The sequence below is a fragment of the Rhamphochromis sp. 'chilingali' genome, assembly GCF_963969265.1.
Source record: "Rhamphochromis sp. 'chilingali' genome assembly, chromosome: 1".
In the NCBI taxonomy this organism is placed as follows: domain Eukaryota; kingdom Metazoa; phylum Chordata; class Actinopteri; order Cichliformes; family Cichlidae; genus Rhamphochromis; species Rhamphochromis sp. 'chilingali'.
The window spans coordinates 26788189-26897907 of record NC_137929.1 but is presented as its reverse complement, the minus strand read 5'-3'; the positions used below and the strand labels follow the sequence as shown (position 1 = coordinate 26897907).

The 109719-nt window shown below is 41.2% G+C and overlaps 3 protein-coding genes across 6 annotated transcripts; 2 read left to right on the top strand and 1 right to left on the bottom strand.

Annotated features, from left to right (window-relative positions):
- Positions 1 to 5212: 5212 nt before the first annotated feature.
- On the bottom strand, positions 5213 to 26860 carry LOC308389706 (B-cell scaffold protein with ankyrin repeats-like; the record flags this gene model as incomplete). The annotated part of the gene is made up of 16 exons (XM_080871204.1): positions 5213 to 5421; positions 5578 to 5630; positions 5793 to 5872; positions 6117 to 6146; positions 6306 to 6366; positions 9271 to 9458; positions 11068 to 11127; positions 12820 to 13041; positions 13295 to 13358; positions 19990 to 20186; positions 20947 to 21061; positions 22050 to 22192; positions 22457 to 22595; positions 22673 to 22806; positions 26009 to 26404; positions 26686 to 26860. The coding sequence occupies 15 exons, from the start codon at positions 26858 to 26860 to the stop codon at positions 5598 to 5600; spliced, it is 2037 nt and encodes a 678-aa protein (XP_080727330.1). The 3' UTR covers positions 5213 to 5421; positions 5578 to 5597.
- A 2229-nt stretch (positions 26861 to 29089) lies between these two features.
- LOC308412096 (protein phosphatase 3 catalytic subunit alpha) lies at positions 29090 to 95292 on the top strand. 4 transcript variants are annotated; one of them, XM_080906189.1, is made up of 14 exons: positions 29090 to 29378; positions 56037 to 56237; positions 68159 to 68283; positions 68763 to 68874; positions 69266 to 69411; positions 70080 to 70219; positions 73722 to 73799; positions 74713 to 74807; positions 83295 to 83420; positions 84478 to 84549; positions 86006 to 86032; positions 87039 to 87123; positions 87418 to 87515; positions 94619 to 95292. In XM_080906189.1, the coding sequence occupies exons 1-14, from the start codon at positions 29318 to 29320 to the stop codon at positions 94819 to 94821; spliced, it is 1569 nt and encodes a 522-aa protein (XP_080762315.1). In that variant the 5' UTR covers positions 29090 to 29317; the 3' UTR covers positions 94822 to 95292. The 4 variants fall into 4 exon arrangements, with proteins under 4 accessions (XP_080762315.1, XP_080762316.1, XP_080762317.1 ...); XM_080906191.1 differs by lacking the exon at positions 29090 to 29378 and adding an exon at positions 33393 to 33599; XM_080906192.1 differs by lacking the exon at positions 29090 to 29378 and adding an exon at positions 34496 to 34798.
- Positions 95293 to 98740: 3448 nt separating this feature from the next.
- LOC308405804 (uncharacterized protein) lies at positions 98741 to 105688 on the top strand. The gene is made up of 12 exons (XM_080896549.1): positions 98741 to 98973; positions 101290 to 101436; positions 101816 to 101944; positions 102132 to 102188; positions 102406 to 102432; positions 102549 to 102569; positions 102811 to 102897; positions 102990 to 103025; positions 103846 to 103944; positions 104069 to 104093; positions 104186 to 104265; positions 104949 to 105688. Exons 1-12 carry the CDS (start codon positions 98913 to 98915, stop codon positions 104960 to 104962), a joined length of 783 nt encoding a protein of 260 aa, XP_080752675.1. The 5' UTR covers positions 98741 to 98912; the 3' UTR covers positions 104963 to 105688.
- Positions 105689 to 109719: the final 4031 nt, after the last annotated feature.

The following is a 109719-nucleotide window of genomic DNA, read 5'->3' as shown; positions in this document are numbered from 1 at the left end:
TCTGTCGCAAACGTTAAAAGTTAGGCACTGAAATAATCTTTTATAAGGGAAACATACAAATATAAAGTGGTGTAATTAAAAATGAATTCATTACTCAATAAACTCAATTATGCAAAACCATAAATTAATATTGCTCATCTCAATATACAACATAAATGAATGAGACCAAAAATAAATCCAAAGCCATTAAATAAGGTTACAGTTGTGAAGCCTCGAGCTGTTTTCACTATCGCCGTCGTCAAGCCAGAGGCACGTCTGACCGAGGAGCTATTGAAGACTGTAATTTGCAAAATAAGCATCTAGTTGGATTAAATGAGACTTGGAATTGATATTTTACAGCATAAATTTATGAGGAACCTACTGAGGTCAAAGATCAAGGGAAACAGGGGCTGTTTTTTATGGCCTAGACAATAGCGACTTCTTTTTGCCACCGGTTGGCAATCAGAAAGAATGCAGGTTCAAGGCACTCCTCTTTAGGCTTCACTTTTCCAGCATCTGCATTCTTTTAAAAGAATTATACATGTGGAATTTGCACAGATGGCATCATGGAGGGAAAAAAGCAAACAAAACACCAGTTCTCTGCACAGCAAGTCTGTCTACCATGGACACAATTCATGCAGAATCTACCTCCAAATCATCATTTTATTACAGTCCAGTGATTTATTCTGGTACATTTAAATGATAAAAATTTAACTTTCATCACATTTTAGAGCACAGAGATTCATAATCAGTAAGATAAAACTAATAAATTCCGATTATTTCCTGCTGTTTGACTGTTTGATCCCTAGGGGTGTAGTTTTGAATTCAGCATATTTGTGGAGGGGCTGAGGTAGAAACCAAATGATGATTTTTCCTTAAATAAACAGTCTGTAATCAAGTTTCCTGAGCTCTAAATGCACAAACAATAAAGAGGAAACATTTAATTTGATTTCTGTCAAGTAAATCTACGAAAAGCAAAACCCTAAAATTATCCTGTTATTGCCTTAATGCTTCACTATCCTTCAGCTGGGCCTAATGCCTCTTAAACAAATAGACCTTGCTCAGGCTTTTCAGTGTTTGTAAGGACTTGTCAGAATAGATGTACCCTGCTGTGGCTGCTGCTCTTTTCCCCCCACAGCCTGCGAGGACTGAACAGAGCTCTACTGTGCCTCGGCGGACATTGAAATTCCCCCGACGTTTGTACAGTGAATTCCATTTCCGTGCCTTTTGATTCATACTTCTTTTTTCCTCCTCCTTTCCCCCTGTGAAGTACCTTTTTGTCCCCTGTTTGAACTTGGGTGAAGAATTCATCTGCAAGTGGAGGTTGGAGGTCAGACAAAATGGGCGAACTGAATGACTTAAGGAGCGACGGAAAGGGAAAAATATGAGGAATGGTGGCATGCATTGACAATGAATAAGATTAAATAAGGTCTGCAAGTGATGGCTTCCTCTGTTAATGCGATTAGTGGAAGTGGGCTGTTTGTATAAGCGTTAATGGGAATTCAGTTGAAAGAAGTAATGGTGATGAATATCCAAAGTTCAACCAATCCGACCTGTGAAGAAGAAGGAGCTCAGAAACTGTTACGCTTTAAAAACATTGTTTTATTATTAATGTTCTTCTTTATTAGCAGTAACACGTGCTCACAAGAGTGATGGCAGCTGGCCCGCGACACAAACTCATCTAACTGGAAGCTAAAAAAAGAAAGTCAGCATGAACTCCTGGATTGGACGCTTTGTTTTTGCTCCTGTGCCATACACTCTAGCTGCTCAGCTTTTTCTTTATAATCAATGCTGTCTACATTTACTGTTGAGGTCAGCTCTGAGCAGCTTGTTCTCATCACAGTGAGGTTCATCTATAACTATATGCGGTTTGTGGATTAGGGGATGAAAGAATGCCACTGACTGTGAAATTGCCTGATTTTTATCGGGGATGTTGGTGAGCAGCTGTGCACAATCCTCTGCCCTAATCTCGGGGCTGGAGAGGGGACTGGGCAAGGAGGGGAGGTGTTTGTGTGTGTTTTTGTCTCCCTGCATGTGTGTGTGTGTGTGTGTGTGTGTGTGTGTGTGTGTGTGTGTGTGTGTGTGTGTGTGTGTGTGTGTGTGTGTGTGTGTGTGTGAGAGAGAGAGTGTTGCGTGCATGCCAATGTTGGAAAGGTTCTGAATGGTTGTGTTTATGCATGATCCTTCAGAAGACTAGTTATCCCTGATAAGTTATCCCAGTGTTGTCCCAAAATCGGTGGTGCTACAGGGATGCAGGATTCAGTAGATGACTGTGGCGACAGCTTGGCTTTTTCTGTTTCAGTTGGTAAAGGCCAGTAAAAAGATATGTCATAATAATATTATTGATGCATTGACTGTATAATCCTGTCTCTCCACTATCTAACCAAGTCTAGTCCTGGAATAAGGATAGAGAGGAAATCTAATTAAAGTTCATGTTGCATAATAGTGAATCCATAAAACTGTATTCTGTCTACAAAGTTTCATATTAAATTAAATTCAGTTTGACTTAGCACTGAGTCACAACAACAGTCACCTCAAGACACTCTATATTGTAAGGTAAAGATCCTACGGTAATACAGAGAAAACACAGACAACCCCCTCTGAGCAGGCATGTGGTGACATTGGGAAAGAAAAATTTCCTTTCAACATGAAGAAACGTCCGGAAGAACCAGGTTCTACAACTTCCTGCCCACCTATTTGAGCAGACAATTTGCATGGGGCATTTGAATGTCACTAAACTCTGTGGTGTTGTGCTCAGTTTACTGTTTTAGCTCTTTTGAAAAAATGCTCAGATATGCAAAAGGCCCAGCAGCAACTGGGAGGCAGACAATTAGCAACTCAGTCATGGAGCATGGAGCAACTACAAAGCGGGATATTTTCCTTAGAACGAGCCAAAATGTTCCTCTCACCCATAGCCTCCTGACTTTATGGCAGTAAAGATATTCACAGGTGAAAAAAAGAGTTTTAATCTCTGTTTTTAATTTTCCTCTTAATGACAGCTAGGTGATTTCTTTTTATAGTTAATAATTAAATTTAGGCTTACTGTTAGGCATTATATAGCAAGTGGAAGCTGCTAACTGTTTGCTAATTACTCTGCTAGTTACTGAACTGGACCTCTTTACAGTTTTTGTGGTGCTGGTGCCTTCTGGACCTTTTTTAATGGAGTTAGCTAACAAATAGCATGGTTTGCCATGTGGCACGGCCCATTCAAAAAGTCCATACTCTATTTTTGGTAAGTGGAGCTCTAGTATTTTACTGAGCTACTTAGCCTTGCTAGCCAAACTTGCTAGCATTAGTGGAAAACTTTACACCATCTTTTCTAAACATGGTCACTTCTGGCAAGTTTGCCATTGTGTTAAATTTGAGTTTTTAAATCAGACTTTACAAAGCAATGTGCGATGCTATAGTATCTTTTATTTAGCCTAGTCTATGATTTATACATAGAGTGCTTGAAAATATATCCTAAAAAAAACAAAATAAAGTGCATTACTATTTAGTACTATTTGAAATGTAATTAGATTTTTATTGTATATTTATGGATTTTTTTTAACAATGCATTGAATTTTACTATTTATGGAAATTCCCAAAAACTTCTGCAAAAAGTAGACAATGTACTAGCAAAAACTTTGGAGGCCATTTTACATGTATTGTGGATTTATTGTTTAAATGTCTATACTTTTACTAAAATTTGCACAGCACAGTAGTATAGCTCTTTGGAAGTCATGTTCATACATATACATTTATGCAATTAAATGTTTTAGAGATTTCAAATGTTTATAGTAAAATACACATTTGGTAAAAAAAAAAAAAACCTCCAACTCACAATTGTATGAAGTGTGACCACTTTTGTGACCAAAAAGAAACAAAGTTACAGAATAGAGAAATACAGAAAGTGTCATTTCGGTCAGTTAAATAACATATACGATCAATGTAGGAAGTGTGTGTGTAGATTTATGTTTCAGAAACATCACAAGAATTTCTTTTTTCAAAGTGGATGCAGAGTACAGGGTTTGTCAGTCTTTGATCGTGTGTTTGATGTATTGCTGCCCACATACAGAAGCATGCTTTGTGTGGGCAACGCATGACACTGAAGTTCCCTATCTCCTTGTCTCTCTGACTAGGGAATTATTCCATGTGGTGGCGCTCAGAAATTTGCATACACAATGATTTGAGGCCTATCTCGATGGCCGTGCCCGATGCACGGACTGAAATAAACGCAGCAGGTGACAGGCAAACATATGCCTCGAATGCCATGGGGTCCCGAAGCCGGATCATCTCCAAAGGCTAACTGGCAGGTCTAAGTAGAGACGGCATTAATACATATTATTCACAAAGAGCATGATTGAACAGAAAAATGTGCCCGGCGTGTACCCAGCTGCTTTGTTGGCACACAGCTCAGCCTCTGCCTGGGTTTCAAGACTGAGCTTGGATTTAGCCATGCATTCACTGAATTCCCCATGCAGCTCTTATTCATTCATTCAAGCACAGGCAGGGCTATACCAACAAACTGGTGTCTGTGAGTGTGAGAAAGAGTGTGCTCATATGTGCCAGTTCCTGAATGGGTGTGTAAATCACAGCAAATTTAGATTTTTGACAACTATGTACCGTATATATTTGCTGTTCACAAATGTGATTGACGTGATTTAAAAGCGCCGTTCTAAGAGGGTATTTATTAAATTTGTAAAACACAGAGATGGCTGCATTGTGGCAGCTAAACAAAATGATTTTCCCGGCAACATCAAGCCTTCTTTTACCCTAACATGACTAATATTTCTGCTCTTCGCAGTAAGCCGGCTTACAGCTTTCATTTTCTTTCCTTCAGATTCATATTGACATTTCTTGGCTGACGCGAAGATCGAACACATGCTTCGTGTTTGCAGCCACAGCAAGACGTAATTAATTGATGTGCTCATCTTCTGATTACATACATCAACATGTATGGATACATTTTTCCAAAGCTTGCCACCCAGTCAATAGGAGGTCACAGGTGCATCTGTACTTACAGATGTCTTCAGACTGTGGGTGCGATAGCCATATCTAGAGATATGACGCCCTCTAGAGGGAAACATTTGGAGGTTTTACAGGCCGAGACTTGCTGGCGTGAGCGCTGCCTTTCTCTAGAGAAGAAGCTCATAAAAATGAGAAACACATAATTTCCTCACTAATTATTAAAATTGTGGTTTAGTTTAAACATTTACAATTGTGAGCGAATTGCTGCAAATTCAGTAACAAAAAAACTGTTAGAAGCAGTTTAATCTACAAAATTACAGGAATACTAACATCTAAGTTTTCACAAAGCAAAACTATATGATGCTAAAAACCTTTCATTGTATTGTATATTACATATAATTATTCAAACTAATGCACTGATACAAGTTATCCTATAAGAGGAGGGTTAAGCTGGATGTGGACTGTGTAACATCCTTTTTACTTCTTATTTCTCTGAAAGAGAAAACAAAGAAACAAACGTGTTTATGTATTACAACAGATCACAGCAGCTAAAAGTCATAATTGAACAGAATATTAATAGTGTCTTTGGAGCCAAACAGAAAATATGATTCTGGCTTAAATAATCAAAGAAGTGGATTTCATACTCACAATCGATATAGGACTTGCATTCACCGTTTTTCGGATTTTCGGAAAAAAGCCGTCTGCAAAAGAATTTGGTGAATTGCTGCATTATTATATTTGCTTACTGGGACGTCAGTGTACAGTATTTTTTTTGTTTCAAGCAGAATAATCAACAGATGTGATTAAATGATATATTAATGCAGCTGAGCCAAACTGTCCTACTGCAAGTGAGGTAAACGTACCTGCTGTGCTTTAAGCGGCTTGCTGTAAAAATCAGACTCTGCTGGTTGGTTTCCTCTTTGACTTCCATTCACCGCAACACCTGGGGGAGAAATTATCCAATATGCACTGCTGAACAGAGAATCATTCGGTAAAAGAAAATAAAGGACTCTCATTTAGCGCTGGTGAAACTCACTAGATCAAAACACAAGGCACTGGGGATTTGATTTAATAACACTTCCCGGAGGATTAATTTCCCAGCACTGCGACTGGAGCTCGAGAAACTACAATGGCATGCAAACACAGATTTCCTCTGCGCGCACTGAGATAAGTTTTTAAAGACTTACTTGCCGTGTGATGAACGATGTTGATTTTATCTGTAGGGAGAGAAGACTTTTTAAGCCATTTACAGTATACAGTTTAATACACTCATTTGTACCGGGGTTATTTATTCCATATACTTAATATTTTAAAGAAAACCAAAAAGTCTCTGCGATGACAGCACAGTTTAGCCCACATAGAATGTGAATATTTACCATAGACGCTGTCGTCTGCCTCTCTGTTGTTTATGATAGTGGCTCTCAGATGGCTCAGCTTCTGCTGTAGAGACAAAGATCAGTGCTTCAGTATTAGACTGACTGTACAGAAGGCATCCAGGTCTTTATACATTCTGAGATTTCCATGATGGATCCGTGTTATGTTTACACTGGCTAAGACAAAGAAAAGAGCACGTTTCACAGACTCATCATAAATCTTTCGGTGCTTTCGTGGAGGTCCAGTGGAAAACATACTGCAAATATAGTCCAAGTATGCAACAACAGAGCAGAACAAAAGGGTGGAGGTAGTTTTACTGACGATATTAGTCCGCAGACCAATAAATCTGCTCTCTGTACTGCGCTGCATTTCAGAGAGCAATATACTTTTAACTGTTGATGATGTTGATGTTAAGGTGCTACCTTGATCATTTATCACTAAGTCTGTTATAAGATGTGAAAAGTAGTAAGAGTTAGTGCTGAAATGCCCAGGTGAAAGCTCCTTATATCAAATATTGAAAATTTGTGTAGCAGAACTGGTGACTCTTTAGTCGGACTTTGATACAGTGTGATCTCTGTTGCTCTACTCATTCTTCTCCTCGAGTCTTACATTTTGCAGGTATTGTGACTTGACTTCAGTGTTAGGCGGGAAACAAATTCCTTTAGCTTCTACAAAGGCGTCTACTGCTGTTTTACAACCTCATAACCTGTCTGTGTAACGCACAGCAGCGCACCGTAGACCAGACCTTATAACTTGCCTCAACAGGAAAAGCACAGGTGTTACTAATAACATTAAAAATGTGTCTCAAAAATGAGACGGTGAGCCAACAAAACCAGGACCCTGAAATAAAAGCAGGTACATGGAATTAGCGCATCATCTGTTTTATTATTTCCTACTCTGACGTGCCAGAAAGTATTAGGTGAAAAAGGTTTGTTAAGGCAGATTGAGCCCGAGCACTTCATTGTAAATTAACTGCAGTCCTGATGAAATTTACAGTACTGTGCGAAAGTCTCAAACCACCCTTCATGTCTTTATATTTTGCAGCAATTTATTCAAAAACCTGAAAACATAACTGGAAAGTGTATAAGGAGTTTGTGCAATTCTAACGAGCTCGAAAGTGAGTATTTGGCATGACCACCTTTATTTTCCTGCACACACACAACGCTCTGAGGCAAGCTGTCTTGTCAATAATCCTTTTTTTATCCAGGTAAAAATCTCATTGAGATTCAAATCTAATTTCCAAGAGAGACCTGGCATCATGGCAGCAAAAAGTCAAAACACAAACGCATAAGGGTGAAGTAGTCATCAGGAATAGTTCTCCAGGCTTCTTGAAGGACATTCAAAGCTCTTCTTTGGATGTTTTCTGCCTTTTGTTCTGTTCTCTGTCAAGATGATCCCACACTGCTTCAGTAATGTTGAGGTCTGGATTCTGGGGAGGCCAATACATGACTGATTATGTTCCATTATTTGTGTTTTCCTTTACCCAGTTATGCTTTTACTTTATTATCAGGGTGTTTGGGATCACTGTCATGCTAAAAAATTAAGCCCTTTTCAATCAAACACTTTTCAGGTTGAATTGTATGGTGGATCAAAATCTGATGGTACTTTTCTTTGTTCATAATTCCACCAATTTTGACAAGATCTACAACACCACTGGCTGAAATGCAGACCAAAACCATGACAGAGCCTCCACCCTGTTTTACAGATGGCTGTAGACTCTCACAGTTTGGATTCATTACTCTATAAGACGTCTTGCCACTGATTTTACGTCCAAATTGGCATACAGTCTCTTCCTGTTTCCCTTCCCTAAATAAAACTTCTTGACAGCTATCCTTCCACTGAAACCATTAGATGGAAGGTCCAGATGCATCTCATGTCCTGTGTTAGGTCTTTGGTGGATTATTTTTTTCTATTTCTTAAGGACTTAACTTTCTGTACTGCTCACTTTCTGTAGATAGTTTTTTTTGTAGGCCTGTCACTTCTTCTTTTCCCCCCACTTCTCCAGTTTTTTGAAGTTTTTTATGGATGGATGGCACATCAAGCCAAGGCATGCCAAGTTTACGGCTAAAACCTCTTTGGGAATCACCTTGCTGGTGGAAAACTACATTCCTTTCCTACCCTGGTGTCCTAGTGTTGCACAGCTACCTGATAACGAACAGATACACCTTCCCATCATTCCCCTATCTGGAACTTAACAGCAAGTAACTTGTGTTGTGCTTCAAATCCTTCACTATAGCTGTTACAGTATTTTGATTGCACAAGTTTCACATTATTATTTATGAATTTATAAAGAATGCCAAAAAAATACTAGATAAAAATACCCCTCAAAACTGGACTGCGGAGCTATTAAAAACTGCTCTCCCTCTCTCTATCATTGCCTTCTTGGTTAACAACATAAGACGCCGATGCAGGGTAGCTTGCCGAAAGCTCTAGATTTGACAGACTTATTTTTTAAGGCACAACAGCTGAAACCACCCAGGTCATGTGATATGTGCAGTTTGGTGTTTGAAGAATGTGTGCGTAGAGGCTCCTCGAGTTGCAGGTGTTGACGAAATAGAGTAGCTACAGGAAAAAAACGACAGCCAGATATTGTAAACATCATTTCTGCTACTTTGTGGTGCGTAACAATACTAGAAAACAGTACCATGTCAAAATTTACATGCTGCTGAAAATAAGAAACCCTTCCCTTCAAATGTGAGTTTGTCATATTTTTGGCCCCTCTGGCTTCCTGTACAATTCATAACAGAAACCCTATTTTGAATCAGCGATTCTTCACTTCTTTCTTTTTTCTGGCCTACAGAGATCTTTAAAACCCGAGGGACTGTTTTCTTTATTGTGACACATGGTTCCCCAGATGCATACCACACTTGCCTGATTATTCAGTATTTGTATTGTATCGTGTGTGGACCTGCTTGCTTCTTTCAGATCCCTTCATGTGAGTTCGGTCAGAGCGTGCAGCGATCCTACCTGCTGCTTGGCATCCAAGTCTTTCTGAACGTGCTGCCAGTCGCTGAAGAGCTCGAGAGCCTCGTCCACAGTAAGCGAGCCTGCCTTCACCTGCTGCTGGAACTCAATGAGCTGCTGAAGCCCGTCTATCTGGTTTGGCACAAAGGTGTCGTAGGTGGTAGAGACACTGCCTTCTCGCCCGCGTGCTGCTGTAAACGACAAGCCCATAAAAACAATAAGCAGGAACGTTTCAACATGTTTACTGCTGTAGATTATAAAATAATCATAATGTAAGTCCTAAAATATCCACCCATAAATTAAATAGCTGATTTCTAGTTGGGAGAAGATAGAAGGAAGAAAAGCCCGAGTATAATACCAAAGCAGCTGGTATCCATAGTCGGGTAATGTGAGTTCGCTCGGCACATCTGTGATGTCTGTGAGTCACCGAGATTGTAAGTAATTTTCGTGGCGAGTGTGATGATCTGTGGACGTGTCATTCAGTGTCACTAATGGAACAGCGAGGCAGACAAATGGCTTCATCTCTCTGTAGGTGCTCACCATTGCAGTTCATCCTTTTTTTTAAACTTCTTAGCATGTGGCTTTGCTTAAATCATTTTATTGCCTTTTTTACTGCGTGTGTACCCATTACACTGCTGCTTTAATTACTGCCTTCCCCATGCTGATTACTGGAATATTAATCTGCTTAACAGAACACTACAAATTATTTCATAGCGTCTCCATTAACTTATATCATCCAGCAGGTAATTTTAATAGACAAAAAATTACAACAAAAAATTAGAGGAAAGTATTTATTAAAAAAATGATTGGCACATCTAATCTTAAGTGATGATATCAGTCGTAGCCAAAGAGGGAAATACAAGCAACTGTTTAAAGACATCACAAGCATGAAAAAAAGCATTAACTGCTTATTCTAGCTGCAGGGCTTGTTTGTTTCAAAGTTAATGAACTGCGACTGTCTGTCCCAAACAAAGCAAAGAGTAAAGCGGCAAAACATATCAAAGCTACTTGCATTAGTATGCAGGCGACTGCTTAGTCAAGCCTGAGAATAAAACCCTGATATATCTTCAGGATTATCTCAGCATGGGTCTGGAGACTGCAGATTTTTAGCAGGAAGTCTGCATCACTGAGGGCATGGAGTTTGAAAGATGCAGATGTTTGGATATCTCAGTGGTCAAAGCTTATTTAAAGCAGCACACAGGCAGAAATAAGGGAACGCTATCGGAAGAATGTCTTCATGCAGCAGTAGTTCATGGAGTTCTAGCTCTAGTTCAGGGGTCCGCAACCTGGCTCGCGCGCCCTTCAGCTGTGGCTCATGTGAGCTTTGAACGAAAAAATATTGCAAACTATACGAAACAATAGGAAAAAAGATTACATCTGTTATCCATCTGACTGTGTTGCGGCTAAAGAGGCTCTTTTGATGTTGAAGGTTGCCGACCTCTGGTCCAGTTTATACACACATATCCCAGAAGCCACTTTGTTGGTCCGCTTGTTCAACTGTTCATTAGTGCAACCAATTTAAGAGTCCAGCCCAGTACTGACAGGGCGTACCTAATAAAGTGTGTATGCATTTAAATGATACCAACTGAAGGGCAAATTGTATATGATGAAACAGGATTAGCGCTGCTTTTTGTAAATGATCACATACGACTGGTTAGCACTGGTTTCCTAGTGATGTTATATAAGTTACAAATATTCAAGTAAAGTCCACGTACCTTAAATATTGTACTAAATGACTATTGTACACATTGATCACATGTTACTTATTGCTCTTATTACTATATATTACTCAACACCTACCTTGTTTAGAGGGAAGTGAGTACAGATCTCCATCGCCTGGTGTTTTCTTCCTCTGGAACACTGTTGATGCACAACAGTTTTATGTAACATTGTGCTAATAATGTGGTAAATATCTCTGTAATTTTCCACTAATTATCTTATTAGATAATACTACTAGAATGATGAAAACCAGATCTGAATCTTAAATTTTTTCTAATTTGTGCCTGCATTTTAACTGTCCTGCCACACGATGGAGCCATGATCTTATTTCAAAGCACCCTGCTTGTGGCTTGTTCGTAGCTTAGTTTAAAAAAACCCATCCAGCACTGTTTCAGAAATGACAAACGTAGTGACATCTGAATATATGTTTAAAAATCTCAAAATAAAAAATGCAGGATCTTGGCTCTTTGCAAAGAGACACAGTTGAGCTCTGAATTGAGTTAGACACTCTGAATGATGCTTTTGGTTTCCTGTCAGCGCTCTGAATGAAAGACTGCACTGTTTTAGCTGTCAGAGGCGGGGGAGCTGCGGCCGTGTGACCAACGCTGGATTTCAAATTCAGCATCCACACCCTGGAAGATAATCCCAGCCTCTGACTCCGTCCTCTGTGACAGCATCTCCTCTTTTCCACTTCACGCTCAAACACGACCTCTCTTTCCTGCCTCGCTCATAATACAAGCCCGGCTTTGTGGCTTCATTCGGCCTCGGCGTGTCCATGTATGTTGCATATGCAGAACTGCCTGCCCATGGGATTGAATTTCATTCACGTTTTCAGTCTCACTGAGCCCGAGATGTCGCTGCTAACAAAAAGAAGACTCCTCAGTGTTTCCACTTGTGCCGTGTTCTCCAATAACTGGCTCGTCGCCTAATCCTCCACCGAGCCTCATCTCTGCCCTCACATCTTTGACTGCGGTGGTGGGAGTTAGGGGCAAAATGTGATCCTTGTGTGGTTTGAAGCTCCTCTGTCTCAATAGATGGAAACCTCAAAATCCCTCTCCTTTCTCTTGTGCGCTCTGGGGACAAGGACGATGGAAAACATGTGTAATGACTTATTCTGGCTGACTTGGCCTTGATCTGGCCAAGATTGGTTGCAGATGGCAGCCCGGTAGTTCCCTCTCTATTACTGAGAGGATGGTTGGGGTGCAGAGAACTCAGTGGTGCACTCAATTCCTTGTTTTGCTTCGTAAATCCCACCGGGAACGGGGTCGGCTCAGTAGATACAAGCAAGCTCACTAAAGAAAAAAAAAGGGGAGCTATTTACTGAGCCGCTCTAATTAGTTTCGTCTATTTGAATGCACGTGAATGCGAGAGGCGGGCGTAATATTGTCTGCGGTAATAATTAATTGCGGCCCCGCGTGTTCATTTTTGCATTTGCGAGACGGAAAAAAGAGAAGCCACAGCTGTTTTAATGATTTATAAGCCTTGATAATACCAGTCACTTTTGGATGTTTCATCTTCATGAAATATTCACACAGCTGTAATTGAACAGTTAGGGACTGCGGGCTCTCAAGGCAGGCAAATGGGTCTTTCTCCAGACTCGCTCGTGTTTGTTTTGTGACGGGGAGCGACTATGTTCTTGCGGTTTCTGAAATCAAAACAAACTGCATCACAAAGCAAGCTCTCTTTTCTCTATTCAGCGCTCTGCAGCGCTCTGCTGATGGTGGCGATGCACATTCCAGGCCCTTCCTCCCCCCATCCTGCATAACTCAGAATCATAATCATCACTATTGTATCTGTCTGAATGAGTGATGCAAGAAAAGAGTCTCAAGTTACCTTGAGTGATGTAAGGGGTTTTGCTGTCCATCAACTGGGTGCCTTCAGGCCGGGGTGTGGGTGCTGGTGGGCGGTTGGCAATGACCACTGCTTTTGCTTTAGCTGAATTCAGGATGGTGTCGTATTCACCATTCACCCCCAGCGGTGCGTAGAGATCTTCATCCTCCCCCTCTTTTTCCTCCACCTGTTGCAGTTTCTGTGTGTCTGTGATGGAAAGATTCCCTGACACACAGAGTGTTTACTGCACTAAAGCCTCAGAATCTTAATGGATGCTGCACATGCCGTTTTTGTTTTGTTTTTTTGGCCACTTGTCATTTCACAGCTGATCAGAAGCAATGCTACACGATGTCCCCATCATTGAGGGGAAACGAAATGAAAGGAAACACAGTGTAATCATATGCCGGGGGGCATAAAACAGTTCCATTACTGGCTTGCCTTCTGCCCTCCCTCCACTTCCCATCAGTTGCTCACTCACCTGCACTGCACATCATTTCGTACACGCTGGTATCGTCATTGTCCCCGCCTGAGCCAGACATATTCTGCAACAACAACAGAACACCGAGATGCATTTCTTGCGCCTGTCCAGGAGGCCACTTTAAAGGATATTTGTCTTGCATTGTGATACAGTGCAGCAAAATGTGGATTACTCCTTAGCTCGCTCTCCCTACTTTGCCCGCCGGCTCTTTTTCTCACCTGCGTTCTTAGGCTTAGAAATTGAAAGCTCAGAGCACAGATGACTCTCCACACACCACCACAGGCTGATATCTTCTTCCGTGCACTGATTTGATATTCAGCATTTCATGTCAGCTGTGACAAACGTCCAGATTATTAATCGAGCTTTCTCACTGCATCTGTTAGGACTTGTGGAAAAGCAATTTCAGGGGGCCATAATGTGAATTACAGAGGTGTGCTTGTTACCCCGCCTGCTGGCTAACAGAAACCCGTTTTCTCTCTGACAACAAAAGCTGCAGCAGACTAGGCCTCTTCGCTAATAGCACGCTGAGGGACAGACAGGGGTATGATCAGGGTAATTATGAAATCAGACTATCTTCCCTTTTCAGTCTAAACATGTCAGTTAGTGAGCAATTCAAGACCCCTTTGCTCCATATCAGACCGCATCTATAATTAGGATGAGAAACAGATAATGATTTGCTGCCATATTTCAACTTCTGATAGAGATGCACATTCTGATATGGCTAACAGAAAAAAAACAGACAGTACCACTACATTTTTAAATAAAAACAGCTTTTACTGCATTGTAGCTTTTCCATCGAAAGAGTGAATATGCAATAATATCTACTGATTACAGCTGACCCCGCTGCCGCTTTACGAGGATACATTGTGAATGCAGCAATGTAAATCTGCAGAATGCATGAGATACAGCTCATTTGGATCAAAACATCCACCATATAACCCGCCCTGCTGCGTGTGCCGTTCCCAAGCAACACAGCAAATCATGACTCAATTAGAATATTGCACTGTTCCGAGTACTGCAAATTACACATTGGCTGCCATGAATGCATTACTTAACAGTAGAGGTTCATAACAAGCCCAACAGGTGGAAGGGACGGGTTAATTACCACCACTCGATCATTGAATTTTAATAGTCAGATGCTGTGCCGAAGCACAGTGTGGTATTTTCAGGGGTAGTTCTGGACCGAGGAGGGGTATTTGTTTACTAACCACAAATGCTAAATCATTTTAAAGATGCCTGAAACTGCAGAAGCCCCATTCATTCCAGACAAATTCAATATGAACTGCCGCAGTCCAGACAGTATACATCTAACATGGGATAAGGGCCGTAAATCTGCCTTTAACGGCTGAAATGGCCAATTCACAAGCTTGCTCTTCGCTCGGCTCTCAGCTTTAGCGTGCTCGCTATCTTTTTGCATACTGGTGTCAGCATGGGAGTGTTTGATGTGTGGCAGATTGCAAAGTGTAAAGCTGAACATCACACAAGTGCTGTGCAGTTAAAAATCTGTCCAACTTGTTGTTTTTTTTGGCATAGAACAGCTAGTTGAGCTGGCGAATAAATACTTCACACTTCTGTAAAGCTAATTTTGCTCAGGAATGTGTTACCTTCGCACTTTTCTTTTCACACAAAGCCAAACATGTATTATTGAAGGCTAACACAGCAAGCATAAATCAGTTGTGCTTACATCAATCTGCTGTCAGTGGCAATGCTAAGATGTCGGTTACATGTTTACCATAGTTGACCTATTCTTATATTAAATAACAAACAACTGGGAATAATGTTCCAGAGGGAGAAGGTTTTTTTTTAAACCAGCATTTTACTGTAAAGAAAATGCCTACTTTGATATATCAATAATTTATCCTTCTTTAAAGGTGACTTGATGCTAAGTGACTGCCCCAAAACTAAATTAAGCTAGCACTAGCTTATGTTAGCGAAAGTGCGTATCAGACAGATACTGATAGTGACATTTTCTAATGGCTCATCATATGTGTTACTTTGTCCTGAATGAGACTATTAATTATTTGTTCATTGATTTCCATGGCACTCGCATGGCATACAGTTAGCATCTCAGTGTATACCTGAAACGCCGCTAAAGAAATGTGTAAAGCTGCACGTGGGTGTTCAGATGAACTCGTTTTCTGTTAGTTAGAATGCATGTGGACTAAGGAACAGTGAGAAGAAGAGACTATGCAAAGTAAAAGCTTGACTAGAGTTGTAATATTCACTGAAAACATTATACAACATTAACACTTTAGAACTTTTATGTTACTACCAACATAAGTCGACTGTAACATAAGCGTTATTGTACAAAAACTCATCCATTCATCTATTTTCTTCTACTTACCCAATTCAGGGTTGTGGCGATTCACGCTCACAGCTATGGGCAATTTAGAATCACCAGCCCAACAGGTGGAAGCCCAATTAACCTAACCCCACTAACTTCATGTTTTTGGACTTCGGGAGGAAGCCAGAGTACCCGGAGAGAACCCACACAGACACACGGAGAACGTGCAAACTCCACACAGAAAGACCTAGGCCACATGGTGGATTCAAACTCAGGACGTTCTTGCTGTGAGGCAAGAGTGATAACCACCAAACCACATTACTTTAACCAAGTATACCCCATATCATAAATACAGTTTGAGTAAGTTTGAATCTAGTTGTGATTTCACTGTGTAGAGATCTGTGTTTCCACAGACAGAAATTAGAGTGCAGAGGTGCTTCAATGGATAGCCACTGCCATATCTACGCATATATGTCTCTATCAATATTTACCATACTATGCTGAATAACATCGTCATGCCAACATTTGCTAATTAGAAACAAAGTCGAGAGATTCATCATGTAGGACTGTGAGATAAAACAACAACAACCTAATCTGTTTCACTAGAAACTTTGTCAAGCTGACTGAACGATGTACGAATTCAGGGGATTGCTAAATTCAGGCTTCTTCAACCTGTTAATATCTGCAAAAGCTTTTGATGGAGCTCCATCCAGTAGCTGATATATTTCAAGTGTTTCTAAACCAGCTATGCTAGTCCGGAGGAATAAGTGCTTGGTGAAGTGCAATGGATATGCAACATATAGTCTGGTAATGAGTGGTAAAACAGCGTTTTACTTGAGGAATATGCAAATGTTAAGCAAATCTCTGGAGCTGACGCATATTACCGTGCAGTTACTAATAAACCAAACACCTTATGCAAAATATGGTCAGCTGATATAACAAATCTCACGACCAGAGTCTAGGACGTCACCTAATTTGGATTTTGTGAATTTGAATAGGTGGATACACGAACAACACATAAAACGTTCTTTGTAGCCTTCGGGTGGTGAAGTTGCTAGCTGATTTGTATTTATCGAGTTGTGCTCTGCACTCAAAGCGCACACAGTGAAATCTTGCAGCATGAGCACAGAGTCCATCGAAATGCCAAGTGACACTCAGCCAGATTTGTGACCCAGTTCTGAAATATTAAATAAGGAATATGCTGGCTTGTGTAAGTAATTGAGTGAGCACATTGCAGTCTGAGGACATAAACATTGTTGATACCAGCGGAGCATTTTCTATATTTGTATTCTAGTTATGCTCTCCCTGAATAATTCAGCTTTCCCCTCTGGAGCAGTTCACAGCTAATTAACAAAGAAGTGTGGTGCCGGGGCAGACTAGTGGATCTAACGCAGGCCCTGTGAGTGATTCGGCCCGTCTATGAAGCAGGGGGCCAATCCATCTAGGATTTATTGACAGAGTGCTGCTACGCTGACGCCCAAATCACTGATGCATCATGGGTTGATTAATTGGAGGTGGTGGGGGGAAACACTGCAGATGATTTAATGAACCGAGGACAAAAAAAAAGGAACAAAACCCACAACACAATCATGGCTCTCATAATTTCTCCTCCAGGCCACATGCAAGCACAGTATGTGTTGTTTTTAGCTGTCGAGATGAATACCCTCCAATAAAAACTGCCAAGAAATAACACTTTCGTCTGTGTGCTGTATCTGATGTCTGTTAGGTTGTAGCTATAGACTCCTTTTTGATAGACCTCCGTATGACTCGACCGCTCCTCTGTCAGTTCCGCTCCAACGACTTATTGTACACTCACAGCGAGCACCCGCTAGACCGCTCTGATCGAACCTCGCTCACTATGCACTCACTCTCAATTAGCAGCGTTGCCAGGGGGATAAATACATTTGCAACAGCTGTTGGAGTGCCAGGGCTTTCTATAGGTTAGGCCGAGGCATTAATAAAGCAAAAATGTTTTCGACATCATAAGGAAAGATGAGGGGAAATTGACATTTTCTGACTGAGCATTAAGTATGTCTGAAACAACCTGATTGTAATTTGTCTGATTGGCTGCCGTAGCTTTTATTTTTTCCTCTGTTTCTTTTTTCTTTGTCTTCTGTGCCTCCCTGTCTGTGTCTCTTACCTCCTCTTTTATTTTGAAGTATATTTTCTATGTTGTTGTTCTTTTGTTTGGTATATCTGTGCTTCATTCCTCTTCCCCACAGAGTGTATTTAGTTTGTGCTGTCACATGAAGCTGGTTATCTGCTTGATAAGATAACCCAGAATTTATCGATCTAGCTATGAGTGTGTTCACATAAAAAGGGGGTGACATCTGACCAGTCACAAACGGATAAGGATCTCTGGAACATAACCTGTTCTGGAGCAGGTGATGTCTGCAATCTCTTAAGAGGTTAACAATATGAAAACACACAGTTAGCCCTGAAGTTACCTGAATAAGCCCAAAGCTCATCATCTTCTCTTGAGCTGATTTTATTTTTATTCCTTTTGTGGGGATTTTTGTGTTTTTCAATTCAGTTTTATTTATACAGCGCCAAGTCACAAAAACAGTTGTCTCAAGGCACTTTATATTGTAAGGTAGACCTATATATAATAATACATATGGAGAAAAACCCAACAATCATATGACCCCCTATGAGCAAGCACTTTGGCGACAGCGGAAAGGAAAAACTCCCTTTTAACAGGAAGAAACCTCCGGCAGAGCCAGGCTCAGGGAGGGGCGGGGCCACCTGCTGTGACTGCTTGGGATGAGAGAAGGAAGAGAGGATAAAATACATGCTGTTGAACGTCCTGTCTCCTTCCCCTCGCCCGCAGTGCTGCCCTTAACTAATCCTGGTTCTGTTCAACTTCCTGTTAAAATTGAGTTTTTCCTTTCCGCTGTTACCAAGTGCTTGCTCAAAGGTTGTTGTTTTTTGATTGCTGGGATTTTCTCTGTATTATTGTGGGGTCTTTACCTTTACTATACAAAGGGCTTGTTGTGATTTGGCGCTATATATACATAAATGTTGATGTTTCTATTCAGGTTTTGAGGTGTCTCTCTCTGAAACACTATTTGTTTTCATAAGAATGAGTGCACCTCTGTGGACATTTGTGGAAAACATACTTATCCTTACTGATACAAAATAACACTTTTATTTAGAGCTTTAGGTAGGAAGATTTGGTAACCTCACTTAAGAAGCTTGTGGGTATCATGAGCAATCAAACCTTGCTCAAAATTGATGTTCGACTACCTCACAACAGTGTACCAAAGATATACCGCTCCGGCTAAAATGAATACACTGAAAAGCTTTTGAGGTTCACTGACAGCAGATGTGCAATGTTGTGTAATATTTGCATTACACACTGGAAAAAAAGGACCCGCTGACCTTTCTGTAACACTGGGTGCGTGATGTGTGTTTTTGCTTTGTTTTTTGGTTTTGTTTTGTTTTTAAATATATATATAAATAATGTCCTCACGGCCTAATGAAATTAGTATCGGAAAGAACATTGTGATCCTACAGGTTTATCAAGTAAAGTGAGGTAGGTGCACGCAAGGAATCTATTAAATATGGATTACCTCTAATTAGCGCGTGAGAGGCTAACCTGCGGCTCAGGCGCGAGCGCGTCTGCACAGCGAAGTGGAAGGTTGAGCGGGAAGATGATCTCCGCATTAACATGACAAAATGGCAGCTGTTACGCAAGGACATTTTTAACATCAGCGGCCGCATTAATTGTCTGAATGTATGCAGACGACCTGTGCTGGGAGCCATTGTGCACGCATGAACAAACACCGTCTTTCTAATCTCTGTGGGGGTGTTCCATTAGGAACCTCACAGGCCAGATATATTGAAGATGGGAGGAGGGAGCCCACCATCCATGTGCTAACTGAGTCATGATCTGGATATAAAGACGCAAGTTAGGAGGGAGTGTGTTCGCCCCTCCTCGCTTTCAATCCTTCCTATTCTCTCCATTCCTTTCATTATTGATAAGGGACCAGTCACTTATTGTCCTGCTGCCGTACTCATTTCAGTAAGAGCATTCCTAAGTGCTGCACTGCTTACCCCGGCTTTTAGATCTCAAGAACAAACGTCTATCTTGCTATTTTCCTCAACTGTCAGCAAGTAACTGGAATTCAGCTTACCTAAAATGACATCCAAGCAGCTCTGTAACAATGATTAATGGATTCACAGCTTTTTATTAAAATTAGAAATCACTGAGCCGGAAAGCTGCAATCAGATATTGTGATTTTTCTAATAATGTCTTATGAATGTCTTGTATCTATGGAAGGTTAATAAGCCAGAAGCATGATCTAACTTGTTGCAAGGATCAATTCCACATGGAATAAGAGTCAATATGAGCCCAGAAGATGAAACGCACACAGCGAGAGTGAAAGAAGTCTTATAAGGACGTAGTTACCAGCATCTCTTTCAGTATGACGTGAACCTCTGTGTGGCCATGACTCTTGGCAATCTGAACGGGAGTCTGTCCGTGACGATTGGCCGTGCGGAGTGTTCTTACAGCACCTGGACACTGCAGGAGGAGGCTGGAGACATTTCTGAAGCCGTACCGAGCGGCAAAGTGGAGGAGCGAGGGCACCTCTGCACGGTGGAGCTCTGCGGGGGATGTTTGAGAGTTTAGGTCTTGGAAAGGAATTTCCATCCATTACATTAAGGCTGAAATTGAAAATGAGCTGCTGTATCACGTAATAGCAGCAGATACCTCTGCCTTGTGATAACTTGACGGCGATCTAGTGCAATGTGGGTAATCTAACACATCCAGGAGCGTCAAAGAAAGACAGCTTGGAGGTACTTATTGACCTGTTTGTCATGGCAACATTTCCCTGTGCCCTTTTCAACAGAGTTAAGAATCAATCTCAGTGGCTGATGAAGCCATCAATCTGCCACATAATGAGCCAAGTAATAATGGAAGGCTTTTTTTCCCCTTTCAAAGTGGATACTGCGCTTGATGCAAGTGGGACCTATTTCAGCTGTGTGCATTATGTTGAATTCACGTCATTGCTTCAAGACATGGCCAGGAAAGAGAGAATTAGGTAGACATTATAGTGCAGCAATGCGGCACCTAATATAAATGGCCTGATCTGACACTTTCTGTTGTCATAACCTGCCGCAGCTTGTATCAGCTACACGTTAGACGTATTGATTTGTAGCTTCTGTCTGAAGGAAAAATGTTTTCCACACAATTAGGGATCGTGTAACTACTGTGGTTTGGACTGTGGATCTTCTGACAATCAAACAAGAGTTTTGTTTTTATACATTTTATATACCAGGTTGGGTTTTTCTGTCTTTGCGATTACTCAGCAGATGCTTTTTAATGTAAAGTTCAGACTAAGCAATCCACCATGGAGAGCTGTACCTCTTTCAGGTGCGTTTTCACACTGCAGTCCTTGAAAGCCTCCCGTGGGCATGTTCTCCAACAGCATGGAGGCCAGTTTCTGATCCAGCGTGTTCACAGAGGACACCTGAAAAGCCTGAAATGCAAACACAGTCTAGTGAGTAATGGCTGTAAAGAAAAGCTTGCAGCCTTTTCTCTTAATGACCAGGCTGGAGGCCTTTTTTGTTTTTATTTGATGAACGAATTAAACATATGGATTAAAAAAAAGTACAATGGAACTGTTGTTGATGTTATACTGAATTTACAGTAGAGAGACCATAAAAGTGCCAGGTTGATTTTTAACCACACACACATCAGAGGCGTGTCCGGGCCTTTAGTTTGAGATTGTCTTGGCAAATTCTTCTGCTGGCGTGCCTCGAGTGTGCCTCTTCAGCAAAAGGGATCTAATCAAATCAAGTGTTCATGGCTCCAAGACAGCTGAAACCTGCTGTCCTTTAATTTCAGAAAGGAGATGGTGAATGGTTGTTCATAAAACACCAGAAGAAATATGCTGATTCAATCTAATGGATGTTTTCCCACATCTTTGTACTTTTAGGCTGTGTTCTGAGGTAGTGATTGACTAATTTTGATGAGTGAGTTGCATAATCGTGAGTCACTAAGTAGCATTGCGCAGTACCTCAGAAGAGTTACTTCTATTGTTAAGGGGGAGTCTGGAACAGCAGTTAAAAGTGCTCTAAACATGAGTAAGTTAATGATTGACTGCAGGTATTTAAATATATTTGCAAGTGTTATATGTTTGAAGTCCCACTGCTGTTTCTGTGCACACATATAATGTGAGCTAAGAGCCAGTCTTTAGTACAATTATTTAGTACAAAAACCAAATGTTTTCTTGTTTTAATGGTTCCTCAATTTAATTGTCCACCTCTGTAAAAATAGTTAGAAACAGACTCTAAAGAAAGGATGCGGAAATAGAAACAACAGAGATCATTGATGTATGTATAATGAGGAAAATTTCCCAGTTCAGCACTAATCCTTTCTGGGGGAAGTAGTGGAATTTCCCATTTTAAAACTCAGATAAGGCATTTATTCTTTATTCTTTACCCACATATCATTTATGGCTTTACCTGACACATGAAATCTACAGGGTCTGTTACCCTCGAGAGCAGACACGCGATTTCTTCGATGTTGTTGTAGTACTGCAGCTGTGCATCATTCAGCGGTGCTCCACCGCTGTAGACAGTCACTCCTACATTTCCTGCTGGAAAATCTTCAGTAAAAACACACAGATAACACACAGGCATGGTCAGAGAAGATACTAAGATTTTTGTGTGTGACCAAGTTGTTATCACGTGCCAAGAAGTTACTTTAGCAAACAGCCTATTATCTTGGTTCAACTATTTAGTCCCTTGTATACAAAGATAAATGACTCATTCAAAGAAGATCACTTCGTAGGACTTTAGAGGCTTCACACAAGACAGAATAAAGCTTCATTAATCATACAGTCATCACAGTATTTTATTGTTTTGTTCACCTGGGGCGCTGACACATAGGATCCTTTCATTCCAGCGGAGAGGCTTCACTCTTAGCGTCCGACTCTTACCCGTAAACTCAACTTCAGTGTCGGAGCCAGCCACCTCATTTTTTAGAAGAATGAACACTTCCATAGAGCTCTACCAAACAGACAGTACACACGTTACATGTGCTTTGTGAAAAAAAAGGTTTACTAATGACTAGATGAGTTTCTCACCCCACAGGGAACTCTGGAAGGAACCACCATAATGCTGGATCTGGCGCTGTCAGCTCCAGACAACTGCATCTGCACCCCCTTCAGCTCTGATGCTGATGGTTTGTGTGTCATGGGGTTCATATTTGCTGCTGAGGCTGAAAAAGATAGACACTCAATAACATGCTGAACTATGCACTGAGAATTTCTACAAAACACATTTTTCAAATAGCAGTAGCTATCTGAAACATGTGTTTTAGTTACTGGAAGATCCCAGATGGTTGTTCTGCCACTTTGGCCCGAGCTGTAATATCTTGCCGACAGTCAAAGACATTGTCAAGGTTGTCGACAGCATTATAGAGCCACTGGTGGTTAGCAGAGAATGAATTCCTGTAGCATTAGGATAAGTTTCTTGCAGTCGATTTTGTGGAAATGTCTACGCATGTACCTATACTGACTCTGTACAGCACCACAGTGGATCTCTCAATATGTGAACTCTCAATATGAGGTCTGCTGGTCATACTGTTTTTCTTTGTTTCTTCAACCATCGTTCCTAGATCTGCTTCACATTTGATAATCAGGTGCTGGAGATAGCAAGGCAGAAGGTTGCAGCAGTTCACATTGTCACCATTATGCTCCCGACTCTTAAAAACCTTGCCACCTTGGAAACACACTCATCTGCTGCCTTTAGAAACCTCCTGCCAAGCTTGCCTACTCATTGGTTCTCACTAACCCACTAACTAACCTGCTCACCAGCCAACCCACAATCTGCCTATTGCTCTTGCTTACATTGGCTTTGCCACCAGCTTCCCACAGACCATCCTCATAACTTCATTCTGATAATCTCCTCTCTGGCATCTTAGGCAGTTTCTAGTCTTCCTAGAAGACTAGTGGACATCGCGGCAAATTGCTGACAATGCTGAGAGAAACTGTAAATAAACCCAAGAGCTATATCTCAGATTCTATGTGCCTCAGTTAGCATGCTAAATGTTAAAGGTCATGACAGTGCAATTATAAAAAAAAAAACTGAGCAAGTGTGATTTGTTTGGTGGTTGTTTGGTGGGGTGGTTAGGAGAAAGGCTCGTGTCTCTAAAGGAACATGGCAGCAATGCTTAGGTCTACAAAGTTGCATCTGAACAAAACAAAAGAGTTCTTGAATAAGGTCCTTTGAACAGATGAGACTGACGTGGAGGTGTTTGGTCATAATGTGCATGTAATACGTCATCCATAATGCGTCATGTTTGGAGAAAACCAAGTGTATCAACACCTCATGCTAACTGCCAAGCACAGTAGTGGAGGGGTAATGGTTTGGGCTTATTTTGTAGCCATGGGATCTGGGCAACATGAAGTCATTGAGTTGACCATGAACTTCTCTGTATACCAAAATATTACTTAAATAGGAGGCTATCTGTCATGCAGCTAAACTGGCTGAAACTGAGCTACACAACAGGATAATGATCCCCAGCAGAGCAGCAGAATAGTTGATAAAGAAAAGGATCTATCTGCTGGGCCAAGTCACACTCCAGACTTAAATCTGATTGAAATGCTGAGTCCTTAAGAGAGCTGTGCATAACAAATGCCCACAAACCACAATGAATTGAAGCAACGTTATAAAGAAGAGGGTGCCGAAATTCCTCTATAATGACTTGAGAGACTGAAAAATACATACAGCAAACAGTTAATATAGCTGCTAAAGGTGGTGCTAAAAGCTGTTGAATCGTGGGGTGTAATTTTAAGACCTGGTGAGAACTTGATGTTGATTTGCTGTCATGTCCTAACATGTAAAACCTGGAAAAACTGGCAGAGGCTGTACATTGGTTGTATGGCTGCCAGGGGAATGAAGGCAATGATGTTTACTGATGATGTGACTGCTGACAAAAGTAGCAGGATTTGTGAAGTGTACAGGGTTATGCTCTCTGCTCAGATTCAGCCGAATGGCTTATGACCTAAAGCATACTGCAAAGGTTTTCTCATGGCAAAGAAGTTGACAGTTCTTCAATTATCAGGTCAGCTGCATGTATACTTTGTCAGGTATAATACTGGGATAAAAATACTGTATGAGCATGTTAGCATGCTAATGCTAGCCCTTTGCTCAAAACATCGGTGTGCTCAGAAGAAACTGATAGACCTGCTGCCATGGTTACATGATGTTCTCTTGTCGTTTACTTACCTAACCTAGCATGGTAAATAGAGTTTTTAATTTGATGATTTCACATGTGTTTGAAATAGAAAATCTAAACTCTCCTTTTTCATTGGAAACAGCCTGACGCTGATGCATGTAGGTACAGAAACCAGTAAAGAAGTACGCTTACTTTACGTGGGGTACGCACTTATCAAACACCCACATGTCTGTTGCATGTGTCAACAAACAAACAGCTTCATCCTGCATTAATAGTGAAGGTGCTTCTGGGTTAAAGTGTAACTGTTTATAGGCTCCCGCTCTGAACCACTTCTCTGTACCGCTGCAATGAAGCAATGCTGTAAGTGCTATTGAATTTGCATGGCTCACAATGAGTAATCAGTGGTGTCTGAATTTGCATCAAATGTTCCTCCTGCTCCCACACCTGTTTAAATAGAAGCCCACTCCTCCACTTTATGGTTTTATACAAATAGTGTAATTAGGAAAAAAACGGGAAAGGAGGCAGAGGATAATTGGCGGGGCAGATGAGGACATGGTAGTGATACACGCAGTTTCACCAAAGATGTCTCTGCAGCTGCTCCTAACAAATATTGGATCTTCAAAATGCACAATTCTCATGAAAAAAAAACTGAGTAAACAGGTTTCCAAGCTGCTCAGGCATTCTAGCAAATAACGAGCACTCGTCTCTCCTCGCATTTATTACAAGGGAACAGCAAGGACATTTGTCCTAAAGGAAGGGCAGGTTGAAAAAGCTGTTCCGGGTTTTCAAAGCTGAGATCAGCACTGAGCCAGAAAACATGTTTTTAACTGTTTGTTTTTAACTGTCATGCATTGAGATATTTTGCATGCTATTTGAATTCAAATTCAAACCTTAAACTTCAAACATAATTTTTAGAGAAACACTAGGTAGCGTTAAGACTGGAATAACAGTTGGAATGATGTTGAGCTCAAAATATGAGATGTGACAGAGTTGCGGGGTATTTCACACCTGACTGGTTCATGAAATAAGATCAGAGACCTCATGGGGTGGCAATGATAAAAGATACCAATAGTTCAGTTTTACTCATTATCCACTCTGCAGGAGGTGGTTGATTTGCTTTTACCCATTCTTTTGCACTTTAGCCAATATTAGCATTCCTCAAGTCCTATAATCTTCTACCAGGCTAAAGACAATGGTGCTAACACAATATATGGTCAGTGATTTTAAAAAGATTCCATACCTTTTCTCACAGTGTCCATCACAGTGGACAGGTACTCAGAGGCGTCTTGTTCACTAGAGATCTGCGTGCACTCATCACCGTTCAGAGGCACCAGCTCTAGCAGGGGGTTCAGGCTCTCCACCCCACATAGCAGAACCACCACATGAGCCGCAGGACTCAACAGGCGTCCCAGGAAGAAGCGTTTCATCGGGCAAAGACCCTCCAGCAAGCCCTTGGAAAGGATTAGGAGCTTGCAGGTATACTGGACGAGCCTCAGGAAATCACCCTTCGGACTGGTCGCTGCAGCAATGTCATAGCAGCAGATCCCAGCCTCTGAGATGGGACCAGTGAAAACTGACTGTAGGTAGGTAGCCCATTGCTTTGCCTCAGTGTCGTAGACGATCAGCAAATCCCCAGCTATATGAAGAAAAAACGTTATGGTTTCAGTATTTTATGAAACAACATTATCTAGACTTTTCTGGAGCTGAGCCACATAGAGGTAAACTGCCAAAGTAATCCCTGTTTATTTAAATATATAAAAACAAGTGAAATACAGAAATTATTGATCTGGTGATGACAACAAAATCAATCAAAAAGCATTAACTACAAAAATCACATACTACACAATCATTTTTCACTATCCAAGATAAAATAGTAATAATGGGCTAATTAATAAATAATATGAAAAAGTAGCCTACCTGTGTGGCTCATGTCTGCGGTGCTGCTTGTGTGCAAGGCTGACTTCACAGTAACTGGATGGCTATTGTCAGGAGGCGTGCAGATAAGAGGCTGTTTCCGTGCCAAAGCAGACAAAGACTCAGCTATGATGACCAGGAAAAAGTTAGGCTTTGATGTTTTGCTTAAAATATACATAAATAGTTGCTTGATATACGCTATGAAGTTAGTCTAATTGAGAAGTTACACAACTTTTTACTTTTTGTCCTTTAACGTGATTTGAAATTTCCCAACAGACCATAAGAGATAAGGACATCAGAGGTTTAGTTTTGCTCTTAAAATGATGCTGACACCATAAAAGCTGGCGTGTTGTGCGTAAAAGGGAGTTATAAATTTATAGTCATAAAATAATAAATAAAACATGATGCTGAGGTAATGGAGTAAACATTATCTAAAGAGGGCGGCACATTAAGATGAAAAAGATTGTTGTCAGTGTTTGTTTACATCTTTCATGCTGAAAAATCTAATTTGTGTGGAGCGTTTTTGAGTATCACCTTATCACGTTGTATCGTAGACATGCCAAATAAATTTTATGGTATCCCTTATAAAGACAAAGTAGGCATTCAGGTAAGCGAAAGAGGAAAACAGAAACCAACAAAAGGTCATCGTCAAGCAGAGCTTGAGTCACAGACTTGACCGGAGTTTAATTAAGCCTGGGTACAAAACAAAGTGTTAGAACCCGAGGCGTGTTAAAATTAATGATCTGATGTGAATGCCTCCCGTACAGCCAGAAGTTTAAAAAAAGAAAAGGATTGTCTGACCTACCAGGCGCAAAGCTTCTCATTGAGAGAAATGTAAAAGTTAGGGCTTCATTAACTGCCTCCACCTGCCAAACAACTGACTCATACCACACAGGTGTCTCATTAATAGCAGTTTGCAGCCGTTTATGTCCTTTCAGTGTTAGAGGGGCGACTGAAATGTACAAGTCGAGAAAATGAGCAGGTGAAAGTTGAGGTCTCCTTCATGCAAATCACTGGCTCCGTCTATCTGGTGACTCACCGGCCACAGATCTTCCTGTTCCTGTACACGCAGATCCAGACTGGTTCACTCAGATTTATTCATTTGTTTTTATTATCGTTATTTTTTTGTTGCCAAACTACGCTGATGAAACCACTAAAACAGAAAACTATTGTATTCTGTATGAACTATTCTGCATTTGGAGGAAGCCCAGCTGAACATAGTTGACAATGAAGCGACAAGCACCTAAAAACATGTAGTCAAATAAAAATGGCCTTAAACCTGACCTCAGATCAATGACTCACTGTGTACAAACACGTGAAGCTGCAGATCCTGTCCTGAGGGTGGTGCCAGTGGGAAAGACATAGAGTAGTTGAAATTAAAAACAAAGGTTTACCTTCATGGAACAATGAATGTTCCTATCATTTTCTTTTAATTAATTAATTTATTTATTTTCAGAAAATGTGTCTGTTAGATAGGGCAAAGTACAGACAGGTGAAAAATATAAAGAAAAATCAGTATAAAAAGGTCTTTCCCGTATGTGTTCAGCTGGGCTGAGATCCAGTCGCTGTGAAGACTGCCCCTCATAACCTGTATGAGGGGTTACTGACATCAGAATAAAACAGATTCTTCATATGATTAAAATGATCAATAGGAGCAGTTTTATATTGATTTCCTTTGATCGTTCCCTCTGGGGAACATGTATACCCAAACCTGGCAACCACATTACCCTGGAGCATAACAAAGTCATGAGAACCTTTCACTTTAAGGGTCAAAGGTGAATTCTTTGTCTTCACTTTGTCACATGCTATCTTTGCAAATATTGATTTATTGTCCCAGGGTTGTTGCAAGAGGATGCACATGGAGAATCTGATGTAGAAAGGTCAGGGGGACCTCTTATATATAAGCATTAAGGAATCCTTTACTTCTCAGTTACTGTGAGAATATTTTGCTATAATCTCATAATATAATCTCATATTTTACTTCTGAATTTTTACTTACGTCACAATATGCAATGAGACTTTTTTTTAACTATTATTCAAATCTGCTTTGTTTTGTTTTGTGTGTAAATGACTTGTTAATATATTTTTAAAGCTAGCTAAACAGGTGTAAATCTTTTGAGAGCTAATTTCCAGCTGTTTCACCAATCTTTTCAATATGTTGACAGAATGTTTCAGTTTTTATCTTTTTTTAAAATTTAAATCGTTAGGGACTGTTTATTTGTGCACTTTAACCAGTGTATACATTCATATTCATCCATACCAGTTATTAATACCAGACTGACACAGAAACAGCCCTTTGATGAAAGTGGATGTACGGGCATAGGCAAACTGTCACTCTCGACCAATGGGCGAAGCCGCTGTCACCACGAGGCGGGTCTTGCGAGTCAGCACGTTTGAGTGCAGACTGCGTTGAGACAACTTGATACAGAGTAACAGTAAATCAGACAGAGCTGCTCCTACAGCACCAGCAGTGAAATTGTAACCCTGTTGCAAGTATTTTTGGCCGCTGATAGGACCGAGTGAGATCACTGCGGTCTCTTTCCTCGGATAGACTCACGAGTTGTTCGGCCAGAGCAACGCAGGGACCGTTTTAAGTCTAATTTCTGCCCTATCTTAATTTTATATCACACTGGAAATGTCCGAAAACAAGCCGAATGATGAACCGAAGTTATCTACGACGGACAGGGTGGTGAAATGTAAGTGTTGCTTTTCGTGTCATATTGAAACGAGACGCTACCACAGCTCTGGGTCTGACCAGCACAAGCAGACTTGAAGAATTCACGGTCGCAGCAACAGCGGGCGGCAAATGTAGTCGAAAAAAAATTGTTTGCTGGCTAGGGAGGAAGAAGGGTGTTAGCCGAGCTATGACAGCAGCAGTAAACTAGGAAGTCAGGGTAACTCCAGTTTGTAGACCAGAGCAAGAATTTAGCATGAAATGTGTCACAGTCTGTGCGCGAGGCGTTAGACGCGGTACAGCCGCTCGTCTGTAAATACTCGGGGGTTTTTTTGCTGTTTTTTCCCCCCCCCCTATTATTAGTGAATAGCATGCTACCAGCGGTGTGACAGATGCATGAGCGTTTCGATTCATATATAGTGCACAGGTTTACAGTATGCATGCAGATGTTGCACAACCGTTGCATTCAACCCCAAGGGCGATTTTCCCTCATTTTGCATGCATCGTCAAACAGTTATACCAAGGCTCCTCTTCTCTCTCTCTCTCTCTCCCCTCTCTCCATTGCATAATACTGCTTGATGTCGTCTATTTTGTAATCTCACATTTGGGGGTGTTCATCGTGTGCTTTGTTCGTGTCACACACGGTGGTTCTTCCTGCACTCTGTGTTTACACGTCTGACATTCCACCTTTGCAGTCTACCATAAGAATGCAATAAAGATCATAATCGAGGCAGCCTTCCCTCGAAATAGGAGCAATGCAGCCTGCCCAGTTTCGTGTCACTTGACGTCTCATGTGTACTTAAAGGCAGCACACTTAAGTTGCAGCATTCAAGCCTATTTCTGTGTTAGCATGTGGGCACTTCAAAGTGAAAAATACCCCCCTCCTCCTTTCTCTTGTTGGAAGACAAAAGCTTTTCCACACAAGTGAGATGACAGAATGTGTTTACTCCTGCTTGCTGGCACTAGTTACAACCCCCCAAAAATCCTCTGCAGCTCCAGCCCTACAGGGATGTGCAGGGATCACAGTGTGCGCACACACACACACAAGGGGACTGTTGAGTGATTTTTATTCAAGTTTAGCTGGTTGAGTTCAGTCGATTGAAATGATTGGATCATCTCAGAGCATTAAACGTCAAGATTTATGCAAGAAAGTTGGAATGAATCGGTCTGGGATTGTTGACTCTGTGTTAAAAGACGAGGTTGTGCACCTGGTTGCTCAACTCAGTAAGGAATACAGCTCTCCCGTGTTGCAATCTCGGACTTAGGACTTGACACTTGAAACAGAAGAAAACGTTTCACAAATATATCTGCAGCCATTTTTTTGTAGCTACATTTTGCTCCAAAAAAATAAGGGGTTGAGTGTTAAGAGTCACTGCATGTCTTGGGTGCTTTTTGTAATGAATATTTCAAGAGATCATACCCCTACAGTCTCCACCAACTTGAAGGCTAATGAAAAATATATGGGACAAGCATAAGTTTTAAAGAGACAACAATATCACTGGGTGACCGGTCTTGTTGCATGGATCTGAAGCTACATCTTCCTCTGTCATGCAGAGGAGATGCCAGATCTTCATGCTCGGCTCTGTGGATATTAATCGGGTTGAAATGTATCAATTAAACGTTAGAGGGCCCTGTCAGTTAATCTCGGAGGCCAGCTCACTTTAAACCTTGTGTCAAGCTCAACAAAGTAATTTTGCTCATTTTTCATTCATCAAGTTTCGAGGACTCAGTGTTTTGGTAATGCATCAGTATTATGACAACACAGGCGCTAGCTGTGTACAAAGCACCTCCAAAATAACTGCAGGCTATAGGTGTGAAGTAATCTGTTTTCAGCTGCCTAGCTTGCCGTGCTACAAGGTGTCAGTCCAACTTATCATAAGTGCTTTGCATCCACCTGTTTTCAAAATGCATTATCATAATGCTCCTGAAAGCCAGCGCTGCATAGTAATTGAGTTTAATCAGCTAAGGCGAGAGAAGTTGCTTAATTTTTCTTGTGCTTTCATCACTTGCAGGAATAAACACGTGAGCAATTTCCAGTATATATTTCAACAGACTTGACTGTGTTTGTAGCTGTTTTTTTTAATATTGTATATAATGCTTGGTGGATCATCACTGGATGACCATTTTTTTAATGCTCGGTTAATTAAGTGGAGTTTAAATAAGGATTATCCTCTTATGGTAATCCTGATTATTAGAATTCGTGGTCATGATTTTTTTGTTTTATTTTGCTACAATTAACAGCAAAGCTTTTTCATTATCAACTAATGAGTCATGTAGTCTTTTATTTTGAAAACCCTGTTTACATACTGATATTGCTGAGTTTTGTCCAGCACTGTATAAAGCAAAGATGTAGCAATGTCACATAAAAAGTTGGTAATATGGTTGTCATGGTGCAGTCGTGACAACCTCAGCACGCCAAAGTAAAGCAAGCGCACTAATAGTGTTTTTCCATCAGCGACCGAGAAACTGGGCCTCCGAGCCCCCAGCGGTGCGCTGGGTGCTTCTCTGCGAGTTGGGGATGGATAACATCTGACATTTGACTTTTGAGAAGAGGCCCCCATGCTCAGACATGCGTGGGCTGGAGAGACGGCGGTGGTGACAGCGGCGCGATGCCAGCCACTGATCCCAGCTGGAAAGCCGAGTCATTTATAGAACAGAACATTAAGTAATGCCACAGACTTGATCCTCGCCTTACGTGCGTTCACCTGCACACAGACCCGCCGCATCGTGCTCATAAAGCGACCTGTGTGCCATCACAGTGTTTCTTTCTAATCGAGTACAAGCGCTGTGTATTGCAGAGCTATAAAATTACCAGTCGTGAGTAATTTTCCTTGAGGTGTTGTCATTCTGAGTAATATTTCCTCATTACAATTCATAAACCTTGTCATCAGGTTTGTTTGCATGGGAATAGGATTGCTGTGAGAAAGTCAGGTGATTTATAACCATCGAGGTTGTTTATAATTTTAAACCTGTGCCAGTCTGCTCTGTCTGTAATTTGTAATGTTAAAATTTCAACTGGGATTTTTAATTTTTTTTTCGGTGACGTTTGTGTTACCTTCCACTCGTACTTTGGTTTGGCACATAATTTCTTCATCTTGCGAGCAGTCATTTTTATTCAGAGGGAGTAAGGACGTAGATTTGTTGCTTTGTGAGACGGAGACAAAGCAATAAAGATGGCATCAAATTGTCTTAATTAAATTGGAGTTGCAGAGATGTGTTGTGATGAGACAAATACATTACACTCTGTTAAGTTGTGCTGCTACTAATGAATAGAAAGAACCCGTTTGAAAGCGTTAAAAGAAGAAGAGGGGCACTTTTGGCCATTATTTTTATTTCACTTAAGTGTAGTGGGATACAAAAAACACTCTCTGGGAGCTTAAACATAATGTTGGGTTAGTAGGTTTGTGAGTAATTAATCAACATTTCTGTGATCAAGTAATTTTTTTTTAAGGAGAGTTGCAGTGAGTGTCTGTATTTCTTCATCTCATGAGACAGCAAACAGATTGTAGCTGCTCCTGTGTGCGCGTGTGAGTGTGTGAGAGCAGCAGTTAATCTAAGGCTGCGATTGGTCAGACAGCTGACCCGTGGGTTGCTTGAGCCGATGCTCCAGAGCAGGCACTTAAATGTCAAATTGTCAATTTCATACCAAGTCTAGTTTAATTATCTTGGGAAGGAAATATCATCTTGATCTAAAAAAATATATTAACTGTGCACGATCAAAAAGGAGTTTGGGAGGCTCCAGCTGCTGTCTTGCATTGCGTTTCAGTGCCAGCTTTCCCGAGTTATTCCAGACAATGAGTTTGCAAGATTTAGTTTTTGCTTTCTGCTTTTGAACTCTTGAGAAAAAAGTTAGTAGGTCACTTTCCTAGGTTTCATAAGTCATCAGGGCCGCCACTTTCCAATTCCTTGACATACCTCCTTCGCATGCGAAGAAGTCTGGGGTTAGGAGCCTGAGGGAGGGTGGGCCACCTCCTCCACCTTTTGAATCTTCTGACAGCAGTCCACTTACTCAGCTCAACCCTGAAATGTCTCCCATAGCTGCAGCAAGATAACCGAACTAGCTATTGGTGCCTGCCATGTATGTGCTTGTCTGATCTCCTGTGAGGTTTCCTTTTTTTCTTTCTTTTTGAGATTTGATGGTTCTGATAACAATGCATTGCATCATGGCCTGAAAGGGAAGACCTGAGCTATCTCTGTTGTGGTACAACAGTAAGATATACGGTCTGCGGTATTCCAAACCAGAGTAAGTGCACCTTTACTGCTCATTAGATTAAAGAGGAATTAGGCTCTGTTGTGGATTTGGGGCACAGCAAAGTAGCGGATTTGGACAGATTAAGCTCCATATAGGGGGATAAAGGCAGCTCTGCTCAGAGGTTGTAATCTGACTCCATGCATTAGCTGCTGCTCTTGCTAATTCGTGTGAACAAATGGATGTTGGTTTTCGAGGGGAAAAAGTGTTTACCTACCTTTGCATTTTCAGGTTGTTGCTAAGCCTGCGAGTAGATTTTGGGGATTTTCAATCCTTTGAACTTGTGCTGTTGATACACTTGTCTAACCAGTACACATTCATAAGCAGCAGTTCTGTAGCTTATACGTTGATGGAAGCTGTTTTACTTTGGCTTTTTAATGTAGCTGCTTTCTTCATAAGGTGCCTTTTAATCACCAAATGTAAAAAATGTAAAATACCCAGAGTAGCATCTGTGACCCAGTGACTATAACACTGTTTTATTGTTTTTTGGGGTTAAAAAAAAATCAACCTCTACATAAACAAATCCTCAGTTTTTTCCCATTTCATGGCATGTACACACCGACACATGTTGTTGCTGCTGCTGTGAGCTACAGTGGCTAACAAAAGCCATTTGCAGCAGAGGCAGGAGTTATGTGTCATTGGATCCCTCTCTAGAGTTGGTTGCAGAACAGTCACAAATCAATCAATATAGTGTCTGCAACACATGTAACTACAGGCTGCGCTCCCAGTACAATGAGTGTGGGGGAGGAGAAGCTAACCCAGTGAACTGGGAGCAGTCGGGTGGCTGGGTTATATTAGAGGCTAGTAGAGCAGTAAATCTGCTTTCTCACTTTGACTCCTACTTGGAGGGCTGAGCATGGACAGCCTAGGAAGACACTAAATTTTTATAGGAGTTGTGCATCCGCGTGTGCACACTCGTGTATACAGGCATGCACGTTAGCTGCAACACTGGACACATAAAGTTAATTGAGAAAGCAGATTTTGGTAGAATTTACATAAAAAAAAACATCTGTGTGCAGTTGTTTGGTAGCTTATGTTTAGCAAAAATTGGGGAAAAAGTTTTGTCAAAGAGCGTGCGTCATTGGCTGAACAACACTCGGTTCAATCAGCAAGCTGCTAAATCGTTATTTGACTTGATCCTGGAGTAATTTTGTGCTTTTTTTTTTTTCTTGCATTTTGTCAGTAACAGTTTGGTAAGTTAAAATTATGACTCCATTTGACAAACTTATGCTGGGAAAACAAGTGAGTCTGTATTTCGGCTATGAAGTAATTGCTCGGGGGTTTGTGAAACACTAAAGACTGAAGTATAATTAATTCCATGTAACTATGTTGAGCTGTTTCCCACTCATAAACTTCACCTCGGATGTGCCTCTTAGATAAATTAATGGCCACCCATCTGTATTCGGCAAGTTATTTGAGCACGATGTGTGTGTGAGAACGATGAATTTGGATTACTTTTGGATAATCGCCGCATTCTCTATTTTGAAAATCTGCTAACCAGCTGCCTTGTATTATTCCTGCAGCCTGCCTCGCCAGCCACTTTACTCTTTTGGTGGTCTTAGATATCATTCAGCTGCTTCTTCAGTGAGAGGCTTATCTTGTGGTCACGTCCTATAATAATTCAAATCGTCGTGGCAACGTTAGTTTTTGTTCTGCTGTGGAAACAAGCTGCAGCCCACCGGATGACCACTCCAACCAGATCCTGCTAAAGGAAAACGATAGATAATATAAATTCTGGTTGAAGATGTGGGTGTGAAAAGTGAAGACAGCCTGTCTCTTTTTAATAACCAGCAGGAGGCGATGGCTGCGGCTGCAGCAAAACTTCAGGTCCTGTGGAGGTTTATGGGAAAACAGCCCTCATGCTTGACCTCAGTAGACACTTTCCTGATAACTTTAAGGGCTCAGTCACACATTACGGGTCAAACTGAATAAAACCTAAAGTTCATTTTGTGAATTTTGGTCATTCTACGTTTGAAAAAGGAGCATTGTCCATCACAAGAGTGCATTTTTGCTCTCAGGTTCGCCCGCTCTCGTCTCACATCTGGTTTCAAAAAAGCAAGGTGGTAACAGCTTCAAAATGGGACTTCAGAAACCAGTGGGTGACATCACAGTAGCTACGTCCATATATTTCTTCACAGTTTTATGATGACAAATGCCTGACCTGCCATTTCATGCCAAACTCACAGAGGCTGCAGAACAAGGACTGCAGGCCAGGACGTTGTAGGTTGGAGTTCAGTATTGAGAGACTCATGGGAGAAGCAGCTGATCAAGTTCATTATTTTTATTAATTTAAGGAATGGGACAATACAAAAGCAGTTTGAGAATTGCCAACAGTTTGATCTATTTCATATGTGAGTTTGCTAAAGTCAGAACAGTCTATTTTCTTTTGCAGCGTGAATCCAATTGAATCTGCATAAGTGAATGAATGTATCAGTTACAGATAAATGTTAACACCTCCAGCTTTATTCTCTGCACAAAGAATCGCAGTCTCTTAATATATTTGAACCTGCATGTACGTGCACACGTGGCCACCTTTAACTGCTCTGTGCATGAGACAGTTTTCACTACCCTGAGTAATGTTTTGTGAGCCCAAATACAATTTCTCTGCAGTAATGTGTTTATCTAGGACAAATATCCCGCGTGTAGACGCACACAGTATTTTGGCCTCAGTTTTCATGCCATGCTATTTAGCAGAGGAGTTTCCTTGTGGTGAAAACATACCTGCATGCTAAATGGGAGACTCGACTTCCTGGATTAGGTCAAGCCCCTGCATGGTGCTGTGTGACAGATGCAAACACAGTCGCACACTCTCCTGTGCTGGGCCAGGCAGTTGTTTGTATTTAAATACGAGCAGAATGAGTAAAGCCATCTGCTGGTTGCCTGTAAATGGTAGATTAGTAAGCGGAGAAAGCCATCCACAGGGGAAAGGGATTAGGGCTGGGTATCGTCACTGATTTCTAGAATCGATTCAATTCCGATTCACAAGGTCCCAAATCGATTCGATCCACGATTCGATTTAATTCGATTCGATTTAAATCTGGGAAATTTTGACAGTCAGAAGTATAATTCAGATCAGAACATTTACATATTTTTGTATCTATAAAAAGGAAGCTGACACTCGCAAGACTTTATCCAAGGTGTGAGCATCACAGCAGATGCCTTTGTGTCAAAGTAGCTGAAGATAAAACACAGAAAAACATGAAGGTGATTTTCCTGGCCTGGGATTTTATAAAAATATTCTGCAGTACATCAAAAACGAAAGAAAACCATTAATTAATGAACATTGCCTCTGACGTTACAGCGGTTTTATTAGACACACGGCTAAGCATTTTGCATTTTGAATAATATTAAAAAGTTTAAATTTGTTCAGTATTGAACAGCAGAAATGAGGTTTTCTTTTCGGAAGAATGTAAAAGGGAAAAAAACAGCGGCCGACAGCGCTGTAAGCAACAGTAGACTTGTGTAACAAGCAAGCGAATAATGAAGAAAGGGAAACTGTTCGAGAGAGAGAGGGCGGGGGGGAGGGAGGGAGGGAGAGAGCTGCGCATCGCAATGGAAGCAAAACAGTAAAAGAGTGAATTCATGACGATGTTTATGTGAAGCGTTTGGATCTTCTTTTGCTGCTGGTTCGGTCAATATTGTTTGGAGAGAGATCAAACTAACAGCTTTAGAATCAGCGCATAAAGGGCGTGAACACAAAGCGCGGACCCGGATCAGCGAGCTGTCGGCTTTCAGCCCCGACTGTGAGAAAGGCGACATCTAACTGATTCTGATCCGCGGGTCGCGCTGTGTGTTTAAGTCTATGTGCAGAATCCCTGTTCCTGCTCTCATTTACTGTTTGGTGGTTCTTGAAATTTTGTGAGATGTCACCAGAGATTCTGGCATTTCGGACAAAATAAATTTATATTAAAAAATCGATTCAGGATTTTAATGAATCGATTTTACGTTATCCAAGCCAGAATCGATTTTAATCGATGAATCGATTATAAAAACCCACCCCTAAAAGGGATGTTGTAACTTTTATGCCCGCTCATCAGCTCAGCGCATGCACAGGAGGGGAATGACACGGGAAGGGTACACAGTGTTTCATGGCTAATGCCTGTTTGCAATTGCATCTCGCTGTTATCATAGTAGCATCTGCACTGGTTGACACCCACACACGTATACATACTGAGGCTGATGCAAATGTGACCTGTTGAAGATGAGATGGATATGCTGTTTTCTTTTCATTTCCAGCACATTGGAGTTTGCACCAGGGAGCACACAATAAACTCAGCAGATGTAAAACTCATATATTTTATCCATCATTATGACTTATCGAGGAAAGGTAAACCTCAGCTATGAGGAAGTCTGATACGATGGCTCTAGTTTGCCTTTTTTTTTTTCAGCTCGACACCGTGAAAAGGGACGAATTTCACAGGAAGACTGAGAAGAACCGTTGCTTCCTGTTAATTTCCCTGTTTTCTCATTGTGTTTTGATCATGCTGTCGTAGCAGAGCAGGATTTTACGCAGAATTCCTCGTTGCCTTCTGGGTGTAGCATTCCACTGTAGTGTTTGTTTTGGCAGCGGTCTGGTTTGGCACGTTACTGAAGCACCGGGAGCAGTATCAGCCAACATGGCATCAGGATTTAGACATGTTGCCCCGGTGGTTTGTGGCCAGTGACGAGTTTCAGGCCTTAAAAATGCAGTTTGACATTTTCCAGGCCAGGACCCATAGCTATGAACCAGGAGAGTAAAGTATCTGTGGCTCTCGTATTAAATACCGTGTGTAGCAGTTTCCAGTTGTCTGGCTAAATTAATGAAAGAATCCAAGTGGACTCACCATCCTCCCTTACCTTCTTATTAATCCTTTTATTTCAGCGAGCGCTCGAGATTTCTTTTACACGACGAGAAACTCCGTCTTTAATTAATCATCATCAGATTTTATGTATATACTTCAGTAAGGCTGTAGCAAGAACACACACACACTGAAATATTTATTTATGTTTCTGCCTGAGTGTTGGATAATGCGATTTCGTTTTAAGGAATTTAAACAAAGAAAACAATTCATTTTCACTCTTTGCTGAGAAAAGTCAAAGCTATTCCTGGGTTCTGCACGTTTTCTGCACATTTTTGCTTTGCAAAAATTATATTCATTGAGAAGACCAGCAATTACGGATGGGTGTTTAAGCACATTGCATGCTACGTGGCTGTACTGTGTAGGTTCATGGTGGATCTTGGTGCGTTAGATCCTGGTGCACCTTTTTCCCCCCTTGTTCTTCCAGGTGTTATCAGCTTACTAGTTAAAGTACCCAGCTTGTGGACAAGAGAGAAACTCCAGCTATACAAATACAGCTGGAGGTGAGTCGAGGCCCCAAGGTTTATTTACCCTCATTCACACGCGTTAATTATAGACCACCTGGCTGAAAATTAACCCTCTTATTCCATGTGCTGGTGAATTTGGCGTGTGCTTATCTTGGATTACCTCTGGAAAAAAAAAATCTGTCGTTGCTTGTTGCCATGTTCTATAGTTGACCTGAGAGGAAGTTGTCTGGTGAGACTGGCATTTGTCTAATGGGATATGATGATTTTGGCTGAAATGCTTTATCAATACAGCCTTCAGGATATTACTTAAAGTTTTCACCTGCAAATGTTTCAAACCTGTGAAACATTTTTTTTGTTTGTTTTTCCAGTTTTACTGCCAAGCTGTGGTTTTTTTTTTTTTTTTTTTGTGCTCAAAAAAGGACAAAGAGGCATTAAGTTTGCCCAAGAGCTGATGATTTCAGGCCACTCACTTCCTCCCACGTGGAGAGTGGAGCAGGAGGAGGACCACTGGCTGGCCCACTCACTCAAAACATTGCAGAGGCTGACCGAAGCCAGAGTCGTGACTGTGATGTGTCTCTGCTGGTGAGGGAGGGGCTTGGGGTTAGGCCAGCTCTAGAGGTGGCATATATATACACACATAATGTTCCCCTGCCTTTGCTGTTTTGTCTTTTGAATTAGGCCCCAGAGACAATTCGAAAAGCTCCAGTAAATTTCCTCTGGGATTACTCTCCACGTAATTGCAAGTATCTTGTTCTAAGTTCCATGATAGACCTTAGCTTTGGCAGTAACTCAAGGCAGAATTTGGCCTCGGCTGTTGCCACGTCAAATCGAGTCCAATCATAGGGCAAACTGATATCCCATTAGTCTGAACTCACAATATGCCTCGGCTAGCCAGATTGCGGCGAGGTTAGTGTGTCCCATGGCTCCGACTGATTTTGTGCCTGTCCAAACACCACCAGAGTGCCATACATTACAGTGACCAATCACTTGTGCATCCTATTCCCTGTTGCACTCAGGGTATAAATATATATATTCTTTTGGGCTTGCCACTCAGGAGCAGTTCCATTTTTGCTTTATTGATTTGCATGCAGGGAGATTTTCAGCAAACTGCTGCTGATGCACTAGTCAGCTGTCACCGTTGTGCGTGTTCATACGTGTGCCTGTGTGTTCTCAGGATCGTGTAGTGACGACTCTGAAAAGCGTCAGATGCGAGGATGGAGGAGGAACCTCTCATTCCACTCATTTTTGTGTGTGTGTGTGTGTGTGTGTGTGTGTGTGTGTGTGTGTGTATTAAATTTAGTGAAAACTGAATCATGAAACTGTGGGAGACGTGTTGTTTCAGCTAATCTTCACTCCATGTGAACTCCCGAGCCAAAGATGTGATCTTTTGTTGGTAATTAATACCGTTGTCGCACCCCAGTCCTACACACATATGCTCCCTTGCTGTCATGCTCTTGGCAGCCTATTTATTGCTTTTGTATATCATGCAAGCCTTTCATACTAGCCTGCCCCCACATAAACTGGTAAGGTTGCAGAGTGACACAGCAGCTAAGTGGTGCACAGTTACTGCTGCGCTGCAGGTTTGGGTATGTCCACATTCATGTCACACAGTCTCAAGAATACTAAGGAGTACGATGTCTTTGACAGCTTTGCTGCCGAGGCTCGACAGTTTCACAGTTTGTATGTCAGACATACTGTACAAGACCGATTATTTTCTTGTTTTACCTGCTCACTTATTTTTGTCTCTGCCTTGTATTCCAGCAGTATATTTTATATTACTGTCTTTTTCCTCTATTTAGCTGCACTTCATCCATTCCTGCTTTCAGCTATGACTGCAGTGTTTTTTTTCTAGGCCACCATCTGTATTTCATTCAGCATTTCCTTTCATTCCCTTTTGCGCACTTGCTTGCTCAGGCTGCTGCTCAACTGTGGCAGACCCACGCTCCAGGCCCGTCTCCCTGTATAGAACGTAATCCGATCCCTCGGGAGGAATGTGGTAAGCCTAGGGGACGGCCAAATCGAGGTACAAATCAGCTGGTCATCCAGCAGATTGTGTATCTCAAAGTAATTTTAAGCGACACTTGAGCAGTAATTAGAAGTGTGGACTCAATTTAGCATTTAGCCTCCACTGCTCATAATTCATGGTTATTATTTTATTTCAAACACTCCATGACAGCAGGGATGTAAGACAATAGTTTTAAGCTGAATTAAACATAAGTCGAGTACTTTCTGTTTTGCAGCCAGCAGTTAAGAGGGCCAGAGGCTTCATTTTAGCCCAACAGATGGTGCGAACACAGTACAGTTTTATGCAGTCCCACAGTACTGGGCTGGAGCCCTGCATGGGATGTCTCTATAAAGCCTGTTTGCTTTTGATGAAAGTAAATATAGTGTGTTAGAGCAGCAGATAACGTAAACACCCTGCCCAGGGTATGTGACAGTGCGTTTTGTCCTTGTTTGTCTTTCGAGGAGGAAATGGTTACCTGAAATTTAACTCCAGCGTTTTTCCTCTTTCTTTATGTAAACATGGACGTTATTCAGCATTTACAGTGCAGCGTGATCCGTTCTGGGGAAACCCAGAAACTGTTTTTAATAATTAGAGGGGAAAAAACTGACCCTCCACCCTCCTGTGTCTGATCTGAAAATGTAAGTGCAATAGAAGAAAGTCAAGACTCCCTTCAGGCACTCAAGCTGTCAAGTGAGCTGAACATACTCTGTGACCTGATCCTCAAGAACACATGAACCTTGGAGCAGCCCTGTTTATCCCAGAGGGATCAGGGGCATGACCCAGGCCGCACACTGCTGTTTGATCCACACAACCCAGCAGTGCTCGGAGTCTTATAAAGGCGCTGTCCATTGCTTATGCTCTCATCTTTGATTGGATGCTGGCTGGCGGATGGCTTTTCAATGCGATGCTTTAACTGCCTTTAATCTCACGGCTGCTAGCAAAGCCTGCACAGATGGTGCTTCAGCATAATACTCCTTTAGTGAGTTTTGAAAGTGCTTCCTCTGCTATATGGGGGTCAGGCTGGCAGCAGGGAAGGATGATTTACTTTACAGTCACTTTTAGCCTAGAAGAGTTGCATAACAGCAGCTACTTCAGGAGCTTCGTCACAGATTCTCCTGATATATAGAGCTCCTCTGGGGTGCTAACAATGGCGAGACAAGATGCGTGTGCGTGGTTAGTGTGGAGTTATTGCTCTTGCTGACTCAGAATTCCTTTGGTCTTTAGAGATGTAATTTCTATTGTTGCCCATCCTCTCTCCAAGTCCAGCCACGTGCTGCTTTTGCTTTTCTTTCTTGGCAGTCAGGTACCCCTGCTGGCAGGAGAACCCACCACACCCACACAATTTTGGCCTAGAAACAGCGATAGGCTTGAGAGGTGGGCGTGGGTAAGGGGGAGAAGGAAGCAATGGCAAAGGAAGGGAACTCTTAGGGGCCTTGTTGACTTGGCAAGAGGCGGGAGGAGGTGGCTGGCTGCGCCATCCCATTGCCTCACCACCTGTCCCCTGAAAAACCACGGTCAGTCTGCCAGAAATAAAAACTCTGCCATGGACCTCTTGGATGCAAATGCTTGATCCCACAAAAATCCTTGCTATAATATAAGTACTTTATACTTTCAGTATTATTTCTTTGCTATAAATACTTTCAGTACTTAAGTTGAATCATTTTGTTTGCCATTTCTGACCCATCCTAGTTATTTTGACATGGCATGGAGGAATGCTTTTCACATATGAGATGTAGCTATTCTTGTGTGGCGGGGAGGGTTTTCCCCAGTCCACACATCATTGTAATAGTTGGCAGTGCGGTATTCATTTTTAAATCAAACAGGTAGCGTCCCCAGCTGAGAAGAGTGGGGGGGTGGGGGTTAATTAATGATGAGGAATATTATCTACAGCTCAGGCTCTGTTTTATTTGGGTCAGCCTCAGGTCTGGTATGCTCCGTTTACCAAGTGTGGTTGCAAATATAGACTGGCCTCAACCCCTCTGTATGTGTCTAGTAATTGCATTCTAGAAATGCCAACATTGCGGCTGCCAACAAGCCCTCCTTGGGAGGTGCGATCACGCCTGTTGAGGCATATTATCTCTGAGGCAAGCTGTGAATGAGTACAGAAAACACTGAAGTCAGTTGGAGTTTCTGGAACGTAAAAGCATTTCGCTATTGATTTGCGCTCCATATTGTTTCACGTTACATAACACCGTATCCAGTTAGATTCTTCACTGTGTCATATGTATAGATTTGCAGTTGGATGTTTGATGTTGTTGTGCGTCTTGGTCCAGAACTTTCTCAGGTGATAGATGAAATGTCACAGTGTTGTATATAAATATGATCCCAATTTTTCAAGAATTCATGAATGTACTCTATTAACGAGACTTAATGTGTGTAGCAAATGTGTACTTTTCAGACTTCTCTTCGAAAGGTTCATATGTGTTTAGAAATTTTTACAAAGGTCTGGCAAAACAGCTTCAATAATGATCTCTACAGCTGACATCGACAAGCAGTGAAATAGTGATTTATTTACTTTCTATTTAGAAACTAAGACTGGGTAAATAGTAATATATCATGTCGCTTGTCGAGCTAACATGATGCATTTTATTCTTACACATCTTCCAGTTTGAAAAAGTTTTAAAATGTATATGAACTGCAATGCACGAATGCAGTAATTAGAAAATAAATTGGGATTAAATTAAAATCACTATAGATAACGTGTTCAGTATTTTGCTTGAACCTTGTGTACAGGTTTTCAGGGAGTGTCTTGCATGTTTCAGCCAAACCACAATTTCCAAGTAGCATGACGTTGTGGTAAGAGTTTGGCTCTTAAAAAAACAAACATGTAAACAAACTGGAATTACCTGCTATCCAGAAATGTCAGTCACGGAAAGCATCTGATATATTTAAGAATTTCTTTGGGGCGGATTATTTTTGTTTTTTCACTGTTGACAGTGCTTTGAATAGAGGGGTAGCAAGCACGTGTTTTTTATTTTATTTTATATGACAACACTGAATCTGTATCCTGTCCAGCCACCTGTCTGCTTGTCACTGTGCACTCATAGAACAAGCCACCAACAAGAACCCTTTGTAGACTGGCTGCCGGCGCGCTCGCAGAGCTCTCCAAGGTTAGTGGGGACACATGTTCTCGATAGACCTATGTCGTCAGTCCTTCCCAATACAAGCGCCAGTTGACAGCGTGGTGGAGAGTGGCGCGAGACTGACACAAAGGCGGTTCTGTCGATGTACGGGGCCAGATTTTTGTCCAGACCGGAATATAAACATGTCCACCTAATCCCTTCTCAGATGCGTGACCTTTGCCTTTACCACCTGAAGAAAAGGTTGAACTTGTAGTTTGTCATTATGTCAAAGAATAGACACGAAAGACCTTGAGGGTAATCACATATCATTAGATGAAGTTGTGTTGAGTTGCCTTTGTTAGTTTTTCTTTTTATGGAGGCAGCCTTAGGTGTTTTGTAGATTAAAGCATGTGAACATATCTAGTAGCTTTCTCTTATTGCCTGTAGATGAATAATTAAGCCCATTAAATATTAAACGTAGCAGGAAAAATTAAAGGCGTTGGCTGCCTCTGAAGTGCTCAAGAGCAGAAGAGTACCTTGCATGCAGTGTCAAGGCCCTAAAAACATAAGAGAAGCAATGTTGCATTCAATTTGTTAACTTTTTGTTTTTAAACTGGTGAATAGATGCCACACAGCATTACTTCTCTATCTGGCTGTGCCACAGGTTGCATTCGGAGCTTGCATAGAGCAAAGCATGCACCCTTAGCGCCCTGTCTTCCAGATCCTTTCAGCCTCCTCCATTGTTCCGTCTCTGCTATGCTCCAAAGCTGATTACAGCACCTTCTCTAATGAAAGCTAATCCTGTGTCACGGCATTGTGTAGGAGGAGGAGGGGGCAGGCCTGAGCCAGCAAAGCTAGCAGGGAATGTCTTCTTCAGGGCCTGTCAGAGTGGCTTTCAGAGGAAATGCCAGAAAGTGTTAACGTCTCCACAAACCTGCAAATCCGAGTTTTAAATGGAGTTTTTTTTCCTCTGCGCTGGCCCATTGTCCCTTAGTGACTTCTACACAACAGCAGCAATTTCTAAAATCCTCTATTAATTCCCCCCTATGTTCACAATAGTTGTTCAAAATATTTATAGGAAAAATATAGGGTACACTTTAAAGTGTTATATACAGAGATTATTATCCTTATGCCGTTTCCCTTCCCAAGTAAAGCTTCTATAAAACCTATAAACTACTTATCATGGGAGGTAACACAAGTCCAGGGATGTACAAGTGAAATCAGTGTGAATCATATCAAAGTTAGGATTGAGGTCTGAATGAATCTGCATTCAGTCAAAACAAGACGTTGCGCATTTTATTCCTTAACAGGATGTGTTTACATAATCCCAGCTAATCTTCTTACATACACCCACACAACAAACAATGATCTTGTTAAATGACTTTGTTTTAATCGATTTCAAATGGGAAGAGCTGTAACGCCTTTGAGTTTGACTTTTATCTACGGAGCACAGGACCAAGGTGCTCTCCTGGAATAAAAGCACAACACAATCTCATATTTATGTGCTATAGGCTGTTATAATGTTACATTATGCAGGATTGTAGTAGCAAACTTAATGTTAAGCAACTTCTGGCATACTGAGATGTGCTGTGTTTAAAGATATATGGGTTGCTTAGGTTAAGTTTTATTTACCTTCGTGTTAGATTAGTGAGTCCATGCGTGCAGTGGGTTGCTGGCTTGATGTTGAGCCCCATGTCAGCACAGAAAGGCACATTGTGTTATTAAAATAAAGAACAACTCTGCAGTTTGATTTAAATTTTTCAAATTTGAGTACATTTGTCTCAGTAGGTTTCTTATCAAATTAAAAAAAAACAGGTCATTGCTGTGATTAGTTGTGATTGCAAAAAAAAGTAGGATTTACCTGCTAATACACACATGAATGTAATTATATACACCGTACGATTACAAAATGTGAACATTTGAACAGAAACAAGAAGTTTTGAATCAAAAATAAATAACTTAAGTACATCACTCAAAAAAATGAGTTGGAAAATGTAAAAATTAGACGTTTATGCAGATCCTGCTCTAGCTTGATGTTCAAAATAATCTGATACGATTATGTAAATCCCAAGGTAGAGGGAGGAAGACCAAGGACAAAATAAAAAAAATACATTTCTAAATATATTGTCCGATATAATACTTGTAGCAAAAACCATGATGTTCAGATTCCCTGTAAGAAGTGTTAAAAGCATTTTACTTACACCTGGGCCCTTGGCTTAATGCTGGCTCTTTCACTGTGACTGTATAGCTTTCTAGACGTTGAACTGTTTTATCAGGGTGCGGCTCATAATTTACTGTAGGTAATAAATTGTGCAAATACACAGGGACCTCCCATTATTGGACTGTGACTTGGTGAATAGATTTTTTTTAAAGATTGGCAAATGCTCTTTTCTTCTTTTTCTTTTTTTTCATCCATTGTTATTTCATTGACTTATCTTTCACTCTCCCTGACTCATGCCCTTCCCCCAGTCCAGCTCCAAATAACTGAAGTCATTTTCCAGCCATGATCTAGATCCCTGGTGGCCTCTCACTGTGTCATTGATCCACTGCTCCACTGACGGCTTACCACACACCCAACCACTACCAAAAAAAGCTGCAGTAGGAGATCCCTCAAACTGCCTGTTGACCCCCATCCCCCACCCCATCTCAGTATCTACTGCCTGCTCCTTTCTATCCATCCTTACATGCATGCATGCATATATATATATATATATATATATATATATATATATATATATATATATATATATATATATATATATATATATATATATATATATATATATCTCCACCCCTACATTCACCCACGTCAGCCTCCCACGCTCCAGCCCTAACCTCACTAATTAATCAGAGACTTAGGCTGACTAAGTGCTGTCTGAGTACCGGTGCATTTTGATCACCTACTTCTGCAAATGTTTTCTGCATTTCTCATCTAAAACCTGTTGAGGCGACAGCAGGACCAACGTTCACTTGTCACTCATGCGGACTTCGCTGTTGCCCAGGTCTCTAAAACACTGCTCAGGGCTATTTTCTGTCAGAGCTGGATGGTCTTTGATAACCCTGACAGAAATGGCAGGACGAATGCAGGTTTGGGGTGTGTGGCCGGCTTATTAGTACACAACCTGTCTTAATAATGAGCATACCTCGATAACTGTCGCTGATGAGACCTCCTGTGCAGATGGACAAACATGCCACTGCATTGAACGGCCGTCAGATCCACCGTCGCGCTCCTGTTTGTGTTCGCCGCATTTTTCTAGCATGTCATTTTTAAGCATGAATATATATATATATAATTTCCAGAGCTTTATCGACTCTGTGGAGAACGTAACATGCTGCCAGCAATTCATTTTTAAGCCAATATTTTGATGGATGAAAGATTAATACCGAGACTCTACAGCACTGTTTCCCTGGCAACCCCTTTACTCACTTTTATCTAATATCTCTCCTGTTTGTCGACGCGATTTAAAAGCTCTTTTCTCTGCAGCAGATGATGATGGTCAGCAGCACTTTAAAGTGCAGTAATGGCACCCTGGAAGCAATAAAGCACAAAGTTGGGGTCTTTGCAGCTTTGGTTGGTTATGACACTGACCTCCATGCTGTAGCTACTGACTGAAGGAAAGAGAAGTAGATGTGTACGGGATAATCTCGTTGATTTAAAAGCTTGTTATGCAAAGATAAAATAGAGCCAAAACATGACATGTCTGCTTGCTGCGTTCAGACTCGACTTAACAAAGAGCTCGATTTAGATTGCTGCTAATCAGCCCCAGTTTATTTTTAAATTGATCAAACCGTGGCTTTTGTGCGCCACGGATGACCAGCGAAAAGTGGTCCTATTAACGCATGAAATTAATGTTAATTTAAATGCAGTAAGATCACAGCTCCAGGACCTGTTTGTAACGAGGCACAGTTTGAGTGCTTTTCCTCCCTGACTGGACTCTATACACAGTTGTGTGTAATTTCTCCTAATTCTGCTGACCTGCTGTTAATTTAAATGAATGAATTGAGGGAAGCAAAGACACCATTTTGCTAATGTTCGGAAATGTGTTATTAATTGCAGGGGACACATTAAGCAGTACGGGAGTCCAAATTATTAATTTAATGGAGTCATTGCTCATTTGTTAACATTAGAAATCTTTAATACCTGCTGGGCGATCTCCATGGGATGAGATGCCAGCCCCCTGAGTTTTTGTTGACTGCTCTGCTTGCCCCACCCACCTCTTGTTGTTGCATGGGTCTGTATAGTATTTTATCTGATGCAGCTTCTCTTTCTCGTACTCTCCCTCTCTGGGAAAGTGAGCGCTATTGGCCCTGCTCTCCTTCCTGCCTCAGCCAACCAAAAGTAACGCCTACACCTCCATAATGACACACAGATATAATCAGCAGACTTGTATCATTGAACTTCAAAGCTATGCTGTGCTAAATGTTGTGTTTCGCCTGGGTTCATAGCCATATGTAGCAAAGAGGTTCACACCACTTTCCACCACCGTTAAACCTGAAGCCCACGGGCCTTCTAAAGTCCTCACTGAACAGAGTTCTAACATTACATGATCTTTATATAGCATCATATTAAGATTTATAATATAGTGGTAGTAGATAAAGTCGACCGGCGTATAAATATCCGGCTTCTGGATTTAGTTTTTGCAGTTTTCAGCATAAGCAGCTGATAAACGACCATGTTTTGGTAAGAAAAGAAGAATTGCAGTCTAGAAACTTCTCATCACCCACATAGCAGCAGATTCCATTAAGGAATTTTTAAAAGGCTACCTAGATCAGCCAAGTGTCATTATGTCCTTATATTTCTTGCCAGTAGCCGATTTAATATTCTTTTTGAAATCCTTTTTGTAATAAAAAAAAATATACTCCATTATTACTGTGGACTGACATTTGGGTCATTCTGCAGCTAAAATCTATGTTGTGTTAGCTTAATAAAAGATATCGAATCTTAGGAGCGCAGACTTATGAATTATTGATTTACTGTGTCTTAGGCTTTACAGGTGGGTTACAGAGACACGGAGCTGTTAAATACAGCAGTCTCATCTGTGACTTGCAGACATCACACTGCAACCTGTGTGCGAAAGATGGGTTATTGTAGATCATTTCTCACCTTGCGAAAGTAATTTGTGGTGTGCTTAAAGTGCTGCAGTTCTTTGTTGTTAGTAAATCAGGGTCTCAATCTTTGTGCAGTATGCATGTCTGTTAACCAGCTTCCGAATGGGCCGAACTGTGTAATAACGGAGTAATAAAACAGCTTCTAAATGACGTGAAGTTGAGGTGTTTTCTGCTGTACAGTATGTCCTTTGTTTCCTACCGCCTACAGAAGCTCATGCATTCTGTTCATCCTGGACTCCTACCCCACTCTAATTCAGTGTTGTTACGTAATTTAATTAACAAACCCTGACTATCAGTGGAGAGTGAGTTGCACACTCTGTGCCCCTTCAACACTTGGCAGTCGTCCTCTATGCATACAAGACGTGCAGTGGATCCTTCATCACTAACAGGCTTCCAACTGGGGGATAGTAACAAACCAAAAAATCTGCACTGTCGATAGCAGGTTAATCTCAAATGCAGATATTGCAACTGCAGTGTAGCATTCAAAGCGTGATCTCACGTTGTGCAGCTGGATGCATTTCTGTTTTTTCTTTTTTAAACATACTGCTGCACTCCACTTTGGTTTTGTGTCTTACCTGGTGCTGGTATTTATGTACCATTTGATCAGATAGTGAGTTTCCACTTGATGCATTACACAGAGATCTTGCTCGCGCTGGCAGCTATTTACCTTGCCTCGGGATAAAGAGCACTGTACCGTCATTCAAAAAGGCAAATGGATCTGGCAAGTAGTCAGTGCTGCTTTGTGCGGGTAAGGAAGCAAAGTTATAGATCGGTATCGCGCTTTAGATCCGACACCGCACCGCCTTTTGCATAATAACGTCTGGCTGTGCAGTCAAATGAACTCTGTTATTCTATACTTTGTATGAACTGACCTTCTGTTGCACTCACAAACAGTTTCCTGAATCTTTGTTCTGACTTGGCTCTCTTTTGTCATGCTGAGATTTCCACTGAGTCTTAAGGGAGGGGAAAATGCCGGTGCTGTGGCTTGTCTGGTGGAAGGGGCCCGGATGGTTTGATGTGGGAAATGACAACCCAAGTCTCGCCCACACTCGGGGAGGGCCGTTGCTGCATCGTGCCATGTCAGCTGTTTCTGTGGGGTTCAGTTTAGCATCGGCTGGTAAGATGCTGTGCTATGCCAAAGTGGTTGTGGACGTGGAATTGGTGGAATTGGTGAGCTCTGCAGCAGTCTGTCTCTCTTTCTCCAATTAAGCTGATCTGTCCAACAGCGTATGACTGCGCACCTCCCGCTGTCTCATTCCTCCAAAAGACTGCCTTAGCGGTGAACTACACCAACCTCACAATTTCCAGCTGCCTATCTTCCCACTGCTTCTCAGCAGTTTATGCTGCACTGCACCCCGTGGTGCCGATTTTCTCAAAATTCACACCTGCATGTCTGCTATGCGGTGTGTAGTTATATCATGATTGCTGCATGCACGAAGGTGGCTGCGGGGGTCGACGATCTAAAGCTGGATGACTTTAAAACCCGAGGTACATGAAATCATACCGTTTGTGTGAACCTGACTGTAGTTTTAAATTTATTTTATACACACTTCAGTCATTTAGAGGTCTATTAGGCTTACAATGAAATGCCTGATGAACGGCTAGCTTGGAAACTATAATACTAATCTGAGACAAATTACCATGGAAAGTGAAGTCGGACTCCAGATTTCTTTTTGCGTTTTATATTTTTTAAATTAAAAATAAAACCTGACTCTCTCTCGCTCTCTCATCCTTTCTTTCTCATGCCAGATTTGAGGCTGCAGTGCAATTTCCCTGTTACATAACAGAAGAGAACAGAGAAATGTTAAAATTAATGAAGGCAAAAGTGAACGGCTAATGGAGACCATTTCTGACTCATACTTGGGTTTCAGGCACATCGCCGCAGGTCAGTTTATGCTCTCACGGCTATAAAGCATTGTAAGAAAAGAAGAATAGATGCACAAGATTATTTGCAACAATCAACAGCTGCTGTCTGGGGAAAGCCCCGATACCGCTGATGAAGGCTGGGTTTGGGAGGAAAAGGATCAGAGAGATTTTTGCCGTGTGGTTCTTTTAGACTTGGAATAGCTAATTACTTCAAATAATGATTATATAATGCAATATCTGACACCATTATTTATTCTTGTTTCTTTTTCATGAAAGAACAATAAATGTTAGATTTTTTTTTAATGTATTTCTTTATGGAGTTGTTTTTTATTTATTTATTTTTTAGACAATTTACTTTTTTTTTTAATACGTTGCTGTGCAAAAGCCTCGAGACCCTCCTCATTTCTGTGTTTAGGTTCCAAGGAACCAGACTTAATGCTTTTACACACCGGATGCGTTACAAATATTTTTTGTCACCTGTTCATAATGTAATTGTTTTTATTTTACAATTTTTTTCAAATTAATTTTTAAATCAGCTCGATATTTCCAAATAAATAGATCTGACCAATCAGACCGTTGCATTTGGCAAAAAGTGTGCTCATACTAAAAAATGCACACCGCTACTGGATATATAAAGATTTGGAAATAGTAAAATAAAACTGTTTTACTTCACACACAAGTGGGATTTCAAATCGTATCGTTTGTTCCAGTTTCTTTAGCTGAATCTACGAAAAATGTCACAGATAACAATTTGGTTGCCGTAAAATGTTGGGAATCCCAAAAACCTGGGATGTCTCATTTCATGTTTTTGAAAAAACTTGAGGATACTGGACAAGTGGAGGGCAAAAGAAGAAGTGCTGGGCCGTTTTTAAGATGAAAAATGTGCATCAGATGAACAGTGTCTGAAAATCATGTCCTAAAGAAATGGGAGTAACACATTCTTCTTAAGAGTGTGGAACTGATCATTGCAACGTGCCATGTAGTGTTTTGGCAGATGTGGGTGTTACTCTTGTTAATAAGGGAGCTGTTAGAAATTCCACAAGGGGAAAGTTCACAGTGTTTCCATTGTCATGACTGTAGGAAATGGAAGGGTGATGTGTTAAGAGGCTGCTAGCATGCCAGCACCTGCAGCTTTCACACAGCGTATTTTTATTCCAGAATAATGTCTTTGGTGTTTGGATTTTAGAGTGCGTCATGTTCTGTCACTTCGGCGGGAAGTGGGATCACTCACGACATTCACAGTGGCTACACTGTTTGGGGACTATCAGTCTCAAAAATGTCTGTAAATCAACTCACCGGTTGCCATTGTTACTGCATCAGTTACTGGTTATTTTGGGGTGGGGGTCGGGGGTTCTACTTCTTTCACTGACAGGCTTACTATTAATTATTATCTACAGGAACCAAATAACTATTGCAGCTGGTAGGTACAGGGTTTTCCCATGTAGTTTCCTCATAAGCTCAATATGTTTACCGTCAGGTATGTTGTTACACAGATTTCGTACGTCACTCTGCGCATGAATGATTTATGGCTTTGTCCTGCCGCTAACTGTCATTCCTCATAATCAGAGTGTTTTTCTTTTTTCCTGCACAAATGAAAAAAGAAAAATGGCTCTGTTTCCTCTTATGCAGTTCAAATTCAACAGCAGCGCAGTTGTGGCAAACAGCCTGGGGAGTTTACCTGCATTGCCTAATTGGCTAACAGCGTGGGATTAGGGAAATAATTTAAGCACCTTACTTTCTACTCCCATTTGACAGTTGGATTACGTTTAGCCAATTAAAGCACCTAATCCTTATAGTCTGCGGTTCATTCCCCAAAAGTATCCCTCCAACATGAAAGCCAGCTTTGGTCATTCTTTTGTCTTTTTCTGGCTTTAATTTACAGAGTTTGCATAAGAAGTTGTCACATTGGCAGCTATAAGTAAAAGGTTTTTCTGTATTTACCTGAAATCTAAGTTGAAAACGTGTACCTGTGTATGAAATTTGACATCCGAAAGAATTTCGGGGTGTGATGTTTAAATTTTGTAGCACTTTTCAAATAAAAAAACTCTTTTTCGTGCTGCTTCTCAATCATTATCTGAGAGCTAATCATGTCGCAGATTCGTGGCCTAGCTGTCATTTTTAAAAGCTTGCTGCTCAGTTGAAAAATGCCCTCTATCAAGTTCAGAACACTTCACATGAATGTAAACACTCAATTTGTTCAACAACTCAAGGGGCTGTGCTTTCTGCACCATGGAGTCAAAAAGCAGTAAGGCTAGAGTTGCGTAGCAGGTGCTCACACCTGGGGCTCTGGTAAATCACTCTCAGATGGGGGAATCTCTAAATGCCCCTGACACCTGAGCAAAGACATCGTATTGTATTATTCAAGATTTATTTCAAGCATCGTAACTATTTATTTGGCTTAAAGTGACTTTGTGGTATCCACCTCCTTCAGACATTTTGGTTTTACGTGTTTGAATTTACAAAGGAAACTGAATGAGTTGCATTAAAATGTTTGATGTTGGAAAACTTGTGTTATGTCACGCAGATTCTCAAAATAGCATTTATGGGGAAAATAATTGCCAGGTAGGTAGAACAAAGCTTATTTCCGTGTAGCTTGCCAGCATCATAATTATAACTTTCAGATATCAGAAACAGCTTTCAGCTTCTCTTTTTTGGGGGGCTTTTATAGCTCGTGTTTCTAAAAGCAAGTTGGGACGCCTTTAAAAAAGTGAATAAAAATGGAACGCATTGAAATGAGTACAAAGACAGCACATCGAATGTTGTCCTATCATTGCAGGATCCTTTTTTATAAGGAAGGACGTGGACGTGTTTACGGCCGCGGTGCATGACCTCATCCTATAGCAGCCCTCTTAAGTGTTAACTCAAAATAAACAAAACGTTTCCCAATCCTTCGTGTCGGATTTAATCTGCAATAGGTCCGACCTCCTTTGCGGTATTTTCCTGCCATCATACTTTCCAATGCTGGCAGGTCTGTACTGCAAACATGCCAGTTTAGATGGAGCCATGCTGGCATTAAACATGCTGGATGTGCTTTGGTGTTGTCTTGCTGAAATAGGGAAGACCTTCCTTTGACTGCATATGTTGCTGAAAACCTGTATTTATTGTTAAACGTCGATGATGCCATCACAGATGTGCAAGATATCCATGCTTTGTGAACGAATATGCCCTCATGCCGTCACAAATGCTGGCTTTTGAATTGTGACGATGAACTGTCCATGATTTTTGAAAACAATTTAAAATTCTGATTAATCATACCCCAAAACAGTTTGGCTGTTTACTAGTTAAGAGTTAAAGCTTACTAGTAGTAAACCTTGAAGCTCTGAGCTGAGCCTCCTCCTGTTTCAGGCTAGCTTATAGACCGAAATGACTGGATTTGCATCAGTAGCTGGTGAGGATTGTCTCGTTCCTTGCAGCTACTCTCAGAAAACCCCAGAAACTATTCCAATGGTCGTCAAACCATGTCTTTATTGATCTATACCCAGGTGTCAAAAGTTGTCAATTAGGGGTCCAGGAGAGATCGTCAGATGTTATGAGACGAAAGAGTTAAATGCATGTGTAGTTTTAACATGTATATGTGGATGCGACAAGACCAAACCATATCTAAACATTTAAACCTTCTCTGAATCTTTTCAATTAGAAACAATACTCTTACATTCGCCCTCTCACAGGGTTGTGCCCCTCTGAATTTACTACTATTTTTAAAGTGGCGTTGTGAGTTATCAGAAATTGTACATCCTGTCTCTTTCACCCTGCTGATTTTACATTTTTACACACATAGCATTGCTGAAAATACCCAGGATGCAACTGTGCAAGTCCAGTAAATTTGTAATTTCCACATAGACCCATTAGAAACTGGAGCTGAGATCCCAAATGTCATCTGTTGCTAAAGCTCACTGTGACACAGATAAAGTGCTGGCCTGATTACCGCTGATGTCACCTTCAGGAAGGATGGATGCTGGAATACACGTACACACCACACATGTATACAACAAACACAGACACTAGCTCAGCAGTATTTTCTTCTGGTTTTGTGGATTAGTCACCTGTAAGCTGTATGTGAAGTCTGACTAAGAGCATGATGTATGTTTTAAACTCTTAGAAGCAGTTCGATTGAGCAAAAGAAAAAAAGCGGGGAGGAAAAAAACTGTAATTTTGTACATTTATTGTAAGTAATATGTTTAGCTTTCATTTAATAAAAGCATTAGGCTACTAACATCGCAATAATATGAAGTCCAGTTTGAAGAGCGTTTTTAATAAAAGAAGACTAGACCTAGACTGCAAATCCCTGTTTTGATTTAAAATGCATGCAAATAGCATTGCAGCTTGCGAGTGCATCAGTAGGATTCCAAATTACTGGGGAACATTGAATTACTCTGAAAAGCTATCCCTCATAAGCCACTAATTATGGAAATTGACAGTTACAGAGATTTGTTGAGGATTTGGATATTGTCTGATTTCCACAGTGGCTGCAAGACTCTGAGGAATAAACCCAATTTTACTCTTTAAAAATAAATAAATAACTGTTGCTGAGAAATAAGTAAATGCTTGTCAGGCTGAAGATGATATCTCTGTTGTTTCAATCGAACACAATAAAAGAGAGCACACTGAAGTATGGAGTTGGTTACACGTCACACATCCGCATACACTGGTGTTTCTGTCCTCGCAGCACAAGCTTTTAATGTTAATAAAATAAAGATGTGTTGGTTCTCTGCCTCGTTTTTAATATACAGTCTCTTTTCTCGTGAATATTGCCAAGTAAACTAGAAAATGTGTGTGTCTGTAATAAATATTGAAAATTGAATGACTCACAGATCATAGCAGCAATCAGGTAAATTGTCTCAGAGGGTGGGCTGGAAGCATGGGAGTGAGCGCAAACTCCCTCTCCTGCAGGGAGTCGATCCCCTGGTACAAAGTACCTTCTAATCAAACAGCTTAAATGCAGTTTTCTCAGTGATGTGGAAATAACTGTGTATTGCTGTAAGCCTTTTGTCAATGAAAAGTGTATTAAAGCACTGTAAACGTGGTATGAAAGTACATCAGTTCTAATGATTTTCTTCTTCTACTTTTTTTTTAAACCCTTGCAGCTGTCCCCTTCCCCCCCAGTCACCGACTGACAGCTAAAGAGGTGTTTGACAGCGATGGGAAGCCCAAAGTGGACGTGCTGAAAGCTCACCTAACCAAGGAGGGCCGTGTGGATGAGGCGGTGGCGCTCAGGCTCATAGGAGAGGGCGCCGCAATCTTGCGTTCAGAGAAGAACCTGCTGGACATTGAGGCTCCTGTGACAGGTCAGGGTTCAAATACTGCATGTGTTACTGCAAACCAGTAATCGACCAATAAAAAGTGAATAATTTTGTTTCACTCCAGAAATAGTAGTCAGAGTAATTATTCAGTAGTCAGCTGATGCATCTAAGATTGTATGCAGTCACCCGCAACTAGCCAGTGCTGCAGCCCTACGACTTTACCAAACTGGACACCAGGGTGTATGTCACTCATTTGTTCTCTACTGCTGCAAAAGTGACAGGAAGCTGTAACCAAGCACAGTGAAAAGTAAGACATGACTGTCACGTAAATAATGCAAAACGACATTGTGCATGTGAAAGTTAACCTGTGGGCAAGGTAGGTTGTGCCAGCACTGAAATGGGTGTGTGCTATGTTGTGTGCAACACATTTCAACATCTTTTGAAACAGCAGATTTACTGAAGAAGGCTCACCAGTTTGTCTTTTGGGTTATAATTTTTAGACAATAATGGAAGATTTGTTGAGCTATTTATTTTTGTCTGCAAAACTTTCAGGATTTATATTCATAGTCTAATGCAAAGATGTCACTGTGCACTTATAGAAATTTAAAAGGGAATCATTGATTAATTGATGATCAGAAATGACGAAACGCAACTGCTTGTCTAGACTCACAAACTACAGCCTTTCCAAGAGGGAACACTTGGGTGGACACCACTCATATACTCTTTATTCCACAAAATCCTGCATATCATGACCTACATTCATTTTTCTTTTTACTTTTTCTCTTGTCTTTTTTAGGCTCCATATATCTAAAATGCAAACCTTAGAACCGGCCCACAACTATAAGAAGAAACAGACTCATTCATCATCATTTACCTTAACAAACAACAGATGATGATTCACTTACAGACACTTCCCAGCATGTTTCGCACTGTGTATTCCAAGTATTCCACCTTCCCAAACAAACGGCAGCTCACAGTAACCTACAATAACTGTTTGTTTTATTTATTTGCAGGTATAAACAATATACAGATACAAGATTTTAAAATCAAACCGACACAATGGAAGAGAGAGCTGAATGTTTACAGCAGTATAAAACTTAATTTTCCTAATTAACTGAGTCACTGTTTTACCAAGCCACACGCGGGCCATGCCGATAACTAGAGCAGTGTATTTTTAAGAAACACTGTTTCAGTTCATCCAATTTGGCAAAGCTAACGAGCAGTGTTGCATTCAGTTACTAGGCTGAGTCTCAAAGCAATGCAGAGGGACGTTATTGAAAACATCTGCTAACTTTGGAGAGAGGTAGTATGACACATCGATCGTTGTTGTTTTAAAATCGCTTATTAGTCATTGTAGTTTTGAAAAAATGTCATTTTCATTTCATTTGCTTGGTTTAGCTAACAGCTTTTACATTCAAAGCTGCTAGTAACTGAAGCTTAGCTCATTCACCCCCGTCACACGCTGCTGCGGGAGGTTCGCTGATGCATATGCACAAATCCAGCGCGTCTATTGTCGTCTTTTCTTCCTGGTCAAGTGCCCTGTTCCTCCATTAGACTTTCTGATGAGGCTTCTTTGATGTTGTCGTAATCAGAGGCAGAGACACACTCATAGGATCTATGGCAACCAAACATTTCCTAATGTGAGATCATTCCCACAATATCATCCAGAGAGGCCTGTGTTCATATTTAGCAGGCATGGCACTTACTTAAATTCATAAATGCAAATACCCCCTTTTTTTTAAAAGCTGTTCATTGTTTTGTCTTAATGGATGTAGACCGTTATGATAACCCTTGCTGTTCGAGAGAGTTGAGGTAAACAAAAAGATGCAAACAGACTGCATGTTTTCCACGTCTGTCTTTGTGTTTGCAGGCACCTGAGAGCTGTAAGGTTAACAGATGTGTTGTTGAACACAGCTAGATTCCTCCAGTTTGAGCTAAAACTAACTAAGTGCATATTCAGCTGTTTGTGAAAATTAAACACAAGTTCATTCTCTGGGCGTCTAAATAGGGGTTAGAGGGTTAGGGGTTAACCCTAACCCATTTTAAATCTGACGCTCTAGGTGTTTAAAAACAAAAAACACAAAATGTGGTGCTGGGACAAATTGGATAACTAGCATGGATAAACCTTATTCGATTTTCTGGCTTAATCTGATCGCAGGGTGGATTCCTGTGTGTAAACATGCTCCAGTGGTGACCTTCCCCGGTCAAGTCGCCTTTTTAAAATCTGGTGCAAGTTAACATGTTTTGGTTTCAGATTTTACAGCACTTCAAATAAGGGATTTGCCAGGAAAGCCTCCTCTCTTTGTTGTGTTACATGGAAACAGTGGACAGCTTCTCCTCCGTGTGCAAGCCACAGATCCCGAGGAGCGGTGCGCGTTCGGTGCACTTGTGTACACGAGTGCAGCGATGAACCGGTTCTTTCCCTCCCACTCAACACCCCTGCCTCAACCCCTCTCCCACTCAGTAGGCTTGGACAAGGATTTCTCTGTTGCGCGTGCTCATGCGCCTGCTGTGTTTCCCTCTCCGTGCGCACTCCTGTTTGCTATAAGCATTTCTTTGTTTTTGCTCCCATTCCCTCTCTGCCTGCCATGTTTTGACTGTCTGTGTCACGGTCAGGAGCTGTTTCTCTCTGCCTCTCTCCGCGTTAGCAGGCCTCCCAATTCCAACATGACACATGGTCAGTGAATTAGTATGTAAATATTTATCATGGATGCAAAGCACCACGACATGTCAGCTACCTCTCTCTCTCATAGTTACTTCCTTGTTGGGCCAGATGGCAGGTGGGGTATTTCATGAAAGGGAGGGGTGTGTGTGTGTGATGAACGGTGCTGGCTTAGTGTACTGAGTACAAGCTGCTCTCATGGCCTTCACACAAGTCACCCATCAATAGAGCTCCTACAGCCACATCACCAGGCAACAGCCAGCTTTTAAACTATTCATACACATTTGCAGTGTGTGAGCTCCACTTTGCGCAGGGGCTCTGTCATGGTTTCCTTGAACAAATGATCTTTTAATTCTTTTTGTTGTGTGTTGATGTAACACTACATAGCTGAGTATAAAATGCTCTAAGTTTCCCTGCATCTTCCTTTAGCTGTTCGTGTTTGATAAGATTAGAAATAAATTCGAGAAATCTGCAAAGCATAGTTGGTCAGGAAATATTAAGACCTTGGTTGTGGAATTTCCTGTATAGAGCTTAAAAAGCCTCCTCCTAGACCCTGGTGAGAGTGGCAGTTTTATGCGCATAATGTGAAGTGTTTGCTCTGTGCAGCATTACAAGGTTGTTGAATATTTCCAATAGGTTCTTATGCAACAGTCTTATAATGAGAAATGCACTTGTATGGACATTAGAGCAAGGTGGATAGCATGTATGGTATTTGTACGTATGGGCCCTGCTTTATTTTGTAAAATGTGACAGCCAATGTAAACACGAAAAACAATTAGAAGATATTTTCTTTGTAGATTAGCAATCCTACAAGTTTACTGCAAGCCATGCAGTGCAGTGTTTCCCAGAGAGCTGCATAGTATTTATGGCAGTAGTAGGTATTGGGTGCACTCCAATGCTTTTAAATTGAAAAGAGAATTTATTGTGTAGTCAGTGTAGGCAAGACAGAATACATGTGTGTGAATGACAGGAAGACAGGTGGGAAGGTGAAGTTGGAGGAGTTTAAATATGTGTCAGCTATCCAAAGTAACGAACAGTGCACGAGAGAGGTGAAGAGAGTACAAGGGGTGGAGCGGGTGGAGATGAGTGTCGGGGTAGTGAGACCTGCTATGATGTATGGTTAGGAGATTGTGGCACTGACAAAAAGACGGGAGGCCGAGCAGAGATGAAGCTGCTCATATGTTTATTGCAAATGAGCAACAGAGGGGCAGCTTAGGTTCAGTGGTCTGGAGACAGAGTTAAAGAAGTATGGCTGAGGTTTCAATATGTACTGATATACATATACTGGGCTTTGGTAAGATTCCACCCTCTAAATGGAGGAGGAAAGCAGAAGTTCCTCATCCAGTGAATGCTTGAACTGCAGCTGGTCACAATAGTCCCTGCTTTGCTGTGCAGCTTTGGATCTCGGCATAAAACAGGGATTACTCTGGCTGACTCCAGTTTAGGATAGTGCAGTTGGCATCTGTCTGATCCTGGGAGACCTGAGACAGCTTAATGACATTAAGGACTGCTTCAGTAGCAGCTTAAACAGCCCGCCAGTAGGAAACGCAGTAAAGAAAAGAACTAGTTAATTAGCAGTGACTGAACCTCCACTAATTCATCCACTAAAGACGTAAATTACAAAGCCAGTGGTATACATCACCTGCCCATGTAGAATATATGTGTGGGAAACCATGCTGTGCATTTCATTGTAAGATCTACTCAATCATAGGCTGGAATTCCTCGATGTCCTCCTCAGCTCAATCCTGATAGCCGCTTGAAGAAACATTGTATAAACAAGGGTCCTTCTGACACGGGTCAGCTGTAATTTATTTTTGAATGTGTTTTGATTAGGACATTTATTTCCATCGTGGTGAGACCATTACAAAGGTCACCCCAAAGCCTGCTCTGTCATCCAGTGGGGATGACTGTTTTGGAGCCACAGTTTTGTCTGATCTTTTGGTCGGGGCTAATCCGATCATGGAAAGGTGTTTTGTTTTTCCCCCTATGTGAAGTAAATTAATATTGACATTTTCAGGGTTTGGTTTTTTTCTTTCTTTGATTTCTGAGGTCATCATTGATAATATTTGTCAATACTGTCAAGAAAAAATCCATTATTAGCAAATCTCCATGGATATGGATGTGAAGGGTTATGTTTTTTAATAGTTGGGAACTATTTGTATTATATCCAGACAAAATGAATCTAAATCTGACTGAAATATATATAATATGTTCAATATTTAGTTTTGCTGCTTTACTTTAATGGCAGCTTTCACAATATTGCATTCAAATTGATGTTTAGAACAGATTGCGTTTTTCATAAATGCGGGCTAAAACCGGGGGTATTGTTATCATCCAATCTCAATCAAAACACGATCTGACAGTCTGTATCACAGTGGATTTCACTCGCTCAATGAGCGCGCCCTTTGGAGTGGCTTGTGTAGGTTCTGAAGCCAGGTTGTGTAATGCCCGCCACCCACTCAATAACTGCTGCCCGCTGATATGCTGCTACTCAGGGAGATCACTTTAGCACACAAGCAGTAGATGGCCAGAACGAATTGTTTCTCACTCCAGATAATGTACTCCCACCTGCTCTTCTTATGTGGGCTGTGGTTCTCACCTCTTTTTTGTGTGTTGTATGACAAGAGGGAGGGAGGCAAAGCACGTCTGTAGGTGTACTGGAACAGAGTGATGGGTGGATTGTGTGTTTGCTGCGATAAAGCAGAGCCCTGAGCTGGAGGAGTGAGCTGCTGTAGTGTTACCGTTTGATTTGCTCTGACCAGTGGCGTCCGGGGTTGCACACATGAGACAGCCGCAGTTCACAGTGACCGTCACATCGGGTCTTTTTGGCCACCGATTGAACTCTTAACATCACCGCATCGCCCCGCTGTTTTCTTCAGCAGCAAGCGATAGCTTTCCAAAAGCTCAGCTGGAGTCCTCCCACACACGGTGTGTTTTCCATTAGCTTCAGGTGAAATCGCTGTCTCTGGCTCCCTAAATGGACTTCTAAAAACATATTGTATATTAATTTTCCTGTGAAAACTGGGAACGCTTAATTTTGATAGTAATTACACTCGTGGTGGTCATCCATTCAGGCAATATCGTATTCTCAGGAGCACAGTTTATTGTGAATATTAGAACGTTTAGTCTACTGATGAGATGGTTACTTATGTTGTGCCATCAGCCTGTGTGGTTTTATACAATAGCTGCATTGGATTGCTGCCTCTGGTGATGCTCGTAGAGGTCCTCTATCAGGTCAGGAGCAGCTTAGGTTAGCCTTTTTATTTTCTTGAGAGATATTGACTGCCATTGTTTGGAGGATTTACTGTCTTGGGGGTGTTTCTATAGTGATAACCAGCCTATGAAACTATGAATCACTAGGATTTCAGAGTTGTGTTGACCTTTTTCGAAATATATTAATTTCTTGTTGTGTAAAAATTCCATTAACACCTAATGCATATGCTGCAGTTTGAATATTTCAAGTCAAGAGTTAAGTCTGCATAAAACTGTCGAAGAATTCAGTAGTCATGTAGGTTTTAAAAGGTCAACATTTTTTATTTTCCGTCATTTTTTTTTTTCAATTTTACATAATGAGTTCATGCTTGTGACTTGGCTTTGCATATACACAAACCTGATATTCAGTTTAATTTTTAATACAGTGTCAAATCACAACAACAGTCACCTCAAGATGCTTTCTATTGTAAGGTCGATCCTACAATAACACATACAGAGAAAAACCCAACAATCATATGACCCCCTATGAGCAAGCACTTTGGCAACAGTGGGAAGGAAAAACTCCCTTTTAACAGGAAGAAACCTCCAGCAGAACCAGGCTCAGGGCGGGCCGGCCTGATATGACCATCCATAATCAGATATCCCAACTGCAGTTTGTAAAGCTTCTGTTTACAATTGAGAAGGCAGTCAAAAGAAATTTGGTGAGCTGAGGGGCTGCACCAACAAGAATGTTGTTCATGCAAAGCTACTCTAGTAGAGCCTAAGAATAAAAGTGAGGCGATGGAAATGAGAATTATAAGTTTCATTTAATTATCTTATTTTGGGGCATAAGACAAATATGTGTAGCTCTAATGAAAACAACTAAGGAATCAACATGTGGGCATTTTAAAACATCAAAGAAAACAATTTGAAATGTAATTTTAGTCAAATCAATAAACTTTTAACAATGATTTAACAATGATACATCGTTGTCAGGATGAATCAATACATTCTCTGTTGGTGAGTGAAAAAATTAAACCTTTCTAACGATGATGGTGTGATTAGAAGTGCTGCATCATGATCATCTATCATATCTGATAGACAAAATATAATTTATGTATCCCAAAGTTTGGAATTTCTGAAAAGTTGGGATCAGGTGGGAACTTGGTGGCATTAAAGCACCAACAGACTGCAATGAAGTATTTTTCTCTGAGTACATACAATTTAAAAAAAAATTGGTGTCAATAAATAAGTTTTGTGCAACTAATATTTAATAAAGCTCCTTTTGAGTGTTTTTGTTTCAATAAATCACTTTCACAGGAACTTTACAACAATTGAAAACAGACCAGCGCTCCTTTGAAGTATACTTAGCTTGATTGCAAGAGAGAGTGAGGACGTCCTTAGAAATGGGACTACAACTACAAGGCTCCTTTTAAGTTGGTCCCCGCTGTGGATTTAAACAGTTACTCTGTGTGGGTTTAATAAAAGACAAATGGTAAAGTAGAGGTTTACGATACAGTCACGCAGAGCTGATTCTCAGAGCTGTCTCACGAGGCTCGTAACCTGAGATAATTGCTCTCCAACGCTGTCCTCCAGCTTCCACTAATTGGGTATCTCTGTGAAAGAGTTTTTCACTGGCTCTTATTGTGTTTCTTGCTCCTAGATACAGTTCATAAAGCAACGGCCTCGCAAAAAGAAAGTCTGTGTCCTTTTCAAATTAGATTTAAATCTATTCACCCTGTGGTTAATTACTCAATTAGCCGATTACTTGAAGAATAGATGAATTGAGGTGCGCTGGCTACGAATGCCATGCTTATCATCACAGTTACTGTGATGGTGTTCAGTGGATACTGGTAATTGGTATCTTTGGTGTTATTTGTGTGTTGCATTTTGCAGGTGAATAAACTTTTGTAATATGTTCACTGAACTGGAAAGGCTTTAAGTTTATTAAAAAAAAAAAAAAGAGGAAAAACTTATTAATTATTGTTTTGAACACTAGCTGTGAATTTAATTAAAAAACTTATCTGACTGTATTTGTTGAAATCTGAGGCCCTAATAACACATTTGTCCACGAACATCTCCACCAATATATATGGAACTATTTAATAGGTGTGACGTCACGCTAAACACCGTTTAAAAAGAAGATTTCAACCCCTTGAAACGAGCTGAGGAGACTGTGACTGTTTCTTGTATCATGCTGTAAACTTGTTTATTTTTGTTGGTCATTTTAACATGGGAGTCTGCAAAGATTAAATCGCCTTTCAACCATAGACTGTATAAAACACTGGCGTAGCTCCCAGATTGGAACAATTAAGCCAATGTTGAATTGCCTTAAACCAGCAGTCTGTGTAAAGACCGAGTACTGTGATTGCAAAAAGACATCTAGTCCTCTAGAAGTCTGTGGGAAAGCATATTTTTGCATCGACCTCACTTTCTGACCAAACTGTTTCCTAAGTCGTTTCACATAGAAAGAAACAAGTACTCTGCCTCAAGTGGCCGCTAGGGGAACGGCAGTTTTTGCCACTTGGCATAATGGAGCTTCACATTTTAAATGTGTTTTAATCACATTTTTGTTTCTGTGCAGAAATGATCCAAAAGTTAACCAACTCTTGAATCGATCTTTATGGTATCTACAAAATTGAGCAGAGGCTTTTCAATCACATTATCTGACATCCCTCAATGTTGTCTAAGCAGCTAATCTCCTGTTGCTTCTGTTCATCCTGTATCCTCGGGGAGTGAAAAGAGTATTGGATCACAGTGATAAGAAACTAATTCAGACTGAATCGGTGTGCTGGCTCATTCCTGACACAGATGTCATCCAAGAAGCCAAACCTGACGGTCGGTTTATCTCATACCTGCTGTGCTTGTTGTAAAATAACAAATCTATATGATTATAGTTTAAAGTTACGAGATAAAGTCATTGATTACTAATAAAATGTGGTATGATGTTCATCAAAGCTACAAGCTACCTCTGCTGGCACCCTGTGGCATCTGGCGCTGAATTGTTGGCGAGTGATCCTTTGGGTTGTGTGGTTTACAAGGTTTCTAAAGAAGTTTCTCGAGAATGAATCCACAGTGCTCGAAAACTATGCCTCTATCAACCAGTCAGGTTGCGTTTTACAAGCTTTCCTGCCCAGACTTATCATGAGTGTTATGGTCCTGAAACTGAGACCAAAATATGGAGTTTCATATCACACTTGAGCTGTTCCATTTCACAACAACTTTTGAGATAGTGCCTCTTATCATTTGTGTGGACACCATATGTATAAAGAATGTAACTATATGCTGCTGACAATCATGTCGTCACATTGCCTGTGCTAAAAAGCCATGTGGGGCTGTGTTGGTTAAATCATGCTTTAAAGCATAAACTGGAAACGCACCAGAATGAGGTTTGTTTTTGTTGATGATCCAGTAAATGTTATTGTGACATCTGTTTGTTTTTTGTCCTCATTTCTTTCATAGGTTCATTATTTTAAGAGGTAGGATGACTAAGTGTGGGTAAAGTATTAACCAGATCTATGATTTGAAGAATAAGTGCACTCCCTAATATATGTAGTAAAGATGAGTATGTGAGCACCAAAGATTTACGTCACCATTTCAGTGTCTGACAAATGTTGAAATGCGTCCCATCTCCCCCTCTGTTCCCATGTTGTGTTGTTGATTAATGGACTGAATAGTTTTAGCAGAACATTAAGATGTCAAATGAAGTTCCCCTTTGACCTTTACGTATAAAATCACGCTCCTTCTAGGAAGTCTTGCTACTCTGTATCTTGGTAACGCCCCCCGGAGGTTATTTTGGGCAGTTATTTATTCCACTACACAACCACTTGCGTCAGTCCAGCAATACCATTGGCTGAGTATGTTTCCCTGCTTGGCTGTCTTAAAGAAGACAATGGCTCAGGAGAGGTGGGTGATTCAGCAATGCCCATGATCCAGAGTACACAAAATGGAGGAAAAAAAAGATTGTAAAGTCTAAACGCTGATCTTAACCCAAACTGTATGTAACTACAGGGGTCCAACAAAGAATGGCCACGCATCATACTGATGTCTTCGGAAATTTATTTCTCTCTCTCTCTCTCACTCTTATTGTCTTCAGACACCGTGAAAACTGAAGAAACACAAAGTATACAACATAAATGTTTTGAGCTTTTCAGTCTCTCATATCAGTGTCCATAAACAGTCTTGTGCAAGCAGAACAGAAAAATGCACAATAATGGATATCACAAAAATGTCCTCTCATTACCAGTGTAGAACACGTATGCAACATTATACAAACAATATACATGAAACCATACCGTGTGCGCCTCTTGGACCACATGCAGAATAACATTAACGCTGAGGCTGTAGATGCATCTGTAGCCACGTATCCATGCTAGCTCCACAATGCCGTGATTGTGCTCTCAACCAAACTCTGGTCATGTGACAATTACAAACTTTACCTCATACAAACTTTACAGCACTTTACATATTTAACAAACCCATATTTTGTAATCACATATTTTAGACATGTTTTTTAATTAATGTTACACTTTTATCATCTTATCTTGTAAATAAAAGAACTAAATTAAGCATGAATCTATCACAGAAACATGAAATAACCAACTTTATTTTAACTGTCTCAGGGACAGTTACACTGTAAACCTCTGGCATGTCCACCTAAAATTATGATGATCTGAAACAGGTTTTGAAGTGGTCTCAAAAGCAAATACAGGAAGGGTTTGATGGATTGTTGCAGGATTACTAAATTAAAGAGTCCAGTCTTTGTGTGGTCTGATCCAGAAATCCTGGTTAATCCAAAAGCTCATAACTTTTTTGTAAGTGATAGAGTGACCAGATAGCACCGAAGCCACGTACTTTGTAATTGTCTTTTAATATTTGTCGTGACAAAGCCAGGTTTTTAGTCGCATCAACAGGGGAAACTTAGAAATGAACACAGCTGGAAGCTTTGTGGTGGTTTAAGTTCAGTCAAATGCTAGTTTATTTGTTCAAATTAAGTCTCGCAAGCCAGCTGAAACACCTGAAGGTTATAAAGAGATTGAAAGAGGATGGGATGGAAAAGCAAGGCGTGGAAAGGGACACTCAGTTCTTGTGATTCCAAAGTATTACAGCATGTTAGAAGGAAGATGGCAGATGCACTGTTAACAATTTTTGCAGGCTTTGATTAAAAATCTCTTTTTAGGAAAAGCTTGTTTGGATTATTTCTTATTTACCTTACTTTGTGCAATGGGATAAACGCTATGTGCAGAGTTATTAGGCAAGTCATAATTCCCATGATTCACTTTATTGTGTAATACTCTCAATCCAAACTCAAAGTTTAACAATATGAAAGTGAGTTTTGTTATCTTTAGGAGGAATATAATTATGCATATTATCTGGACATAATAAATTACAGAGAAGATTTTTTTTTCCAAACTCTCATCCTTATTCTCAATTTTATACAGCGTGTGTATATAAAACCGATGACGTGGTATGTTGGTTTCTTGAACCATTTGGAAGCAGCTCGGCCTCCGAAATGTGTCCAAAGATCCTCATTTGGTCATTTTTGAGGCTTCTGCTGGCCAAACAGTGGGCTGCTTGAAAAACGAAAGGGAGAAAAATCTAAATGTGACCATTTTCATCACTGTGGACATGTTGTCAGCAGTAGTTTCTCCCTGTTCATTTTCCACAACACCTCTGAAATGTTCTTGGCCCATCAGCCTGTAAACAGTTGCCATGTTTCAGTAGTCTTTACCTTGGCATTTTGGCATTTAGTAGAGCTGAGGGACAACCAACAGAGTCAACAAAGTGCTCTGCAAAGCTGGTAATGGTGTGGGTGTGGAGCCCGACTCTCTGACAGCGGTTTCAGAAAGGATGCAATCCAAGTTGCAGTCAATACTGAACAACCGTTCACGCCCTCTCCATCGTCCACTACATCTTGTGCTGATCAGCCACAGGAGCGTGTTCAGCAAAACACTCATTCTCACACGATGCACCGCAAAACACCACTTGTATTGTGTGTGTTTGTATTGTGTGTGTGTAACTTTTCACACTAAGAACTTTAGTTTTACTTCTTCTTTTTTACATAGTTTACATTTTTATCGTTCATATTTTCTTTTTTCTGACCTTTTTCCAGTTTGCGGAGACATCCACGGGCAGTTCTTTGACCTGATGAAGCTGTTTGAAGTAGGAGGCTCACCAGCATCCACGCGCTACCTTTTCCTGGGGGACTACGTTGACAGAGGGTATTTCAGTATTGAAGTGAGTCTGTATATTTGTTTTTGTCCTCACCAGGGCCTAATCAAGTGTGACACACGCCATGTGTTCGGCTGAAACTGTGTTTATTAATAGCTTTCTCTCAGCGTAGATCAAATCAGGCTGCAGATATTGTAGTGGTAATAGGCTTTTGTAATAATTTCAAATGTGCCTTGGAAAGCAAATGTCAGAGTGAGGCTTGGAGTTATATATATATAGAGAGAGAGAGATATTTTAAAATAAAGCAATATACAGATATTTAATCTGGGAATTTGCCTATATGTGTATATGGCCTGAAATATTATTCTTTTATTAATAAAAGAATAATGTGTTGGCGTGTGCCATGAGCACAAAATGCAGAACTACTTTTATTGTACCACTCTGTAAAAGTGACACGATGTGACTCGATGGTTTTATGCTTCCAGCCTCTTAGAAATATGACAAGCTAACAGTTTCCTGCTTTCTTTTGTTCTGCTTTGTTTCAGTGTGTGCTGTACTTGTGGGCCTTGAAGATCCTTTACCCCAAAACACTGTTTTTGCTGCGTGGGAATCACGAATGTCGACATTTAACAGAGTATTTCACATTTAAGCAGGAATGTAAGTAACACTTGTGCACTTAATGTTTAACCTTTTGATATAAAGCGAGTTAGCCTCTGAAGCTCTGCACGGGGAGGGAGCAAATTGAGTTATCCTTGCTAAAAAGCTGTTTATTATGTGTGCAGTTCAGCCACTGACCTCAAATGTTCACTTAAAAGCACACTCTGGCCCATTACAGGATTCAGCCTTTATATTTGTACATGTCAAAACTGTTTCTGTTGGACTCGGACGAGATGGGGGGGGAAAGCCCAACGAAACCCAACAAAAGGGAAGTTTTTGGAACTGCGGAGAGCCTTTCCGTCCGAGGCCAGTGAACTTCCCTGATGTATGAGAGCGCCGTTGTTTGACTTGGCATCCTCTGTTCTCCCTGCCCCGTTTCTCCCCATGACAGGTAGAATTAAGTATTCAGAGAGGGTGTATGACGCATGTATGGACGCCTTCGACTGCCTTCCCCTGGCTGCACTTATGAACCAGCAGTTCCTGTGTGTACACGGAGGACTATCTCCAGAAATCACAAATCTCGATGACATCAGGAAAGTATGTGTCCGATTTTTTTTTTTTTTTTTTTTTTTCCCCTTAATTTTAATAAAGCTACAGTCCTGTGTTTTAGCGTGCCATAACAACATTGCTTGCAATGAGTGAAGTTATTCCTCCGGATCTGTGTGCAGACGTGGACACGGTGGATTGTAAGCAGCAGTCTGGTCCTACCTCTGATTAAAAAATGTTGACGAGTCAGATCCAGCTTTCAGACTAATTCAATAATTCTAAATGGATTTTGTGGCTGCAATCAGAGGGCATGCATAATAGAATTTTCTCTATTGAAGTGTCCATCATGCTACCCATCCAGTAATCCACGAGCTTTTGTTGGAGAAAGAGCTACTCTTGCCTGAAAGCAAAGCCATTTATGTTCAGCGCTCGTAAAGAACGGCTGCCAGTTTTTGCAAGTTTTTTCAGGCCTTTCCTTGAAAGATCCTTCCATGTCCTGAAAGACAAGTGGTGTCTTTTGACACGTCACCCATATTGTGTTACCTCGAATGCGATTTAAAATCCCTTCAGCAGACATGTTACTTAATTATGATCATAGCTGTAGTCGCCAGCTCGGCTATCGCAGAAGAAGCAATTTCTCCGCAGCAGTGTGAAGACTCCGTGTGTCATATTTCCATTCGAACAGACTGACGGGAGTCTTGACTTTTTCCCTTCCACAGCTAGACAGATTCAAAGAGCCCCCTGCATACGGTCCAATGTGTGATCTGCTGTGGTCCGACCCCCTGGAGGATTTTGGGAACGAGAAGAGCCAGGAGCACTTCACGCACAACACAGTGCGAGGCTGTTCCTATTTCTACAGGTGAGTGTGTTCTGCGTTGATTCACAGTCATGTGATTTATTTATTTATTTGTTTTTAAGACATTTGTGTGTGTGTGTGTTTGTTTTCTTTTTGGATTCCAAGTAGCTGTCAGAAGGAAAGCAGCTTTAGTTTAGAGTTACATTCATCTGCAAGCCAACATTGTTTTTGTTGGAATCGGAATTAAAAACAAGATGTTGTTGCCGGTATTTTAGAAACTTTCGGTGCTCTTATTCCGCTTAGTAAAACTAAATAACCTGATTAGTTTTACTTTGTGTTTTTTTTTTCTCTAAACAAAATATTTGAACTTGGAGGGGTGAAGGAGGGGGAAAAGAGTTAATAACTTCTCTCCTCCCATCCCACAATGCTCACGCCTCTGCAGCATCTCAGCTGTGAGACGGTTGTTAGAGCGCGCTGTGCAATTGAGAAATCACAAAGACTCCTCCCTAGACTGTCGCCAGTATTTATGTAACCCACATTACCTTCAATTGAGCTGAGTAACTGAACAAACTGAGGAAATGCGAGCGGCTCGCGCTGTCACAAAATGTAATGAACTGGCACATTACCACGAGGCACAGTCCCGCTTCTAAATGCGCTCGGCACTCCCTCCACTCATTACGGCCTGAGTGATGCTTGCTTCGCCCTGGCGTGCCTCTGGCGAGCAGCAGAAGTCGTTGGAGATGTCCCCAGGCTCCTAATAAGCATTTTCTCATTTTCTTTTTTTTTTTCCCAGGTGTTTCATAACTACTTACTTAATAGTATTTTAATGCCCATGATGCTCAGAGAACGACTGAGTCTCGATATTGCAGATCAACAAGTGGTTCTGCGTTAAAAGAATATTTTGCCCACGCGTGTAGTCACCAAAAATGTAAGCTCTGTGGCCTTTTTGCCTCATCGACAGATTCGATCACATGTTTGTGTTGTATCAGCATCCCAGTTAACCTTCTGCCACTTCGCTCAGAATTCCTCTGGAGTCTTTCTTTCATCGTTGTCCCCTCGACTCCATCTGCCCAGGGGATTGCTGCTAATTGGCATCACATTGAGTTTCAGGATTTATGAGACGGTTTTAGCCAGACCGGGAGAGAGCCATTCCTCAATACTCCTCCCCAAACCTATCGGCTTCTTTACCCCCCCACACCATCGCCACAGGCACGCTCGTAACACTTTTACAAACAGTATTCAGGCGTGAAATTGCACATGTTTGAGATATGGCTGCTTTTTACAAACGCCTCCACTCGGTAGTGTGTATGAATAAGCCTACAGTGGATGTTTAAAAAAGCAAAAAACATCTGTAATCAGTTCATATAAACAACTTTAAAGCTTTAATTTTAACCTAGCGAACGAGTTCCTCTTGGATCGCACATGGCGAAGTAATTTCTTGTACATCTCTTCTTGTTGTCCAAGGAGCACATTAACATCTGTGCCCCGTTGTTGGACAGATGGGAGACGATCTAATCTCAGAACGCAAACTGCCAAAAGACAAATTAGGCCAAAATGTGTCTCGACTACCAAACAGCAGCATATGGCACGTATCTACATCTGCTGGAGGAAATCAAGTGAGAAATCAAACATTTATTTCTAATTTCTCGTCCCTTGTAAAGAAAAACAAACTCATTGCGTCGTTAATTCCTTCATGGCATCTGCTCTCTCCTTTCACACGACTCCCAGCAGAACGCACGGGTTCTTGTGTCTACATGCGCCGCGATTGTTGATAGATTTCTCCTAATGCCTTCACTTTTAATAATTAATCTCTGCAGCGAGCGTGGAGCAAGACATCCAAAAAAACAGCCAGTCAGATTAACGCTTGCTTGTATAAATTTGCTTGATAATGACCGTGTCCCAGAAGGACTGTACAATAGGAAATGCAAATGTAAAGCTGCAAAACGCTTCTCTGCGGATCACACTTGAACAGAACTCCACAACAGCTTATCAGAGCCATTATGAAACCTCAGCGGTGCTTTGCGTTGATTATAGAGAAGTCTAAAAAGCTATTTTAAAATCAGCAGGTTTCGTCGTGCAGCAGTTGCTGAGGAAAATGTCTCGTTTGGTTTTGATTGCAGCGTGTGGGTGGTGTTCATTGTCGGGCAGAGGTGTCGAGCTAGGATTACAGAACCTAGTTTAAAATCCAGCCTGTATTTTATTCAAGAACTTAATATTACTTCAGTGAATCAAAGAGATTTGAGCATTCAGGGGTGTTCATTTCTTGGTGCACTTTTGTGTTTTTAACTTCTGGGTTGAATAAAAAGCGAGAAAAACTAATTGGGGTGTAGAGACGGGGCCCAGAGAGATGGGGATTTGAAGCAGACTGACAAAAAGCATTTCTAAGTAACCGAATTGTAGCAGTGATTTTAAAAAAATTGAGAAGGATGTTGTAACCCAGAGTAGAAGAAGAAGCGGGCAGCTGTTGCGCAGCGCCTGGGGACCAGCTCCAGATGTAAGCCTCGGTCAAGGGCGCGACGACAGAACATCCAGCCTAGTTTTTGATGGCAGGGGAAGCTGGAGCTCCACACAAAAGGGCCCTGTCCTTTTAACATCACGAATGATATTTCAAATGCTCTCATTTAATTAACTTCTGCGGCTCGCACAGGGCTGTAAAGTGGCTTGAAATTTCATCTGCATAGCCGCAAGATGCCAGGGGAGGAGAGGAAAAAAGAGAAACCTCTTGAATTTCGCCCCTGTTACTGTCGAATAAATCCTCCCACACTGAAGCGTTTCACATGTTGCGCGTCGGTGCCACTCATTTATTGCGAGTTGTCACTCACTTTGCGAATCGTGGGTTTCTTTGAAATGAACAAAACCTCGGCGTCCACTGGGGTTTTATTTTATTTATTTAATTTTTATTCACGCGGGGTTGAAGCATCTCTCAAATGTTTGACGGGAAGGCTGTTTTTCAAGAAAACCTATAATGAGATCATTGTTTTTGTTCTTTTTTTTTTTTTCTTAAAAAAATAAATAATCTCGAGGAAAGGATAACCGGTGGAAGCTGGCGCTGCAGGATGGCAAACTGCAGAGAAGATCTCTGAAGCCTTATTGTACTGCAGTATGCTGGCAGTAAGGGTTTTAGTCATGCTGCTCACAAACTGAAAGATCAGCTCAGGCATGAAACAATGCCCTGCTTTTATTCCTTAAAGTATTTCGCCGTGTGTCACTCTGTAAAATAAAATCCAGCATTTGAAAATGGTCGCACTCCTCTTATGTTCTGAACCTTTTTTGAGAAATGAAGTGCATTATTGGTGATTATATGAGGTATGAGTTATCAAGCCTTCGCTCAGGAAGTGAAAGAGCCTGCTTTAAATTTCAGGTTAGATGTTAAGATCACCTTTAAAGGCTTTCATAATAATCTTGATGTATTTTTATTCAGTGTGCGGCTGGTTTTAGAGCTTGGCCACTGTTTCCCTGGGCACAATCAATAAAGAGCCATGACTTATTTGGTTTTTCTATTGATTGTCCTTTCTTGGTCTTTTCTTGACATGTGAGTAAACCAAATACCTCTTTTATTCAACAGCTACCCTGCAGTCTGTGACTTTCTACAACACAATAACTTATTATCTATCATCCGGGCCCATGAAGCACAGGATGCTGGGTGAGTGCTGTGGTATTTTGTCTTTTCTCATCCCACTGTCACACAGAGCGATTCAGACTGGGGTATTAAATGAAAAGCCTTCCCCTGGTACCTAGGGGTTTGCTCCAGTCTGTCTGGGAGCAAGTTCAGGGCAGCCTGATCTTTGAGAGGAGCCACGTTAATCCAAGAAATGAAAAAGAAACCTCCGTGAGGAGCGAGCTGGCCAGATGTGAAGCGACAGGAATGATTCACGCAGCTCGCGGTGCGGTTTAAAAAGTGTTGCGCATTTCACATTTAGACACCTTTACAATTTTAACTACCCAGCAAATTTTTTTGGCACAGCAGGAGGTGTGATAAGCATTTCATCAGGATTTCTACAAAAATAAAGCCTCTTTGAAATGTTTTTGTTTTTTTAACACTGCCAGGTGGGTGGATGTGTCAAGCCGATCTTCCTCTAAGCAAGGTTAAGACAGTGGGAGGCACAGCAGCAAAGTTGTTCACCATTGCACTCCCACTGGGTGGTCACATGGGACACCTTGGCCCTCAGTTGAGATAGCTGCCCCAAGACACCTCAGACCACACATCATTAAGTTAATGGCTCCCTTTTAGACTTAATTTGCAATACCCAGTGAATATGCAGATATTTTTTTATGGCTGCAGTCTGTGGTCTAATAAATCGTCTAGGCTAAAACATGAAGCTTTAGTCCATTCCAGATATAAATACGTAGCATTCCCCATCATCAGTAGCTGTTAGTTGCATCAGACTACTCAGAACTTGGGACTTTAGCAAAGGGATTTACTCTCTGGAGGCACAGTGAAATATTAGGCAATAAAAATTATCACTACTAATCAATCTCAAGGGTCAAATGCAGTTGAGTAATTCATGAATGAATAGTTGAAATGTTAACTGATGCTTCTCCCTGGAACTTCACAGATACCGCATGTACAGAAAGAGTCAGACCACTGGCTTCCCGTCCCTTATCACCATCTTCTCAGCACCTAACTATCTAGATGTCTACAACAACAAAGGTAAGAGCGTGGAATTTGTCGTAATCAGTCTACTGCGGCTTGTAGCTTTTGAATACCAGATTGTGACATGTCGTTTTATGACTTGCCTAAGGCGACATAATATTCACTGTCAAGTCGATCCAGGCTGTAGAGTTGTTAGTGTCAGATTTGTTAAAGATGAATGACAGCAGTGTCTCAAAATGCTTCGAAATCACTGCAGGATGATTGTAGATATAACTAATATTATGATTTTTTTGGGGAGGTTATTTGTGAAGAATTGCTCTACATTCATAAACTGTATAAAAAGACAGACGCAGCTTCTATATCTGATAGGGCTGCCACAAACGATTATTTTGATAGTCGACTAGTCACCGATTATTTTTGCGATTAGTCGACTAATCAGATCATGCGTCCATTGGACGTAAAACGTACAGCTTATTGCACCAGCACCACTCGAGCATCTCACACTTCTGATAATCAGTTGTCTGCCTGACATTTATTCAGCTGTGTAAAAATTATAACTTTAATCTCAGCCAAACCGATTTACTCAGGAACAAATAAAATACTAAAAAAAGCCAAACGATAACATTTTAAGTTATCTAAGTGACTTATATATCATGTTTAACCTGAGTAGCGAAAGACAGCAGGGGGGTTTGAAAACGATTTGCCGGGAGTCCGGTGTTCTCACGGCTCTAGTGAGCCTAGCCCCCGGTTAGCTATCGAGCTAGTGGGTAACAGACGTCTCCGAAAACGTCGGAGCGCTTTTGAAAATATGCGGTGTCTTGATAAACTGAGCAGATATTTGAGGTTTACACAGCTACATTCTCGCCTGAAAATATGTTCAACGTTTATTTTGTGACCCAGAAAGTATAATAAGAGAGTTAAAACTAACTAGCTGCCGCCATTGTTGGAAACTGAGCAGGGCCGCGCTATGAATTCTGGGATAGGTTGGGCCACAAAGCGACCCATCCTTCAAATCTGGGGAAATGAAGGGCGCGTTTGTCGGCCGCATTTGTCGGAGTCTTCGAATTTGGACAGTCTTCGACGTGTCGCTGTAAAGTAATCTGCCTACAAATGCGGGCACAGGAGGATGCGGTTCCTAAATTTGGACACAGCTACGATACCGGACACCGCTTCTTCTTCTTCGAGGTTTAACGGCAGCTGGCATCCTCGTACATGCAGTGCTGCCATCTTCTGTTTCAGTCCGTTATTACACTCTTAAATCCTGCTACTTATTCCTGCGTCTTTTGGGATCTTACAAAGCTTGAAACGATGCTTCGACTATTAAATTAGTCGTCGACGATTTTAATAGTCGACGTAATCGTGACTAGTTGACTAACCTTAGAGGTTTTTCTGAAATGAGTGGTTTCTGTCCTATTTCAGGTCTACTTTTAGTTTGTGAGGGTGGTCTCTGCCTATGTGGCCACCCTTGGAAAAACCCAGAAGCTATTCTAGTGGTCATCACACGACATCTATATTGATATATATTCCAATAGAGAACTACTCTTCCTTGGGTCAGTGGTGTACACAAAAGTTGGTTTGCACTATTTGTCCTGTGCAACATTGATTTTAGTCTGGTAGTTTTGGGGAGGGAGCTGGTGTGAAGTGGCCTGGTGCCGCATCACTTGGCACCTAGTGACGCCCGATGCTGTGCTGCGGTGCCTGCACTGAGATGGGCTCGCCTTTGTGCTGTGAGTCAGCACTTTTCCCTGAGAGAACAGACAGTATCTGCTTTAACTGTGGGGGCACGTTTGGAATGGTGACATCGGTGGGAAAACCACAGGAAATGGGAAGGAAAGAGTGACGGGGGCTAGTTCGTGCTGTTCTGCAATGCCTCTCTTGATGAAATGCCACATCACCGCAGTGGTTATTACACATGTGAGGGCTTTCCTATTTGCAGGTGTGTGCCATCTTTGGTGAGACATTAGGTTACGTTTGTTTACTTTTTTTGGAGCTGCCTCCTTCCCTACACAGTGAAGATGGTGAAGAAGTGTGGCACTGTGCCTATTTGTTCCATGCCAACTAATCTTCCTAGGACTCACAGTCAACACAGCACAATCCAAACAAACAAAGTGATGTGAAGCACGTGTTTGGGTTTTTGTTTTGTTTTGCTTTTTAATTCTGGTAACCAATTGCCCGGAGAATCGTTTAAGTCTTCTGGAGATCATAATGGAACAGCCGAAATATCAATTTTTCTTCCCGATTTTGTCTCAACGCTTCTTTTAGACGTAGCTGGTGGATGTTCAGCTGATTAAAATACTACCCAGGGCATTGGTGGTTATCAGACAGAAAAGATTGCTTTGTGTTGTTTCAGAACTGACTTCATTTAGACATAAAAATATATCTTCCCCCAGAGTACATGCTTTAAAAAAATAATAAAATAAAATACAATTTCTCAACATTTACTCTCCGTTGCAAAACGATGCACACTTTTTGACTAAATCCATTTTCTTAATGTAGCTACAAGCAGTAATGAAGGCAGCCGTGCAGTTCAGTAGAGCAAAGTCGCGATGGAAATGTGATCTAATCCTGTTAAAAGCTGAGCAGTAAGCACTGATATAAAAAATGCTTTTTTGCTCATTACAGAAAGTTACCAGACACAAGAATTACTTATAGATATTAGGTTAAATCCATTTTTTTGCAACTTGCTGGTTTTTATTTCGTTTTTTAGTTTTTCGCTTGGTTGTAACAAACACTTTCTAAATTTTCAGTACAACAACTAACGTGATGCTGGGCCATCTGTGTTAATTTTAGTAAAAATGTTTCCTCCTTAAAAAATAAAATAAAAATGAATTGTGACCTTTCAGTCTTCAGTGGGTGTAAACCAGTTTAACAGTCTGTGTCGTGAAGTTTTCTGCTTGATCTCAGGAATCTTAGTGTTTCGTATCTAAAAACTGGCCGTCGGCTGTTGTTCAGAAGTCTCTATATAAACACTCTTCTAACCTCCACCTCTGATGGTGTTGGATGGAGACCTGGATAAATTAAGGGACTGTTATAAATCACTGTCGGGTTTTTAAAACTTCACAAATATGAGTGGGGAAAGGGAGTAGTTCCCAGCCACAAAGAATAAAACACTCCAACTTAAAGGCTCTGAGATTTCATATCAACACTAAAGCAAATTACTTAGCTCCTATTCACTTGGCATCCACTTGACAGTTACACAAGTCCGTGAAACGATCCCACATTCCTGTTGATGCTCTTAACGAGTGCTGTGGGTGGGGTTCATTGGTAGAAGTAAAGCCCCTGTAATGAATTGCTGTGCTCTTAGCTTCATGCTGGAGCTCCACGCACACTGAGCAATGGCCCTGTGATTGATGGCCAAACGAGTGGGCGCATAAATTTTAAAGAGGAGGGAGGAGGCATCGGCAGCTCCCATCAATCCCGCGTTAGGGGGTGGATGGATTAACCAATGATACCTCTCCACGTGGGGGTAAAAAAAGAAGAGAAGTGCTCCTCCTATCAGAGAGGTGGACGATATCTGAAGCAACACAAACTGACTCCTTTCCCAAAAGTAGACTGAACTCACTTGAAGGCTAGTTAGACTGACGAACACATGAATTAGGACTTAATTCTATAAATTCCAGCTTTAGATGCCACCCCAGCCCTCAGTCCTCCTTTTTTCATTGAGTGTCAGATGCTGACCAGCTGTCCATCACTGCTCTGACCCCTTCAACCCTTCAGTAAAAAGTGACACAGGCAGTTGCGACATGGCAGAGGGAGGCTGTGTGAAATGAAAACTCAGCAGCAGTGATTTTGCAGTTTTCACTGTTTGATCTTTCTCGGTTTGGCTCCAGAAGTGACTGCAGTGGGGGGAGAGAGTGATGGAGTAGGGTAGATGGAGTGGGTGTAGTTGGCAGTTGTACACTTGTGCTTTTGTATTAATGGAGTGCTTTGTGCTGCATCATTATTGACCGGTCCAGAAAATCAGCAACTAAGCCCGAATGGTTATGTTTCTTAGATTGAAGTAAAGCTAAACGACAGTGGTGCTGCACGAGCTGTTTACATGAAACATTTACTTCGTCCACGACGACAGTTAAAGGTTGTTTGATCCATCTCGCTCGTGTCGCTTTCCTTCCTTCCTGTTTTCCTTTCAATTAAACAGAAAGTACCTGTTGACATCTCCTTGCAATTAATTACATACAATACAAACTGGAAAGTAGGACAATGAGTGGTAACATCAGCAGATGCATTGTATTGTAGGACAGTTCAGTTCATGCATGGATTAGAGCCAAAGTGGAGCAGATCCAGTATGGCTCCAGTTCACCGAGACGTCGCACATCGTGAGGACACACTGTGATTCGTGAGTTCTTCAGCTGTACACGGACAGCACAGACCAATTACGCAGCAGTCACTTTGATATGAAATGTTAGGCGGACATTGCAAAGGTTATTGATGAAGGTTGTGTTCTGTTTAGTTCAATAGCCTCAGTTGTTTGTGATTAGTACCGCCTCTTTCCCCACCATCTCATACCAAAATGACTGCTCTAAAATCTTTTCAGTCCCTGCAGTCCACGCGTGTGGCGTCAGCTTCTAAATGGCTGGTGTGAAAAGCTAACCCAGTGCAACTTTATACGCGAGGCATTAAAGGCAAATATGTAGTCAGCACAGAGTGTCGGAAGGACAGCGGGAATCTCCCCCTGGTCTCAAAGCAGATTTAACAGTCTTCGTTGCCAGGGAAACCGGCTGGAGGCACTCCCTTATGAATAATGAATGAGCAGGCGTCTCTCTGCAATATCTGTGTTACCGTTGCAGCAGGCTTGGCCTCAGCTGCCCTATTATCTGCCGTCGGAGCAGCAGAGCCCTCTAGTGGCTGTCATGCAGCATGCTCTGGCAGTGGACACAGAATTCTCAGCTGGTCCGTGCGAGCTTAAGTGACTTCCATCGTATGAAAAAGCTGCATATAATTGTGTTTTGCAGTGATGAGGAAAATAAAGTGCTTTAATGTCACCCTCATCTGCCCTGACAATACAGATGAGGGCACTGAATACATATTTGTCTCTAATGCCTCTTGTATTTTAAAAAAAGAAGAAAACAAAAAGCCTGAACAAGTGTGTTTGTTTGGTACGAGGCAGGTTGCTGGGTGTCTCTGTTCCTTTAAAAGGAATCTGATTTGAAGGAGCGACAACAGGGGAGCTGACCTTCTCCCCCGCTCTGCCTTTTTCCCTCTGGGCTTCCATGGCTGCATTCAATCAAGTGCCTCAACGATGTTTATGCAGTATGTGATGTTTATGCAATGGCTGCCCACGTGTGCGATTGCTTTCATGCACGCCAACGCGCAGGGATAAACACCCACAGCTCCGTCTGAGTGGACCGTGTTGTAGCAATGCAGCGCTGTTCTTATTCGAGCGGGTAGTAGTGTTTTGCTGATATTGATAATAATCCTGCATTAATTATACAAGTGTATGGATGTTCCCCTGCAGGAAAGTTTTCTGTTTGTATTGTGTTGCCTGGCACTTACAAGTGTTTAAGTATTACTTGAGCACCACTTTCAGTGCATACTACACACACACATTTGTATCAGAATGCTTACTGACCTGAATTGTGTTGTTCCTGAGGTAAAGCTGCCTGGATGCCAGGTTTGATGACTTGCTATTCTTGAATCTGAGAGGAGCTCAGGCAGGAAAGTCCCCCATGGTGACCCTGCCACAGTATCCGCTTTCCTCAGATCTGGGCCACCAGACTGGCCTTGTGTATTAGAGAATCTGAGGCTGCTATATACAGCATGGATATATTTATGTTTGGCAGCTCTCATGTTTTCCTCCACACCCACGTTAACACTGTCTAATCATAGGTGAGGTCGCACGGGGCACACTGTGTGGCCAGTGTTTGACAGCTGGTTTCTGTGTGCGTGGAGATCACGATTATAATGAGACATTTAGTAAAATAAACTGAGAAATATACTGTAAAATATACCAAATATGGCACAAGCAGAAATGTATACTGGTGAAATGCTGTGTCTTCTTTTTAATACCTAAGATTTACCTGGCAAGTTCATAAGGAGTGACACATACCATGCCAGCTGTGTAATCCTTTTTGGAAAAGCAGGTGCTGTCAAGCAGGCTTAAGTTAAAGACCCAACACACAGCATGTTTGTGCTTTTATTCTGCTGCTCTTCCTCCACCCTTACTGTGAACACCAGCTACCACACCCACTCAAGTCTCTCCTCTTAAATTATTCATCTGAGTAATTGAAAACCGCTGTGTATGGATTTTTTTTAAGGCAAATGTAGATTTTTGTAAATATTCTCTAACTGAAACTGCTCTAAAAATAAGAAAAAAATAACATGTGGGTGTAACTTAAGAGTTCATAAATCGATTGCCTAGAAACTAAGAATACATACTTTCATTACAGTAATGATCATTATTGTGTCTAGTACCTTACTTTTCTATCTATTCCTTCCTTTCCTCCTCACCAGGAACTGCTTTTCTGTTAACCAGTGAAACGTGCTCGCCCTCATGAGCCCAAATGTTCCAGAGCATCGATTTTTATTTTCTCCAAACAGCAGGTTACCCTCGTTTAGATGCTTGTGCAGTTTGCTAACTTTGATTTGCAGAAATCAGTTTGTACTTTTGCATTTAAATGAGTCCTTCTGATTGGCACATGCTGACTGTGTAGATATCACCTTAAAGTGGCAAAAAAAATATCCGCCTTTTAGTCTTTGTGTAGGTATTTTGTTCTAAACCGTTTTATTCACCATCATCTCCAGAGGTTGACTGACAGCATTTGACAAGATGTTGAGCGACGTCCAGGTTTCGGTGTGGACGTGGACGACAGTTTTGTCCACCTTTTCCTTTTTTCTTTTCGGGCAAATGGTACTCTGTAGTTATCAGTGGTTTTGCTGAATCACACCTCCGCACAGCACCTGCAGCTAATGAATCATTAACCAGGAACAGTAAGCGACTTTTAACATTGAATCCCACATCAAGTGTTTCATAATGCGACTGAATTAATTTGTTGTTTTAGGTTTGAAGAAGAAATGTTAAGGCCAGTCCCGAAATGCTTTCTTACTTCAACTAAAAGGGGGGGGGGAAAGTTACTTGTGAAGAATGCATCAGTATTCTTCCAGCGATTGCTCGGATGTTTGTTTCTTCTGTGTGTATACCATTAGCTCTTCAGCTGAGTACTTTGAGGGCTATTCTCCTCAGACCAAGTGTAAGAGCCATCATGACCGTGAAGGCTGTAAGTGGTGGTTGGGAACAGGATAGAATCTAATAATGGACCCTGGACCACAGCGAGAGCTGAGGCCTCTTTATCGACATAAATCCCAAATGTGTCATAAAATCATAAATCAAAACTTCCATTATAGGCTTGGGTGGTATCTCTTTTTTCATACTTTGCTGACATTTCATAGGATTATATTTGTTGGGTGAAGCAACCGCAACTTTCTTGAGGCAGATGGTACACGCAGCTTTGCCCTTGCTGGCGGACAGATTTTTATCAACAGGATTAAATCTAAATGCTTCCATTGGGTTTTTTTTCTGTCTTTCACAGCTTGCTGAGCTCAGCTGCCTTGTTCCACCAGTAGAGACTGAGCTCTGTGCACTGCAATCCATGACCTAGGGCTGTGCGATATGACCAAAATCTCATATGCCGATATAAAACATCTCTATATAAACGATATAAATTTTCTGTAAATTCTGTGAATCTCGGGCAGCTCGACTTGCGTGAAGTGTTTCCAGCTGGGCGTCGTGTACCTGGAGTCAAGTGTTTTAACCGATGCATGAAACGATACATTTTTAGTCACAAGTTGTAACGCCCATCGTTTTCTTTGTATTTATTACACAGCGTGCTGCGGGGAAAAGCCTGCTCTAACGTTTGAGTCTAAGGTTTATTTTTTAGCACCTTTGCGTCTCATCCGTAAATACTCTGCATACTCTCTCACGTGATTCAGTTTATTTTGAAAAGTCTCAACAGGATCTTGAGCTTTATTGTGAAAGGTTTATGTGGAATATAAACAAGCGGACACGCGATGGTGTTACCGTCGTTGTTGCTAACAACAACTCATAAAAACAGGCGCTTGTCCGTCCGTAGTGTGGTTATATTAAATATAAGAGAAAGAGAGAACTTTAAGAAATTAATATAGCCACTACAGTGACCATCAGAACGATGAAAAATATTGCCGTAAACAGCTTATTTTGCGACACCACGAAACAAACGATAGCGTAAAATGAAACGATAGATGTTTTTATATCGTCATCCGACATATATCATTATATCGAACAGCCCTACCATGACCCCAATACATCTCTATACCATTTCATTTATAGAGAGATGTATACTCCCTGATTTTCTTTATTTTGTGACCGTATTGAAAATTTCTACATCCCCAATTTCTACATTGTCTTGTTACATGTAGGCAGAGACGTTCTGGAAACTACGACTGTTTAAAGGAATATTTTGTTACAGCTATTCATCTTGTTTTTCCGAGGATTGGAAAGAAAACAGGATTTCCTTTTATTTAATACTCTGGATTTGCTTTAACATCTTTCCTTTTTTTTCCCATCCCCAGCGGCAGTGCTGAAGTACGAGAACAACGTGATGAACATACGACAGTTCAACTGCTCACCTCACCCCTACTGGCTGCCCAACTTCATGGATGTTTTCACCTGGTCCTTGCCCTTTGTTGGTGAGAAAGGTGAGTGTGCATGCACTACATTCAGTTTCTTTTAGTAATGAGTGAAAGCAGTTCTTCTTTTCATTCTTGAATGGCGCTTGTCCTTCTGATTTTCATGAATTGCTATTGAAAACAGCCCGGCCTTGAGAAATATAGCGTGTACACTTTGTGCCGCAAAATCACTTTGCGGTTCATACATGGGATACTTAAAGCCAAAGATTTACAAGCCAGAAACGCGCTTGTATGCAGCGTTATAAATAAGTTAGAGGTAGAAGTTGGGACGAATGGGTTTGTTTTTTAACGAGGCACATACACTTAAGGATACATAAAAGGGAAAATTGGAGGAAAGTTGGAAAATAAGTGTGTTTTGAATGTTTTGTTTGATAGTTTCCAGCGGACTGGATAATCTAATAGCAATAGGAAACTTTTCCAGAGACAAAGGCAGCAGATGCTCAATCTCTTTGATCTTAAGTGAAAGGATAGACAGTGGAGAGCCAATCTGGTTGGATTTAAGTCCTAATGCAAACACGAATCATTCAGAAATATGCTCCAACGTTGCACCATGTAGCACCCAATAAGCAACCAAAATTATGTATTGATTTCTAAATTCTTCTTGGAGCCAGTGTTTGTCTCCCTGCTTTCTTGATCAGAAGATAAACTCCAGCTTTTCTTGTCTTTCTTTGTTCTATTTGCTGATGAGCTGCAGCTCCTTGTTAAAGCAGGAGTATAATGAGCAGTTGTGAGCTCTATATATATACATGTCTATATAAAGTAAATTGCAGATAAGTAGTCCATGAAAGTTAGAAACTGCCAGACATTGGCTGTGCTTGGCATTGTCGAGGTCTGGGTTGCTTTGAAGATTTACTCTGGTTAAGCTGTGACACATCTGTGTCAATTAATCACACATAAGTATGCCATTCCTGGCAGTCTCACGAGGTCACTGATCAGCACAGCTAACTGCATGTGTGTGTGTGGAAGAGTCAATCGAGTGAACCGGAGCAGCCCAGAGTTTCTCAGCAAAGTTTTTTATTAAATATGTGTGAGATGTTTTAAAGTATGCTTCTCTTTTCTTGTACAGTGACGGAGATGCTAGTGAACGTATTGAGCATTTGCTCCAATGATGAGCTGTCAACTGAAGAGGAGCTGGACGGTAAGCTCGGTGGTTCAGTTTTCTCTGCACTTTGCCCCTGCTCCACTAGAGGGCGTATCAGACATTCATTATTCAAAACCTCACACACACACAGACTCTTACTTAGTTTTTACATGTATGGTGTTCAGAATTTTACATGTAAAAACTATATATGCTTTAAACTATTAAACACAGAGGAACGTGACGTCTGAATGACTGAACTCGGCAGCTTGGAAATGATGACCTTAGATAATCCAGGAAATATGAAGACCCTTATAAAGTCTCAACATGTCTGTCAGTATTAAAACAAAAAATCCTTTGAGGACAGTTTTTTGAAGTGTTGTTTTCTGCTAAGTTGCTTGGTTTATCTACGCTAGTGGTGAATCTGAGTCATCTGTTTGATACCAGCTTACAGCTTATGTACACGAGATGGCCAGTTTTCCTCTGCCTGCCCCACCTCTTACTGCCAAACAGGAAATGATCTCACCAGACCCCCTCCTCCCACCTCTCTTCCTCCTCTTTCTTTGTGTTTACTAATGGTCACAGTGTGCATCGGTAAACCCAGGATATGTGTCAGGATCTCAGCAGATTTCCACCATGTCTGAGCTCCTGCACATCTAAACGCAGCGTTTCCTTTAATCTACTGATCAGGGAGCGTAGATTGAGATTTGCACAGATCATGTGCAAGACCAAATGTTGTGGTTTATAATGATTTAGAAATATTTTGGGGGGGTTTGTTACTATTTTTTCCAAATTCACAAAGAGAACCTTTCTTGCTTCATTGTGCTGTTGAAGTTGTGATTGTAAATATCATTATAGAATGAACTGGTTTTACATGTGGCTCATTTTAAAAGCATTTCATATGAGAAAAGCTAAATTCTGATTATATCGATGAGGAAATTAGCACAACTCATGCACTCGGCCATTCCTAAACATTAGTAGCTGTCCTTTAACATCTTCATTTTCTACCAACTCATTCATGCTGATTTTAGCTGATCTCATTTCTTGCCACTGCTTGTTTCTTGTTTAGTTTCGCAGCCATTTCCATGCTTGTTTTATTTATTTATTTTAACTGTTTTGACATTTGAATTGTGTTATGTTTTCTTTCTCGCTCATGAGCTCCTTTTTTGTGCCCTGTTATGATTTCAGATAATCCTTCCTATGACCCGCTCTTTATCTGCTATGGTTTCCATGGTTTTCAGTTGCCATTATGTTGATGTTTCCAACCTCACTACATATTTCACATCTTTTCTTCTCTCTCTCATTCTCTGTCTTTCCCATGATTATCTCATCTAATTTCTCTTTTTTATGTTTTCCAGAGTTTTGTGCTCAAGGCATCGCTTTTGTTTACACTCGTGCTTTCTTGCCTCTTATTTTGCCGTGCGCTCCCTCTCTTCCACCTCATTCATTCTGCAGCCATCCACTGATCTCTCTGTCCTTTCTCTTGTCTTCTCTTCTGGGGGTGTTTCATGAGAAGGACAGCTAATATATCCCCCCAAAAAAGGTACAAACACTAGCTGTACTGGTGTGTGCAGAGATGGACAGACTTTTGTTCAGTGCTTGCTCTCTGCATTTCTGAAGTCTCTAAACTAACACCTCTGTTTAAAGCACCTGCTAACACTTCTGCTGAGGCTAACTGTGGTTCTCAATTAAACCGAAAAATGGGTCAAAAGTGTTAACAGTTACCCACTCCTGTTTGAGGCCGGCCCAGAAAGGGGAAAAAGTGTTCAGAAGAGTCATGCCTTTTATCTAAATTAGTCTTTGTTGTACACAATAAATATATTCTGAAGAATGAGCAACCTGAGGATGGCAGGAAACAGATCCTCACACTGTCAGCTGTGTCCCTTACCCAGCTTTACTCCATGCATCGACTTCATTTCTGTCCCTCGTACATTTTCCAAACTGGGCCTTTGGGACCTTGAAACTGTTATTTTGCAAAAGGGGATCTTTAAAACAAAGTTTCCAGTCCAGGAAAAATCCCGTTAGTCTCCACCGCTAAAACACAGCACAGGAAAATTTAAAGAGCGTGCTTATCGAAACATGCTGAAAACACTTTGGACAAGGTCAGAGCCATTCAGTGATGGAGAACAGTGGCTTGTTTTAAAAAGGTTTAAGTGCTCTCTGGGCAAAATAATCTGTGAGAGTCAAAGGGACTGCAGCTCACAGTACGTAACACAGCCGCAGCATGAATGCACTGAATGCTGAGAATTACTCAGATGATGTGATGTGTTTATAGATGCAAACCATTTTCTGTAAACCGAACTTAAGACTCCAATAACAATGTGTTTGCATTGTATTCGTCTCCTGCACTGCTGGATAAACTAATAGTGGAGAGACGTGCTCTGTTTTGAGTAGACTCACTGAATTCGATGGTCTTTTAACGAGGATTTGGGGGATTAAAACAAACGGCACATAGACTATGCGGTGCATTGTACGCTCGACTTCCACAGGACGTGGTTGAGTTCAGATGAGTCACGGGTTGTAAGACTTTTTGCACTTTCTCAATGCAGGTGCCACAGCTTCTGCACGTAAGGAGGTCATCCGCAACAAGATCCGTGCCATTGGGAAGATGGCCAGGGTATTCTCTGTGCTCAGGTAAACACTTAAAAACAGTGTTGTTGTTGCGTTAAGCTCCATTTACACAGCCTTAGAGATCTGCGCTTGAATATATTATTAATAACTTATTAAAGTAATAAATATGTTACTTTAATATTTCATGTTACAATTGATTTCTGACTCTTTTTGTTTTGTTTTTTTTTGTTGCCAACTTAGTAACATGGTTATGTAGTTATGTGACTGCCCAAAACCCATATTTTTGATGTTTTTCTAAATAAATAAAATCAGCTCTACCGTGTAAATAAATAAAATGTTGCTCGGTTAATATTTCAGAGAGGAGAGTGAGAGCGTGCTGACGCTGAAGGGTCTGACGCCCACAGGCATGCTACCAAGCGGAGTGCTGTCCGGAGGCAAAGAGAAGCTGCAGAATGGTAAGTGTGTCACAGAGACCCCCCACCACCAGTGGATTCTCACACCAACACGTTTTCCCCTTACACAGCAGAACTCTCAACAAAGTGCAAGCTTAGTGTTTACAGAATACTGCAAATACAGACTCCTTCACTTTTCTCCTCATTAACTGTACTGGAATTTCAAAATGTTAGCATAGTTAAATGTTTCTGAGAGTGTCAGTCTTTTTTTATGTTTAGTTTAATTGTTACTAAACAGCAACAGTTGTTCCTTGTAGTTTTTATCTCCCTAAACAATGACAAACACATTCAGCAGATTTTTATTTATTTTTTAAATTTTTTTGTGTCCATGTGTCCCCTCTGATCTGTACGGAGCCCCGCAGGGGACATGGGAGAAAAAAAAATTAAGACGGACTTTTGCGAGATCTCGCAAAACAAACTCGGGATCTCGCAAAACAAACTCGGGATCTCGTTAGCTCGAAGCTAACGGGAGGTCGAGACCTACTACAGCCGGGAGGAACACTGCTTTCCCGGCACATCGTGCCTCGACCTCCCGGTCGGCTTCAAACCGGCGTCCGAAGAATGCGGCTAAAACTTTTGCGAGATCCCGAGTTTGTTTTGCGAGATCTCGCAAAACTTTTGCGAGATTTCGCAAAAGTCCGTCTTAATTTTTTTTTTTCTCCCATGTCTCCTGGGGGGCTCCGTAGATCTGGCATTAATACGCTCTCTTCCCGTCCTATTCTTTCACTGTATTCCACTGGGTTTATCTCAAATATTACCTGTATCTTTTTCTTTCTCCTTTCTCCCTAGAAACTGCAGGTATAATCAATTGTGCAAGTATTCCATTGTGTGTTGTTATTTTTTTCTTTGTGGGAAAAGATAAGAGTTCAGTTCACTCTTTCTCATGTGAAATTTCAAATGCTCCCTCAATGAGTTTGGCAAGCTGCCGCAGCAAGGAGATGAAGGCTTTTTTGGAATCACCTTTACGCACGCTTTAATTGGATACAAACGTTTACAGCGCTGATCAGATCTGAGCGCTAGCAGAGAATCTCAGCAGTGCTCTGTCAGAATAGACTCAGGTCTCTGTGAATCAAGGGATAAAACTGTATCGACACTAATAAGTGTAGAAAAAGGGATAGCTGCCATCTGCCTTGTCATTCACCAAGTAAAGCAGAAATCCGGTAGACTTCCCTCTCCTCGCACAGGTTCTCACCCTACATCAGCTAGCACTTTCCTGAATACACAAAAACATCTGTAGCATAGTGTTAGTAACCTTTAAATAATGATGATAATAATAAAGGTTTAATCATGCTGTACAGTATGGTGTACAGTACTTTAGCACACTTAATCATCAAACTGTTTGTTTGGTCCTCGTGTAGCATTACCTACTTAGCTACTGGTCATACCACACTAAGGTAGCAGCAGTCGTGCAGGTCTATGGATCTCAGTAAGATTGTGTTTTATTGCTTAATAACACCCCTTTTCGTTTCTAATGTATAAAATCTTATTGAAATCGTGGAAGACTTTACTAAAGAACCACTTGAACATATTACATAACACCGTGTTCATCAACTTAGTGCGCACGTGTCCTTAGACGTGAGTCTGTCAGAAATCAAAGAGCCTCTGACTAAAGCTGTCAGTTTTGCATATCTCTGTTAGGAAGGATGCAATTATCCTGAAAGCATAGCATTCTTTCACAGTCATTTTCAGCATCTCTACTGAGCTTTTAAACCAACATTAAAGTGGACCTATCATGCTCATTTCCAATATCATGGGTTTTTTTCAGGGTTTTTTTTTTTTTCTGGGAATCAACTAAAGTAGCTCTGCATGATTCATTTTTATCATCATTTATCTTATGCTGGGCCGTGTTGCTGCCCATTAGCACATGCCCTGTCTGAAAAGAGCTGCTTGAATAGCAGGTGGGTGGGGCTTCTGTGTTGTTAGCCGGGGGAATATCTGACTCTGACCTCATCATTTGGAACTTTGACCATGTCTGATATGCCCGTCCAGCATTGGAAAACAAGGGAAAGCATCATGGGTCCCCTTTAAGTTTCAAACAGGTGTTTCTGCCGATGGCCTACATGACAATAGTGCTCTTAAGGATTAGTGTATACATTATATAAGTTCAGAGGGATTTGTTTTTGAAGCAGCTGACACTAAAGAGAACTGCGGTGAAGGTAGAGCGATGTTCAGAGATTCCTGTTACGACATTGGTAGAATCACACTGCTGCCCTTAGCACATCAGTGTGCTTCTACTCTAATGTTGACTCCATCAGTCATACTCTTTAAAGTCTCATGCTATTGTGCCCTTTTTTTAAGTATGTAGTCTTTAGTAGAATTTAGTCATTACTTTGTTGTCACCCTCGCCCCACCCCCCATCTTTGTTAAAGTTGACTCTGCAAAGTTTTATCGTGTGTTCACTTATTATCTCGAGGATGACTGTAATTGATTGGTAAGTGGCTGAAAGGTTTCCTCCCCTCACGCGTCGCAGAAGTAAGCCAGCACTTTTGATATTTATTATCAAAAGATGCTAATCCCGCAGCTGCAGATGCTACTTCATGTTGCACACAACACAACGCTAACGACGCTCCATGTTTCTGTTGTACTTAGAGCTTTTACATTAACAGTTCAGTCACGGCCAGAAAGCTCACACCTGCACGCGCACTTAAGTCCTCTCTCTGTTTTCCATTTGTCTCGTTTCGAAATGTACTCTTTTCTTTGCGTAACAGGAACACCTAATGCATCTGCAACTTGCTAAAATTGCTGTCGATGTTCATTCTTGCAGTTTCCATTTTATCTGTCACACATTCAGACCTTTTGTCAAACACATTCAAAGTACCTCAAACATGCAATCCTCTCCATGAGGTTTGCTGCTACATACGTGTATCGCCTTCCCTTTACAGATCTGGAACTAAGGCTCATCCTTTCCCCTCCTCCCCCCTCTTTCACCGTTTCCCCTGTTTGCTAACATCCACATGTCCTCTGTCATAAAATGTGGAGATGATTTTTAACCTGTGTTGTCGGCATTGGCTGTCTTTGCTGCTCATTGACTTGTTCCTGGGACAAAATGAACTCTCCTGCTCACTTCTCTCATTCATTTTGCAACCTCCCTCTTCTTCTCTTCAGCTACTATTGAAGCTATTGAGGCTGACGAAGGTAAATGGGTCTGGCTGCCCTCTTCTGTTGCTTCTCATGGCAATAGACAGGGGGCTGTGCTGGGTTTTCATCCATCTCGCTGGTGCTTGAATAGAGTGTGTTGGGTGTTTGGGCTAACAAATTGTGGCATAGTATTAACGGAGAAAAAGAAGTAAGTAAATTAGGAAATCCTGTGGTCACATGTTTGAAAGGGGAATGTCTTTCATAGCACAGATTTTATAATCACAAAGGTCATCTGTGATTTTGAGTGAGTGCAAAGCAAATTACACCTCGCGGTCTTCCTCGGAAATCAGCGCTAATGTAGGCCACAATCGGTTCATCCACAAAAACTCCTGCGTTAAGGATCTTCTCTGTTAGAAGTTAAAATAATCTGCATGAAACATCAAGATAAAGAGAAAATGCACATTCACACGTATATAATGTAGGAGGTGGGTATCATCAGGTCATCTGGCAGCTTTACCAAGCCTTCAGCCTATCCAGAGGGATAGACTGGACCAGCATCCTTAAAGGTCCTGAAAACCTAAAGTTTTGAGGGGTTATGTGATGCACACAAGCCAATAAAATCCTTCATTTTTAATTCATAGAAAGCTGCTTCTTAATTAATGTTGAAAAGTGCAGTATTGTGCAAAGGTCTTGAGCCGTGGCCCATTTTATATTGTTTTTGTATCGTTTCGGCAAAGAGCCAGACTATGTTTGGCAATTTTTAAGGTGGTCTGGAGCAATACTTTTCCAGGCACTCCATTTTTAGAATTAGTACCGCTGAGCTATGAATCTTTCAAGTGTAAAAAGACACCCGACGAAAGGGATGAACCAGTGTTGTGTCTACACATAACAGACAACTTATTTAAAAGCCTATTTTAAATTGTATCTTTAGGCACGTTGTTACTAGCAGCTTATCACAGAAACACACGAGATGAGTTTCAGAGCTGTTATCCAAACAACTTGGTATCTCTCACATGGTTTGCCCTTAAAAAAATTGATAAAACTGGACAAACAAGCGGTAAATCAAGACTTTTGCACAGTATTAGATCTGGCATGAACTTTTCCTAAACAAGCCTTAACTACTTCAGACCAATAGGAGAAGCACAAAGGTTATATCGCCATCATGGGTTCTGAATTTGGCCTTTCCCAAAAGCACAGGTGCTAATGTTGTGGTACTGGTACCAGTATTTTTCCACAGCAAATGTGTGCAGCAGATCTAGATAAGGCACCATGTAAGTGAAAAATAACCCCACCTTCCTGATTAAGGTTTTCACGACCTTAAAGAGGAAGTAGGTCCTGTCGAGTTATCGGTAGAGTTCACCTTGACAGGATATTGAATATCATTTTGAAGTAACACTTTATTTCCTAATGGAATATATTCCTAATGTTACCGAGGGTAATACTTTATGTGGTAAACTGCACTTGTTCTCTTATCTGGGGATTGAATGAACTTTTCCAGAGGAAGGTACTTCAATGAAATCACTCATCATAGTTTAAATGATTAATGCAATGCTCTTATCATAGCAGACAGCACGCTCCCCCTCTGCTCTGCCCTCACACAATACAATGAAGTCTTGCTATGAAAGCTCTTGATGGTTTTCCCCTTTGAAACAGCTGAAGCAGTTGTGCATTGTTGTTGCTGTTTTATTTATGTAACACCTTCCTTAGAGCTGAATCTGAACTGGTAGACGCTCCACAGGAGGCTTTGAAATCCAAATTGGACGCTCCCTAAAATCTGCTTTACTTGCATCGCCTTTGGCGCAAGAACAACCTCAACTGCGAGCTAAATAGTAGTATGCCAGCTGCTATTTACATTGAAATTGTCCAGTACTTCCTCTTTAGCCCCATAGAGGACAGTCCATTGTAGTGTCCAGACTCTTCTCTGCTTCTCTCTCCATGTGGATCCTCTGTGGCCCTGCTGTGTCGTGTTCTTTCCTCTGAGCTGCTAATAACCTGTGTCTGACCTGTGCTATGCAGCAACACAACTACGCTACCCATCACACCGTCCTCTCCACAATCCCCAATTTGTCCTCTTAAATCAAATCCCCTCCTCCCCTTGTCACACCCCCATTCTAGTAAGAAGGGTTTTCTTATTTACAACCATAGTATTAATCACCCTCAGTCTGTATGAAAGGTGGAAGTAACAAAATGTTTTTTAAAAAGTGCTGAAATAGAACTCAAGCTGAATATTGGAACGATTCGTTCTTGTAATACTTAAAGTATCCATCGACTTGAATGAAACAGCCTTGAATTGCTGGTTTTATTAATGTCATTGGTGTTTCTTTGCATATTTAAAGGGTTTTATCTTCATTATTCAGTTTAGTTCACTCAGTTTTGTATCATATTGCAACTTCCACCCATCATAACCTCCAGTCAACCTTCAATTGCTGCATGCTTCAAGCAGACTAAACAAGTCGTTAGCACCCCAAGTTCCTTTGATAGTGTCTTTGTACGTGAGCTCAGTCTCAACGTGGTTTCTATTTTGTGGAAGTGAATGTCTCAGTGGGCTCCACTCTAGTGTTTCTTTTTCTCCTCCCTTTATTCTTTTCTTGTCTCTTTGATCATTTCTCCCCCTTCCCTTTTGTCGTTACAAAAGCTGTGTTGTGATGGGGTGACCTGGATGTTTGGGGTCTTCAGGTGTTCCGCGATACGGCTGCGTTGAGATTTTGGTTAATATCGGTCACATTCTTAACTTTTAACATGCGCAAAAAAGCATGACAAGATGGCCACGAGATGGTCTGCTATCACGGATATTGTTGGCACAGTGAAAACCTGTCGACCCTGATGTCAGGAAGTGCCCTTTGTAGAGTTAGAAGGAATATGTAATCGTTTCATCTGTCAAGCGGCATTATCACATAAGTTATATCCGTGTGTTGTCACATTATCAAATTGCTTAAATACTTTCATATTGCGTTCATGCCTTATTAAACCATTAATCGTTTAAAATGCTGCACGACAAATACTGTTTTCCATGAAAAACACAAACAAGTAACAGTGGTTGAAGACTTTGTCTGGCCTCATGAATAGCAAAGATTCTTCTCACTTCATTCATCTTCAACCCAAAGAAAGTTCAACTTTTAGAATTTTTTTATTTCCTGGGTGGAGTCACAAGAGAAGATTCATAACACTCGTGATTCTCAGTCACAGCTAGCTACTTCAGCTTAACACCCAGCAAAGCACTAATGTGCACAAACTTTGACCTGCCTGGTATCCACTTATAACTCATAGAAATTATTAATAGAAGCCAAAAAAACAATATTTTGTACTAGCCTGTAAACATTCCTTTGGTAGGCTCCTTTGATTGCCTCGCTTTTGGTTCCACGCTCAAGGGGCGGAAGTTTAACGCTTTACAGTCGGCTCCATAGTGTAGTGGTTAACACATTTCCCAAACATGCAAAAGATGCATGGTTCTAGTCAGGAGGAGATTATCAAAATCCCTTGAAGAGTTGTATCAAAAAGGACAGCTTGGATAGAAATATGAGGATATTGACACTTTGCAAACAAGGTAGCAGCCAAAAGAAACAAAAGAAAGAAGCTAAGCTAACCAGATTTAATGGGCAGGATTTTTTTTTTTTTTTTTTTTTTTTTTTTAAATCTTCTCATGTGACCCCACCCAAGAAAGCAAGTATTTCTGTTTTCCAAACCTACAAGTGTGTCTGGAGAGATCGACGCCATGCACTTATCATATCAGAGATCGCCTTTAGATATTCAGTTTTCATGGATTAAATGTAACTGAACTAGCCAGCAGCTCATCAGGTGATCAGGTGCAGCCTCTGTTGTCACTTTCTCAGTAAAACAATTTTTTTTTCTCTCACAATTTCAAGAGCAAAGCAAATATAATCAAATTTGGTGATTCACGGGTGAATGTGAGCGTGACCCCCACCCCTTCCACCCCCATTCTTTTAATCATTTAAACTCTACACCATATAAAATCACTCCTAACTCTCTTCCCCCCCCCCTCCCTACCCTTATTTCCTGCATCTCAACAGCAATCAAAGGCTTCTCGCCTCAGCACAAGATCACTAGCTTCGAAGAGGCCAAGGGCCTGGACCGCATCAACGAGAGGATGCCTCCGCGGCGAGACGCCCTGCCTTCTGACGCCAGCCTCAACTCTCTCAACAAGGCCCTGTCCTCGGAGACCAACGGCACAGATGCCAAGGGGAGCACCAGCAGCGGCAGCAACATCCAGTGAAGGCCCAGCAGCAAGGCGCCACCTTGGCCGACGGGGCTGCCTCGCCCCCCAGCCTCATCGCGACCCGCCACCACAGAAAAGGGGCAGAGGGTGAAGGTGTGGGATGGAGGAGGAGAAGGAGTGATGGAATGTGGAGGGGGGAGGCATCTATGGCTCATAACGGGGGGACATCTCACTTGCTAGTCTTTGGATATGCCTTCAAAATATTAGTTCATAGTCAAATCTGCTAAGTTATTGCCAGGTCACATTTCTGAAGGGTCAGGCCGTAACCGCGCTTGATTCACCTCCACACCACAGTATGTCAGAGAGGGAGAGAACGATGGGGGAGAGAAAGAGAGATCGAGATCTTAAAGGTGATTCAGTTTCTTGTTTTTCTTTTTTTTTTCTTTCTTGAAAGACCCTTGCTCATTTACACCGAAACGGAAAGTCGTTTAACTTCTTACTAACTATCGTACGTTTACAAAAATACAGCACTAAAAAGGACAGAACATGAGATAATGTTTTTAACATATAAGGGTGTACAAACTAAATAAGGACTATTTATTGATAACTTTTTGTTTTGCTACTCTTATAAAATAGCTCTGAAATTAATTAGGCAGTCTTAAAAAAAAGAAAAGAATGTTGCAATGTTGTGGAAATGCCAAATAATGGAACGTTTTATGGTTTTGTACATATTATGCTTACCTCAGGTTCTTTTGGTGTGTGCTTTGACCTGATTTTTCTGTATAATGGCTAAATAACTCAGTAATGAATACCTATTTTCTTGAGTTTCATAACTGGAATTTACACTTAACCTATCTATCATTTGCAGATATGTTTATTTTTTGTCTCTTTTGGAAGGGGGGAGGGGGGGAGGGTAGATTTATTGTGGCTTGCTGGAAATGAGTGTTATTTTTTTTTCTCTTTTTAAGTATTGCGAACAAAGTAAAAATAGAGAAACTATATTGTGTAAAAAAGAAAAGGAAAAAAGAATACAATAAAGTGTCTGCCTATGCATGTTTTATAAAAAAAAAATCAAACAAAAGGAAATAGAACATCTGAAAACTTTGGCTGTGGAGGCCTGTTTTGAAATATATTGCGCTTTAGTGAACATATACTGGAAACGTATAACTGCATACTTTCAATTAACACCATGATGCTCTATGCCTTCTTTTTTTGTAATTGAAGCATTTAATTATCTATGATGGATGAGAAATGAAATTTTTAACCTGCGCTTGTAAGTGCACACAGTCCAATTAAGCATGTTTGACAATTCTTGTGAGGTGTGTGGTTACATGTGGAACTCCAAAATGCATGATTAGCTGTTTGTGTCATATAACAGGTGAATCGGTTTTGTTTTGTTTTTGTAAATGTGCCACAGAAAGTGTAATTTGATTATTATTATTATTATTATTATGACTATTATTTGGACCTCTGCTTTGTATATCAGTTACAGGTTTGATACTGCTCAATACTTTAAGATGAAACGAGGAAAAAACAAACTTAGATCTTTTTTAAGAACTGCTTTAAGTGCCCAAGTAATTCACTACACGACATGAAGCCTTGCTTTTGTAATTTAACTTCAAAACTGTTGGCAGATGAGGCATGCACTTGCAACTATGAAAAGTATTTTATATAACTGTTCAATAAAAATGTGCATGAATTTCAACTTGAAATGAACCTGAATCCCCTGTGTGTGTGGTGAATGTGTGCGTGAGCGCCTGAAAACCGATAGAAGTCATCGTCATATATGGTTTCATATGAGTTCAGTGTGATTCTCCTCTACAGCTCCAGTCAAACACAGCTTGGCTCAAAGCGCTGCAGTATGTAAATAGGAAATTGCTACTTGGCAGTTCCTCAGCAAAGGTGTTTCCTCTTTATCAACCTCAGTGACTTCTTTGATTAAACTCGGGAGGCTAAGCTCAAACATAATCACTGTGCATAATCACACTTGTTTGTGAGAACAGGGATCTACAGCCTTGTTTCTTTTTTAAATACATGCAACTGCCACTTTATTAGCTACGCCCGAGTTGGACCCTGAGGTGTTGAAAACATTCCTCAGATTGATGTGACAGCATGGCTGCACATCCATGATGCGGCTCTCTGGTTTGCGCCACATCTCAGAGGTGCTCTTCTGGATTGAGATCTGGTGACTGGAGGCCATTCGAGTAGAACGAACTCGCTGTCACGTTCAAAAGAAGTTTGAGATGACCTGAGAAGGAAGCCGTCAAAGGATGGGTGCGCTTTAATTAGTAAGCAACAGGTAGGCTTGTGACTTTTAAACAGTGAGGGAATTGATACAAAGGGGCCCAAAGTCAATATCTCGAACACATTACACCACCAGCAACCTGAACTCCTCATACAAGTCAGGATGGAGCCATGCTTTTATGCTGCTTATGCCAAATTCTGATCCTTGCATCCAAATGCAGCATGAGCTCGAGACGACACTTTGCAGTAGCAGTTCTTAGCTGATGGGAGTGATGTTCTGCATACCTTTCTTGTAACAAGTGGTTATATATTAGCAATAGTGCTGCCTTCCTATCAGCTAGAAGAAGCCTGGTCATTCCCCTCTGACCTCTGGAGTCAACAAGATATCTCCACCCAACTGCTAACTGCATATTTTCTCTTTTTAGGCCACTTTCCTTAAACACTAGAGATGGTTGTGTGGGAAAGTCCCAAACAGCAGTTTCTTAAATACTCATACCAACCAGCCTGCCAAGGACAAACACATTAAATTAAACAAACACTTCAATCACTTTTCTTCCTCATTCTGATGATTGATTTGAAGTCCAGTGAGTCATTGTGAGCATGTCAACAGGTCTAAACGCACTGAGCTGCTGCCACGTGATTGGCTGATTACACATTTGTATTGACGAGGAACTGAATAGGTGTACCGAATGAAGTGATCGGTGTGTGCATGTACATTAGGTTGCAGTTGAAGTTTACATTTAATTTTGGAAATGTCAGGCTTTCTGAAAATGTGTTGGGAAAATATGTTACAGCTATTTCTATTTTATTGTCAGTGGAAAAAAAAATTTCTAATTAGTAAAACAAACATTTAAGTCATTCTATATTTTAGCTAAGAAGTCCACTTCTCGTGTGCGTGTCTCAAGTGTCTTTCTTTTGGACCTCCTTTCAGTTATTAAACACAATGTTTAAATGAAAGGAAGTAAAGTCTGGCATCCTGTTTTTTGGGAGGGCCCAAAAAACAGCAGTTTGGTTTTGTTGGGGGTGGGGGGGGTGGGGATAGGGTAGGAAACAATATGAGTTGGTTTTTTTTTTGGTTTTTTTTAAGTTTTTTCAAGTAAAACGTTTCAAGTAAAAACGGGCAGTGTTCAAAAGTGAAGAACTCATTTCGTCTTTGATTATAACCTCACTCTGTATAAAAATCCAAACTCATTTTGTGATGCTTTTGCAAAAAAACAGCTGTCTTGACTTTATGCATCGGTCGATGTGCGAGTGTGTGTTACCACCAACACGCCTGGACAACAGGTTTTGTGAAGACATTGTTTAACAAATAGTGGAGAATGGCTGGCTTCTCAGCAGCTCCTCTGGGCTGTCAGGTCTTTGTCATCAGTTCCAGTCATTATTTACCAATCTGATTCTATCTCTCAGTTGAACTGTGTAGTATGTTAATGGTTTCCAATGGATTAAGGCTTGCAATGTCACCACTATCAAAATTTACCACAGTTACTTCACTTACGCACAGCTCTGGCTCAGTGTAACTACTTTTTTAAAGATCTAATCTCATCTGTTTTGTCCGATTCTGCTCCATTCACTCTCCGTGAGGTCTCTCCAGTCTCCTTCACCCTCGTTAAGTGGTGTCAGAGCAGGAAAAAATAAGCAATGGGAGTTGCCTTTGGGTTCCACCACATTATACAAAACTGACATGATTGTTAAATAGACCCAGAATTGAGCCAAGTGCCTGCCTTGTGTTAGTCTCTACATCCACCCAGTTTACGTCAGGAAGGGAAGCCAGTGTATTTCCTCCCCTTCTCTATCTAAAGGAAGTGCCAAAATAAGCATCAGCAGCGGAGCACCCAGGCTTGGACACCTTTCACACGGGCCACTCGAAGGGAGACGTTTAAGGAGTTCACAGCTGCAGAATCGCCATGAAGTCCGTCAGGGTTTTTGCTGTCCTGCTTCTAGCATCTGCCCATGTCTTCACACAAGGTAGGGCGATCATTCACAATGGCTACAGCTTGATCACATGCTGATAGAAGTCTTCAGCACTCTTTAATAGTTAGCAACAACCTTGTTTCTGTGATTTATAGTAAAACTAAACGTAGTAGGCTTTCTATCAAGATGACCGCCTCCATAGTTGTGTTCTGTTTTGGTTTGAGCACTGGTTAATGGTTCTTCCCTTTAACCCATGCGTTTCCCCCTTGGTGTGTGCAATGATAAAGATCACAGCGATGGTCAAAAGTCACTTACGTTACTTTAAGGACATCCACTCAGACTATTTTTGCTTATCCAAGGGACATAAACTTGGAGCACATTTTTATGTGATTGTGTTTCTATGCCTCCAAATCTTAACGGAGACCTTCAAACTAACAAGTCTGACAATTTGTTTCTGATTTTTGCGAGTGAACAGATGTTAGATACAAGTCAGAACCTCTGGCATGAAAAGCACCAGAGTGCCACATGGCTACTGACTTGTTTTTTTTTTTTTCATTCTGCAGAAACAAAAGAACTTGAAAGCTTGTCTGTGCCGAGCAGATAGGTGATCTAACAGCAGATAGGCAGTGAGAACCAAACCGCCCCCTCTATCACAGAGACAGCAGATTATTGTCCTGAGCCTGACAGATCCCAGGTGACAGCCAATCTTCTTCCAAGGTTTAAGCGGTAAACAAGCTGGAGGAAACGCCCACGCCTGGGCCATTAGAATTATCTGTGTGAGATTTTGTTCCGCGACACATAAGGAAAAGTAATGAAGTGTGGGCCTGGTAGGATCCGAAACTCTCTGATGCTGGCAAATCTTTAGCTTTTGATCTTTAAACTTGCTTGAAATACTTGAGGCTTGACTTGGATTTGTTTACATGATTAAAGGACTGAAAAGGCCACGATGCGTCGCAAACAATTTACACATACTTAACATTTAACTTTACCTCGATTTACTAGCAGGAACTTAAACAACTCTCTGAATGATCCAACATACCGAAGACTCGCCTCGTACTCTTCCTTTAACAACTCAATGACCTGACTTGAGACTTGCCTTAAATACTTTAGAGTTATGTCTGGCAGGGAGACTTGATTTTCCTTCCTGACCAGATTCATGAAAAACAGTCTGATCTTTGTGCGGTCAGAGCAGAAACGTCCTGTTAGCCATCAAGCAGCTGGACTGCAGTGAAATGCACTGAATGAAATCGTGATCGACAGCAGGAAGCTTAACACGGGTCGGGGAGCAACAATTGTATATGTCTGGGACAGGATGCAGCTTCACACTGCTGCGACACTTGGGGCAGAGGATATCCACCTCGACATGCCGTAATCTCCTTCTCTATCTAGACTTTTCACCCCCTGTCTGACATGTTTGACCCTCGGTCGTCTCAGAAGCTGGCCTTTAAAGTAGCGCCAAACAGCCACGACGCAGGATGGCGGTCAGAGCTTGTAAAGCAAGCCTGTGACTCAGTGAGCAAAACTGGGCATAAATATCTTTACAGTTTCAACCAAGGATACACAAGTAATAACTTACTGTAATAACAAAAAGGAAATATTAACCATTTCCTTTCTCAGTTGAGTATTTTTAAAAAGGTTTGTGCACATTGGAAAAGAACAGCAACATGTCACTTAAGTTTTGTGACTTGTAACGATGACAAGTGAATTCATTGTTGGCGGCACGGTGTTCAGCAGAGACAAAGAATACCATCGCTTCCGTCACTTCCTCGATCGGAAGTGACGGAAGCGACTTCAGATGGAGCCAAAGAATTCCATTCCCATGAGTAATTATGAGAAATGCAGGGTTACCAAAGCAACCACAACCCAAAATCTTCAATGGAGACCATACAGGTGGACAATATAAGCTGTAGCCACTGCTGCACCACCCGTTAGTCAGTAAAATCCTGCTGTGAAACCTCAAGCTGAGCATTTCTGCTGGAGCCATCTTTCTGTTTCATACCCTGACGTGGCGAGTGAGGGCCTGATCTGATGGTGAAACCAAAGACTGTACATAAAAGATAGACATACCTTCCAGCGGATGCAGAAATACCTTAAATCTGGATCGCAGAGAACAATCCAACCAAAGAAGGCACTCAGGGACGTTACAAGACAGACATGCAGACAAAGATTTTGAGTTTTTAGATGCAATGAGTTCAACAGTGAGCTGGTGTCGGTTGTAGATTTTCTCTGGATAGATAACAAAGTGTGTTAATCTCTCTTGTAACCTCTCCACAATCACATATATCTTTAAATAACCACCAAAAGACTTTTATGTGGATCTAATCAAATCATTTTCCTTAACTTCCTTCATGATTTCTTCATACCACACAGAAAATGAGTCAAACCAAACCTCAACCACAACAAAAGCACCAGGACCGGCAACAGTTCCAACAATAACAACAAAAACGACAACAGCAAAGGCAATAACAGCAGCACCTCCCTCTCCTCCTACAGATACGACCACATCTCCTCTGGATAGTGAGTGTTTCTTAAAGCCCTCTTCCAAATTTCTTTGCATTTCACTTTGCTTTATTGTCCTGTTTCATGGAATTTACATGCATCTCCTGAGCACGAAAACGGTTTCTCAAAGCTCACCTTAAAACCATTTTTAGGACACACCTGTAGATGTAGAAGCACGGTTTGTGACCTTAAACTGCATACTGGAGTACTTGTAAAGACATTTAAAATACGGTGGATTTAAAGGTAATAAATAATATACTGTAGTAAAGGGGGGGAAAAAGGGACAAGATGGTGTGCTTTTAAAAACAAGCTAGTTTGGGCTAAAGACTGCTTGTTTATTTTATCGTCAAGCTCCAACAGATTTTCCTACAAACCTTCATTACATTCTGTTTTCTAGGAGACACGCCTAAAGCCAATACTACGTTACCTACTACTACTACTGCTGCTGCTGCTGCTGCTGCTACATCCACATCCGCCCAGAATGACTCTTTGACTACTGAACTAGTGAACAAGACAAGCATTGGAAGTAAGGCTCTGTATAATTTTATATGACATATGTGGTTTGTTGAAGGGTTTCTACATGTGCTTTAGTACAGAGACGATTTAAATGAACTTCATTTTGCATTCAGAAATAAAGTGTAACAATGTATATGGAAGGCAGTTTGACATAGATACTTTTAACATATTTCATGAGGTTTTTTCTTTTTTATCAGCCCCCACTAATGTCTCTCAGAGTGAGCATTCTGATGGCCAAAGCAGAGCAGGTCAAGGTAAGTGTGGCACGTGTGAGCTCCTCAGTGATAGGCATAGGTTTCTTCACTTGTTTTCTGAACAAGTTGTGATGTGTCATATCGTGTCGTGTTGTGTTATATGTAGTGCCGACGTAGGACAGTTTTTCCAATTTCATTGTACTACTGTACTATGTATGACTGTGCAATGACAATAAAGAGTTATCTTATCTTATCTTATCTTATCTTATCTTAACAGATGAGACCGATCCTGACCAGGACTTAGGTACACAATAAAATAAAATGTGATCATGCGATTTTTTTTAAAGCATTAAAAACACATCAAACAACTAAAACAGTTTGTTTTTCAAATGAAACAACGCTGCTCTTTACTGTCCACAGGTACCACTCCTCCTGCCCCAGGTACAGTACTGTTTGTATCGACATGATTGTTTGCCTCCCTCTCTTTCTTTTTCCTTCTGTGCTCTCTTCTCTTATTGATAACCATCCTTCAGCACGTCCTTGTTGAAAATGTTGAAATTAAAAGAAATCCCCAAACAGCTCCACACATTATAATTGAAACCAGAACCGTCTTTGAGTAAAAAAAAAAAAATTTAGTTAATTTATGAAATATATAAATAAATAATGAATTTAAATGTGACAGGACAACAAAACACCACTGACTCTCAAAGCAGATCTTCAAGGACATCATCACCTCCCACTAAAGGAACCCCTCAGGAGAACAGTCCCGGTAAGTGATCCTGTGTACAGTGAGCTAAACGTGAGGTCATGAATGGACATCCCAACCGTGTTTAATCAAATCAAAATGTGTGTCGTTGAAAGGTTCTCAGGCGGGTCAAACAGAGGAGAAATCAGCAGGTAACAAAGCTAATCAGTCTGACTTTGCGCACCAGCGATGCAGCAGCTGCAGCCTCTCACAGCTGAATCTGTACGGAGGACCAAAGCTGCCAATAAAAATATAGACACTAAATAAATGGTATATGATTAAACGCTAGCAACAAGTAAATGTAGATATTCATTCATTCATTTCATTTTCACTGAGTCATATTGAATGATCTTGATATGTAACTCTTCTGGTCCTCCATATGATTGACTTGTAATCTAGAGATGAAGATGAATGCATAGACTGTGAGTATCGTTTGTTAAATAAAAACCTTGAACTTGAAAGCACAAAAAGCTTCAGAGCAAAGAAAAAAAAAGGAAAACAGAAAACTAGTGTCCTACTGGGGATTACGCTATCAGCAACACCGCAAGCAATTTGGGATTCCTGATTACATATATCTGATGTGTGGGCAAAAAAATACACAGTAATTACTGAGATTCCCATTTGCCCAGCCCACTGACTCTGCCACCTCAGAGGGCTGAATCATTCCACTGCGGGGCTCCAAAACCTTTAAAATAGCCCAATCCAATAAAATCTTGTTTTAAAAAAGGTCACATATTATGTTGACAGACTTTAAAACATTTTTTTTTTTACTTTTTAATGATTTGGGGGATAAAACTCTGCACTGCAATGCAGAGTCCATGTAGAAGGGCCGTTAAAGGTCGAAAGTCCAAACTGCGTGGTTCTGCAGCTGCTACATCACTGCTCTGCCCTTTGGTTAGACGCAAATGTGGAAGACGCACGTCACACCAGATGGATACTGATGGCCGTGTCCTTCGTGTTCCCCTCCCCCAGATAAAAAGCTGTGGTGGCTTGTGTTGCCCGCCATCCTGGCCGCAGCTGCTATCGCCATCGTCCTCAAATTCAAATCCAAGAAAGTCCACAACCCCACAGGTACATGCTCTGCCAGGACGCCCATGCACGAGTGCTTACACTGGGATTTATGATTTGAAAAATTATTTTAATTCAAACAAGCATGTGTGCTTATCATTGCCTTCTGTTGTCTTCTGCTGAACAGAAACCGTCGACACTGGAACTGAGAAGTGAGTTTGATATTAAAAGATCAGACAGATTATGCCATTTTCAGGGTGTGTGAAGAAAAGCCAAACATTTATCTCTTTAAAACCCTTCACAGCGCATCTTTCCAGAGAGCTGAGAACAGCAAGGATGGCGTCATGCTCCTCGGAGTTAAATCATCAGGAAGAGAAGAGAACGGTGAGCCGCCTTCCCTCTATTTCCTGCAGCGGGTTCCTCCCGACTTCCCTCTGTTTGCGCATTCTTCCATCACTTGGTGAAACTGTTTCTCCAGACACCGAATTTCAATTATCCCAGGGAAGTGCTGGGCTTTTAATATCCTCATTGTACTGTATGGGCTTCAGGGGCTTTAGCTAGGCAGCAGAAGGTGTTTCCTGTGATTTCGCGCCCCCCGCCCTCAAACAAGCAGCAGGGCTTGAAAGATAGGGACATCCTAACATAAACGCAGATTATTTTGGACGCGACCTATTGTGCACTGAGTAAATGTCAGCGTGGCCCCACATGCTACGGAGGCGTGCGTGCGTAAAGGCACGAGCACATCCACGGGCGCGCATGTCAAGCATAGTTTGCGCACACACCCTAAGTTACCCCTTCACCCCACCTACTATAAAACACAAGTTGGCCAACGAATGCAATGCCTTCCTTCCCAGTCAGGCCTGCATGCCTTTGGCAGGGAAATGGAATAACGCTTCAGGAATTCTGATGAGGAAAAAAAAGAAGGGTTTGTTTTGTTGCAGGCTGCTGGAGCGGAGCTTTAAAACAGCAAACGCAATAAGATGAAAATCACAATTTAACGGCCTTTTTGACTTTTCAGGTTGGAAAATCAGTTTTATGAATTGCTCCTGTTCTTTTGTGTGTTTCAGCTGAAGCCAGATAAGAAGAGTCACCATCGCCGCCCACACACTGATGGTCTGAGAAAGCTGTTTCGATCCTAGGTCTCCTTTTTTTAAGCTGTAATGAAATATTTTTTAAAAAAAAATTTTTTAAATAAAAGATGCTTTCAAGTGTGATTCTGTATGCAGAGAGCAGTTTTATGAAGTAGGGCGTGTGACTGCGATGATAAATCTTAAAACAAATGAACTTGATCTCAAAAGTAAGGACTGCAAAGCTCATCTAAAGAAGCTGACACGCCACCTATTAAATGACAGTGGTGACTTATTATTTATGCAGCCTTTATTTGCACTCGGTGCAAACTACTGCCGCAAACATGTTTCCTGTGTAGTGACCCCAGATCCTTCACGTTAGTCTTATCATACGCTTTATAACTCTGTAATCATCCTTTCGTTACCTTCTTATCTGCCATTTAATTTTTACTTGCCTTGAGCCATTTTGCTAATTATGAAGGTTTGGGGTTTGTTTGATGTGCGCTAGATATTTGCTGTTAGGACGACTTGTTTGCGCGTGTAACAACATAGGAATTTGCTGCAACAGAGGGTCTGTTAAATGTTTTTGTGGGGTTTTCTTCTACAAATGTTGCACCAAAGCACACATAACTAAAGCAGATGCAAAAGGCTGTTTGGATTTATAGACACTGGAACTACTTTATGCTTTGTGGCTGGAATTTGTCATCATCAATTTCCTCAATAAATCACTAGAAAATGTCTTTTTTGTGCTGCCCTGTTTTTTAACATATACATATGCATCTTCTGATAGATCTGAAATAGCATATAGGAGATGTGCTAAATGGATAATTTAATCATTAAAATAAATTAAAAGTTCTAATTTATTGTATTTGATTGTGGTTCTTTGTGAGCGAGCTGTAGGACACCAATGGTGTGAGTTAAGTGATTCACCACTAGAGGGAGCCAACAGGTAACTACAGAATGAAAGAGCAAAGAAATGTTTTTGGCTGCTGTTTATTGCAGCCAGGTTCCAAAGAGGTTGTTGACAGTGGAGTGAGATATAAGCAACGATAGTCAAACACACCTCTCAGCTGCTTCTTCTTCATATTTCCACGCAGTGCGTAACAAATAAGTTCAAGAGCCTCCCTCCCAGATGGTGTTTTGAGTATATAACATCAAACATAAAATCTCTCATGACCTTCATTTTGCTCTGATTCACACACTGCCCTGTTAGGTCTGACCGTGGCCTTCGTAAAATGAGACCGGGTGACAGCTTGGACTGTGGGCACGTTTCCATCAAAGACACGGCGAGCAGGTTGGCAGAAGACCCTCCACACACAAATAAAATGCGCTAACAGCTGTGGCCGGGGCTGTGACATTCAGGGCATCGTGGGGAGCTTTCTTCGCGCTCTCCTGCTCAGTGTGTTTGTCCCCCTTTTCGACCCCTTCTCCTCTCTTGACTCTAAATAATCAATATGTATCTTTGCCTGTTATTTTCTCCCACATGTTTTTGTTCCTGTTGTTACAAACCTGAATCCTTCTGTCTTTTTACATTTTAAGGCACAAGCCTTCTTAACTAAAAGTGCATGCTTTGCAGAATAGAAATGAACATAGCGGGCCTTCTTTAACTGCCATTTGAAACATTCACATTAACGTTGAGTCATTTTATTTTAAAAGCACATTTAATAACAGCAGCACTCGACCCAAAGCGCTTTACAGTCGATGCATTTAGAGGGGACAGTAAAACTGTGCATCTGAGGAAGTAACTGGCAAGGATTACAAAAACAGATGAATAAACTATCAACGCATCAAAGCTGTAAAAGTGTTTAAGAAAAGGTCGAGTTTACATTTACATCAGCTGTGGGACACGATCTGAGCTGAAGTAGGAGATTCATCCAAATCTGGAGGCAGACAGCTTTAAATCTGAGAAATGAATAAAGAAGTCTGACAGGAGCAGTTGTGATAATGACCTAAGTGACCTGGGGCAGAGAATAGTGCGAGCAGATCAGAAATGTAAACCACTAAAGCCTTTAAAAAGCTAGGAAGGGAGCGATGTGCTTTCTTTTCTTAGCAGCTGTTAAAAACCAAGCTGCTGGATTTCAGATCGTTTGAAGCCGTGAAATAGTTGAATGGGTGTCAGCCCCGGACACAGCGCTTCACAGATGACCAGCCAACAAGTTACAAAACCATGGACTGGGGATAAAAGTTGACTTTTTTAATATTGCTGAGATGTAAGCGATGCCTTTCAGAACATTTTTCATTTGTTAACTAAAACTGTTCAAGCTGCCTGTGAAAACAGAGATTTTGAGCTCACTGTGCAACACATAAAAGCCTTTTATGTTTGAATTTATAAAGTGATAAATTAAAGCCTTCGTGACCCACAGACTCTAAAGAATAGGTTTAACTTTTTTCTGTGTGTGTGTAAGTCCTTTTTTAAATGTACAACCAGCAAAACGCAGCTACACACCAATATGAACCCCGGCACATGCAACCTGCTTTCTCCTGAAATGCAACTCAGCAAAAAGCTTCTTGTTATTCAGTTTCCTAGCGGGGGCAACGAGGGGCACGTTTTACTGGATGGAGGCGAGTCCCAGATCGGCATACCACGTGTCCTCAAGGGGATAAGAGAAGGCTCATCTGAACCAGAATGGATTAGTAACCCGAGACCCGACACGTTTCATCTTTTGCTTCATTCAGGGAAACAGGAGTTGGGGAAAAATTATCAAGCGGATTCGGATTTGACTTGACTTACTGACAGGAGGTTAAGGTCGAACGCAGCAGTGCCTCACATTAGGGGCCTGCTCTCAGCTGTTTCAGTGGAGCAGATGTTTGACGCACAAAGCAAAACGAGCAGAAGTGGATGTGATCTTGTGCAGAAGTGCAAACGCACTGCACCTCCTGAGCTCAATTTCCGAGTGCTTAAGAAATGCTTGTGTTGTAGACACTGCACGAATCAGTTTGCTGCCCAGGCTACTGCAGCTAACTCCCACTGCTGCAAATTACAACAACGCCTGCAAGATAAGAACCAGAGCTTTGCAGGACAGGTCTCGGGCACAGTGTCTGGAATAAATCACACACAGTGTTCTCTTCATGGCAGATTTTCAATATGTCATGCAGCTGACACTCGAGATGATAGTCTTTAGAATATAGAAGTGTCTAGATTATTTTAAACTTTACTCGATGACCTGGATAAATATCTTTTCAAAGGAATTTCTTCTTGCTTGTAAATTTTAATTGCAGGGTGTAAAATGTTGATTGCTGGCTTTGAAACGATTAGATACAGAGTTTTATGTGCTGGACTGTGCCCTAATACTGATGATGTTAAGAGGCGCTGCATAAGAGCTGGGAAATTATTTTACTTCTACTTGTAATCTACCTAAAGTACAAGTACTCCTTATTCAGAGCCCCTGGCCCACTTCTACCCCTTAGACAGCTACTAACGACCTTGCATATTTTTCATAAATGTCAGTCCAAACCTCATTACCACCGCCTCCATAATGACAGCTCTTTCTGTCCTTGCTGTGTTTTTGACACATGTGAACTTTACCAAAGTCCTTGCTTACCTAACACTTGTCAGTATATTTCTGCATCTACAAAAGCAGCAACATTAAAGAATGTGACTTTTTTTCCAGGGCATATCTAGTTCCCCCCATGTGACCGGTGGAAAACGCTTGGTCTCTCCGTCTCTCCCTCGCCCACTGGATTCCATTACCCTTTAGCCAGCAGAGCTGCTGGGGGTAAGAGGGTCAGATCCAGTTACTGGGAGAAAAACTCTGTTGAGACTGTGAGTGGTGAGAGATAAACCGCTGATGAACTGAACAACTGTGCTCGCCGCGTTGCCTGCCAAATGTATACACACAATACAGTAAGACAAGACATTTTTGGCTCAGCGGCTCTATAGTCAAAGGGCTTCCTCCTGCCTCACAATCCTGAAATTCACATTTTGATCTGGTTTAAAAGAATATCTGGGGAAATGTTTGCACACTTTACTCATAACTGTACTTTTGGGAAGTGAAACCCACTCAGACTTCGTCTACTGATCTTCTGTGTTAGGATGAATGTCTTTCATACGGCAGTGTGTCCTTTTGATGAGGACATTGTGCACTCTGTGTTTGGGGTGAGGTTCACAAAAATTGGATTTGAGATGAAAAAGGGATTTATTTTCAGCTTTTGCCTCAAATTTTCTAGATAGTACCGTTGTGTCAATACAGCTAATAAAATTATGAATAAAGTTACTTAAAAAAAAATCTGTTTTTAAAGGGCCCACATGAGAATCTGGGACTGTTGTGGAGGGCCACCAGAATAAGTTCACAAAGAGATAAACTTGATACTGAACAGTAATGAGTTCAGCTTATTGGTGCAGTCCCAGTCTATCAAGTGACACATTGGGAATATTAATTAACCACCCCTTCTTTAAAGTGTGTAGTTTAACTTTTATTTTTTTCATGTGTTTACGTTTTCTTTATTCGTTTACCTTATTGATTACAAAAATATTTTGCGTTTTCTGATCAAACAGCAATATGAAAACTCACGTGGCTTGATTACATAGCTCGAGGTCTCTCTATAATAATAATGAAACAGTCATAGATAGCTTATTAACATTTGCTGGTGACCCATAATCTACCAAACAGGTGGCTGAAGCGTTGAGTGCATATTAAAACACGTTTCGGGCGAAGTTAACGCTTTAAAATGAATACAAAAACGTTACGGCGTGTTATCTTGCCCACGTAGCAACACAAGAAATCACCCCCAAGTATTGGTCAATGAATTAATTTAAATGCTATTTCGCAGC

Bases quoted from the DNA above. Each gene is read 5' to 3' on its own strand.
- LOC308412096 (XM_080906189.1), top strand. From the start codon at position 29,318: ATGTCCGAAAACAAGCCGAATGATGAACCGAAGTTATCTACGACGGAC. The intron at 74,808-83,294 runs GTAAGAGCGTGG...TCCCATCCCCAG, and splicing joins AGATGTCTACAACAACAAAG to CGGCAGTGCTGAAGTACGAG. The intron at 87,516-94,618 runs GTAAGTGTGTCA...GCATCTCAACAG, and splicing joins CAAAGAGAAGCTGCAGAATG to CAATCAAAGGCTTCTCGCCT.
- LOC308405804 (XM_080896549.1), top strand. From the start codon at position 98,913: ATGAAGTCCGTCAGGGTTTTTGCTGTCCTGCTTCTAGCATCTGCCCAT. The intron at 98,974-101,289 runs GTAGGGCGATCA...CATACCACACAG, and splicing joins TGCCCATGTCTTCACACAAG to AAAATGAGTCAAACCAAACC. The intron at 101,437-101,815 runs GTGAGTGTTTCT...TCTGTTTTCTAG, and splicing joins GACCACATCTCCTCTGGATA to GAGACACGCCTAAAGCCAAT.